Source organism: Schistocerca cancellata, chromosome 6 (genome assembly GCF_023864275.1).
Source record: "Schistocerca cancellata isolate TAMUIC-IGC-003103 chromosome 6, iqSchCanc2.1, whole genome shotgun sequence".
Lineage (NCBI taxonomy): Eukaryota > Metazoa > Arthropoda > Insecta > Orthoptera > Acrididae > Schistocerca > Schistocerca cancellata.
This window is the reverse complement of record NC_064631.1, coordinates 128,261,860-128,406,038: the sequence shown is the minus strand read 5'-3', so window position 1 is coordinate 128,406,038 and position 144,179 is coordinate 128,261,860. Positions and strand designations below refer to the sequence as shown.

Genomic DNA, 144,179 nt, shown 5'->3' with positions numbered 1-144,179 from the left:
TTAACCATGTCTTCTGTTCACATCCTTATGCAATCCAAAAATTCACACTCAAAATACTCCACGCATGTAATTAATATTCTTTTCAAACCTGATTGAATAATAGTTAACGTTCACATTGAAAATTAATTTGTAAACGTGGCTACATGCTGACATTTACAACGCTTTTTTCTTTTAAAAACATATAGAGATGTGAGTTAGTAATTCCAACCCACCACCTTTCTCATATTACAGTAATAGAAATAATTCTGCTACGTAATGTAGTCAAGAAGATACCTTTCCAGTATTTTTTTTTTCAAATTTTACCTTATTATTCGTCAGACATTTTAAATTTCCTTGTAAATGATCAAAACTTTGAACTGCAGCATTGTGCACCTTAAAGTGTGGTAATGGATGTCATTTCTTCTTTGATGTTGTAATTATATTCCTCACTGTTCTTTTAGAACTCCAGTGCATTGTTTACAACAAACTTCGTGCGGAAATAGTTGTGCTGTGAAACAGTAATTAGAATGCCCAGCTCTTAACAAATGTCTACAAGGCGATCGTGCCTGACCACTACGTATCAGTCTTTCAACACGTTTTTGAGCAATGAAGGCTTTGTTTCTTAAAGATCATTTATTCCAGAACATTATTCCATGTGGTATTATTGAGTGAAAATAAACGAAATATATCAACTTTCTGATTTCTATCTCCCCAAGGTTTGCAATGATTCTAAGCGCCAATACGGCTGAAGTAAGGTGTGTTAGGAGTTCCAAAATATGTTTTCCCCAATTTAAATTCCCATCAGTTTGGACACCTAAAAAGTTTGTTTTTCAACATATTTATTATTTTCTCAGTATGTGATTCACGTATCATTGGTGTCGTGCCGCTAGATGTGCAAAACGGAATATTACGCGCCTTTCTAAAATTGAGGGAGAGACCATTTGCAGAACACCCGACAATAATACTTTTAAGAAAATTGTTTATCATTTCTTCTGTTTCAGTGTGAAGGCTTGGATTGATTGCAATACTAGTGCCATCTGCAAAAAGAACTAACTCTGCCTGTCGTTCATTAGTCTGAAAATCATTAACATATATGAGAAACAGCAGTGCAGCTAAGATTGAGCCTTGCAGAATCCCGTACTTGATATCTCTCCAGTCAGAATTACGAGACCGGACCAGACTCTATTAGTTGGATTACTAACTACAACTTTCTGCATTCTTCTCTTAAGTATGACATCATCCACCAACCCCATAAAACTTCAGATTATCTTGGATAATAAAGTGATTCGCAGTTAAATGCATTAGATGGGTCGCAGAAAATACCAACCGGTGGTAATCTATTAGCTGATGATCACACAGTTTGATTAGAGAGCATGTAAATGACATTCTCATTGGAGAAGCCCTTCTGAAAGCCACACTGTGATTTGCTGATGGCATTATTGCTGCTAAGGTGAGATACGTAGTTGTGATCAGACGCTATAAGAGGGCATGCAACATGGACTATGTTATGTTTCCAACTTCTCCCAAATGGTTCCAAGGCGGACATTCAACATCCAGACGGTGCTTTTAGCAGACGTACACCTGCATTCAGACAGTATTCTGAAGATCAGCAGTATTAAAAGACTGCATCCGGACCACATCTATAGTCCCCAACGAGAAGAACCCAATTGGCCATTCTACTATTTATATTACACGACGTTCACTGCATTCAGGACTAGACTAGTCCATAGAGGTTTATCTGTGCAAGGGAGCATTTAACAAACTTTCTCACGCATAATAATCGTACTTCATTTGGGTGTTATTTAATATCTTTCTATTTTTATAAAATGTTGCTGTTTGATGTTACCCTAATTTCTGCTGTTGTTTCTATAAACCTGTTTTTCCTGTAGTGCGTCATTTCAAGCAAGCCATCTTACAACGAGCAACTACTTTAGGCGCCAAAAAATCCTCATACTGCCACATTAATGTTGAAAACCACTAATATTTGTTGAATACACTTTGTCTGTTGACTACTGTGCAGTGCATAAATCTGCTATAATGGGGAATATCAAATATTCTTATTAGAAGAATGTGTCCACATTCATTAGCGGACTAGGAAATTAACTAAATATCGAAAATGGCCATTTGGCGTACTGAAGAATTTATTACACACGAAATACATGGCGAAAATGATGTCTTTCTTTAGCTTCATCAAGGTCGTGGGGCTCCCTGAGATACGATACCTGTAATTATGACCTCGAAATCGCAGAGTGGCACCAACATATAGTAGGACTCTGGTAATATCTGATAATGAAGAATGTGAGTTAGCTGTAATTTATGTTAGATTAAAACAACAGGCCGGACTGGGACCAGAACCAGGAACCTTATCATCTAGGAATAATGCTTTTAGCAACTAAGCTGTTCACCATGACACGCAAACAATACTCACAGTTTAGATTTTTTCATTTCGTTTACTCTTCATTTCCAGATGTACAGCAGCTCACCTGTATCTGTTGAGATAAGTCCTCTTTGAAGAAAGCATATTGTTCAGAAGAAGTTTCTGTGATGTTTGGAAAGTAGTAGAGAGCTACTGAGTGAGTAAGATCTACGATAGTGCATGGCGTGCAGACAGAAAGAGTCACCGGAACGAGACCTGGTTAGGCTCACAGTTTTGATCTGTCGGGTAATTTCGCAAGAGCACACACTTTACTAAAGTCAGACATTCGGAATTGACTTGTTAATAGCCCACCATATCTGACAACCTGCCTGTATGCAATATGTGATGCCGTGAATCAGGTCACTCGCCTGTAAACACGTGGAAATAAACTAACAACTTTCACGAAGTTTACACTATTCCAACTAGAAAAAGTGGACCGTTAGTAGGTTGAAAGTTATAGGATGACAGGTCTGCTTCTTGCTGAAAAATATTATGTATACTCAATTACATTAGCTCTCAACTTGATTCTGTTGCAGTTTTTTTTTTTTTTTTGCGAAGACTAGTAAATTAAATTTTTTAAAGTCAGTTCGTACTTGATATCTATGCACTGACTATCTGTCATACTTAGATGATTGAAACGTGAAAGTACACATTGACAACATACCTGTTTATTAGACTAAACCCATCATTTCATACCCAAGATTTTGGTTATTTCTGTGGATAGTGTCTGGTCTACCGTCCTCCAAATAGTACCGTAAAAAATCCCAAAAAATGTCAGACCACTTGCTGAAATAGATTTTTGTGTATGAAGTAAACATGTCAGAACATTAAATTCTTGGCTTGGAAAATTCACTTCAAGGTTACATTTGATCAATGCCTCGCCTTTGGTTTTTGTAATACTTCCATTTGTGTAGTATTCATAATATTCTTGGTTTAGACGTTCCTCATCTTATCTCTTGTTTCTCTGGTTTCTCCTTCTCATTCCGGCGTCGTAATTTCTTCAAGGCCATGTTCCAGCTTTGGCTGCTCTCGGTGAATTAACTGATAACAGTGATTGTCTCTTAGTAAATTCAGAATATATTCATAGCAACTCTAGAGCTGTATACTAGCTGACTTCCCCACGTTAAAAAAAGTTGCAGTCTTGAGAATGACAAAAAAGCAGCAACTCAAAGTAGAGAATAGCTTATAAACAAAATAGCGTTCAAAAACCAAAGGTATACAAGGGAAACTTTACAGCATCGGAAAGCGTATCTTCTAATGCGGCTGCCGGCTTGAAAAGTAGTTCTATAATGTATGCTTCTGGGAGTCTTGACAACATAGACACGTGAAATCAACAGGAACATGAGTGTGGGTGGACAATCAGAGATCTTTATGTTGATTTTTAAGCCACTTTCTGTCGTCCTGTCAATTTCTTTTCACCACCATTGTGTTCAAAAACTCTAATGACCGATGTAAGATGAAAAGCAAAAATTAATTTTTTCAGCGGATTAACAGGCAAGTTAACAGGTGATAACAATAGTTCGAGTGTCTATTACAGACCCTTCGACACTATAAACATTTTTCTCCTTGGACTGAACCATCAGAAGGCGCTGTCACCTATATCTTATCTGTAATAGACCTTCTCTGCTGATGTAAATCGCATAAGTCTTAATTTACTTTTTCAGATAGGAATGAGCCCAATTTAGAACCGAGTGTCGGATGTGAAACTACTTACATATAAAGTTGCAATGAGATAAGATTTTGATATATTTTCACTCGACATAAAGTGATCGGCTGAGTAAGAGAACTTTGTTCAGGTTCTTGGACTTCGGGAAATTACATTTCGAGAGAACTGATAATAAATCTATCAGACTGGTACTATATATGCCGGCTAAAGGGAAGGATATGGTGTACTTGTCACCCGCCATGCTTCGTGCAGCCTCTGCTCTAGTCTTCTGCCTCGTGGCGGAGTGCCTGGCGTTACCCAGCGGAAGCAGGCACTGGCGCACCGCTCATGACCGAGTAGTCGGTGGCAGTGATGCCAACATTTCCGACTACCCCTACTCGCTGCAGCTGATGGTCAGCGGTGAATTTTACTGCTGTGCGTCAGTCATCGGCGCAAACTGGGCGCTGACGGCTGGACACTGTCTCGAAGGCGTGACAACCGACATACTGAGCTTCCGGGCTGGTACTTCCACGCGAGACACTGGCGGCACAGTCCATGACGCGCTCACTGCTATCGCACATGAACAGTACAATACCTACACTCTCGACTACGACATTGGAGTTGTGCAGGTGAGTCGCTCGTGTTTCGTGACGTCATTATTAGACAGCACTGATATGTTGGGCCATTTACAGTACGCCTCACTGAATTAATGAAGCAGGCAACAATTTCTTTGAAATAAAAGTGTTTAGGTACAACTACAAATGTGTATAGTTTAGAGGCGGACAACGTTATGCAGCTTCGCTACTGCAGCCATAGCACGTGCACAGGACGTCTTTTCCATAGTAGGCCTAATGAATTTCTGCGGGTGGGCCAAAACACGAAGAAGGGCAACGAAAATGGGAACAGAGAGGCGAAGCAGGAGGGGAAAGAAGAAGAAGAATGGAAGGAAAGGATGACACTAAAGTGGGGTGGAGTGGAAATATGTGAAAGGATAATGTGAGGAGACTTTCCGTAACACCGATCTCACCCTTTTACAATCACACTTGAGTCTTATCTTCGACGTCTAGTTCACGTCACTCTGCCAATGCCAAATAAGCCAATGCGTACGGTAAGGATGCGTTTTTGCGTCCTTTGGTTTGTCTGATTTGCCTTTCCTTTGATCGCCAATGAAAAAATTAGAAAGGAAGAAGTGTGATTTTGGACTGTATGTTTGGAATGTTTTGCATTGTACCATACAAAACAAATGATGAAGTTACTACCAATAATAATTAAAAAAAGCGGAGTGATTTTTGCTGTGGAGGTAAAGAGAGAGAGGTTAAAATGGTTCAAATGGCTCTGAGCACTGTGGTCATCAGTACCCTAGAACTTAGAAGTACTTAAACCTAACTAACCTAAGGACATCACACACATCCATGCCCGAGGCAGGATTCGAACCTGCGACCGTAGCGGTCACGCGGTTCCAGACTGATGCGCCTAGAATCGCACGACCACACCGGCTGGTTAGGGAAAGAGAGGCAGAGGGCTAAAAGTCAAAATCTGCTATGTAGGCTACCTCGGTTACTGTATTTACGAATTAGAGGACATAACACACTCGTAGGCATCTTCACGTAGGGGTCTACGACCTAACGTTACAGTACACATTTACTGTCTGCTGGTGGAATCCAGAACGGAGAGTTCGAAAATATCGTCCACGGCACCGCTTGCAGTTTGTCCAACAGTACTATGATTTCATCCGTGGGACAATGTCTGTTCACTGTCCTAAAGGTTTCTCCTAGCCCTGTACTATTATTACAGTGTTTTCCCAATGGGGATGTGTAGAGATTGATTAGATGCTCTCGGGTTTGGTACGAACTTCTGGATGTATCTCTTGTCTATAAACAACAAATGAGAAATATGATAATCCATGTAGTCGTTAGACACCACAGTGATTGGCCTTCTAACTACATAAGATGTTTCATGAGATATGGAACGTAAGTCAGTAACTATCTACTCATAAATCTATAATCATTTAATAATGATGATTTACATAGCACAAACTGAAAAGTACAAATTATCACTATTTCAGTATGATTATTAGTTATTTTCTTTTTATGCATTATTTAAGTAGTGCAGTAGGAATACCGTCCATCGTCAGAAAATAGTGGTCGCAGTTACACAGACACCCGTTTCAGACTTCTTGAAAAGTATCCAAGGATGACAACGCTATAGACAAGGCAGCAGACATTTATTTAGGATATATATGTATCTCCTGAAAGGACTGTACCACTAACTGTAAATTGCCATCTAGTAAGTGCTCTCTCACCAATCCAGGTACACGTAGTTTCACTTCATTAACCTCCTTACCCTGACCTGCTCCAGTCGAGCTAGCTACCCGTCCGTAATGTTCTGCCATCCACGAGATGTTTACATCTAACCATACAATGAAGGCTTTCACTGCCGGATGTTTCAGCTTTACCTCTAACCATTCTTTGTTATTATTTGGAGCATTAGCAACCATGTATGTACCACCTGCTCTCTCCATTGTACCTTGCTCTGCGTTATCTGACATTTGCCAGAAATAATCATACAGCAATATTTCTACCGTGTATAAAAATGCTCAACTCTTCTCCAGTTTAATTTCAAGAAAGTTATCATGATACATTCCATTCTTCTCACATACCAGACCAACCCCCGCTCATGAAAAAAGAAATGTCGACAATATTATTATTTTCGCTGATTATATGTTTCAGCGTCCTTCTATTCACTTTTCCCTGTTAATATTTATAGATGAATTCCTCGCCTGTATCATTTAGTTCATTGTTAATGTTGAGTAACTTTCTTTCAACTTATCTGTTATATACAGCGCTGGGCAGCATTCAGCTAATGTCACAAAATATTCTCATACATTCATCACTAATATCATCAGTTCTTTGTAGAAGTTCTTTTGCAGACAATACACCGACGTCTACAAGTACAAGATGATTCAACTGAAATTAGCTGTTACGTTTCTCTACATTATTCCATATCTAAATATGGGAAACCCTCCAAGATAAGGCTGAGAAAAACTTTATTGTTTTCATGTCACCGACCCAAATGTCTTCCTCTGTTCTGATTTTTACACTTTCTTGACACAATCAGATTGAAGCCAGGCCCTCACAATACACGTTACTTTGGAGATAATTTACCATTATATATATATATATATATGTTTAATTCCTTGTACCTGAAGTAAGGTTACCATATATGTCTGGTGACTTTTGTAACTCAAGTAACCCATCTCTATGTGTTGCATTCGGCGATAAGCTAACTTCCGCGCTAAGATCAGTATAGATATCTTTGTAGATCTAGACGTTTTGTAAAGCAATACCAAGAGCACCCTGTAGGATCAACAGCGCTACTGAACTTGTATGTACCACGTGAACGGCACTTCTTGTATGTAATGTATTAATTTCTGGAAAACTGATTAACTGTTATCGAATATGTTGTTTGAAAATACTCTTCCCATTAACATACAATCGTCAAGAATCTTTCTGTATGGGACATGGACACTGAAACATCTCTGCCCTCCCTCAAACGAATTGCCTTGCTATTCAGAAACTAAGCAGTGTATGAATATTTTCTCAATCATTATTACCTCATGGGTTCTTAACATAAAGTTGAAGTTATGATTACTATTTGGCACTGATTGTAATGGTTTTACGTCATAAAATCTTAATGTGACTGTACCACTTTTCTAATAACCTAATAGACATATAATGTGACTGTTTGCTCCATTCGTGCACCAACTAAAGTGGTCTACCACTTGCCCGCGAAAGACAAAGGTTCCGAGTTCGAGTCTCGACACACAGTTTTAATCTGCCAGGAAGTTTCATATCAGCGTACTCTCCGCTGCAGAGCGGAAAGCTAATTCTGGAAACATCCCACAGGCTGTGGCTAAGCCATGTCTCCGCAATATCCTTTCTTCCAGGAGTGCTAGTTCTGCATGGTTCGCAGGAGAGCTTCTGTGAAGTTTGGAATTTAGGAGACGAGGTACTGGCAGAATTGAAGCTGCGAGGACGGGGCAAGAGTCGTGCTTGGGTAGCTCAGATGGTAGAGCACTTGCCTGCGAAAGGCAAAGGCCCCGAGTTCGTGTCTCGGTTCGGCTCACAGTTTTAATCTGCCAGGAAGTATCATAACTGGAACTATGTCTTAAGCAATATTTCGAATTTTTTATTGTATTCACAGCCTAACATAAACAGGTAGCTGTAGTTCTCGTTATCGACACGACTAGCGTAGAGGACCACCACTGATGGCAGGGCAGTATCTTATTCTCATCTCTTAACACATCTATGTAGCAAAATGTGCTTTCGTGAATGTAAGACAGCATTGTCCCATTAATATACAGTTACAAAAGAGGTACCAAAGTAACATGTTTGCTCAAAAAGTAAATTGTCGAATCTCTGTAGTTAGCTGTTTCCAAAGAAAATTTTGTATACTTAGCATTTTCTGATGGCTAACGTGACGGCTATTGACCTTCTCATTTCGCTCTCGTTTCCTAGATCTCTGGGTCATTTCCGTTGGGCGACAACGTCCAGACAATCGGCCTGCCTGCCGCAGACTACGACCCCCCTGGGGGTCTCGCTGCCACCCTGACCGGCTGGGGCGTGATTATAACCAACGGTCCTCTACCAGACGTGCTGCAGAAAGTCGACGTCAGCGTCGTCGACAGGGAGACGTGCCAGAGCATCATCAACTCGATAAGCAGGGTGAGAGACCTGTCCCACGTGTCTGAGCGCATGATCTGCGCCGGAGAGGCGGGGAAGGCAGCCTGCGGTGGCGACTCCGGCGGCCCCCTGGTCAGCGGAGGTACGCAGATCGGCATCGTCTCGTGGAAGATGAGCGGCTACTGCGAGAAAGCGGGCTCCGTCTACGCCAGCGTGGGCAGTCTGCGCTCCTGGATTACAAGCAAGACCAATATCTAATGGGCCGTTAGGTTTCACTTATGAGCTGTGGTAAATACGTAGCCTGAACTTGAAAAACGTGAATAAACAGTTCACGAGATTCCTATCCAGACGCCACGTCATCCGCAATGATACAAAAGAATGACTGACTCCTTCGATGGAAATTTCATCTTAAACAAACCATTTCAAGAATTAAATCCTTTGAATAAAAACCAGCTAAAAATGGTATACCACACAAAGACAAACTAGAAACATTAAAACAAACTGAAGTTAAAGGCATAAAATTATCATCCTCACTCAAACTCTCTAAATAATTTCATTATCAAATGGATTAGCAAATATCAAACGTAGCGCTTTTAATATCGAAGGGTACACACATAAGTAGGTGATCATCATGGATTTTAAAATGTTGAGTTTATCATTGACGTCCACTGTCCCTACTTTGACTCGGAGCTCTATATTTATTAGTTCAAATGTTTATTGAGAAGGGGATCAAGAAGTGATGAATGAACTGAAATAAATGTATTTTCCTATGTAGATGGACAGTAGATTTTAAAAATAGCCTACTGTAACATTTTATAATTTATCATCAAAATGTGCACCTACGAGATGAGAAAAATTTGCTTTGTTTGCTACTTAATGAAATGGAGGTGTTACAGTTTTCATAGTGGCAAACTAAAAGTTGCACTTCTGAAATTTTAAAGCAAGTACGGAATTAGGTACTAACATATGGGACTTATTATTCGTTTTTATCTGCTAACGATTTGTATGTAGACGTCATGATAAAACTATTTAATCTTTATAATACACACCATATCTGCAGTCTTGTTTAAAATAATTCATTGTTCATTTGAATTAAGAACAACTGGAAAACAAGACTGAAACTTGTGGGCACAAATTACCGTGTCACTTCACGCAAGTGCTATAAAAGTGAATGTGACTTTTTTCAACTTTTATCCTAGTATGTAGTTTTGACATGGATCCACTAACTCACTATAGATGTAAGCATTGCCCATTATGGTATGTACAGTTTCCATTTTGATTTGCAATGGGCCAGGTTCAGCTTCATAGTCATTTGCAGCCATCAATAAAACTCCATCAAGACACATATACAGAGTAAAAAAGCAACATACATAAAAACAACAGAATGCCATGTTGACAATTTAATGTACTAATGGCGAAATTTGGCGTTATTTGTAGCTGAACGTCCATGCCCGTACCACGCAGCGTCTGGACTACTAATTAACGTTTATGGCGTCATATCTCTTGAACTACGTGTCGCTCAATGAAATAATTTTGTAGCTAGATTCAGCGGTATATGGGGATACTGCCTGAGAATGTTTTTGAGAATACAGTTGATAGCAAAGAAGTAATCAATTTAAACGTCAGACACGATGCAGAAGTTTTTCACGCATTTCATTGCTTGTTGACCAATCTGAATTCTGAATTTTGCACTTACATTCAGTGGTATATGTACATACTCTTCGTAAAAATGTTGCAAATACAATTAGTACAAAGACGTGTTTAATTATAATGCCATGCCATATGCGGTACTTCTATTGCACGAACAGCTGAAAATTAGAAAGCGAATAATTTATTCTTTCATCATTTTGTAGATGTTCCCAGCGAGGAAAAGTTTCGTAAGAGTTTGAAATAATGTCTAACGTTTGTTGCAAGTCGCTAAGTGCAGTGGTTCACAAATAGTGGATGGTTAAAATCTGGAAATTAACGTGTCGCGAGCTACCCTCCTTTTTGATGCTAACTCAATCCCTTTTATGGTTCTTACTCCAGGAGTGATTGTCACCTGTCAGTAAGGTATATGTGTACCAAGTATGTAGGTAATCAATTAAGTGGTTCAGGAGGAAACGTGGAACACACTCACACACACACGCACACACACACACACACACACACACAGAGAGAGAGAGAGAGAGAGAGAGAGAGAGAAAAACACTTATCCTTTTCTATAATATGTATGGATGATACATAAGTACCAGGATTCATATAACTTCCACATAAAATACTGCAATACATGTGGGTCATTATAACATGGGTACGTATTGAACAACAGACCACTGAAAATCAACATTATATCATACACCAACATCAAATTTATTTTCATGGTACGTCCACTTGCAGGCTGAAATAGAAAACAGCTACCCAAACGTATAATAAAAATATTCTCAAGAACTTTAATACGTAACAACTTTTTTTATCGACAATGTATACCTCACAGATTGCACGCATTCAGTGCATTTTGATTAGTTAACATACTGAAGCACATCTGATTAACTTTGATATTTAAACACATCTCATTAGTGTTGAATGAGGCTCACTCTGATTGCAAAAGCACATCTAAAATTGATTAGCCGGCCAGGATGGCCGAGCGGTTCTAGGCGCTACAGTCTGGAACCGCGCGACCGCTACGGTCGCAGGTTCGAATCCTGCCTCGGGCATGGATGTGTGTGATGTCCTTAGGTTAGTTAGTTTTAAGTAGTTCTAATATCTAGGGGACTGATGACCTCAGAAGTTAAGCCCCATAGTGCTCAGAGCCAAAATTGATTATGTTAGGACATGTGACTGATGTTGACTGTAAAAATGCAACGGACTGATAATGAATATACAAAGCCAGCGTATTGGTAATGGGTTTACATCTGACTGATATTACTGTTATTTACACAAGAGCTCACCCACAGATGACGTCTCTGGCAGCATAGATAAAAAGCTGAAAGAGAGCGATTCCATACTACGACTTGATATCATTAATCGTGCAGTGGACTAACCTGATCCAGGCCATCTGGCAACCAGAGCTTTCACATTTTTAAATACAAATCATATTCTATCAACTCTCTGGGCGTCATATCCTAGTATCATACCCTAATATTGAGAGAGAAGGACTTCTTCCACAAAAAAAAGAAATAAAAAAGAATCGAAGCCGCGCAAATAGGTGGCACGTGATGAACAAGTTCACAACAAATCTTCTAAGCTGTGTAATAACTTACAATGGTAGAAAGATTCGAAACTTCCCCGGGCCATATATTTAATTTTTTTCTCAACAATATGAACTGTCCGTCCTGTCATTCAAATGTTTGTTCTTTTTCCGTAGTCTTGACAGTTGTCATAATATACCTTTGTTATAGAATATGACTCATGTGGTAAGAAAACGTTACCATCGCAGGTAAATGTGGCGAATAGTGACAGTATGCAAGATACCACATAGACGTCTCACAGAAATGAAAACAACAAATAATCGGGTGTGAACTGCCCTACAACAAAGGAATTCAAGAGTCAAAATTTCCGACACGGAATGCAACAACATAAATATTGAAAACATGTTTTAACAGAGCACAGACAAACTCTGAGATTGTGAAACTGTTGCATTCATTTCTTGCAACTCATTCGACAAACTATTATTTTTTCATCATTTCCTTAAGAGTGATCACACTCACATTCATACGAATACCTATATCGGCCAAGGGGGTATATCTCACTCTCTTAGCAGTCGTACAAATTAGGTGCGTCCATAAGACATTCCTATCATATGACTCACGTACTGTCACGAATGCCGTGTATGACACACCAGATGTGTTTTCCGGTGGAGGATTCGATTGACTTGGCGCTTTATCATCAAACGTTTGCCACTCCCATTCGAAAGCTACTTCCTTTCGGCTGCTGACAGAGCAACTGTGCAAAGTCAAGTGCCGTTACAGGTCCCTACCTTACACCTCGCTGTAGCAAACGGACGTTACACAACGACACAGACACAAATCTGAATAAAGCGAACAGAGGAAAAAATAATGCCCTGATCCTTTTGTCCAAGCTCATGATGACACGTCAACAAATGCACTGTGACTTTTCAAGTGTGTGAGACTATGACTGACAATGACTGATCACGGCACGTGGTGACCATAGTTGGAACTGGACGGTGGCGCTGGAAATCATTCTCTGGACATTAATGCTACCAAGTTTTATATATATACACGGTGAGTCAGCTAATTAATAACACCCCTTGCATCTCCCCAACCGCAGAAGGTGAAAAGATGCCGTTCCGACAGTGAATTACAGAGACTGAGGCTACTTGAATACATCACATTTCATGTATGCGTTATACACTCCTGGAAATGGAAAAAAGAACACATTGACACCGGTGTGTCAGACCCACCATACTTGCTCCGGACACTGCGAGAGGGCTGTACAAGCAATGATCACACGCACGGCACAGCGGACACACCAGGAACCGCGGTGTTGGCCGTCGAATGGCGCTAGCTACGCAGCATTTGTGCACCGCCGCCGTCAGTGTCAGCCAGTTTGCCGTAGCATACGGAGCTCCATCGCAGTCTTTAACACTGGTAGCATGCCGCGACAGCGTGGACGTGAACCGTATGTGCAGTTCACGGACTTTGTGTGAGGGCGTATAGTGGGCACGCGGGAGGTCGGGTGGACGTACCGCCGAATTGTTCAACACGTGGGGCGTGAGGTCTCCACAGTACATCGATGTTGTCGCCAGTGGTCGGCGGAAGGTGCACGTGCCCGTCGACCTGGGACCGGACCGCAGCGACGCACGGATGCACGCCAAGGCCGTAGGATCCTACGCAGTGCCGTAGAGGACCGCACCGCCACTGCCCACCAAATTAGGGACACTGTTGCTCCTGGGGTATCGGCGAGGACCATTCGCAACCGTCTCCATGAAGCTGGGTACGGTCCCGCACACCGTTAGGCCGTCTTCCGCTCACGCCCCAACATCGTGCAGCCCGCCTCCAGTGGTGTCGCGACAGGCGTGAATGGAGGGACGAATGGAGACGTGTCGTCTTCAGCGATGAGAGTCGCTTCTGCCTTGGTGCCAATGATGGTCGTATGCGTGTTTGGCGCCGTGCAGGTGAGCGCCACAATCAGGACTGCATACGACCGAGGCACACAGGGCCAACACCCGGCATCATGGTGTGGGGAGCGATCTCCTACACTGGCCGTACACCACTGGTGATCGTCGAGGGGACACTGAATAGTGCACGGTACATCCAAACCGTCATCGAACCCATCGTTCTACCATTCCTAGACCGGCAAGGGAACTTGCTGTTCCAACAGGACAATGCACGTCCGCATGTATCCCGTGCCACCCAACGTGCTCTAGAAGGTGTAAGTCAACTACCCTGGCCAGCAAGATCTCCGGATCTGTCCCCCATTGAGCATGTTTGGGACTGGATGAAGCGTCGTCTCACGCGGTCTGCACGTCCAGCACGAACGCTGGTCCAACTGAGGCGCCAGGTGGAAATGGCATGGCAAGCCGTTCCACAGGACTACATCCAGCATCTCTACGATCGTCTCCATGGGAGAATAGCAGCCTGCATTGCTGCGAAAGGTGGATATACACTGTACTAGTGCCGACATTGTGCATGCTCTGTTGCCTGTGTCTATGTGCCTGTGGTCTGTCAGTGTGATCATGTGATGTATCTGACCCCAGGAATTTGTCAATAAAGTTTCCCCTTCCTGGGACAATGAATTCACGGTGTTCTTATTTCCATTTCCAGGAGTGTATTTTTATTACAGAGATATGAGGCCATCTTTGGTTTTTTACAGTGGAACCCTATGTTAAATTTTTACGTAACATGATGGGCTTAAAAGGGCGGTTTCAAATATGTGTATATCATAATATTTAGGCCAATAGTTTTTGAAACACAGATATGTTCCCGTATCGTACTCGTCCTTCGAAGCGGCGTTGTCCAATGTGACCCGTGCAGGCCCGCATCTCGTGGTCGTGCGGTAGCGTTCTCGCTTCCCACGCCCGGGTTCCCGGGTTCGATTCCCGGCGGTGTCAGGGATTTTCTCTGCCTCGTGATGGCTGGGTGTTGTATGCTGTCCTTAGGTTAGTTAGGTTTAAGTAGTTCTAAGTTCTAGGGGACTAATGACCATAGATGTTAAGTCCCATAGTGCTCAGAGCCATTTTCACCCGTGCTGTTGACCACTGAGGAACTTAACAGGGCAGGCGTTGTTTTCCTTTTCCTCGATAACGCCGCAAGGTGCCGCACGAGGTAGCTGGAGAGAAGGGTATAAACGTGCTGCTGGGGTAATGAGACAACGCGTTCCCGTCACAGTTTCTTGGAGCAGACATGTAAACCAACGAAGAAAAGTTAGACATGCTTCTAGTGTATGGCGAGAGCAGAAGAAATGCTGTTAGATCAATAAAGCTATGTGGAGAGCTGTATCCTGATTGTGAGCGTCATACGTGCCAGCTTCTTGCACGTGTCTGCAAGGAACTACTTGAATCGGGATCATGGAACACCATACAGGGGACAAGGCAGAAAACTGCAACTGGCGTGGTACATGAAGAGGGCGTTCTAGCATTGGCGCATAACGACCCTACTCTTTCGTCGTGACGTATAGCCTCGGAATGTGGTATAAATCAGAGAAGTGTTCTACGCATATTGCACAGGCATACATTTCACCCGTTTCACCTTCCATTACATCAAGCACTCTCCGGTGTGGATTTCGAACGCCGCTAGGTATTTTGCCGATTTGCTCTGCAGCGCCTGCAACGTGTTTTCAACGGGTGCGTTTTACTGATGAAGCGACATTCACCAACCACGGTAATGAGAAATTCCATAATATGCATTACTGGTCAATAGAGAACCCTCATTAGCCTCGACAGGTACAGAATCAGCAACCATGGAGTGTTAACGTGTGGTGCGTCATCGTCGGAAATGTCATTGTGGGGCCGTACGTCATTCCCGGTATACTAAATAGCAATAACTATGTACAGTTCCTGAGCAATGCTTTCTGCCCATTTTGCTGGAAGAGGTACCGGTAACTATACGTCAGTGCGTGTGGTTCCAACTTGACGGCTGTCCTGCTCACTCTTCCCGTGTGGCTACAGAGCTGTTAAATGAAAAGTTCCCGGATTGTTGGACAGGACGACGTGCTGAAGTGAAGTGGGCAGCCCGGTCTCCTAATTTGACCCCTCTTGATTTTTTTCTGTGGGTAACAATCAAACAGAAAGTGTATGCTCAGATATGAACTACGCCAGACGATATGAAACAATGTATCATCGAAACGTGCTCTGATATGTCACGTGACACTCTCGCAGCCGTTCACAAATCATTCGAACGACGACTACAAGTATGCATTGCGGCAGGGGGAAGCGTTTTGAGCATGTGTTTCAGTAAAGTTTTGTGTAATGTACAGCATGTATTTTGCATCTTTGTGAGTATTTGCCACGTATTGTGATCAGTAGTAAATATTTTCAAATAAAAAACAAATAAGTACGAAATAATTGCGACCAATAAGGGCCTCCTCATTTACATTTGTATTTCTGTTACTTAAAATGTATTAACATGTTGTAGTATTTTAATACTGTATGTTGTCTACTATTTTGTTATCACAGTTGTCAAATACATGAATAATATTTGCCCGGTGTCATCAGCCAATTTTTGCTCAAGATATCGCACTATGTACTACTATTGTTCCGAAAATTGGCGTGTTTGTGTAAGGACGGACTCGCAACGTTTCCCATGTACTCTACACATCAGGAAAGGTCGCAATGGACAACGCTGCTTCGAAGGACTAACACGAAACGAGAACGTATCTGTGTCTCAAAAGCTTTTCGCCTAAATATTATTAAGTACACATATTTGAAACAGTCTTTTTAGCCCGTCATGTTACGCTAAAATTTAACATCGGGTTCTATTTAAAAAAAAAAAGATGGCCTCATATCTCTGTAATAAAAAATAGCAAAAACATGAAATGCGATATATTCAAGTAGCCCCTGTCCCTGCAATTCACTGTCTAAACGGCTTACCAAAAGAAAGGACAAATATGTCCGTTACAGACTCACATTCTGGAACCTGAAAGAAAAATGTTAAAATATTGTCAGCAAGCACACTGTCGAAAAGTCTGTCAGACGTTAAATGAAATTATCACGGATGAAATGGTCGTGCCGAAGGCAGCAGTTATCATTACTGAACGGTGCATGAGTGCACATACGTATGGCTCCTCAAAGACAACCGTCATAAACTGTTACAAAAATGTGTGTTTATACTATGTTTGATGAGGGGACTATTTGTCAACAGGGGCAACATATTATGATCGCGTGATGAGTATTGAAATCCAGAAGATATTGTCAATTCACATGGAATACTACGATTAATGCTACAAGGGGCACGTTGTACCCACGCGGCGGCAAGCCAAACACTCCGTTTGTAAAGTATTCGCAAAACCAACGAATCATGGTAGAAAATTTATGTGAATGAAGAATGTATTTTCTTAGCACGATTACTAATCAGATATATCGAATACAGAGAACCGAAACGTACCTGCAATACAGAAACGGCAGGTCCCACATTATCACTAATACTGGCTCGGTACAAGACGAGAGTTCCTCGTGTCACAATGGCTTGGCCAGCTCAGACTAGCAGCGACATGTTACCTTGTCTTCCGGCGCAGGTGCCCACATACATACGGTTCACAACGCTAATCGTTATTTCACGTATACGAACCTAGGCTGCAGTTACACCTAACTCTCCCTCCTCCATAGCAAATTTCAGAGCAGGCACTATTCTCACCACACCATGACAAACACAAGGAGGGAAGAGAGGGTTTTCAAACTCATCCTACAGCCCTCTCCAAATGTGATTGAGTCCTACTTGCACCGAAGACCTTAATTAAGCAATACCAGCGTAGCACAAACTGGAATCATTACACAATAAACTAGTGGGCACAGATATCACTCCTCGAGAGTAATTGACGCGTGAAATATATTAATGGAAGTAGACAGTAATATTGGATGTGGTGCAGATTTTTGTGCGAGTGTTATGTGGTTGGGAGTGTAACTTCTTAAGCAAATGTAATTCTATTTGTTAATAAGTATAAACACACAAGATGACCACCAACGACGTTAGCTTTCATAAAAACTAAATAAGACCAACGAACAACTACTGACAGTGTATTTTGAAGTAATTTACTACAATAGAAACAACGAGTTTACAATAAGGCGCACTAATGAACACACAGTTTATTGACTCACTAGTTACTGATAAAACAGGGTGAATGTCATTAAATGAGGACGGCTTAATTGATTAAGGCTACAACACAAGGGCAGGAATTAAGACTTACAACACACAGTAAAACAATACGTGTCATTCAATACCAGATCATACCCGAAAATCTAATTCCAAAAGTACCCAACGAAAGCTGACATCCTACATAATACTAAACAGAAATAAAATAATAAAGAGAATATTCGCAATGTAAGCAACTATTTGCGCACTCTGCTGGATAAACAATATCAAAATTGAAAAGCAATGAAATCCAACGGCAATGACAATTTATGTTTCACTGGGCCAGGGGTTTCCAAAAATTCGACTCGTAAACTGTGTGCTGGCCACGTCTCTTAGATCGCAGCAAAAATGCACATGAACACCCCCACATCCCTACCCAACGGTATGCCACGCTGTCTGAGAGATTAAAGGGGGAAGAACGGTAAACGACGAACGCGCCGTATTTACATGGCAATGCTATCATACCGCATACTACTTCGTTTCATAGTTCATGTTTCTTAACATTGCACATCCCAAACGAAACAACATTTCAGTGTTACTTTATATTTCATGTTTCGTAACAACATAGACAACAAAAGAAACAGCGTTTCGGTATTACGTAATTACTTTTGGCTCAGTGAAGACAAAATATAACTTTCTTCTCGTACAAACTGTCGGTATAGGGAGGCAATCTCATTTCTTGTAACTGTGACTTACTTAGTTTATAATCGAAAACAGCCTTTTCTGCAATTCGATGATCGAAATATTTTATCCTCGTTATGGAGACGTGGAAGTTCTTCCTGAGAACGACAATATAGAAGTCCTGGACAGATTTAGCGTAAAAGAATATGTATTTAAAATGGGCGTTACATTACTCATCAGTGAGTTGTATGTGCATATATACAGGGACACTTTCGACTGAAACAGCAATTGGCATGAAATACAGTTCGAAAACAAATGCAAGGTTGGCGGTGTCCTTAGAAACGTTAAGAAAACTTCTCTTGTAGTTCTTTCGGGGTCACAGTAAATTCTTCACACCTACAAATCTCTTTAATGCCTGTGCAATTATGTAACTAAGCTGTGCTTTTGTCGGAATTTGTCCTTTCTACAATGCGATTTTCCTTTTAAATGCATCCGTAACATATCAGAAATAAAATGTTTCTCACATTACAGCGTCTTACGATGGGATGTGTGAAGTCAAGTTCACTTGAAATGTTAGGTTTGCATGCCATTCCAAATCTTCTTATTTTAGTTCCTGAACTACTTTTTTTCACATTTTCAAATAACTTCCGGGAATTCAGCCAGGTAACACTTTCAGCGACCGCCGATATTTCGGCGGGAGAACAGCCCGCCATTTTCAAGGCAAACTGCAACGGTTGCAGTTTGCCTTGAAAATGGCGGGGTGTTCTCCCGCCGAAATATCGGCGGTCGCTGAAAGTGTTACCTGGCTGAATTCCCGGAAGTTATTTGAAAGTTGTATACGCCAGGAGAAACTCAGGTCTCACATTTTTTTCACATGTTCAACATTAGCCGACTTTAAATCGAAAATTCGTACTAGGCCTGCCCCTTGTCTCAACCAACTTACTTTGCAGTGATATATGAAGTCTCCAGACTATTCGTTCAGTTCCATCGAAATATCTTGGAACCGTCAGTGGGAAGACGCGTGTGATGTCGGAAATTTAATGCAATTTCTATATGTGCTCCGTAACTGTAAATTTAGCACAAAGTACGTCTCGATGTACAGAACAAAGAACGGCGTCTGTCGATCGTTATAATTTTTTACTGTTTCATTGTCAATTAAAATGTCTTATTTCTTTCCGCATTATTTTCTTTGAGAACGCTGTCTGTCCCATAATTCGGCTCTAGATGTGGTCTTGAAAGATCATCATCAACGATGGTATCTTCGCCAGGAAAATTCACAATCTTGAAAATGAACTCCCGTAGCTAACTCCTCCTGGTCGTTCGACCAAAGAAGTCTCACCTGAACTTCACAGATTCCGATATGATAGGAGGACCTGCAAACTAACAGAATAGTTGTATTCATCCAGCTCATGTCAGCAATAGTATGATTCTTCACCACTCTACTATTTCAAATTCCAGAAATAGCTCCAAGCCTGCAACTGTCTTACCACTGTTAGAGCTCAGAGGAAAATCCCAACTTAAATCTCTACTCATGGATGAAGAGTCTCCAAAAGAACTTGTTTTTCACTCTCCAATATTCCATATATTTGGGCACCCTAGTACCAAGGAGTTTACTTTTCTGCAAATGTACTTTCTTAGAAATAGGAAAGTGTTTAATAGTTTCAAATTTCTCTGGATCAGGTAAGGCATCTAATGAAGTCACACTGCATCAAACAAATTTCACATCAGTATAATTTTTCAAATTAAGAGTGACACCTCACTCTTGGATAATACTTACAAGCCTATCCAGAGCCTCATAATGTCTGTACCAACTCTTCTGCTATAAATACAATATGATTATAGGTGGTCAGTCTCTATCTTAAATTTGGGGGACAGATGTTATAGCAACGTACGATAAATTCAGCAAAAGTGAATTTCAGCATGGGTGACAAGTTGGAAAATTGACAGCAAGAACCATATCAGAAGACTGTTATGAATTTTCAACATGTAGGAAGCAGCTCAATCTGTAAATAACTTACCCTTAAGTCAATATACCACAGGAGGTTAATACCATGAAATGCTTGCAAGAACTCGTCTAATGTCAACGATCTTTCCGTTTTGAGTACAATAGTTCTATTAATGTGCCTGGCAACCATTATCAGCCTCAGCCCTTTTCCCTATTTTGGCACTTCTAACAACAGCTTACTGTAAAAACTGATAGCAGGTTCCATGCCCCTTGGTGCAATATCTTCTCTATTTCTGCTTCAAACATAGGTTTGTAAATCACTGAAACAGAACAAGGCATGAGAAAGGATCTTTTATGTTCATTAAGAGTCAACAGATATAAAAGTCTCTTAACATTTCCACAGTGTTCAGTAAACACTATAGACTGATAAGGCAATATCGTAGAAAAGTGTCCTTACACTAGTTCATCTGCCTCATCATCACAGTCAAACCGATTTATTATCCCTTTCACATATACACTCCTGGAAATTGAAATAAGAACACCGTGAATTCATTGTCCCAGGAAGGGGAAACTTTATTGACACATTCCTGGGGTCAGATACATCACATGATCACAATGACAGAACCACAGGCACATAGACACAGGCAACAGAGCATGCACAATGTCGGCACTAGTAAAGTGTATATCCACCTTTCGCAGCAATGCAGGCTGCTATTCTCCCATGGAGACGATCGTAGAGATGCCGAATGTAGTCCTGTGGAACGGCTTGCCATGCCATTTCCACCTGGAGCCTCAGTTGGACCAGCGTTCGTGCTGGACGTGCAGACCGCGTGAGACGACGCTTCATCCAGTCCCAAACATGCTCAATGGGGGACAGATCCGGAGATCTTGCTGGCCAGGGTAGTTGACTTACACCTTCTAGAGCACGTTGGGTGGCACGGGATACATGCGGACGTGCATTGTCCTGTTGGAACAGCAAGTTCCCTTGCCGGTCTAGGAATGGTAGAACGATGGGTACGATGACGGTTTGGATGTACCGTGCACTATTCAGTGTCCCCTCGACGATCACCAGTGGTGTACGGCCAGTGTAGGAGATCGCTCCCCACACCATGATGCCGGGTGTTGGCCCTGTGTGCCTCGGTCGTATGCAGTCCTGATTGTGGCGCTCACCTGCACGGCGCCAAACAAACATACGACCATCATTGGCACCAAGGCAGAAGCGACTCTCATCGCTGAAGACGACACGTCTCCATTCGTCCCTCCATTCACGCCTGTCGCGACACCACTGGAGGCGGGCTGCAAGATGTTGGGGCGTGAGCGGAAGACGGCCTAACGGTGTGCGGGACCGTAGCCCAGCTTCATGGAGACGGTTGCGAATGGTCCTCGCAGATAACCCAGGAGCAACAGTGTCCCTAATTTGCTGGGAAGTGGCGGTGCGGTCCCCTACGGCATTGCGTAGGATCCTACGGTCTTGGCGTGCATCCGTGCGTCGCTGCGGTCCGGTCCCAGGTCGACGGGCACGTGCACCTTCCGCCGACCACTGGCGACAACATCGATGTACTGTGGAGACCTCACGCCCCACGTGTTGAGCAATTCGGCGGTACGTCCACCTGGCCTCCCGCATGCCCACTATACGCCCTCGCTCAAAGTCCGTCAACTGTACATACGGTTCACGTCCACGCTGTCGCGGCATGCTACCAGTGTCAAAGACTGCGATGGAGCTCCGTATGCCACGGCAAACTGGCTGACACTGACGGCGGCGGTGCACAAATGCTGCGCAGCTAGCGCCATTCGACGGCCAACACCGCGGTTCCTGGTGTGTCCGCTGTGCCGTGCGTGTGATCATTGCTTGTACAGCCCTCTCGCAGTGTCCGGAGCAAGTATGGTGGGTCTGACACACCGGTGTCAATGTGTTCTTTTTTCCATTTTTTCAGGAGTGTAGAATCCTCGTTGGCAATGTAGTAATACAAATGCATAAGCAATATTCTCTCTCACATCAGACTTTTATTCAACAATACAACACTGGTCTAGTGAGGAATATAACAGTATAGTTCCTACCCTTTTCTCTAATCGCTCATTCATCAAACCGTAACTTGAATTTAGAGCCATTGCAACCCGACAACACCTCAGGGAAACATATCACTGCTTGTTGCCCAGACGAAAAGTGAACAACTGATATAACGTCAGTCACCAGACTTGTTACAGTCGCAACTCCTTAACTGCAATATTTAGCACAAAACTGTCTGTAAATATCTTACCTTGACCAGAAATTCAACGCACACTTGTCTCTTCACCTGAATACATTTTTCAAGGATTGTATCCTTCCCCAAAGTCCAATACAAAGAAAGAAGAAGCCACAAACCTACACTTTCACACCTCTGAAATTCCGACTAACTCAGCGTAGACACCTGACTACTTGTACCCAGTACAAAAAATTACGGTTTCCAAATATACATGAAATGCATTCGCAGTTGTCAGTATGGGCACCCATCACCTTCATCCCGCACAGGCGATACATTTGATTTGAAAGTCACTTGCCAGGTGTCAGAGGATAAACACGATGTTGCAGTGCCTGTGGCAAATGGCTCTGAGCACTATGGGACTCAACATCTTACGTCATAAGTCCCCTAGAACTTAGAACTACTGAAACCTAAGTAACCTAAGGACATCATACACACCCATGCCCGAGGCAGGATTCGAACCTGCGACCGTAGCAGTCCTGCGGTTCCGGACTGCAGCGCCAGAACCGCTAGACCACCGCTGCCGGCGCAGTGCCTGTGTTATTCCGAATTATGAGTCAATGTTCCTTTAGAAGTGCAAGCATGTCGAAAATAAAACTGCGCCGTAGTTCGGAGTAAGACAGGCACAGCAGTGTATTTATCAGCCAACATCAGACAAGCGACTTTCAAGTAAAATATTTCCTTTCCGGAGATATAGATAATGAATGTACGAGTACAGGCTGTAGATACGTACATCACGACACATGGAAGTTTGGTAATGGCTGTGTATAGTGCTCCGATAGCATAATGGTAAGCCGACCGCTCGCTACAAGTGGGAAATCCAGTTTTGAGTCCCGGTCCAGTCAAAATTTCGCTGTCGTCATTCCATCATACAGCTGATGGATGCCCACATTCGCCATTCGTAACACATTTGATTATTTCATAACGTGTGTAGTCGCCGCAATTTCTCTTCCTTTGGATATGCGTTTGTGCATGCATGTCTAAAGGAACGCTACATCGTAACACAGGCACTGAAATAACGTGCACGTTAATACATATCTGGACCAATATATTCACCACAGTATTTGCTTCTCAAACAAGTAGGTGCTCAGGTTACCTCACAAGAGCTGAGTGAACCCCACTTGGCAAAAGCGCTCGGTAGGCCGGATGGTCACCCATGCAAGGAGACTGTTCAGAATTGCTGTAAGGTTTACATAGAACCTGAATTTTTCACTACATATGTTGAGAGCAGTGTGCAGGATTGCTAAATCCTGATTTTTTTAAAATGTTACATAATGGAAACATGTTCAACTCCGTCTTGTGCTACCTCAGACCAAGATGCAGGCAAGAACAAATATCTCAATCATACACAAATTCAATCTTGTTGGAAGTGAAGCATCAAATCTCTATAACCGAGCATGAAGATGAAGGCCATTTCACAATACCTGAAACTCTTTTCCAGACAAACAAATATTACATGCAAAACCAAGGAACCCTTCACGGAATACATTCTCCTGAAAGAAATCTCCACAATGACAGTGGGCTTTTCCACTCTCTTATGGATCTGAATTCATGTTACCACCTGGTACCTGACCTCTTCTGTAAGAGTGACCTGCTGTAACAGCTTCACCTAATCTCTTCTCAACCTTATACATTTTCCCACTCTCTCTTGTGCAGTTTCCCTTCTCCTTCCATCAATCTCTATCTGATCCCATTCGAATGTAACAGTGATATCACTTCCTCCTACTTATCAACTCCAACAGGTACTGCACCATTACAGTTCTGATCAACATTAACCGACAATTGTGGAATAGCGGTTCCTAATTCATTTACTTTCCTAAATGTCTGTTTAATCTCTTCTCAACTTTCTGATATCTCCTTTTCTGAACTATGCTTTAACGCCTCAGAATTATTGTCTAATCCTTGTAATAACAAAGCATGACTTCAAATCCAGTCTAGAAACTAACTACTTCTTGACCAGATACCAGCTCACATTTGTCTGCCAAATGTGTTATATTCCTTTCACATACATCCCATAAATTTTGAAAATCATTTGGAAATAAATTTCTCATAACACCCACAAGAAACTGACTCTGATTCTCTTAAACAGTATCTAGTTTACTCTCGCTATTTGAAATAATCACTTAAAATTCGATACGCTACTTTTCTCTCATTTTGTACCCATTACAACAACCCTTCCCATAAGCTTTTCACTAAGTGATTCACACTTTTGTTGTTATTCATGTGTCTGTCCTCGTGAAATAGCAACATTATCCTCCAGTATATCAGGCTACTCTCTTGCACTGGAGTGTATTCTCTCTTCTAATCTCTCATCATGTCCCTTCATACTAGATTCCACTTTCTCACGAAGTCCTCTCACATCAGACGCAATATACTTTGTACTAAATAGTAATTTCTCGTATGTCTTTTAATGTTAGCGCCAATGCTTACCATATGAGCTCCTAAAATTTCAAATACAAGTCCCTTTGTTTTAAAGGGAAATGAAAGTGAAGAAACAGTTCATTCTCGTATGTACATTATCACTTCCTTGAGGAGCAACAGTTGTTAATACATCTGAATAAATATGTTCCATGGGCGTAGATTCTTCTCCTCTTTCCTTACGTTACCCAGAACTAATTCTCTTCGTCTCTTTCTGCCTAACTGTGTTACCCATCATGCATTGACTGATAATACCATCAAAAACCAACAAACAATTTCAGAATGATCTCACAAAGACATCGAGATAACTAAAATTCTTTAAGTCTGGATATATCATCAAAATGAAAAAAAAAAAATATTCACAAAAACCGCCAACGACCATGTGCAAAATGCTCAATGATTGTCCGAACAACGAACGCTGTTCCTCACAACTTTCATTCATGAACAACAATGATAATCAGAACTATAAGTACAACAGAGAAATACATTTTACTGGGAATGCTGAAAATTAATTACGAAATCATCATAGAACCCAAATAACTAATAATATTAGTCGTAAATACTGTCTGACTGACCTTAGTAACCTAAATACCCTCGACATTTCTTAATTATCATTATCACTCCAGATCATGATTCTCAGGCAATGTACCTAAGTCCCAGATAACTCTTTAAAAAGTCAGATAAATAAATAAATACGATAAATTATAATATGTCAATGTGTTCAGAAGCCTATTATCATCCAAAAATCCCTCCTCAACCACGCTTCCATCACCGCTTCACTGAAGTGCATGAGGAATGTTGAAAAAATGGAGGGGGGGAGGAACGTTGTGGGTGTACCACTGTCTGCACTACCATAGAATGAACTGGCGTAGTGGGCCACATAAATAACAGATATGCCTTTCATTATTAACATGTGTATTTGCACTATAAACAAAATATGTGGCATGTACCCAATTATGATCTACGCAGCAACACATGTCCAATGAACAAAACTCCAAACCTGAAAGATAACTCATTAAATGAAAAAAACCGTAGCTGTTAAGCAAATCTGATATCCTCTTGATATTTAGCCTGAGTCGTCCCGATGAATGATGCCTGTGAGTTTTATAGAACTGAACTAGCGAACAATGAAACTCTGTACAATACTACCCTGATGACTATACCCTCTTTTCTTTATGAATATTGACCCATAAAAATAATATCATAAAGCAGTCTGATAACATTTTAGGAACGGCTTGAGAGAGGAACACACACTAAGTGCAAGGTACAAATTGGTCTTCCGAACCACTTTTTCAGGTATAACAAGCAAGGTACCAATCAGAGAAGCTAACACTGGACTGTATAAGCATTTAGCATGCTACACTTTTCTGTTAACAAGCTGATAAGACAAAATTTCCGTGGAACATTGAATGGAACAAGGCAATAAAAATTACTTGTTTGAAGTTCTTGACGGAAACCTACCGTTGGGAACCTGAAGGCAATCTACTAAAATACTGGAAGCAACCCCACAGTGCCGAAAAGTCTGTGAGACATGAAAAGAAATTCTCGTGGATGTAATGATAATGATGAAGGCACGAGATGACACTAAGTAATCAGTACTGCACAACATGTATGTGAATAGCCTCAAAACTGCTCAATTATAATAAAAATGTACATTTGCACTCAACCCGACGACGGAACATTTTGTAAATAAATGCAAAATTGTTTATATCGAGTGATAATTATCGAAATTCAAAACATATAGTTAATTTACTTTGAATAGAATGATTAATGTTTCGAGTGTTATATGGTACCCAAGCCACTTCGCTTACATAGTACTCGTGAAACAATAAAAAATGCACGCCAAAGTAAGTGAATAAAAAACGAATTTACTCAGCTCGATAACGAATAAAAAATACCACGGAGAGGGAAACTGGGCCACAACATCCAAATTGATGGCCCCCTGTGTCATTCATACTGCCTCAGTACAGACAAGAACACCTCGTTTCGGTATGGCTTGCCAATTTCGCAAGTGCAGAAAACTATTTCTTTGTATTCCATTGCAGGTGCACACGGATATACGGTTCACAATTCTCATGGTAATTTCCCATGTTGAAACCCAGGCTGTAGTCAAACTTCACTGTCCTTGGAAAAATTGTAAATCCGTGGGAAGTTCCTATGAGACCAAACTGCTACGGTCATCGGTCCCTAGGCTCACACTACTTAACTAAACTTATAGTATCAACGGAATAAGAATCTTTATTCGTTTGGAAACGCATAGGCCATGTTGTCCACACAGCAACCTTCTAATGCCATTGACTAAGCCTTGCTCATCTCAAAGACCTTAGTTAAGGCAAAGCTCTGTAGTAGAAACAGGAGTGACTATACAGGTAACTGACTAACGGGTACAGATATTATTCACTATGTGACGAAAAGAATTCGGACCTATGGCTAAAAGTGACTTACAATTAGTTCTTGCCCCTCTCCATCGGTAATGCTGGAATTCAGAATCTCCCACATCACAACCGCCAGGCGAAGTTGTTATGTATCCCTTATTATTGCAGAGTAGTGATATATCCTTTATTAATGTAAATGCACTATGCGAGGATAAGGATGACTATATTAAGGACGAATTTTATACTCAGACATTGTGTATAACTCACTGCCAAATCACAATGTCAAAATAGTATTGAGTGACTCGAATGCCAAATTTGGTCACGAAAACATCTATAAATCGGTGGTATGTAACGCAAGCAGGCATCAGGAAACCAGTGACAATGGCATCCATTTGATCAGTTTCGCAATTGCAACAATCTCTGCATAGTGAGTACAAGGTTCCATCGTAAGAACATTCGTGAAGGGACATGGATGGCATCAGACGGGCATACAGTAAACCAGATAGACCATGCATGCAGTAAACCAGATAGACCATATTATCGATTCAGAAGCGATATGCAAGTAGCATCAAAGATATGCGAACCTATACAGGAGCAATTTGTGACTCCGATCACTTCACGGTGATAAGTAAAATCTACATTGAATATAAGAAAGCGTGCCGAATGTCTAAGAAGACTGTATCATGTAACACAAATAGATTCAAAGAAAGAGAGGTAAGAAGGAAGTATGAGTCAACAATAGCAGAAAGCCTAATGAGTTGTGATGAAATGGAAAGTCCTAATGATGTGAACAATAACTGGTCTCTGACTAAGGAGACAGTAAACAGTGCAGCCTCTAAGATACAGGGTTAACGGAAAAAGTCTGGAAAGGTTTGGTTCAACCAACTGTGCCAGCGAAGAAGAAAGGAGCTTGGTTAGGAAGATGTAGTCAGAAAATCTGAGAGACCAAGGTCTCTGAGACAAGTACACCAGAATAAGAAAGGAAACAGCTACTATACTAAGGCAGGAGAAACGGAATTATTAGAAATAACTAACATAAGAGGCACAAGAGGATAGTATTCATCACAGGACAAGAAGGTGTAGCAAAACGTAAAAGAAGTAACACAAAAATATAAAGAGAAAGAGAGATTTATTAGAGACTCCCAGGGAAAAATCCTCACAAGAGATGCTGAAGTGGAAAAACGTTGGGAAAACTAAATGGCTGTGATCACTATGGGACTTAACATCTGTGGTCATCAGTCCCCTAGAACTCAGAACGACTTAAACCTAACTAACCTAAGGACATCACACACATCCATGCCCGAGACAGGATTCGAACCTGCGACCGTAGTGGTCACGCCGTTCCAGACTGAAGCGTATAGAGCCGCACGACCGCACAGGCCGGCGTTGGGAAAACTACTTCGCTAATTTACGAAATTGCGAAGACCTCACTGAACATCTTCTATGTGACGTCCCAGATACAGTAGACATCAGTAAAGAACCACCCAGTGAAGAAGAGATACAGGGAATAATAAAAAATTTAAAAAGTAATAAAGCTTCCGGTGAAGATAGAGTTGTGGGTGAACTATTAAATAATGGAGGGCCAGAATTGGTAAAAAGAACAGTAAAATTGGTAAGGAAAGTGTGGTAACATGAGAAAAAACCTGACAACTGGAAAACCACCATAATCGGCCCCATATTAAAAAAGAAGGTGAAACGTCCCCTTAGAAGAGTAATTGAATTACTGATAAACCTGTTACGTTACTTGATTATCAAACAGCTGAGTAAAACTGAACGTACTCAGACATTACTCTCTTTACTTATTTTGATCAACGCAAAAGTGACACACAATGTTTTTAGCGCAACGCAATCTGACTTTCAACAATTCCTACAAAAGAATGCCCCTGACTAACAATAACCTATACCTTTCATGAATTACTTACAAAAATCTTCGTTACTCGAAGTACTGCAATACAGCGAGCGCCAATACTGCCAGCTAAATAAAAGATTCTAACTACTGAAGTCACTAATTACTGATAGGCATAGTTAGCAAATGAAAGATTGTGATAAAGAACAAACAATGTATTTACCTTAATAGTGTTCGAAAGTCATAATATATATATATCAGTTCATCACATCCAGTCTTACAAACTTACTGTCTCTGATGGACACACGTCCAGATCATCCGCTCTCAAAACTCCGCCATCTCTCTCCCCACATCCACAACTGCTGGCGGCTCACCTCCAACTGCGCAACGCTACACGCTGTTCAGATCCAACTGCCAAACACTACAATAGCAAAATTTCCAACAATGCAAACCAGCCAAAGACTTCACACAGCACAGTCAGTGATTTTCATATAGAGCGCTATGTGGCGTTACCAAAAAAAAAACTCCCAACCTAACCTCAAGTGGGCTACGCTACAGATCAATTTATTTATGAAAATACAAAGTACAATCACCTACAAATTTCACATATTCACAAGTACCTTTCCCTTTAATCCAAATAAATACAGTTTCATTACATGATAGCTTACGTCTATTACGGGTATATAAGGTAAAGGGTGAGGGTGACATATAGGTAGATTTGCCAAAGTCTTTATTAGCATTCTCGGTAACATGGTAGGTTCTGTAGGCGATGACATCTCGGTCTACGAAGCTCTCCAGGCCAGATACGTTTGGAACTCCTGATCCACCTCGTACAATAGCTACAGTTAACCATCCGTTGCCATGTGTGAAGGAATCATTGATGTCGATACTGAAGTTGAGTCTGCATCCACAGAAGACTGCTGGTCCATCAAGTAAAGAATGCTTACAAAGGACTCTCTGGATTGTGATAATTATAGAGGAATATCGTTCCTTAATGTAACCTACAAAATCCTATCAGGGTTGTCTCAAGAGAGTGATACCACTAGCTGAAGAAATTATAGGTGACTATCAGTGTGGTTTTAGGAGAGACAGGTCAACTAGTGATTACCTCTTTGCATTGCGACACATAACTGAGAAAGCATGGGAATATAATGTTGACATCCACATGGTATTTGTTGACTTCAAAAAAGCTTACGACAGCATACAAAGGAGCACAATAAACTGAGTTCTCAAAGAATTTCAGTTTCCCAGAAAGTTAATATGCCTAGTACAGAGGTGCTTGGAGGAAACCTACTGCAAACTAAAGACCAACAAAGGAGTGACAAAGGAGTTGGCCGGCCGTTGTGAACGAGCGGTTCTAGGTGCTTCAGTCCGGAACCGCGCAACTGCTACGGTCGCAGGTTCAAATCCTGCCTCGAGCATGGATGTGTGTGATGTCCTTAGGTTAGTTAGGTTTAAGTAGTTCTACGTCTAGGGGACTGATGACGTCAGATGTGAAGTCCCATAGTTGTTTGAGCCATATATATGAACAAAGGAGTTTGAAGTCAGAACAGGCCTTAGACAAGGAGATGCTTTATCTCTAATACTTTTCGATCTGTTTTTAGAAAAAGTAGGTAGAGAACACCAAAAAGTAGACCCAGTTGGAGTAATGATGGCTAGGAATAAAATAAATCGTCTTGCTTATGAGGAGATTTTGTCCTAATAAGTGGAAACAAAGAATTACAACTCATGAGAAATTCCTACAGAAAGATTGCAAGGAAAGCAGGATTAGAGATCAATGAGAAGAAAACAGAGTACATGGCCGTGAGCAAGGCACTCAATGATGGTAGTCCATTTACAGTCGATGATCTCACTTTTTAAAGAGTAGACACCTTCAAATATTTGGGAAACATCATTAATGAACAGAATAAAATGGAAACTGAATCGAAGCGAGGGTAGCAGCAGCGAATAAAGCTTATTTTAGCAAAAGAGATGTGGCATCCAGTAGGACTCTTTCCAGAAGCTTCAAACGTAAGCTTTATCAGAGTGTAGTTCTGCCAGTAGCTCTATATGGGTCAGAAAGCTTCACATTTAGAGAAACAGGTGAACAAAAATACTAGTTTTTGAAAGTAAAATCACAAGGAAAATTTTTGGACCCAAGAGAGACCCAGAAACACAGGAATGGAGAGTACATAAAAACTAGGAACTGAAGGAGGTATATCAGCAGGCTGATAGTAGACAAAGGATGAAGAGGAGGAGACAGATGTGGGCCGGACATATAATTAGGATGGAGGAGGAACGACTACCTAAAGTAGCACTCTCTGGATCCATTGGGGGCAGAAGGAAGCGAGGAAGGCCACGACCCAGATGGAAGGATGACATCGACGAGGGCTAGGTGGCAATGGGCCTAAGTAAAGCAGAATGGACTACAAAAGCCAGGAATAGAGAGCACTGGAAGAGGAATGTAGAGAACACGTATGGTCTCTAATGTCCAACCGACAGTTAAGAAGAAGAAAAAGAAGAAGAAGAGTCAGTGTTTGATACTAGCTTAGTTCCTTCAGCCAGGGCTCCCTGTTTGCCTGTACCACTCTGTATTTTACTTCCTTCTTCCTTCGTTTATTATGTATTATTTTGCTTCCAAGGTAGTAGAATTTAACGAAGTCGTCTACATTGTGGTCTCCAATATTATGTTAGCTTACCGAAAGCTCGTTCTACCTACTCTTCATTATTTTCCCCTTTTTTCGATTTACTCCCAATTGTAACCTGTGCTCGTACTCATAATGCTGTTCATTCTATACAACCAACGCATTTTCTTCATAATTTTTTGAAAGATATAAATGTCATCAGCGAAACTTGTCACTAATATCTTTCTGCCATGAATTTTAATGATGACAATAAGGTCAGTAACTTTGTATTACAAGCATTATGGAATATGAAACCCACACACCCTAAGATATGTCTTAGGGTAATTTCCCATTTTGCGTCTCCCAATTTCTCCAAAACCAAAAATTATCTCTCCCCTGGTCGGCTTTTACCAGATATTTTACAGACGATTTCCCAGCCATAAGGTCATCAAACTGGCGGTTCGATAATTTTAAAATTTTCAGTAGGCTATCTGCATATTCGGCACCAGTATTATTGTATTGCCGGCCGCTGTGGCCGAGCGGCTGTAGGCGCTTGATTCCGGAAACGTGCTGCTGCTACGGTCGCAGGTTCGAATCCTGTCTCGGGTATTGATGTGTGTGATGTCCCTAGGTTAGTTACGTTTAAGTAGTTCTAAGTCTAGGGGACTGATGACCTTAGATGTTAAGTCCCATAGTGCCTAGAGCCATTTGAACCATTTAAACCATTACTGTGTTTTCCTTTAAGTCGTAATACTATACTAATTCAAAAGTCACGTGAAATTAGTACGATGTTACAGTCGAATGAGGTAAAAAAAATAACACTAAAATTTAAGGAATGATTCTGTTTGCACTGAGAAGTCCATCAGTGAAGTCGCTCTTCACCATTTCGCTTTTGTTGAAGTTATTACTTAAGCCCGTGATTCGTCATCTGTGGAGGGCTATTCCATCATGCCAAACTTTCAGCGATGAGGGAGGATTGTAATTGTATCAATCTGAGGTAAGAGACCCTTGTCTGGAAAAGACCGAATCGGGAGTTATAATCAAAAATCGTTCTGATACATCCGGCAGTGAAATGCATGTACCAGCAGTATCGTTGCTAATACTGTAGGATAGACAACTTTCAGAAGGGGTAGAATGGACCAAAATAAGAAAAATGGGCAATAAATATGAGCTCGGCAATGGATAAACCATGCGCTGTGAACACTTGTTCAGTAGAAGAAATGTGTTTCGTAGTAGCGATGATGTACAAGAGCTTATAGTTCTTCTTGTATCCATTGAGATCCCATTTATACTCTACATTTCATTCTTGTTCTGGATAGTCCTATCTTCTCCAAAATTATTGAAACTCAAGATCTTGCAGTAGAAGAGGTGTATTTCACAATGTCGAAGATGAACAAGTGCTTATAACTCTTCAGGTATCTATTATGCAGTTTACATGCCATGTTTACTGACATTATCTTCTTATTTGGTTCATGCTACCACCTCCGAAAGTTTCTTATCCTAAATCTTAGCAACAACAGTACCGGTGCCCGTATTCCACTGTCATAGGTATGAGAACAATCATCGCTTACTGGTTTGACTCTGTCGTTTCTGGACCATAGCCCCTTGCCTGAAGTTAATACATTTATCCCTCTCTATTACCCCTGAGAGTTCATAATATCATCACAGAATCACCCTGTACTTGCAGGATTACAGTAATTTTCTACATTAAAGCAAGCGCTAAGATTATGTGAAATAATCTTATAGGACTGCGCCCCATGTAAAAAAAGTGCAAATGTCAAATTTTTTAACTACAAAACTTAACATTCATTGAAAGTAATTGGAATGTTACGTACTGAATACGGTATTTAAGTAGAATTATTAGCCACGCAAGGTGCAGGATTGGAGTTGTATAAACTCCCATCGAAATAGATCGTCTCCATCCGAGGCCCCTTGACGCCAGCTGTACATCAGCGCCACACATCTGCAGTCACTGCTCGTACGGCCGTCCGTCCAGAGTCTATTAAATTATTTCAGGACTCGCTCTGCCTACCGACTCGACTTCTAGTTGATCTTTCTCGTATGGAATGGCGTAGGCTACAATTACAACGGAAGTCCCATACTGTATCAACCATTTACCAACAGATGTCTCTGTTTTAATCATCATTATTCTTATGTCTCTCGGCTTTCTGAAGGTGAAAATAGAAGCCCTTTGTTAATAAATTACTATATATGCGATGCTTTCTTGTTAAACACTACCAGTTTACTTTTGGGTTGAAAACCACTGCCGGCCGGAGTGGCCGAGCGGTTCTAGGCGCTACAGTCTGGAACCGCGCACCCGCTACGGTTGCAAGTTCGAATCCTACCTCGGTCGTGGATGTGTGTGATGTCCTTAGGTTAGTTCGGTTTAAGTAGTTCTAAGTTCTAGAGGACCGATGACCTCAGAAGTTAAGTCCCATAGTGCTAAGAGCCATTTGAACCATTTGAGAACCACTCGCCATATTTTCGTCATACGTGTGTAACTTCGTGCGGCTACCATAAAATCTCATCGCTTTCGTTTCCTCTTTACAGCCATCAACTCCAGTTATCATAGGAAAAAGTTCATATGGGGTTTTATTAAGGTATGTTTGCCTTTCTTTCATAGTACAATGTCTTCTAAAAAGAAGATAGGAGTATTTAGACCGTTCTATTTAAAAGTTGCGCACTATAATTATTTACGTGTTTCACACATATCAGTGAATGACTTCAACCGATGGTGCAGCGAGAGGTGATTAGCTGTCTTAGCTTTGCTTCATCTTAATAGCCATTCTTTTAGAAAAGATTATGGCTGCTTGAAGGCACGTCTGTACAGTCGACGGTCCGCTATTCCAGTGGCGTCTTCGGATTTCCATATGGCCCGACACCCATCTATTGGAGAGCACTAATGGCGTGTAACGGAAGGCTTCGCTGGACGATTTCCCCTTGTGGAAACCAAATCATTTCTATCGTCGAGGCACTGAATAGCTTGTTGAACGTTGGGAAGAAGTGAACAACTAGGTAAAATATATTATTGACCGATTTGCGTTTCATTTATTCATCATCCATCCTCTCTGTATGTTCTTTCAGTTCTTTTCTGTATTTCTTAATATTTTCATTTACGGAGTAAATTCCTACATTCTTCTGCTTGTTGTCATTATTCAGTCTGACTCTCGTCTGTCTGCCACTGTTGAGAATACGTCATAAAACCTTAACTCTAATTGAGCAGCCCTTTTATAAAGAGAATCCACTATATCACTCCTCTCTTCTTCCCTTCATAGAAATTTCAAATTACACAAATGATTAACGTAATGTGCTACCTGTAACTTCTGCAAGTGATACCGGGAAGAGACTTCTTCCAGTAATATAATAAATGATTAAAAATGGGACCGTACGAACTTCCCCTCACCGATTTAATTCATATTGATGTGGTGTGTAGGGAACGAAACGCACTTCAACGAATGTAAACAAGCCTTAACTCTATTTACGAAGTCTTTTTCTAAAGACATTCCACTACATCACTTCTCCCTTCTTCCCTACATAGAAATTTCTATTTTACATAAATGATTAACATTATGACTAACACCGCTACACGGGGAAGAGGCTTTTTCCAGGAATATGATAAACGATTAAAAAGGGGACATTGTGTACTTCCCCTAACCGATGTAATTCATATTGACGGGGTGTGTAGGGAACGAAACTCACTTCAGCATATGTAAATAACAAAACGCAACCTCAACCATTTTCGAAAATATCTATTTTTAAAATTTTACGTGTGCTTATTTATATGCATCGTCGCTTGTATTAAACGAGTCCGCAACCCAGTAAGAAAGCGCTTAGTTTCATAGCTGCAAGGCATCAGGATAGAAACTCGCAGCCCTTACTTCAGGGCTTCACAACATAAGTGCTCGCGGAGCTAGCTGTGAGCAGCAAGACGCGAGCACAGAGCAGCGCGAGCACGCCATCCCCACCACTGGACCAGAGCGGAGAGTGGGGAGAGCCACGTGGGGCACACAACAGTTGCCGCCTGTCAATGCGAATCCGTGGGGAGAGCCACGTGGGGCACACAACAGTTGCCGCCTGTCAATGCGAATCCGTGGGGAGAGCCACGTGGGGTACACAACAGTTGCCGCCAGTCAATGCGAATCCGTGGGGAGAGCCACGTGGGGTACACAACAGTTGCCGCCAGTCAATGCGAATCCGTGGGGAGAGCCACGTGGGGTACACAACAGTTGCCGCCTGTCAATGCGAATCCGTGGGGAGAGCCACATGGGGCACACAACAGTTGCCGCCTGTCAATGCGAATCCGTGGGGAGAGCCACGTGGGGCACACAACAGTTGCCGCCTGTCAATGCGAATCCGTGGGGAGAGCCACGTGGGGTACACAACAGTTGCCGCCAGTCAATGTGATTCCGTGCACGGAGCAGCGCGAGCACGCCACCCCCACCACCGGACCAGAGCAGAGAGTGGGGAGAGCCACGTGGGGCACACAACAGTTGCCGCCAGTCAATGCGAATCCGTGGGGAGAGCCACGTGGGGCACACAACAGTTGCCGCCAGTCTATGTGAATCCGTGCACGGAGCAGCGCGAGCACGCCACCCCCACCACCGGACCAGAGCGGAGAGTGGGGAGAGCCACGTGGGGCACACAACAGTTGCCGCCAGTCAATGCGAATCCGTGGCCACCCGCAGGGATATCGCTCACCAGTTATTACTGCGACAAATGAAACAAATAAAGGAGAATGTACACGTGCCACATAATAAATAAAGGAGAATGTACACGTGCAACATAATTTTATCAGCTTAGTGTATGCCTCTACATTCGTATTAATTTGTGAACGGTTACACAATAAAAGGTGTGGGATTCTCGGTTATCTTGTACTTTTTGCCCTTTACAATTGCGTCTGTGTTCGGAGTAATTGTTCTTATGCATTGTAGGCGCAGCGTGCAGTTTAAATTTCGATCAGACAATGTGTTTCTCAGGCGCGTCTTGTTACATTTCATTGCAGAGAACAGTTCACAAACATACGTGGAACCGAACATTGATAATATTGTAGCCGCCAGTTTGTGCAAACGAGGAAATCTATCCTGAGGGAAGTGTCTGTAGAATTCCAAAATATTTTTCTTGTTCTGAAATTTGTCTCTGTATTCTCTGTCACACTGCAGGTTAATAATTTCTAGTTGCAGCTCAGGACGAATCTCTTCAATATTCGCTGAATATGGAGAGGAGAACAGATCAAAATCACTGTCTAGCGCTGTCAGATTTTGAAAGCGTTGATCAAATTCTTCCTTAAGGGCAACTTAACTATGTGAATAACGTTCACAGTCTTTGTGAACATCTTGCATGGATGATATTTTAGGAAAATGAGCTAGATTTCCTGTTTCCAGCTGTCAATTTCATTTCAAAAGCTCGTATTCGATCTATGAAATGAGTAATTAGGAGATCTTTACCTTGTAGTGAAATGTTCAAAGCATTCAGATGGCTAGTTAAATTTGCTAAGAACGCGAGATCACATTTCCACGAAGGCTCTGTCAATTCAGGGACACACTTGTTATTTATTTCCATGAACATATCTATCTCATCTAAAAGGCAAAGAAATCGATTTAATAATTCGCCACGACTAAGCCAGCGGACCTCGCTGTAATAAGGCAGGCTACCATACTGGCTTTCTACATCCTCAAGAAAGCTTTTAAATTGCCTGTGTTGTAACCCATGCTTCCTTATATAATTGGTTGTACGAACAATACCACTCATCACATTTTTTAGAGTGATACACATTGCACATAAGTTTTCCTGGTGGATCACACAGTGAACGCCCCTTATTTCATTCGGCACGGTCGGTTTTTGCATTTTCTCCTTCAACAGCGCAACGAAACCTGATTTTTTCCCTGTCATCGCTGGTGCACCGTCTGTAGACACTGAAACTAAAGAATTCCACGACAATCCTATATTTTCAATACTACTTAAAATATCACCTCCGGTTGTAGTGTTCTTCGTGGCTACTTCGTCGAGGAGCTCCTCCATCACCTGAAGATCTCTACTAACACCTCTAATAAATATGGTAAGCTGCGCTGTTCCAATGATATCAACACTTTCGTCCAGAGCTAGAGAATACGCCATAAAATTTTTACAGATATTTGCAAGCAAATTAAGTTTCCTAAAAGAATTCAGCGTTTTGTGACATACTAAACATTTTGCAACACCATCTTTTTCTGTAAACAGATACAATTCCTCACAATGGGGGTTGAACTGCAAAAGCATGGTTGGAGTTACACAACGGCGACTTGACATGATTCTTAACCAGCGAAGTGACTGTTAGAGCTGATCGTAGTACTTCAAACGTTACACAGTTGGCTCGAATTCAATAGGCACGCTGCGGCCCTATTCAAACGTGCGCGCGCATTTCCCCTCCCTCCCTCCCCTCCCTCCCTCCCCTCCCTCCCTACTCCACGACCATGCACCTGCTCGCGAGCACGTGCCTGAGTAGACGCGAGTACTCGCGCTCAAAACCGGCCAGTTGTTAAGCCCTGCCTTACATTATTTTCATTCACATGTAATTCTGACAACACATTTATGTCTGTGCAAATTATCAACATTTAATGGTTCATAAATTATTTTTAAAATCTTCATGTTGCGAAAATACTTGCAGTAGACCACGGGCTCATTTGCACCAAGGGTGGAAAAAAAGTTGTTCGATAAGTACGTTACGATAACATCGTCAAAGCCCAAGAAACATTATTATACAAGAATTTTCTACGTGTGAGGAAAACAATTTCCAGTCGATTAATGGGGATGGCAAGCGAACCCGAGTTGGTACGACGAAGCTTTGACGATAGAGAAAGTTTGTCAACGTAAGGTAATTCCTCCAAAGTGTACATCGCTGATGCAGCCTTCGACGTTTAATTTTCAGCAATGTGAAGATCCTTATGAAACAGTTACAAAACGGTGCGTACGTCATCGAACAGAATAGAGATGTCTTCTACAGAAGCTTGCACAAAAACTCAATCAGTCGCACACCATTATTTGTCTGCAACAGTAGTTCAACGATACGCTCGAAGTTTTGTGACGACCGAGGCCGTTAACGCACATAAATAAAGTTACTTTTGTAAAACACATGGTGAAAAATCCATGCACATACAAAAATTCTGCGTTCACTTGCATGTGCTGTCGGTCGCAATAATTATCGCTTTTCATGTTTCCATGACCAGTTCATCGTGATTCGTACAGTTCCCCATAGTTTATACAATACACTTGTCATAAATGTAGGTAACACAAAGTAAATAAAATACTTATACTGATTTGACTGAAAGTTCTCATGTATCTTTCTTTGGCTCCCAGTCTTCTACCGAAACATTTTTCTTTCATTTTTCATGATAGAGTTATGAAAATAGTAAGTGAATAAATAAATGTTTGATAATGTGAAGAATCATAGTAAATCCGTTGTTGGAATTCTACGTGAATGAAAAAAAGTACTAGCAGCTACTTTCGATCCAGAGACCTCGAGCTTATGAAACGAAGCGCTTACCCACTGGGTTGGAGACCCCTTCAATACAAGCGACCATAAAAAGTTTATGAACACGACCAAACTGTTCAAAGTTGATTTTCTCTAAAACGGTTGACAGCTGCGTCTTCCTGATCACATATGTTCAAGTGATAATTATGTCCTACACCTCCTGTCGATATTAATCAAATCTTTGAGGGGAAGTTCGTACGATGCCCTTGCCAGTCTTATCCAAAGCTGTCTGTAGTTCTGGCGGTACTTCCGCCTTGATGTCCCTCAAAAGCTATCTTAACTGGCTCTATCAAAACAGGACGAAGCCGTTTGGTCACTCTGGGACTATAGCTACAGTGGTCAGTCCACAAATTGCGACTTTGTAGGACCCCATCACCAGAATGTATCTGACAATCATACTGCAACAGCGAAAAAGCGAACGGAAACAGTACCCATGTTTCATCTGTACTATAGCTACAGTATATGTCATCACAACGTACAACCACGCTCTACTAGCATTTAGTGTAGTGGATTTTAGCACCAACGTAGGCTGTAGAGTGGTAGTGACTGGGGTTTATGAAAAAGCAACTACGATTTAGTAATATACAAATTATTAACAACACTGCACTCGAATGCAGATAGAAAATTAATATGTGAAATACTATGACAGACAATTATTTAAAACAACACAACTATTATAAGAAAAACTTTACCGGTTCTCATTCAATAATAACAATACACGAAAATATTTAGTGAGACAAATACTGTTACTAGTTGTCTGACAACAGTGAAATTAAATCAGTCTGCATTTCTCCTACAAAAGAGCACATTCATAATCGTATTTTGTCTCAACCATATTCGAAATCTTCAGTCAGGGAATATGTACTCAAGTTAAATCTAAGCGGCATAAGATTATATCACAATTAAAATTGAAATGACAAAGGCAAATATAACATGCAAGAACCATAAAGGTACTCCACAAAGCTGGCTTGAGCCAAAAGATTGTAGTAATTTAACACATTCTTTGCATATGCAGAAACACATGTAATCCGACATTATGAATAATAACAGACACTAATTTATAACAGGCCATTAACAAACGTAAACAGGAAACTGGAAAAATATCAGTAAATCAAACCAACGTATCACGCAATTTAAGAAACAATGTCTAGCAGTGGCAATATGCATCTGCCTAAAGGACTATCCACAAAAAAGTTCCAGTGAAAGAGAAGAAGTAGGAAAAGTCATTGTGTTAACGATAGTGAGGCTGTCAATCAGTAGTGAGCAATAAACAGTACAGTTTGAAAATACAGTCAGCACACAATGATACAAAGTCGCTGCACAACGACACAGAATAAATAGCTAGGATTAAGGACTGTTATGGTGATTAGGGCCACTTGGTAATTCCTATCTTAAATAATTTAAAATTTATTCATATGGGAAGTACCTTTCATCAGAAGCTATCAGGAATAAAAATTTGTAAAAAAAATCGGCTTGTAGATTACACATTTCTAACCCTTTTAACGGAAGGATTTCTAAAAAAAAAATCGATTAGTTTTAGGATAATTATTTTTGTACCAAGTTAACATTAATATAAGAAACTGTCGACATTTTTATATGTACATAGGGTTCTAACGTCTTTGAGATTTAAAAAACAGGGAAACCCCTTAGTTAAAATATGCACAACACTCATGGTACTGTATCCTGTAATTTCGAACAGATTCTGGTAAGTAAAAGCTGAGAAAAATCACACTTTTAAGAAATACAACTTACAAGAGACAGCCATTAAAGCTGTCATTGTCTCTCATTAATGCTTATCTATATTATCTTGCCCGTGATTCAAAAGCTATAATAGCTCTCTCTGATGCACTAATTCTTTCTTTATCTAAATTTAACGATGAGTAGTTTGTTGTAGTCGTTTCAGGAATTCACACCGTGCAACATTTTCTTTATAAAACGTCCAAATCCATCAGAGACCGAAATGCAGTGTACTAATTGTTACAAACACTATCTTGAGAATTCTGGCCCAGATTAAACATCTGATGGACTCGTTAAGATTCTAGGTTCAGCCTTGAAGGCATTTCTTCAGTAGTCTTACATCTGACATAACTCTGAAAGTTTCTTTCAAGACCTCCCCTACGTCAAAAGGTACAGCTGGTTTGTGAATAAATTTCTCACCATTTTGCTATACTTTGTTTTACTTGCAGCATGAATCACTTCCTGGAGAGCTCAAGCCATGAATGGGTTTACAGTCTGCTGAACAGAAGTGAAACACAACCGCCCATATAGTTTTTCCCATACTTCCTACACTACTAATAATTTGCCTAATGACCATTGAAGGGTGTCAAACAAATAACACACTTACACTGAATTCCTGAAACAATCCCGGTTTAATCAATATGTCACATGACTTAGTTACGTGAAAATGTACACATTATTGATTGACAAAGCGACTAAACAAGCCAGTATTTCATGAATATAAACTACTAACACTCACACTAGTAGTTACACGCAAGTAATTTCCCAGATCCGAGCTAGGGGATGCAATTCTGAGGGAAGTAGAAATTTACAGTGTCAACGGCTGTCCCAGTGTTAGGCTGAAATCCACACAGCGGAACATCTAGTTGACACAATGAGACGCCTGAACCACCAGCAGCAAAAGCCGTCCTTGCCCCTGCTTTTGACGACTACCCTTCGGAAAGCCTTTCTACAGGAACACGGTAGGAGATGGCACATAAACGTCAGGAGAAATCCAATTCGAAACACTTGTGACTCACTGCAGCTACCTGTGATAAAGCTCGCATGAAAGAAAAAGCTGTTTATCTATTATGTAGCAGAAGCTAATCTCTGCCCTCCGAAGAAACGACTCCTATGATAGGCTACAAAACCTCTGTTGGGTGGAGTTATAACAACTGATTAGCCAGTAAGAAAACGTGTGGCCACCAACTTCGATATAAACAAATGTAGAGAGAAGAATCCGCTTTTTCTGTTGCAGCAAATCATCGAGTGTTTGAACAAGGCAATTCGCGCCATACTGAGACGATTGCGAGAAGCATTATGTAAACACTTCTTCAGACGTTAGTCTTAACTGATAAGGAGTTAAACTGGAAAGTCTCCTAGTGCAGAAAATCACTCCAAGCACTGACAGTTAATGCTTGCAAGCGATTTGAAGGCAATGACATACCTGCTACTCCAGCCAAATAGAGTGTAGCCTGCCAATTAGCTAGGGAACAACTAGGAGACTCGGCTTTACCAAAGACCTAGGAAATGTATCAGACTGGGGTTTAACAGACGAGAGAGATTTAGAACAGATTCTCAGGTTTACAGCTCTCACCGACAGCCGCCACTGCTGCCGCTGACAGAAGGTAAACACGCGCACTTGCGTTACACCAGCAAGTGATATTCAATTGACACTCAGAACTGACTTCGTGTCCACGTCTCTTATTTTTTTCGTACATTCAACCATGACCTGCAGTTAAACATATTCATGATTTTCAGGCTTAGTCGTAGCAGAAACGAGAGATATCTGATCTAACGAAGAGGACTGATCAACCACTGCAGAGGGCTTTATACTCTGAAATTATTGAATTGTTTTAATTGTGTAATTTTCTTTGCAGTGATATTTATGTAACCTACACAGGTACCATTCAATTTTCGTTATTTTCATTATGCGTTTTTAGCTTAATTGATATCTCTGGCCCCAGTTGTATTCAATTTGTTTGTATTTCATCGACCCCTGGACAAGGTCATCAACCATCATACTACTAAAGAACCTTAGAATAGTTAGGAATTTCGTTTCACATTTGCGAACACCCAATATAATATTTTACAATCGTTTATGTATTATAATTATGATATTACAGTATTATGAAGTCATACTTAGAAAAAAAATAAACCTTGATAACGAAAACCTAAGATTTTCATTTTTGCTAACACATAGTTATGCCTGAACACATACACTAATTCCTGTTAGCGATAAAGTTTTGTGTACGGGGAGTGTAGTGGAACCGAAATTGAGATCATTGTCTGATTACATCAGTGTGTGTACTGCTGCACTCTTCCGAACTCAGAGTGTCCTTGTGCAACTGTGGTAGGAAGATAGATCAGAAACAGTCTAACACATGTTAGACCATGTCATAATAATTTTGGATTTAATCTTTGTTAGATTTTGTGATTCTACTTTCACCATCTAATCCTCTGCCGTCTTCTAATTCCTTTCTTTTTATGCTGTTTTCAGTCATCGCAGCCCCATACCCATTAGCTTGTACATGACCTCAGCACTCCAGTTCAGTGATACATTTTATCCATATGGCTTCACTACCTCCACAGCTTTGAAGACTTTTGAATACCCACCTTCTAAATAAACTCACGGATCCGACCTTATTCAACTGTTCAGATTCTTTGAAAATGCTCAATCCAAAAAGTGTTTTATTTAAATGAATGAATAAACCAGAAAGAGGCAATAAAGTTTGTTATGATGTATATTCCAACAGATACACAGCTAGTTGTTGAAATGCCATCGATATTGAATAAATATCAATTCATCTATACCCTCGTCTGATTATTTCCTCCCTTCATCATAAAGAACAGGTGAAAGTCAGCACCACAGTCAAATGCTGGGTCATGGAAGTAAACAAAGCCTCTATGCTCCCTATTGTGCCCTGTATAGGTGCCTTCAGTAGTGGTTCTAAAAATATTACGTTTTCCGATGCGTTCAAATTTTTACCGGTTGGTGGAACCCTCCCACTAGAAATTATTAACACCCGGCAATACCTCGCAGGGGCCTGTAATTTTGTGGACCACACGAATTTGTTAAATCATTCCTACAGAGGGTAGCTTGCAGGAGCTGTAGGACATCATAATCCACAGTAGTCTCCCTACCAAGTCGAGCTGTAACATTAACTATAGCGCCGCTAATCTGGAAGTTACGTTGCAGGTGCTTTCCCTGCCCAAGATTTTGAGTCGCATGGATTTTTGACTAGTAATCAGGATGTACTAATTATAACAAAGTTTTAATGTACTGATAATTTCTTTCCTTGAATAGCATAGCACAATAATGCTTGTGTTGAATGCAGCATTGTCTTCATTTGTGTTGTATTCTGTTGTTGTGAGTGTGTTGTGTTCTATTGTAAAAATAATGGGATTTTGAAACTTGAACTTAGTTAATTAGAATTTTCATTCGCGGTTTGTGCTTGCATACTGCGTAAGGTGTAAGAGACAGAGGTTGTAACGGTAATGATAGGCAATGGATTACCAGGATGCGTGTTAAAAGTGTAGTGGATATGGACACTTTGAGTGTTGGAAACAACAGTGTAGAGAACGCGCCGGCATTGTCGGCTGCTCCAGAGTCCGAACGCGGGGCAGTGAACCTGCAGTGTCAGGTGACCACGGGTGGCGAACAAACAGGTAGCCCCAACGCCAGTCTAACGAATCCGAGATAGGAAGCGTGAGGATGACCTTGGAGACTGCTAGTACTAACGAGGGTGCGTGATGCGAAGCTACGGAAGAACCGCTTCCAACAGCCTTGGCCAGCGCGGGAGGCAAGAGCATGGAGAACCTGCTCCTAGCAAGCATCCTTCAGTTCATGAAGCAACAAGCCGATGAGCAGAAAGGGGCAAATAAAGCATTAAATAACTTCACCTTACAGATTAGTGCCTCAAATAAAGCATTAAGTGAAGCATTAAGTGATAAATTGAATAATTCAAATAAAGCATTAAGTGATAAATTGAACGTGTCAAATAAAGCATTAAATGAAGCTTTGAGCAACTCAACTAACGAGTTGCGAGATGATATAACAATTAAATTGGACGAGCAAATAAGAGCAGTGAATACACGATTTGACGAACAAGAACGCCTAGAAGCGTTAGAAACCAGAGTCGAAACAGCAGCTGTTGGAAACCAAGCACTAGTTGACTACATGTTAAAGGAGATACAGTCGGTACAAACCGAAGTGAGTGAGGCCACGGGCAAACTTGAAAATCGTGTGATGGTGTTCGAAACCGAACTGTTCTCGCGAGAAATCGTCATTCCTCCGGAGTCGCAAATGAGGGAAGTCCTAGAAGACGTCTGCAAGGAGCAGAGAGAATCTGTTGCTCGTGTGAGTGATGTAGTGGGACACGAAATTGAAGCGTCACCCATCCACCAGTGTCAGCCCAGTTTGCAGGTGAATATAAGTTTAATTTAGTTTTGTTTATGTATTTTTTGTAATATTTGTAATGGTTGTGAATTGTCTAAAGTTTTTGTATTTATTTTTTATGTTTCATGTACGGAGGGGGCGGCGCAACGAAAGGAGACAGCATCTTCGCTGCCGGGACCAGAGAGAAAATTGCTGGCCACTATACGTCGCGGGTCGACAGCCAAAGAGCAACAGAAGATTCTGAAACCGATTTGTTGCGTCGTGCTTCTAAAAATTGATAAATGAAAATATGTAATTTTTTTGTACAACAATGATATCATAGGAAGTTAATCTTATTGAAAATGTTAGTCCGATCTTGTCAAGGCTCAGGTTCACGTCTGTATGTAGGAAGATAATAAACTAGTGGATGCTACTAAAGTTGAAATACGTGTTCTGAGGATTTATTTATGAAGAATTATGTGAATGGATTAATAATATATTTGACAAGATTATTGAATTTTGACAGCGTTCATCGCAACTTTGAATCTCAAAAGTTTATTCAATGTGTGGTTCTAATTTCGATTAAATCAGATAACGTGTATCAATATAATTTCTGAGGAGAAACAAACGACATCTAAAATTGAAAAAGTTTACGCAAACCAATTGACCCGAGTGACGTAATTCTGTGCATACGACTCAAATGATGTTTTACAGTTTCGTTCAAGAACCATTCTGCGACAATTTAAAAAGAATATAAATAATTTTGAAATGGGTTGTAAATGACGTAGGTGACGAAGTCTACTCATGGTCATATGTCGAAAGAAAATCATTTATAAAGAACTTACGTCGTTACACTACACAGTGGCGACCTTATAAACAGGACTTGGGTGCAACTAAGGCACACAGGTACGAAACAAAACATCAAGAGTCCTTCGGAAGTCAACGCGAGTTTTCGTGGAGCCTTCACCAGCCAGCGGCGACTTCGCGGGTGTGGGCATCTGACGGAGCGCAGCCAAGCAGTACGGTCACGCAGTTATTATACGAGAAGGCGCATCTGTTGGGTAGCAGCTGAACGCTGCAAACCCCGACAACCTTTTTTCTCCCTAAACTAACAGGCCCAGTACGTCAGCTGGGGGGGCGTTCCTCCGGCTGGTATTAGAGGTGTTGCTGAGGGCTTCGCCTGTATACGGTGGTGCCGGGCGTGGTTGCAGCTAGTGACGTCTCCGGTGTTCGACTCAGCGTCCTGCCGGTTGCGGAAGCGGGGTTGCAGCATCTCAGCGGCTGCATAGACGGCTGTTACTTCTGCAGCCCATAGCACCACATTGATCACCGAGAACTACAAACTACAATATTAGTTTCCGGTGAGTCTGTTTCAAGTTGGAAGTGGAGTGTTGTACATAGGGAGTGTGCTTTTACAGGATTGCTGACTACAAGTCTGCGTGCGTAACTAGTTAATATCTTACAATAATGTCGGGAAGTGAAATGTCAGACGAAGAGCAATCTATGTCCGATAGGAGCATGAGATCCCTTTTTAGGGCGATCGCTAAATTAAAACAATCTAACGAGTATTTTTTAGCTGAATTAAAACAGTCTAATGAAGAATCTACGGCTAGATTAAAAGAGGAACTTAAAGGGGAGCTAACAAAATCGACAGACAGGTTACAGGAACATCTTAATGAAACCAGTCGAGAATTAAGTGGTAAAATAGAGTCTTCTAAAGTTGAAATGCAGGAAAAACTAGTAGGACTTAGTAATAAGATTGCTGATAATTGGAAAAGGTTAGAAGAATATATCCAGGAATCGCGTGAGGAAAAAACTCGCATGCGAAATGATATTACTGACTTAACCGAGAGACTAGATAATGTCAATATCTTAGAAAAATAACGATAAGTTACGAGATGAATTTTCTATGCAAACAGAAACTGTTCGTAGAGAATTATTAGAATCTATTAAAGAGGTCTCTACCAAACCTGTAGAGATTTCTTCAATAGATAATGTAGAATTAGAGACATTAACTCATCAAGCAGAAAAAGATCATACTGAAATAGAAAACATGAAATTTTTAATTACTGAAATATGCAGTAACCTTGAGACCTCCAAAGATAATAACATTGACGAAGGTACAGAGCGTTCACATCGTGAACACGGTGAAGAATCGATACTGGCTAATCGCGTATGCAATACAGAAATGCGAATATAGGAAATTACTAAACGGTTATCGGAATTAGATAATAATGAAAACATTTCAAGTAGTAGAAGTAATAACGTAATCAGAGACAACAGTCGCATCGTGTTTGCTAGCTCGGACGACAACAATACAAATAAAGAAATCATGGCAAGCAAATCCGACGCAACTCCGTCTCTGCAATCTAAACAAAATCCAACTATGTCTCTCGCAGAATGTTTGGATGATATAACGACAAATTCAAATGTAGCAAGTCGATTTCCTGTATTCAAACCAGGAGGCGAACTTCACCCTATAATCTTTATAAAAGCTTTCGAAACTTCATTATCTCCTAAATGGAGTAATGGAAAACGGATTCAATTTGTAATAGGACATTTAGAAGCAGAAGCTGCGGAGTGGGCAGTACTGCATAGAACTGAATTTAGGGACTGGGATGATTTCGTTAAGCAGTTTAAACAAAATTATTGGTCAAGAGGAAAACAACAACACTTAACTTTAGAGTTGTTAGACCCTTCTCCATATTCTAAACGGTGGGGAGGTTATAGGAATTATTTTGAATGGCATTTAAACCGTGCTAAATTAATTGAAGAACCAATTATTGAAAGTCATTTAATACGAGTCCTAATTAGTAGGTTACCGTATTATGTAAAGGAAAGAATGATAGAAATAGAATGGTCACAACCTTGCGAATTATTAGGATATTTAGAACAGTTAGGTATACTTAACAGAGAAAAGGAAGACGAGAAATTTAGATTTGGTAGAGATGACAATCCTCGAAATAATAATAATAATTCAGAACCACGAAAATTTAACAACAACAATCATAGCCGGTTTTGTTATATAAAACGTCAATCTAAAGATAAAGAGAGCCAACAAAATCGTGGTAATAACTCTAAAATGCGGAAATTACGCAATAGCGATAATGAGATAAACCACCCTCAAGTAATTAATGAAGGTCAAGTTGTAGGTGACGTTATCATAGAAAGTTCGGAAAACTAGTAAGGTCCTTTAGTACGGGTCAACTAAAGGGAACTGTTAGTCGAGATTATACAAGACCCAATTGCAGTTTATCATTATGCTGCCAAATGGAAGGTGATTGGCAACAAGATTTACTTCAGGAAGACAATCAGATAAGGGAGAATGTAACTTATAAACCCGTTATTAAAGGTTATATTAAATATACCGAAGTAAATATTGTAATCGATTCGGGTAGCGAAATAAGTATTTTATCTAAAGAATTATCTCAGCTTAAAAGAAAATATTGGAATTTCCCAACTTTACCTGTAACTGGGGTGAAAATTATGGGAATTACTGGTGAAAGAAGTCAAAATATTACTGAGGAAGTTTATTTAACTTTTGAAATTGCTAAACAATTAATTGCTCACTCTGTACTCGTCGTAGCCAACTTAAATGTGGCCATAATTTTAGGTATAGATTGGCTGTGTAAATATAAAGCTATATTAGATTTTAAAGACTCTTCCTTAACCATCCATGTGCTTTTAAAGTGAGGTTTTCTGATAATCGAGTACCTGAAAATTTCTACGAATCCTTACAGATTAAGTACACACAGACCATAAACCTATTAACAGATTTTAGTGATCTTGAATATGAAGTATACCAATGTCAGGCTAGTAATAGTATCGAAACCGAAGTGAAAGAAAAATGTTATTCTACGAATTGTCTATCCGAACAAGAAACGGAAGAGTTGGAATCTTTGTTGTTAGAATTTAGAGCCGTCTTCTCAGATGAACCGGGGAGAATTAAAGATTACGTTTGTAAACTTAAGATTAAAGATCAAAAACCATTCTTTAAGAAACCTTATCCTATTCCAGTACAATTCAAAGAACCGGCTAGTAGAGAAATAAGTAAGATGCTAGAACAAAACATTATCGAACGATCATGTAGCGCTTTTAACAGTCCTTTGTGGGTCGTTAAGAAAGCTACTGGTGGGGTATGACTGGTTCTGGATGCCCGTGAATTAAATAAAATTATAGAGATGGAAAGAGACAGACCTATTCCTATGGAGGACGTACTTCTTAAGATTGCTGGTTCTCGTTATATGAGTACAATGGATTTAACTGCTGGCTACCATCAAGTAATGTTACACCCGGATTCACGGCAATATACGGCTTTTCTTTTTGAAGGCAGATCATATCAGTTCCAAGTTTTACCTTTTGGACTTAATATATCAGTGTAAACTTTCATTATGGCATTAGATTCTGCTTTGGGTCAGCAATTGTTACAAAAGATTATTTTATATGTGGATGATATTTTGGTAGCCACTAAAACGTGGGAAGAACACGTAACGATATTACGGGAATTGTTTGATCGTTTAATTGACAGAGGAATTACTTTAAAATTATCTAAGTCTTACTTCGGAAAGAAGGAAGTGAGATTTTTGGGGCATATAGTGGACAGTAAATGTATTAGGCCAGACCCAGCACGCATTGAAGCTATTGCTCGATGCCCGAGTCCTAGAAATCGGAAACAACTGAAATCATTCTTAGGAATGGTAGGATTTCTGAGAAGATTTCTTCCAGGGCAGGATATTGTTAATCCTAAATTACTGGATTTATTAAAAGAGAAGTCAGTATGGCTCTGGGGAAAAGAGGAAGAGGAAGTTTTTAATAAGATAAAAGGAGCGTTAATGGAAGCCAAAATGTTATACCACCCAGATTTCAATCAGGACTTTTGTATGTGTACGGATGCCTCTGATTATGGTGTGTCTTGTGTAATATTCCAAGGTGATCTGACCAATGAAAAGGGATTATATCGGCCTATTGGATTCGCTAGTAGAACTTTAAATAAACATGAAAGAAATTATTTTGTATCCAGGAAGGAAGCTCTCGCAGTGGTATGGGGTTTTCAACGATTTAGAGGATTATTAATGGGAAGAAAAACAATTGTATATACTGATCATCAGGCTTTAATCTTTTTGAACAATTGTCGGTTACTTTGAAACGTCCCCTTAGAACAACTTATACACGACTGTGCTTAAACTGACACACAATATTATTTTAGCGCAACGCAATCTGACTATTAAAGATCCCTGCAAAAGAATGGCCCTGACTAACTTTAACCTATACCTTTCACAAATCACTTACCTCACAAAAATCTTCATTCTGGAACTACTGCAATACAGCGAGCGCCACTACTGCCAGCTAAATAGAAGATTCAAACTACTGAAGGCACTAACTACTGATAGGGATAGTTAGCAAATGAAGGATATTAATAGAGAACAAACACTGTATTTACCTTAATATCATCAAAAGTCATAATATATATATCAGTTCATGACAAATTACAAAACTCCTCCATCTCTCTCCCCACATCCACCACTGCTGGCGGCTCACCTCCAACTGCGCAACGCTACGCGCTGTTCACATCCAGCTATAGCAGTTCATGACAACAATGGCAGACAACAATGCAAACTAGCCACATACTGCACACAGCACAGCCAGTGATTTTCATATAGAGCGCTACGTAACTTTGCCAATAAGAAAATATAAACAGCCTACTTACAACTTCACCGTAGACTATTACGTTGGGTATTATGCTTGCAAGAATTTCAGTACGAAATTAGGTGTATAAAAGGATCTCAGAATGTAGTTTCGGATGCTTTGTCGAGACATCCAGTAGGAATGGAGAAAATTAACATTGCAGAAGAATCAGGAATAAATTACCATGTTTATTTCCTTTTCACTCAGGAGAACGAACGTAAGGTTAAACGGATAGTAACTGCTATTAGATGCAATCAAAGAAATGATGATCAATATAGGGACCTTATACAAAACCTTAATAAGGGGGATGAAACAGTTAACAACCGGGGTGTGTGGTTGTATTACAACGACTTGTTGTATTGGAAAGCACGGAGGGAACACCAGACATGGAAAATCTGCATTCCGAAAACTGTTGTGTACGAGTTAACTACTTATATTCATGAAGGTTACGGGCATTTTGGAATTCATAAATGTATTAAACATCTAATGAAGTATTATTATTTTAAAATATGTCCCGTGTTGTGAGAAGTATTATTAGGGCTTGTGAAACCTGTCAAAAGGTTAAAGTTAATAACAATTCTAAGCGTTATAAATTATATGCTGTAATTCCTCGAGGTCTGTGGGATCTACTGTCATTAGATTTTTTCGGCCCTCTGCCTCGTAGTTCAGGAGGATTAACTTATGTGTTTGTTGTAATGGAATGTTGGTCCAAACATGTGATGCTATATACTTTGAAACGAGCGAATACAGCAAGCGTTATACGCTGCCTCATCCGAAATTACTTTGTTAACTGGGGCATTCCTAAACGACTTATGTCTGACAACGGTAGTGCCTTTATTAGTCAAAAATTTCAAGATATGATAAAACAATATGGAATCAAACATATCTTAATTTCGAAATATCACCCTCTAAGTAATTTAGTAGAAAGAGTCATGAAAGAATTAGGACGATTATGTAGAACTTATTGTGCACATAAACATACTCGGTGGGCCAAACTAATGCCTGAATTCGAAAAGATATTAAATGAATTGCCTCACCTAACGACGGGATTATCACCTATAGAAATTTTAGGCAAACGAATTATAGGTGAGCCTTTACTAGCTGCTCTACCTTGGCCACCAGTAAATGAGATCCAACAATGCATCTCAGACGAAAAAGTTTGCGAACAGATTATTAAAAATGCCGAACGGAGAATTAAAAGTTATAATCAACATGCTATAGAACCCTCATTTCAGGTAGGAGATCTTGTGTTAGTACGATCTCATCCTAAAAGTTCTAAGATCGGTAAGGAATGTAGAAAATTCTTATTTATCTTTGAAGGTCCATATGTTGTACATAAGATTGTACATCCCAAAGCGTTACTTCTTATGGAACCTTCATCAGGTGTAATTAAAGGATTATATAGTGTTGATCAAATGAAACCCTTCATTCCTAAATAAGTTAATATTTAATATATGTTACATACGGAAAAGCGTTCATAGTTTATTCATGTGAAGTTTTCGTGATAGTTAGGTGTTATTTTAAAGAAATAACAGAAAGTTTAAACAAGTGTTCTACAATAATCTACTGGTACTTCAAAAAGAGAAAGATAACCAAAGGGGGGATTTATATGGAAGAAATTTTGCTATTAGGTCAAAAGGAAATTTGTATATTTTAAATTTACTCGGACAGTAGGAACCAAAGGGGATGGTTAATAATTTTAGGGACCATGGGCGTCGAGAGCTATATGGCTCACGAGAACATAGCAGAGTGCCTTTCATAGAGGTTTGTAATAGCGTTAATATAGAACACACAAAAAGAGGCCCTCTCGCTTGTTTCTCCTAAATAAATTGCCATTACCCAACAAGGCGTCCGAAGGTAAAGAAAGCCGTGCCGAGATTCTAAAGAAAGTTTTTCTTGATTTCTTCTTGACCTCAGGCATAAATAAAGCATTAGGGAAATGAATGACGTAAAGTAAATAGTACTATTAGTTATTGTGAGAAACTTATTAGTAATATACATTTTTGGAAAGAATAACTCTAGTAAATGAATAAAACTGAAACTAATCTATCACAATTTGAACGCTCTGTCCTAATGTAACAACGTTAAAGAACGTACTACATGAGTATTTACTAGCAACTATTAATTGAAAAGGAATAATCTCCATATATTCGGTAATGAATTACCATAATAGCACAATTAAGAGTAAATGACAAATAGTCACAACAATATCGTAGTAAAAGGATTAAATCTATCTAAGAGCAAGGACTCTAGATTACGTAAAATGTGAGAACAATATATTAACAGTTAAATATTGTATATAGAAAAAGTTTTATTTTCGGCTAAAACCTGAAAACTGAGCTTGTGGGTGGGGTATATAGTGGGACGCGAAATTGAAGCGTCACCCATCCACCAGTGTCGGCCCAGTTTGCAGGTGAATATAAGTTTAATTTAGTTTTGTTTATGTATTTTTTGTAATATTTGTAATGGTTGTGAATTGTCTAAAGTTTTTCTATTTATTTTTTATGTCTCATGTACGGAGAGGGCGGCGCAACGAACGGAGACAGCATCTTCGCTGCCGGGACCAGAGAGAAAATTGCTGGCCACTATACGTCGCGGGTCGACAGCCAAAGAGCAACAGAAGATTCTGAAACCGATTTGTTGCGTCGTGCTTCTAAAAATTGATAAATGAATATATGTAATTTTTTTGTACAACAATGATATCATAGGAAGTTTAATCTTATTGAAAATGTTAGTCCTATCTTGTCAAGGCTCAGGTTCACGTCTGTATGTAGGAAGATAATAAACTAGTGGATGCTACTAAAGTTGAAATACGTGTTCTGAGGATTTATTTATGAAGAATTATGTGAATGGATTAATAATATATTTGACAAGATTATTGAATTTTGACAGCGTTCATCGCAACTTTGAATCTCAAAAGTTAGTTCAATGTGTGGTTCTAATTTCGATTAAATCAGATAACGTGTATCAATATAATTTCTGAGGAGAAACAAACGACATCTAAAATTGAAAAAGTTTACGTAAACCAATTGACCCGAGTGACGTAATTCTGTGCATACGACTCAAATGATGTTTTACAGTTTCGTTCAAGAACCATTCTGTGACAATTTAAAAAGAATATAAATAATTTTGAAGTAGGTTGTTACTGACGTAGGTGACGAAGTCTACACATGGTCATATGTCGAAAGAAAATCATTTATAAAGAACTTACGTCGTTACACTACAGTGAGCAAGTGGCCGCTCAGAGCGAGCAGATCTCGGCGCAAGAGCACGAGATTGAGAAAGCAATCAATCAGGTGGGCGCCAAAACGAGTGTTGCAGAGAAGATCACTCTAACGAATGAGGCGGACTCGGACAGGACACAGACAGCCGCAATTGCGGAATTCGAAGAAGTGCAATCACTGCTGCGGTTTAAAAGTATGCAAGCAGACATAAAGAAATGCAATCGGGACCTGATAGACGGCTTGCATAATAAGCTACGGGAAAGCGAAAAGTGCAGAGGGCAGTGCCACTATTAGTAACACGGCTAGAGGAGTGGAAAGCACCAGGGATAAACATAGGCGTGGAGAAGCCAAGGAATACGTCTGCAAGAGAGATTCTGTAATCTGAGACGAAATTCGGCGCCACCGGTGTGGACGGCGAACAGCGGTACGAATTTCGACAGTGACGAGGAAAAATGCAGGAGACACTTTCTTCGTACTCTCTTTTCCCAGGGATGAATCACGACATTGTCCTCTATGTGGTTTAACTAATTTCGGCACTCGCTACCTCACTCAGGGGGAGATGTGCTCAGAATAAAATTCGCTTGCAGTCACCAGAGAGGTGAAGTGGCTACCCATATGCAGATAATGCTTAAGTACTGTCGAACGAATTCCGGTCTCGGAGCATGCAAGAACGGGTAAAGTTACATTGATACGAGAAAACTATGTTGAAAGTACATACAAACACCCCAAGGAATTTTACAAAGAACTCGTCAAAAGTAATCGGCTTCTTGATGCTACGTATGATCCTAAGGAACTTAATAGAATTTGTCTGACCAAGCTTGCGAATAAATTGCGCAAATAAATTACAATTGCGTGAAGAAGTATGGAAGAACGGTAGAGGTTTTCAGAACCTGCTGAAAGAATTAGGCACTGAAAGAAATGTAAATGAGCAGCAAAACGTAGATAGGTTCGAAGGCAATCATGACGGGAGTTACGGGCAGAGGCGCAACCATAGTTGGAGGCCACAGTTTGCTCGCCATAATAATCGCGATCGTGGTAATGACAGGCGTGGGAGTGGCCCTTGGGGTCCACGGCGCAGCGATAGAGGTTGGAGATGCTTTAGAGAAGATCGGCCCCGACTCGGTAATGGTAAAGTGTTGCACACAACGGATGGGAGGTCAGTGGAGCCACACGATATTTCCCGATGCAGCAATACAAACAAAAGTAGGGACGCGTGACTAGCAGTGATACAGGCGAGCACGTCTGCGATGCAGAATGATGAAGCTTACGAAGTCAATGCAATGTGCTTAGAATCCGAAGACATCCGGGGCGTCTTACTAGAGGAAACAGCAGTTGTAATCTCGGTCAAAAGCCCTACAATCAGCATAACAAATAACGAAATTACGATTCACTGTCTACTTGACTCACGAAGCGAGCCATCGGTGATGAGAGAAGATGCGTTCGCGTGGTGCAGTATGATGAGTCTGTGTCTGACGCTTCCTTTTCAAAAAAATAAGAGTGTGTTGGGCGGTAGGGAATAAGAGCGTAGAGACGAAAGAGCAGGCGTACATCGGTTTTACTTTTCAGTCGTGCGACCTTAAGGCTGTGTTCCTGATACTGCCGTCACTAGCAGTTGATTCAGTGCGTGGCCTAGACTTTCTGAGACATTATAAGGCCGTTCTAGATTTTGATAATATGTGCGTCCATTTGAGCGATCATAAGACAAGAAAGACTGTTGCTTTCGATGAGGGACGCGTAGAAGAAAGAGTGGTATGTGCGTCCCTTGGTATACGCGTGATCGGCGAGGATGATGCCGAAGTGTGCCTATGCATGCTAGATGTAGAGGAAGGAGATCGGGATAACGAGAAAACAGGAGAGAAGGTAATCCGCGAGAAAACTCGGCATGGAGGATCGACAGAGGTAGGGGAACAAGCACGTGCGGTTCATAAGAGGTACCAAACCGTTTTTCCAGATTCGCCTGGGCTCTTAGAAAATATGAAAAGGGAAGCGCAATGCTGGAAACGGCAAACAAAAGCGACGAATAAGACAATAAAGTTCTCGTTAAAACTCATAGATTGTCCAAAAGACACCAGTACATTAGCAGCAACTTTTTCAGTGTCTATTCTGGGCCCTTTCGGGTGAGGAGTGTTGCTCATAAAAACGCGATTGAAATAGAAACGATCAGATCTCGTAGGGCTGGAGGTTTGCATCACATATCTAATAACAAGAAATGGATCGAGTAAGAATTAGGGGCAAAAGTGTCATTTCTCGTAAACAACAAACTAGCTTAGTATACAAATAGTGCTCTAGAACATTATATGTGAAGGATTCTGAACTCTTTACTGTCTTTGCCTGGTCATCTGTTAGGTATGAATAATTATACCGAGTGTCGAAGGAACATATTGGAACGTTATGGTCGAGATTTTCTCTGGAGAAGCGATGATTACTTGTAAGGGAAACAAAAAGAAGGTACGCTATGAAAGGTAAACCTTTCGCTATGTATAATGATGAGGAAACGCACAGTAGATGCGCTTATGTGGAATAATGCCTTGCGCCGAAGTACCGACGGGACCAGTTGTCGGTTGAAAAAGCCACGGAATTCTGTGTTTTGTTGTATTTGTGTTTTAGTGGTGTGCAGAGATGCAGCGCTATGAAGTGTGACCTACTTAGGCAGTGAATAAGGCAGGACTAACTGAAGAGGCAGCCCATGGAGGTAACGGAAGGGAGTGCTGGTTGTAGTCATGAATGACATCTATTTTATGAATGATGATATAGAATAAGAAGTGAATGTAACATGTGCCCTTAGCTTTAAACCGGTAGTATGTGGTATGTGGTATATGCGCTTGATTTAGTTCACAGGGAATAAAAGGCACTAAGGAGTACGAAATGCTGATGACAATAGATTGAGATGAATTGTGAATAACAAGAATTGGTGCAATGACTAAGGTGAAGGTATAACGTTTCTATGAGATTTTAAGTGAGCAACGCCACAGTGGTTCCCTTAGCGAACTAAACTTGATAGAACAAAGAGCAAAACGTCCGAATTGGATAACGTGTAAGACTGGTCTAAGAGGTGTAAGCTCAAGGTTCCAATGAGCTTTGATTTTGTATATTTTTCTCTTGTACTATTTAATTGTCCTCTTAGCACTTGATGGTGCGTTATCCTGGTCGTACCCTTTTCGATGAGCAGATACGTCACATGTTTTGCGTGTGGTAAAGGAACAGTAATGAAGCATCTATCCTGTTTTGGCAGTATGTTAGAGGAACGGGTGAGAGTAGAAAGGGTTAAGTAAGACAATATTGTGATTTGTAAGTATTTTCGGTAAGCAGCATGTAACTTGGTGTAGAGTCGGTTAAGGTAAAAGCGTTCATGGTACAAACAACAGATGACATGTGAGCATGCAGAATCGTAGGACATGGAAATGTAGATAGTGGTGGTGGTGTGTGAATTGCATACCGATTCTCACAACCCAGGATACCTGCCCTGATTGATCGACAGTTTGCTCCTTTATGGGCAATCGGTTACATTTTAAATAAGAAATAGTCTGGTTATTGTAGGATGTCTCCAGCATTGTAAAGACGTATTTTCTATATTTCATTGTTATTCGGGGATCCGAAGACCTGTAGTGTTAGTTCATTTAGTACATGTAAAGTGCCTCACATATGAGAATGGACATTTAAGAGGCCTGTATGTGTAAGCAAATCAGTAATATGTAGAGTTGGGATTGTTTTTATTCTGTTAATAACTATTCGCCATTAATTGTAAAGCTCTGGCGAAATCCAGAGATAATTAAGTTTTGGTGTACATTAGGCTAAGGGAAAAGCGTACTTGGTACAAACAACAGAGAAATTGAGGACCTCTAAAGTTTAAGGGAGTGACAATTGTTCCATTTAAATGTTGGAAGGTGACAGTGAGGAGAAAATGGCAGCCTGACAGCTCCAGACGGCACGTACACGGGACGACCTGTCCCTGTCAAACAGCTGATCCCGTGGACGCAAGCAGCAGGCCGGGACTCATGAATAAAGTCTGGTGGTACCCTTCCTCTTCCTAAAAGCAGCAGTGGCGGCAGCTGAAAGGGCGACAACAGCCGAGGCGACGCGCGCTGACGCACGGCCCCGCTCAACGGTACGTGGCGAGTCTGCGGAAGACGCACGGCCGGTCAGAGCGGCTAAACTCTTTCCACTACAAAGGAGACCCCTGTTGCTGTCGCTACGAGGCACCTTGTCAGACGGAGATCGCACCGTCGCTACGACGGGACACAGGAGGCGGCGACTTTGGCAGAGGCTATTAACGCTCCTGAACCTGTTAGTTGGTGACGGTGTACATTGTCGTCGCTAAGGCCAAGGAATAAAGGACGAAATACTAAGAACTGCTAGTCTCATTAGTAAACCTTATTGGATGCATGAGCACTGAGATCAGGGAGAACACGCTGTAGAACTTTCAAAGAAAAGACAACGGACTTCGAACTTAGAAAGACGAGATAAGTAAGCGGATATTTAGTTGAGTAAAGTCTGAGTGTAGTCACGAGGAACATAACTTATGTTTTGGTCATCCATGGCGGTGAGGGGTAGCCACAGACAGCAGTGCCAAACTAGAAACTGTTCATCACAGAACTTAGGTCCGTAAGCAATGGGAAATTCTTCTTAAAGGATTCGGAAGTAGACTGAGGACAGTAAAATAGGTCAACAGCTTAGAGACACGTATGTGCAGTGTAGTTGTTTGACTTACGGTCTTAGTTGGATTACTGTAACTGATGTATCTTTAGTCCAATCCATTTCCACTAGTCGGGGTTGCTGTAAGGCTAATATAGAAAGGGGAAATGGTTCCAGACAGTGTGTTGACTACAAATCGACAACTAGTTTGCCACCATAATTTTGCATAAAGAAATTGTCTGAGATGGGAGTGTCGGCAGAGTGTAAAAGGATACCTCCAATTTGCTTCGGAAGAAAGCCATCCCCGACGATTACCCAAGATGGTGTGCGCGTGACTTCATAGTGCCGTGTGACTACTCAAACTTAGCGTGCGCCAAACGATAACTGAACTAGTGTGAGGGCTGGTCGTTTGATAACGCTGATTTAAGTATGTTGAGCAGGATATGAAATGTTGTTTGCCTTAGGTTAGCCATGTCATTAGTGTTTACTTTCTTTGCTGACATGTGCAACGGAACAGTACCTTGTTTACTCGGTAATAACTTTGAGCAGAGAGGAAAGAGGGAATGTTTTTGGTTTAATAGAAAGAATTATCTCTAATCTTAGAAGCGTGATCGCTGGTATGTTGTTTTGTCATTTATTAGCCTGAAAATGGGGCAGTAAGATGAACAAAAGTTTGCTGGCTTAAGGCAAAATGTTGTCTAACAACTCAATCGGGAAGATGGTCAACGGTGTTTCCCTCATTCCTGTCTGACCAGAACTAAATTTTTGTGTGAACGAGGAGGCCGGAAGCCTAAAGATGGTAGATATAAAGTAGTCAAGTGTTATCTGATCATAATACGTTTAAAGGGACTCTCACGCTTTGAGTTAATTAGATAGAGACAATTCAATACATTGCTATCATGATGTACACAACTTCATTCCTAGTCAGTAAGGAACAAATTTGATAAAACTTAATGTATTAAAATACAAAGCTGCTTTTTCAATGAAATTTGTGACCTACCTAATGAAGCACTATATAGCTTTGTACTAGTTTAATTTGCGATTTGGAATCTCAAATATATTTTTAGGAATTTCATACGAGCAAATCGTGTCTGGTAGTAATCAGTTTCAAATATGTATTTTCTTTATCAGTGTTTCTGATTTGTGATGAGGTAATATGCATAAGCGTAAACGTTTCTGGAGCCTTGAAGGATGGATAGTTTGTATGATTAATGGCAGTGAAGATTCACTTGTTATTTGATAATTAGCATAATTGTTGAATAGGTAATAGGCCTAACTGAAAATGTTTTGAACCCATTGTAGACTGAGTCTTTATATTATTGATTGCATTGAATGTTTACTCCTTTTTCGTTGTTTTGCATAGTCTTCTTTTTTTAGATACACTGTCACCCATGTTATCAGTATTCGATTCTTATGCCGTAGGTTAATTTAGTGTGTTTATATAATGAGTACCAAAGTGTGTTCGATATAAATATGATTAATTGCTTAAGATGATTTCACTTATAGAATTTTTGTAATGTTATGAATATTTGTGCACATGATCACTGTGTCAATGATATTCTGTTGTGTTGACTTGGCAACTTATCTATTCCAAATCATTTACTCTGAAACTTGCCAAGCATAACAAGAAAAATGATAATAATAAAGGGTTGCTGTAGCATGCAGATTAATGCCTCCTCCTCGTGGCACCAATTAAAAATGTCCTGCACTGGTGTTCCATTCGAAAAACAGTCCTGAGTCCATTTTCTTCGAAGACACCCAACAGTGATGAAACGGTACTAGTTTTCTCATTCCATATCTTTTTCAATAAATTCCAGGAACAGAGAATTATAGCGAGAGTGTGTGTCCTTTTTTTTCCTCTCTGCAGAACTAAGTCTATGAGTAACAAGCAGGAGAGAATGGACCAAACAGTGTTTATTTGTTTTATTTCATGTGTGACACGTTTCCCTGCATCCTTTCCCTTGTGGTAGCTGGGCTGTATGAATGAGATAATAGGTGAAGTAGCAGAAAGTTTTGTTCAGAGATTGTAGCATTGCATCAGTAGAGTGGTTCTGTGGTAGAATAGTGGCAACCCCCTAAACACGAAAAAGTTTGGCAAAGATAGTATGCAAGTCAGGTCATAGAGGTCGCGAAGGCACGAGTATTGGCTCTGTTACGTTGGCGAACCATCCCCTCCACCACCTTTTGAACGAACAACTGTTACGCGAGGTGTCCGCAGGTCGACTTCTTCCTGGGTAGCGGCGCCGGACAGACGCGGAGACGCAGCTCTCGATTGTGGTAATGTTGACAAAGGTGTTAGAATGTCTCAAATCTGCTCGTTAACAAAGTCCTGATGTTTAAATCAGGTGTGAGATTACCACCAAACCCCCATAGGAGAGTTTATTTTCGTAACGTAGCCAAATTTCAGTAAGAACTTGGCGTTTGTATCTTGGTCAGGCCACGCACCATGTGGGCCTTATGCTAGCGGTCGTATTATTTCTCTGTGCTTAACAGATGTTCACTCATTTAATGTATTTTAATGTGGTCTCTATTTTAAAGTAATATTTTGGGGGATTTTTGTCTATTTTTCATATGTTTCCTTTGTGTACTTGCTTTCCAGCCACGTGGTCGTTTGGAGCAACCGCCACATTGATAAACTGCAGTTTCGGTCTGAAAATGTATAGCAGATGAGTGAATAACCATACAGTAGTGGGTGAGTGTAAGACAGAGAAGGAATAATCTTTTGTGTCCGTATTTTTTGCAGTTCTGTTGGCGACTGCTACTTGGCCACGTGTGTGGAATAGTATTGATATGATATTTAGTTAATGTTTCCTGTTCCCCCCCCCCCCCCCCCCCAATTATTTGATTCGCCTACAATGAAGTGCCTTACGTAAAATACACGGTTTAAACTCTCGTATCTAGGAAAGTTCAGATTTTAATGTCCATTGATGGAATAAGAATTTGAAAAATTTTCCCGCCATATAATGGTAAATGTTCTTCCCACAGCTTCGTAACGTGGTGTTGCTTCTGAAAGCAAGATTAAACCAAAATTGTCAGACATAATTACTTGCACCACTTGCTACCTTTTCTTCAGCGTAGGTTTTAACGAAAACTGAAATACACTCCTGGAAATGGAAAAAAGAACACATTGACACCGGTGTGTCAGACCCACCATACTTGCTCCGGACACTGCGAGAGGGCTGTACAAGCAATGATCACACGCACGGCACAGCGGACACACCAGGAACCGCGGTGTTGGCCGTCGAATGGCGCTAGCTGCGCAGCATTTGTGCACCGCCGCCGTCAGTGTCAGCCAGTTTGCCGTGGCATACGGAGCTCCATCGCAGTCTTTAACACTGGTAGCATGCCGCGACAGCGTGGACGTGAACCGTATGTGCAGTTGACGGACTTTGAGCGAGGGCGTATAGTGGGCATGCGGGAGGCCGGGTGGACGTACCGCCGAATTGCTCAACACGTGGGGCGTGAGGTCTCCACAGTACATCGATGTTGTCGCCAGTGGTCGGCGGAAGGTGCACGTGCCCGTCGACCTGAGACCGTACCGCAGCGACGCACGGATGCACGCCAAGACAGTAGGATCCTACGCAGTGCCGTAGGGGACCGCACCGCCACTTCCCAGAAAATTAGGGACACTGTTGCTCCTGGGGTATCGGCGAGGACCATTCGCAACCGTCTCCATGAAGCTGGGCTACGGTCCCGCACACCGTTAGGCCGTCTTCCGCTCACGCCCCAACATCGTGCAGCCCGCCTCCAGTGGTGTCGCGACAGGCGTGAATGGAGGGACGAATGGAGACGTGTCGTCTTCAGCGATGAGAGTCGCTTCTGCCTTGGTGCCAATGATGGTCGTATGCGTGTTTGGCGCCGTGCATGTGAGCGCCACAATCAGGACTGCATACGACCGAGGCACACAGGGCCAACACCCGGCATCATGGTGTGGGGAGCGATCTCCTACACTGGCCGTACACCACTGGTGATCGTCGAGGGGACACTGAATAGTGCACGGTACATCCAAACCGTCATCGAACCCATCGTTCTACCATTCCTAGACCGGCAAGGGAACTTGCTGTTCCAACAGGACAATGCACGTCCGCATGTATCCCGTGCCACCCAACGTGCTCTAGAAGGTGTAAGTCAACTACCCTGGCCAGCAAGATCTCCGGATCTGTCCCCCATTGAGCATGTTTGGGACTGGATGAAGCGTCGTCTCACGCGGTCTGCACGTCCAGCACGAACGCTGGTCCAACTGAGGCGCCAGGTGGAAATGGCATGGCAAGCCGTTCCACAGGACTACATGCAGCATCTCTACGATCGTCTCCATGGGAGAATAGCAGCCTGCATTGCTGCGAAAGGTGGATATACACTGTACTAGTGCCGACATTGTGCATGCTCTGTTGCCTGTGTCTATGTGCCTGTGGTTCTGTCAGTGTGATCATGTGATGTATCTGACCCCAGGAATGTGTCAATAAAGTTTCCCCTTCCTGGGACAATGAATTCACGGTGTTCTTATTTCAATTTCCATGAGTGTATTTAGGCAGATGCTCTTCCGCTCTGACCGAGTTCGAATGTAGTGTTCGTGATGAATTTGTTCTGCGTGACATGTAGCTATTAAATGTAATATGCACTGGTGTAGGTAATATTATGTGCCTGCACAAAATTACGTTGAAGCCAGGTTTGTGCTCTCCTCTCCCTTTCCATAATTACGTGGCTAAAGTGAATCATGTTAACTAGAGAGACCAGTTGTGATGATGTATATTCCAACAGATACACGGCTAGACGTTGAAATGCCATCGGTATTGAATAAATATCAATTAATCTATATCCTCGATTCATTATTTCCTCCCTTCATCACAAAGAATACGTGAAAGTCAGTACCACAGTCGAATGCCGGCTCATGAAAGTAAATAAAGGCTTTATGCTCCCTATTATGCCCTGTATAGGTGCCTCCTGTAGTGGTTCTAAAAGTATTGCGTTATCCGTTGCACCCAAGGTTTTACCGGTTTTTGAAACCTTCCCGCTAGAAATAGTTAACACCCGGCAATAAGTCGCAGATGCCTGTAATTTCGTGGACCACACGAATTTGTTAAACCATTACTACAGAGGGTAGCTTGTAGGAGCTGTAGTACATGATAAGCGACAGTAATCAGCCCACCAGATCGAGTTGTAACATTAACTATACCACACAAGTCTAAGGTTATGTTGCAGTAGAAAGGCATGCACAAAATATGGGGAGCGACACGATAGCTGCAACTCGTATATAAGCAATACTGCAAATTTAACTATCCAAGTTATAACACTTCCGTCCGCTACTGTTATACTATATCCTCAGAGCTGGAGGCAGTTTGTATAATGAAATTGTTTTTATTCAAGCAATTATAGTATAAAGAAGCATAGCAATGGTACCCCCTGAGAGGAATTTTGTTATGTTCACCGTGTCGTACCTAGCGGGGGTGGCTTATCGGAAGTGAAAGTCAGAATTACGTAAATATTCAACACTAGGACCGCCGATCGGTCAATTTGACCACTTCTTACATTTTAACATGTTATTATTCGGTCAGTTTCTAGTCTATGCTGTCGTGAGTTAATGACTTTTCCTAACTGTTGATGTAGATCATATAAATAGTCCAATATTTATTTTATCTTCATTAGTTTTCTTTGAATTACCACTTATACTTAAAACCGCCGTGTGGTCACTTTGACCATATGACATGTATATTTAAAAACAGATTATTTAAAGATTGTCGTGCGCCACTCCGGGGATTAATTCTTAGCACTCGTCAACAATGAACTAAATAAGTTGGTTACTGAAGTTTATTCGCATTGTTTGCATTTAAAAGTTCAACAATGCAATATGTCATTTATTGTTTGCTATTGGGTTTCACATAAACAAGACTGATTATTTAAGTACTTGTCTCAGAGCAGTAGACATGGCTCAGATGTCACAGAGATACAAACTACGGCCACCGCCACGGCCACGGCCACTTTCAGATGAAGAAATTGTCACACTTTTGTACGAATCGGATGCTGAAAGTGATCCTGAAGTTTAGGACCTTGTGGAAGATTCTACAGATGAAGATTACCAATCTGTTGCTAATGTGGAGGGTGACACCTCCGAGACTGAAGATGAAGGTAATTTACATGCACTTATATTACTATTATTATTATTGTTATTATTATTATTATTGTTACTATACGAATAATGATCACTCTTATACTAGAGCTGACACTTCTACTGCTACTTCTGTTACTGCTATTTTATTGTGTGGTTTGTTATCTTTATAATTAGTTGTAGTTTTCTAATTATCTATTTCCTCACGCAGTTGCTGAACCAGGACCAAGCAGTAATACAAACAATGCTAGAGAAGGACCTACCCTGGGTAAAAAAAGAACTGCACCCCCTGTAAGTGGACCAATACAGAATCGACGTAGAAGAGGAGAACGAACCTGGCTCAAAACTCCTGGGGAAGGACGGGATCACGGAGTGGACTGCAGCAGACTTCGGTGTTACTACTCCATATAGGATAGGTCAACAGAATATATTGAAAGAAACACGGGGACCTACTCCACATGCAAAGCGGCGCGTCTCAAATGATAATGTTTCGAGTGCCTGGCGCCTTTTAGTTGATCAATCAATATACAAACACATAAAGAAATGCACAGAAGCAGAGGCACAACGGCTTCTTGGAAATGATTCCTGGATTTTGCATGTAGAAGAATTAGATGCATTTGCTGCTTTATTGTATGTTCGTGGTGCACTAGGTGCCAGATGTATTGAAGTAGATGAGTTGTGGTCGAAAAAAGGGGAGCCTCATTTTTCACTGACACAATGAGTAGAAACAGGTTTCGAGAAATTTTGAAATATCTGCGTTTTGATGAAAAAAGTACTCGGTCGGAACGTTTGAACAGTGACCAATTTGCACTTATACCAACTACTTGGAACCATTTTATAGTAAACTGTCAGCTGAATTACACACCTGGATCAAATGCCACTGTGGACGAACAACTTTTCCCCAGCAGAACCAGGTGTCCGTGTTTGCAGTATATGTCGAATAAGCCTCATAAATTCGGAATCAAATTCTGGCTTCCAGCGGATGTAGAAACATAATACGAGTATCTTTGTAATGGGTTCCCTTATGTAGGAAAGAACGAACAGAGGGCACCTAATGGGAAAGTTCCAGAACAAGTAGTAATGAAGTTGGTAGCTCCATATCGCAATAAGGGGCGAAATGTGACTACAGATAATTTTTTCACTACGGTCACACTTGGGGAGAAACTGGGAAAAGAGAAAACTAGTCTTGTTGGCACCATCAACCGTGCAAGAAAAGAAATTCCGAACACTATAAAAAAATGAAAACTCCTCTTTATACGTCTGTTCTGTTGAAAAGGGAAGGTGGTACTCTGTTTACCAAGGGAAAAAGAACAAAAATGTTCTTCTGTATAGCACCATGCACACAGATGTTGAAATACAAAATAATTCGAAACACCTTCCCGAAACAGTGAGCTTCAACAATAGCACAAAATTTGCTGTACATGTCTTGGACCAGATGCCGAGGAAATATTCTGTCCGCTCTGGTACTCGTCGGTGGCCTGTACACGTATTTCACGATATCCTAGATTTAGCAGCCATCAACGCATCCATCATTTTCAAGCTAGTGATAGGGATCAGAATAAGTAGGAGGAATTTCATTCTAAATCCAGCAGAAGAATTACGTAGAGCCTATATGGAAACTAGAAATCAGGAAAGGATGCCAAGGGAGGGAAAAGAAAAGGAAGAAAAGTACGATGGAGATGAAGAAAGAGAAGAAGCGGAAATTCCTGAGAAAGTAAGAAAACTATGCCAAACGAGGAAATGCAGAAACAAGACAAATGAAGTGTGCAGTAAATGCAAGACATATGTTTGTGAGCCGTGTACATATAAAGTAATAAAGACAGTAGTTTGTAATGCTTGTAAGTAGGATTAGGTACAATACATGGTCATATTTTATGATTGGACTTTCCCTTAACATATTCATGGGTACTTAGTTTCTCCATTAAGATTAATTTCTATTAATTTTAAAACCACTGCAATACAATTAGTATGGTTGCAGATAAATATTGTGAACTATGTTTTTAATATTAGTAATATTATGTTCCCATTGTTGTTGTGAAATACAATGATACTGTTATTAAACGTAATTAAAGAGATACATTGTTATCAAGGTCATTAATATTTACATTAAACAGCACGGCATGTACTTACAAAGAAAGTCGTCACTTTGACCACATCGGCGGTTCTAAGTATAGTACTAGTTCCGGCGGTGGTAGCGTTAAACAGTAATAAACTACACTGTTCAAAGAATGAAGGAAACAGTCGCCAGCCTAATTAGGCAAGGGAATGATTGACATTCTTTTTCAAGAAAATAGGTATGAGCAACTTTAACGGACAAACACAACCTATACTTTGTCACACCCAAGTGCAATGAACTCTGGCACCTGAATACAGTATGTTCACGTTAAGGTTGGCGCTAACAGATCAGAACAAACTATTTACATAAATATAAGAGACAACCATACACACTATTACTTTCAGGGCTTATTCAAACTGAATGGTCTTTATAACGTTACTATGAATATTCACTGTAGAATCATAAATTGGACATAGGTTCAGTATTACTTTTCAAACTTTTCTCTATCTGACAAAAAATTGTAAATGTAGTTCACGGCATTATTATGAACTGGTCACAGGTTAAGCCACTCTCAGCTAAATACTTTTCTATGTAGAATGAAAGTTCAATTTATTTCACTAATAGACAATTTCTCGCGCAATTTTGAATAAAGAAACGTTACTGCTTTCATAGATAATGGTCTTTCTATTAATTGTTATTTATCATGAGCATAAAGGATAATATGTCGATCTTATTACACTATTAATATGCACTTTCAATACACAAGAGTAACCCAATATTGTACAGAATTGGACTTGAATAGCAAGAGAAATTAAAACTTTCCATAATCAAGTAACTTTGAGCATTTGAACTAATTTCAATGGAGGGGGGGCGGCTTAATCTTGACCACTGTAGCAGAGCAAACTAAACACACTTTCAATACACTATAGAAACAAGTACTTCGCAAGCATGAATATATAACTCTCAACAGTTCAGTTCTGAACTTTTACTGCAGTGAAACACAAATTTGAGATAATTGTAAGATTCTTCCAACAAACAATATTAAATTTAGCACACTCTCATGCCACATTAATTTTAATACGCCTTCAGTAAAGGGCACTCGGTAAACACTTTAGCGTGGGAGGGACCCTAAGTGGAAATGTAACTGAGGATAAATCACGGTAGGTACAAGAGTTCAGTCAAATTTTACCTTATATTTGGGTGCACTATAACACCCTATGAGCTGATCCTTCACTATACATTACTGTAGTGTTCCATTACAGTGACTGCGCAATGCGGTGGCGATTGCATGTTGGTAGGTGGGTTTGCAGGTGGAATTGCTGGTTCTGTCATTTCTTGGTGGCGATGATAGATACCAATTTCAGAATAGTTCCAGCTCTTTATCCATACATCCGAGGCACTGGAAAGCGTCAGGAAAAGCCTCTTTCGGAACCAGCACAGTACACATCTTTTACATGAGTAGTTGGCAGTTTGGTAGCTCGTCTCCGACTCTTGGTTCCACCTTTTCTACCTATACCAATCACAATTTGCGCACGCTACACAGTTCCGTTTCCGAGGGAAACCACAAAACCTTTTAAATACAAAATAACTAAGAACCCTAAGTGCAGGTCAGCAGTTTACATAACAGCAACCAAACATATTAAATAAAACAGAACCTTTGCACATATTGACGTTTCTATAAAGAATTACTTAAACAAAATTAGTCAACCTCACAGATAACCAAAGAGATTATTTGAGAAAGACAAAACGTATCATTTTTTTATATTGTGCATATTACAGAGATTACACTTCATTACAGTATCGAATTGATCTTACACTAATTACAGAAATTCAACGATGGAATGTTGAACAAAATAGAAAGCTAAAAGAATCAACAACAGGTTTGAAGTGTCAAAGCTATGGTGTTACCCATGCCCCATGTTTCGTTGACGTTTCCCGTAAGGGACACTTCGAGGAAACATCTATAGCTCCTAAGTGGTGTTGGCTACAAAAAAATTATGCCATCCAACTTCAGTTGGGAAAAAGAACATATATTACAGACGTACAGTATATACACTAAGAAATTTCATACATTTCTTCCAAAAACATTTTCAAAATAATACGTTTACAGTAATTTTCATTTTCAAACGGGTTTAAGGAAACTAATTTTCGTCATTACACAAGATATCTTTCAACATGTTCATTTCATACACATACAGTTCTAATAACAGACAAATAGTACACAAAATAATCTGCATGTTAGTAGAATAGGTATAGACTTTAAATAAAATAAAAAAATAATACACATATTTTATGCAACTTTGACTGTTGAATGGTTTTTGACAGTGAAGGACACGATGATGCATTGAACTCGTGTGAGTCAGTCTTATCGTCCAGTGACAGAGTTGGTATAGGGCCTTCTTGTGAGCTTCCATTCGACTGGCAGGTCGAAATGTGCAAATATCGACTTTTGTAGAGCGCTCAGATGTAACAGTGACCTGATGTTGGGTTGCATGGGAATGTGAGGACAGTTTTACTCGTCGTCTTGTTTCCGGTCGACCACGTATGACCTCTACAAAGGAATGATGGCATAATTCGCGTTATAGCAAGACACATGGCCTTCCGAGACAAATAATGGACTCGCTGCAACATTCCGTCTTACCGTGCGCCGTTGGTTCACATTAGCTGCATCCTGACTATGCTATTACTGTCCTGTAAGATATGGTTCATACCACAGTACAAACGGTTGCGTTTGGAATGTTTCCGTGACTGTTGATGAATGGCATCGCATTGTGTCCTACATTACTCCTGATGACTATAGTCGAAGACTACGGCGGCGCTCTAGGGAGAGGTCCAATTCTTTCAACCAGTTACAGAGGCATAGCGATGTAGCTGCTGGAACCTTGCTGTTGCGAGCCATCGACTACGATTTCAGTTCATGGTTGGTAATGCCTGAGGGTACTCCGACGCCACATCGGTACTTTATGGACACCCTGCGTCCTTTTGTATCTCAGCATCGTGGTGGCATTTTTCACCAGGAGAATGCTCGCCAATCACGTGCCATGGCCTCTAAGAACTGCCTGCGTGTTTCTGAGGTACTCCCGTGGCCAGCAAGATGCCCAAACCAGTCCTCGATGGAATATTTATATATGTGAGAGACCAGCTCGGACGTTATCCTCGTCCCGGAGCGAGAATCCAGGATGTAAGAACTATTTGTGGGCCAGCCTTCCTCAGGAAAGTATACGATGTTCTCAAAGCGAGAGAAGATATGCGTATTATATGCAATGTCAGATAAGAATGCCGAAGTTTGGTTGGACATATCTAACAACAAATGAGGAGATACTTACTCAAGTTAGGAAGAAATGAAATGTACGGCACAGCTTGACTAAAGGAATCCGTCAGTTTCGTTTGGAGGGAAAGGTGCGGATAGTAGCTGGTTGGGGAGATAATGGCTTTAGTGAAGCAATCGGATTTAAATACATGCAAAAATGGTTCAAATGGCTCTAAGCACTATGGGACTTAACATCTGAGGTCATCAGTCGCCTAGACTTAGAACTAATTAAACCTAGCTAACCTAAGGACATCACACACATCCATGCCCATGGCTGGATTCCAACCTCCGACCGTAGCAGCAGCGCGGTTCCGAACTGAAGCGCCTATAAGCGCTCGGCCACAGTGGCCGGCTCAAATACAAGCAGGTTGTAGTAGTTACGCATAGATGAAAAGTCTTGCGGGGGACAGTCTAGCGTGCCGAGCTTAATCAAATTTGTCTTCGGACTAACTCCCACAAAAAGTACAATAGCAGTATCAAATAAACATATACTTCGTGGCAATGCATTATGTATTATACACTGACGGAAAAAGAAATCACAGCGCCAACAGGGAGCTGTGTGACAGCTGTGAAATTTGGCAGGCGTGTTGCTACATCTGTAAGATTATGTCTATCATAGTTTGGCGCCAATCTCGGAGGAGACGAGCTAGTAGAGGCACTATGAGGATGCAAGTAAGGTTTGCTTCAAATACACGCTGTAACGGTTGTGAGTGTTAGTTACTTTTGAGACTGGACGTGGTGAGTTTACGTCTATCAGGAAAGCCTTTAAGGCGGCAAAGATGCCATTATCAGCACCTCACTGAGTTCGAACGTGGCCATGTAATAGAGCTACGAGAAGCTGGATGTTCATCGTCCTTTACTGCAGAGGGACATGGCAGGCATGTAGCCAATGTACGTGACTGCTGGCAGCGGTGGTCGTGAGAATGTACGGTCGCAAGGAAATTGTACTCCGGACAGCACTTGGTACTTACTCGAACGGGGAGCGGTTGGGTGGTGGGTGGGATAGTGAGGGGGGGGGGCGGTTGACTACTGTATTAGGCGTATAGCTCTGGCGCATCGTACTGCATCTCCAGCAACAATTTGAGCTGCAGTTTGCACCACAGTGACTTAACGAACTGTTACAAATTCGTTACTTCAAAGACAGTTCCGAATCCGACGCACTGTAGCGTGCATTTCAATCTGACACAATTCCGCCGCCATTTGCGACTTCAGCGGTGTCAAGCGAGAGCTCATTGAAGGGCAGGGCGGTCTGTTATGCTTTCAGATGGAAGCTGTCACCGCCTCGGTGCTAGTGATGCCAATGTGTTGGTTGAGGACCTTCTGCCAACCTGTCTGTGTGCCAGACGCACTGGATCTCCTCTTGGAGTTGTGGTCTGGTGTACGATTTCGTATCACATCAGGAGCACACTCGTGGTTATCCCACGCCTCCTGACTGCCAGTTTGTACGTCTGTCTGATGATTCGACCTGTTGTGCTGCCATTCATGAACAGCAATCCAGGACTGTATTTTCCAACAGAATATCGCTCCACCACCTGCTGCTGTTATCACCCACCATGCTGCACATAGTGCCGACATATTGCCCCTGGCTGCTCGATCACCAGAGCTGTCTCTAGTGGAGCACATACGGTACATTATCGGAAGACAACTCCAGCGTCATCCTCATACAGCATTAACCTCCATTTGTAACCTCCCCCTCACTTATCGACCTTAATGACAGTGAAAAATGAAACCGCGTGTACCTAATGGGAATTTTGGAAAAGCCATCGTCACCGAAGTTAACCTGTCGGTAAAGAGGGAGGAAAGGGTTACATCTAAATGAAAGGAAAAATGCAAATGAGACTGGTGGAAATTAATTTTGAAAAGGGGTAGAGTTAATAAAGAAAGTAAATGTGCGGCCGTTACGTTAACAATTAACTAACGATAATTAGATATTTGAGATTTGGGGAAAATTACGGTCGCCAGTCCTATGGACAATTACTATGGTAACTGAAAAGAAAGGTTATTGCACATATAATTAGCACTAGAAGCGTGGCAACTGAAGGTTGCCACGTGTAGTGTGAAAACTGAAAGTTTGTCAGAAGTAATAAATTTCACTACACTGTGACTTAATTTAGCAAAATAATTAATAAAACAGGAAAATCGAAAGTTAATTTAGTGACTGAAGTTAATAGTGAGCTTTCTTTCTGAAGCACATCGAAATTCAGTAAAATACAGTTAGTCTTTGACTACCTCAACAATCATTTGTAAAGCTACTTGAATCTACGCAATTTAGAAAGAAGAGATTTAACTTTGAACTCGAATTAAACGATTCTGAACAATTAACAATAGTAAAATTTAGTACATACCAAGCTGAGCTGCAGTCACAGGTAACTAAAATACGGTAACAAAACTCGCACTCTTAATTTGTGCTTGTGCAATCTAAATATTGTAGCCAGCTATGAATACCTTAACTGAACTTTGAAATTAAAGCAGTGAAATAAAATGATGCTGGCGTTTGAATTTCAACGACACTCGGGCTCATTTCGGAAAAGGAAGGGACCCTGCTTGGCAAAGCAATTGGGACAATGAGCAACAAAGGTTCATGCTAAGTTGCTGTAATTATAGTTACGAAAATGGTACAGTTTGAAAAGCTGAGGTCTGCCATACAGTTCTAAAACTTTACGTGCTTCCAGTCTTCCTTGTTGGTTGATTGTAGATTCGATGCCGTCGATCGAGGAGGTGGCGACAGTCACTCATTGTCGGCCGTTGCTGTTGCAGAAGCTGGATGTTGACGCGCCTTCGTCTCGACACGGTCACCAGACGAAACGGACTCTTGATATGCGCCATCTAATGCTTCCCGTCCGCGACACCATGTCAGAAACTATCATCGCAAGTCGAGCGCAATTACATGCTGCCAAACCCCGAAAGCGCGGCAACTCGCGGGAGCTTCACACAACACACCTGCTCCACTCGCTACTCCAGCCAAACTCTCCCTCTCTGCTCAGCCCGCGCTCCATGCAACAGAGTTAACACTACCAAAGATCCTACACAGTTTGATTCTTCACACGACCTATCGATGTAATCGTTCGATAGCAGTTTTCCCTAGGCAAGACCCAGCGTAAAAATACAAATAATATTTACGAAACAAACCAATTATACATCGACATAAATGCATAAATATATATATACAAATAGTAAAACAATTACAATATACGAAGACACAGAAATGTTATATATTCAGGTAACAAAAATAAGGAAAACAAATTTATAGTACAATAAATGGAAATAGGAGGATATGCATTTCCGGCGTTACACGTGCCCCACATTGTCTGAGGATGTTCGTGTAACCTAAACAGACTCAGAAAATGTCCCAAAAAAGAAACAACGGAAATGCATATGCTCAAAACATCAACAAAGTTTAGCATTCGCCTAATTAACCATAAACCAATATTTAGACGATAATAATTGAGTGGAGACACTCCTAATCTTATTCCACTGTCATCTTGATCAAAATAAAACAGGTTGACAACATATTAAAATTCATAGAAAACATAGAAAATGGTTAGCTATTCTAAAAATCTAAATTCCTAGCAGTATCAAGAAATGGAATACTATTTACAAAATTAACCAGATTACATGGTCATAGAAAACAGGTATATCAAAATACGCAAATTAATAATTAATTACATAGAGTACGTATTTTATATAAACTCTTCATAATTAATATTCTCGTCATGAGTGTGCACTTAAAGCTAAACAAGAAAATAATATACAGCAGATCGTCAAAAACATAAATATTGACAACAGAATTCTTTCACATCAGCTGTCCAGGAAGAAAAACAACTCCGCCTTCCGTACTCGCAAGTACAAAGAATGCCGACAGCGGCACAAGAGCCGACAGTGGCTCAAGAGCCGACAGCGGTTCCGCCCCGCCAGTATTGTTGCGCCCACCTGTGCGGCACGCTTGATCTCTCTCGCCCTTGTAACGGCATTCCCAGAACGTCCGTTTCAGTGAATTCTTTCGGTAGAACTCACTCCCGAGTAATCTCAAGGAGTCCATAAACACTACCACAGTGGAAAACTCAATTCTGTCCATCATCACAAGCATGTACTAGCCTGAAACTTAAAACAGCGTCTAAGTACATCGCCAAAGACTAGTAAAACACACATTCATGAAATCTTACAGCAAGTTACAAAATCATATTTACATTCCTTAATGTACTGTGACTCAGCTGAAAACTTAAACTAGCAGCTTGCATTTTTCAGTTGATTAGATCATGATTAAATTGATTAAAATTAAATTGATTAATCAAAATTAATTACTTATTAATTACAACTTCTTTAATGACCTTGGTCAGTCAAAAGCATGGCAATCTAGCAAATCGTTAAATTTACACTCTATTTTACATACTGTACAAATTACCCATTGTGTGGTATTAATCGATCCTAGGTTGGTACAATTTCAAGTCTACAATGTTCCGTATACCTAATAGTTTTCCAGAGCTTGGATACTCTAAGCAATAAGCATTTGTGTGAGGTATACCAATGACTTTATATGGTCCATTATAAACAAACTTAAATTTAGAGATTTCATGGTCTATCTCGCTCGATTTCTCATGAGCTTTTACAAGTACTAAGTCTCCGATTGTAAACTTAGCAAAACGCGCTTTAGCGTCATGACGACGTATGCGAGCATCGGTTCTTAGCTTCATTATTTCTGGCAAACGATCTTTTTTCACACCAATACTCGGTTTGTCTGGAAACACACTCTTATTCCTCATTATTACTTCATACAGGTCTCGTCTTTGTTAGTGTGTTACGTTTGACACACCGTCTACAATACTTTCCAAATCACTTTCTACAATATTGTCAGTGCCGAGATTCCTCACATTACAGTAGTTCAAATTCATACCTACATCAATACCATCCGGCCAGTTAACAATGTGTATAGGCTGGTATTGCCTACGCACACAGTCTCCTGCCTCGTCAAAGCTAACTACTATTGTTTTATCTTGTGTCGTACATGTCAAAGTTTTGCTTTCGCAATTAATCACTGCACGGTACTTTAATAGCCAATCTAACCCAAAAATTACTTCTGTAGTTAAGTCTGGCACGACGACAAACTCTTGTTCAAATCGTGCCCCACATATCTCGAAGTTGACAAAAATCTGTTTTGTGACCAGTTTACTGGCCTTCCCAGTAGCACCGATAATTTTCGCTCCTGTTACTGGCATAACTACGACGCCAGGTCTGTCTTTCAGTAACTGAAATATTTTTCCAGATACAGCACTCAATTCTGCACCGGTGTCAATCAACACGTTTAGTTGCAGGCCGTGCATATTAGCAGACACTACTATCTGTCTACACTTGTCCTCGACTGTTTCTTTATTTTCCCACAGTAAATCCTCGTCTATATCCAGGTCATTTTAGAAAAAACCATCCGGCTTTGATCCTAAATCCGGCTTATCTGGCGGCTTTTTCAGCCTCTGTTCACATACAGTTTTAATTTCCACACGTTTGTCCTGAGGCTTAGTCTGTAGCTTCGCCTCCAATACCGAAACCTTTTCCAGTAACTCGTCAACTAGTGAGTGTTGCCCTGCTATCATTTCACTAATTGTCACCTTCGTTGATTCCTCTTTGGTCAGATTGATCTCATCTCCCAATCTACCTGGAGGAATGTGCCCAGTAGTATCTGCAATTACTTCCTCTAGATCTGCGCAACCCACACTGCTACCGTCTGACCGTATAACGTCAGCTCTAACCTCATACACGCTGCAATCTATGTGCTTTTCTACCAATCGTGTCCGGCTATCACTAAAATTTTCGTAATCTTTCCCCTTAATACTCTCGCAATGTTTAAACTGGAGGTTTGCGTCGGATGGGTCGGCTACTTCTACCACTACGACTTTCGGTAAGGTCTGCCGTTTAGGGCCAGAACTTTTCGTTACTACTTCAACATCTAACTCCTGCAGGACGAAACACGACGAATCTTGCTCGTGCTCCCCATTAACATCAACTGTTTCTGGTAAAGTCTGCCGGTTAGGGCCAGAACTTTCTATCATTTCACAAACACTATCTTCCTGCGGGACGAGACGTGGCAAATCCTGCCCGCGCTCCCCATAAACGCTTCTCCCATACAGACCCCTATAATCTCTTAGTTCGTCGTATACGCGACCGAACTGCCTTAACCAGACCTCATCCCTCTCTGCATCCCCTCGCTCGATGACGGACGTTTTATCCGACATATGATCTTCTCTCAACAATTGCGAATCATTCTTAAACTCAATCTCCAGTTCCGCTGTGGGTGTTACAGCTGCCACTTTATAATCGATTTCCGGAACACTACTTAAATTGTTCTCACTGACAGTGAATGTATTTTCTACTTCCTTGTCTACAGCTGATCTACGACTCGTGGGCGCACTCCTTTCTCCTAACACTGGCACACTCTCCCACCGTTGATTATTCCATACGGAATTTTCATAATGACGACACCTGGGTTTTCTCCTGTTATTGGGGCTGCAAAATTTCTCTACGCCCGGTCGGCCCCTCACCGGCGCGGCTAATGGTTTCCCTGTCTCGTCCCAGCAGATACGGTCCCCGGATGCTGCTGACGCGGCTGATCACATCCTCTGGCGTTATTACTATTCTGCGAAGCCCGTATCACGCTAGTGTGATACTGGTTTCCGTCATTCCTGTTATTATTTGCATTGTACCGATTGTCATTACGGCCCCAACCACTATTCTTATTGCTGCCAAGATTGCGGTATACATTATTCCCATAGTTATCATTGTTGTGGTTGCTGTGGTACCCGTTGTTGTTACCACGGCCTCTACCACTGTCGCGATTATTGCGCCAATTGTCCTCGTCCTCCACTCTTCCCAGGAAATCATTTATTGTCCTGTAATTGCTTCCTACGTAGCGTTTTGTATCATCTGGAAGCTTTTTGTAGAGTTCCCAGACTATTTCGGATTCCGTGCGGCGATCACGCAAATATTCCAACTTGCGGATCCAGCCCTCACAAAACTCCTTCATCGAACCGCGTGAATTCGCATCGAAAGGCCTCGATACGACAAATTCGCGCCAGACACTTTGCTGTTTTTGCTCTGACCAGTATTCAGCCAGAAACAAATTTTTAAATTCGTCAAAAGTCAGGTTCGTAATGTTGAGGTTTAAGCCCCAACGCTTGGCATCACCAGCCAACACATCAATAATCTCATTAATTTTTCTCTCATTAGTCCATGATCTGGGTAAAACTCTTTCACAATTCTTAATGAAATCCGTCGCGTGTATACCGCCTTTTTTCAAGGGGTCGAACCGCTCCTCTTTCGTCAACAATTCCGAACTATGTGCATAGATTGGCACATAGCTCTGTTTTTCGTCAAGTTTCTTTTCTAATTCCGACACTCTCGTAATTACTTGGCAAGTGGATGTCGCAAGCGTTCCTACTTCCCTTTTTTTCTCTTCGCAGGTATTAGCCTGCTTCGTCACTTTGGTATCTACTTCGGTTACTAAAGCCTTTAAAGTTTCCACCTTCTTTTGATCCTCTTTTTTCACTAATTGAATTTGTTCCGTCACCTTATTCTCGATGATCAGAGCAAATGATTCTCCTACACTCTTCTCGATTCTGCTAATTTCGGAATAAAAACGAGTATTTATGCTCGCAATTTCCGCCTGAACGCCTATCATTTCCTGTTTAAGATTACCGATTTCGGTATTAATCACAACAATATCTTCTTTGATTTTATCAACTTTTGTGTTAACAACTCCAACATTGTTGTCAACAACATTAATAGCTTTGTTCTGACTGTCTAGCTTTCGTTCAATTTTTTCAGACTGAGCTTCCTGCTTGGCCGATTGACTCTTGATTTCGTTAATCAGAACATTCAATAAATCAGTTAAATTCCCGGAAACTACCGGTTTTACTTCCGTAGCGGCTTCCTCTTTAATTGTTCCCCCATATTCGTCATCAAGGGATTCAGATTTGATTTTCACTTCCGATTCCGAAACATTTTCTAAAGTTTGGAATTCCATTTCTGCTCTTTGTTGCGTTTCGGCGGTCGCGCCTTTCATGCTAGCCGTCTGCCCCTGAACAATGGGTACCGCGGTGCGCGTTTCCCACTGTTCGACTTATTGTTCCGTATCCAAGTCTACCAAATTTTGGCAATTGTTGCCTTCACTCATTTTAATAATTTTCAATATAAATGCCAAATCTCAAATACAATTAGGATTACTCCCACTACTTATACTCGCTGACGTAACGACCATTTCGTAACCAGTACTTTGTTACGAGATTTACACAATGCAAAATTCGTGTCCAGAACAACCTCAAATCCGAAGATTGTCCTGTGACCAGGTCGCCACGTGTAACCTCCCCCTCACGTATCGACCTTAATGACAGTGAAAAATGAAACCGCGTGTACCTCTTGGGAATTTTGGAAAAGCAATCGTCACCGAAGTTAACCTGTCGGTAAAAAGGGAGGAAACGGTTACATCTAAATGAAAGGAAAAATGCAAATGAGACTGGTGGAAATTAATTTTGAAAAGGGGTAGAGTTAATAAAGAAAGTAAATGTGCGGCCGTTACGTTAACAATTAACTAGCGATAATTGGATATTTGAGTTTTGGGGAAAATTACGGTCGCCAGTCCTATGGACAATTACTATGGTAACTGAAAAAGAAAGGTTATTGCACATATAATTAGCACTAGAAGCGTGGCAACTGAAGGTTGACACGTGTAGTGTGAAACCTGAAAGTTTGTCAGAAGTAATAAATTTCGCTACATTCTGACTTAGTTTAGCAAAAGAATTAATAAAACAGGAAAATCGAAACTTAATTTAGTGACTGAAGTTAATAGTGAGCTTTCTTACTGAAGTACATCGAAATTCAGTAAAATACAGTTAGTCTTGGACTACCTCAACAATCATTTCTAAAGCTACTTGAATCTACGCAATTTAGAAAGAAGAGATTTAACTTTGAACTTGAATTAAACGATTCTGAACAATTAACAATAGTAAAATTTAGTATGTACCAAGCTGAGCTGCAGTCACAGGTAACTAAAATACGGTAACAAAACTCGCACTCTTAATTTGTGCTTGTGCAATCTAAATATTGTAGCCAGCTATGAATACCTTAACTGAACTTTGAAATTAAAGCAGTGAAATAAAATGATGCTGGCGTTTGAATTTCAACGACACTCGGGCTTATTTCGGAAAAGGAAGGGACCCTGCTTGGCAAAGCAATTGGGACAATGAGCAACAAAGGTTCATGCTAAGTTGCTGTAATTATAGTTACGAAAATGGTACAGTTTGAAAAGCTGAGGTCTGCCATACAGTTCTAAAACTTTACGTGCTTCCAGTCTTCCTTGTTGGTTGATTGTAGGTTCGATGCCGTCGATCGAGGAGGTGGCGACAGTCACTCATTGTCGGCCGTTGCTGTTGCAGAAGCTGGATGTTGACGCGCCTTCTTCTCGACACGGTCACCAGACGAAACGGACTCTTGATATGCGCCATCTAATGCTTCCCGTCCGCGACACCATGTCAGAAACTATCATCGCAAGTCGAGCGCAATTACATGCTGCCAAACCCCGAAAGCGCGGCAACTCGCGGGAGCTTCACACAACACACCTGCTCCACTCGCTACTCCAGCCAGACTCTCCCTCTCTGCTCAGCCCGCGCTCCATGCAACAGAGTTAACACTACCAAAGATCCTACACACTTTGATTCTTCACACGACCTATCGATGTAATCGTTCGATAGCAGTTTTCCCTAGGCAAGACCCAGCGTAAAAATACAAATAATATTTACGAAACAAACCAATTATACATCGACATAAATGCATAAATATATATATATATATACAAATAGTAAAACAATTACAATATACGAAGACACAGAAATGTTATATATTCAGGTAACAAAAATAAGGAAAACAAATTTATAGTACAATAAATGGAAATAGGAGGATATGCATTTCCGGCGTTACACATTGACCGACCAAGTGCAACAGACATGGAACTCCATCGCTCAAACTGACATCCGAAGTCTGTGTTACACAATGCATACTCTTTTGCATACTTTCATTCAACATTCCGGCGGTTACACCCGTTATTAATGTACCAGTATTTGTGATCTACAATACCTTTTGTCGCGCTTACATCAATCTGTGATCTCGCAATGTTAATCACTTTAATATGTTACCTACATAAATGTATTTCCGAAATTTTATTACTCTACATTAACTATTTTCTGATGGTGCAACATTTTTCCATCTGTGGAGGTGAAAAGAACCAAAAGCTGTGTTATTTTTCTCTTCTGTTCGCAGGACGCAGTCCTTTCATTTAACATCAGTAATTAAGGAGCTCAGTGTGTTCAAGTTATAGTAATTTTACTGTTGCACCTACGCTATAGAGTACAAGGCGACTTTTTATGGGAAAGAGTGCATGGTGGCCAGAAACTTGCAGAAGGTATTATGCATTGATGCAACTGTCTCAACAATATAAATTTTGTTAACGTTTTTTGTTACACGACAAGTCTAAAGCTCGATAGGTTGCACTCAAACGTATGTTTTCTTTCGAGTATTAATGAAATTTCCAACCAAAATCACAACTATGTAGCTGTATTAGGAGATGGGTGGAAGGAACGGCACTCCCTACACTTGTCTGTGATTTTCCTGAGCGTGTCCTTCAGATTCGTTTACCTAACGACTCCATCACATGATGCAGAGTTGGATGCACTCTTGATGGAACTGGAGTATATGGCAGCTATCTGTGCTGAGAGATTCTTCACCTGATCCGAATCCCCGTTGTCCTTAACTTTAGTCAACGGATGTACCCAACAGGCAGATACATCCCTTCTCCTTCTAGTAAAGGTAGGGAAAGAGGTGTCATTCCGCCGGTTACGAATTCACAATAGAATTCACGATAGTGGAATGGGGAACGCTGTAAGTTTTCTGAAACAGATGGCTGAATGCGTTTTCCCCCTATTTACTACTCGTCGCTTTTGAGGTATAGAATCAAATGTCAGAGGGAAGAAGAGTGGCTGGAAGTGACGCATAGTAAGATGTGGTTAGCAAAACCAAATACTAGGCCTCTGAGGTGATACGAAGGCTTCCTCATTCACCTTCGGAAAGGACACAGTCCGATAATGCATGGCTTTCTGCTCTGGCGAGAGGACCGACCAATACGACCTGCTTGTGGCCTACTGATAACAGTACGCCACGTTCCCGTATCTATTTTATGTTCAGAGAAATAGGCAGAGGATACTTTACCCAGAGAAGTAGGCAATGTTTAGTTTACCAGCTGGTCTGTCCCCTACTTTAACTGATAATGAGACGAATATGGTACGGATTTAAGCTCTCGCCATGTATCTGACTTGCTCTCTAAACTATTAGAGGGAACGTTTTATGCTATTGTCACGGTGGAATGCTTATCCTAGGATTTTTTTATAAAGTAATTAGCCAGCCACACTACCTGGATTTCAGCTACTATTTCAGTAGCACATTTTAAAGCAAACAGAATTGCAGACTTTACGCTCTTCATGTTTGTGTTGATGCATTACTCCTCTCTGTCTCTGCATAAGTCAGTTATAGCTTGGCGTCAGCGTAATATTCTCAAGTGACACGATGAGTTTAATTTAATGTAAAGCGATAATTTTTAAATTCTTCAGCAAAACAATGCGATCATCACCAGAACGAGCAACACATCGTTCAGATGGTCAAAGTATGGCCTTAATAACGCATAGTTATTGTCATCAGTAACAGTACTGATTCGTTACTAAGAAATATGAGAGCTAGTTTCATCAACCACCGTATGTCTATATCACTGAGAGGACCGATATCTGACAGGGCTGAATCTCGACTGCATCAATAATTAGAGACGAATGGCCGAATGATTCGTAAAAATCTCTTGCACGTAATAAGCACAACACACGTTAAAATGATCTATATCTAAACTCAGGGACGCAGCTTGCTGTGCGTAATGACAAATTAATGACAGAACGCCACGCGTGTTCCGCCATTAAGTCTCCTCTCCATTCTCTACCAACTTTGCTAATGTGACCAAAGCAATATGAAACAGTGTCAATTAGTTCACAAATAGGAAAATATCCACACTAGGAGAACTATATCCGAACTAGGAGAACTTATTAGAGGATTAATAACGGGAGTTTCCTTACATTTCTTTCATATTTAACTCGAAGAACAAGACAGTAAACATCTATACACGTATAATATGCGTCTGCTCATTAAGGCAGACGGAGGAAGAAGTCATACGAAAAATTTTCAGAGCTCCGCTCTTACCAAAAGACAAGAGAAAAACGTCACACTATCATTTTGTTTCAGTCACAGGGTGAAGTTATATCGCCAATTTTCTGGAACATGCTACTGCGACTACTTTACATTTAATGGTTTCTGACTTACAAAGATTAAATACAATTTTCAGGTATTCAAAGAAAATAAAACACACACATGCGTGAGAAACAGGTTCCTATTGCCCATTACAAGAAGAACAAAGATTCTTCATAAGTAACACGAGGGTTGGAACTGAAATAGTGGCAACTGTTTATTCACAAACAATACAGAAAAGTTACATATTTGCACCTGTTACCGTCCTGCAAAGCAGTTACAAGTGTTGTGTAGAGCCCGTTGCCAGCGATGTTGAAGGCGCAGTATACCGTTAGCAGAGACTGTTCTGTTGATGGTGCGAATAGAGTGGTCTATTGCCTGTCGAATCTCTGGAACAGTGCTGAAGCGTATGCCACGAAGTGTTTCTTTCATCTTCGGAATCAAATGAAAGTCACAAGGACAAGTCCGGGGAATGTGGAGGATGGTACAGTACTTCCCAGTCCCATCGACGGAACAGAGCAGCCACAGCTTGCGCTGTATGCGCCCGCGCATTGTCGTGCAAAATGGTGGGTGGGTTGCGCAGAAAGTGTCGCCGCTTCTTTCGCAAAGCTAGTCGCAGGTGATGCTCCATTAACGAACAGTAATACTGTGCATTGACGGTCTGCCGTGGAGGAACGTAATGCGTTAGGATAACACCATCACTTTCACTATACTGGGGCTCTGACGCACTTTCGACTTGCGCGGCGACAAATAATGACGCCATTCGTTGGGTTGGCATTTCAGTTTTGGCTTCGTGGCATTAGCTTCAGAACTGTTTCAGAGATTCGAAAGGCAGTAGACTGCTCCATTCGCACCAGCAACAGAACACGCCCTGCTAACTGTATACTACGCCTTCCACATCGCTGGCAACGGGTTCTACACAACGCTGGTGACTACTTCGAAGGATTAGCAACAGGTGCAAATATGTAACTCTTTTGTATCGGTTGTGAATAAATAGTTGCCACTATTTAAGATCCAACCCTCGTGCTTAATGGTTTGTTTGGGTCGCTGAATGTGAGTGAGAGTGAGGGTCAGACACTGTAATTTTAATTGACGATTTATGTTAGTCACGTTTAGATTTAGTACCTTTACCCTTGGTAACATGGATTATTTTACCAATGGTGGTAAGAATCACGTTGTTCAACTCCCTAAATCGACATAAACATACACACACACACACACACACACACACACACACACGAGCCGAGTAAGGAAGGGAGACACAGCGAGAGAGAGAGAGAGAGAGAGAGAGAGAGAGAGAGAGAGAGAGTGTGTGTGTGTGTGTGTGTGTGTGAGAGAGAGAGAGAGAGAGAGACGAGGGGGATCTCAGCAGACAGTAGACGTAATTTTTCTTATGACAACGGAGCAGTTAACGGTGAAAAGTTGTTGCTGAGATGATTTCGCAGACTTACTATTCTGTTAGTAAAACAATTTACGAGATGAGCTTTCTCACGGTATCTCTTGTAATTATAGTCTGTCATCAAAGTACTATTGCTGATAAGCAGATCGGTGTCGTGTGAAGTAGAAAACAGTTTTGCAGTCTCAAAAATATCCCAGTTCTTCCCCTGAGGCGTTTTTATCTTCGAGTAAGATAAGATATTAATGTATTACTGTCCAAAGACCACTTAGATTTATCTACGGAAGGCACGTGGCTGGTCTAAATGTAGAATTCCTAGTTCCGAATTAACGTTTTATCAGCATTAACGAGTCCGTCCCGCCATGAAATATAAGAAATTAAATACAGGAGTATACGTAGATCGCTCATCGTCCACCATGCTCCATGTGTTAATTGTAGCAGTGTGCGTGTTAGCCGAGGGACTGGCTTCGCCCACCAGGGCGTGGCCCCTGTGAGCTGGCCACGGTCGGGTCATCGGCGGCAGCAACGCCAGCATCTCTGACTACCCTTACCAGGCGTCGCTGCTGCGCGGTGGCTCCCATCACTGCGGAGCCTCCATCATCAGCGAGACTTGGACTCTCACCGCTGCCCACTACGTCGAGTTCGTGCCCGCAAGCGAGCTGGGCATTGGAGCTGAGACGACGACGCGTGACAGTGGCGGCACAGTTCACAGTGCGCTCTCTGTTACGTGGCACAAGAGTTACCTTTACTACGCCTATGACTACGACATCGCAGTAGTGCAGGTCTCTTGCGTTCCGTACGTTGTTGCTGCGACGCAGACTAGTATGTCGCTGGAATACAGTTTACACAGACAGACTTCAGTGATGAGACAAGACATCACGATAGCAGCCCACTACTACACTCCTGGAAATGGAAAAAAAGAACACATTGACACCGGTGTGTCAGACCCACCATACTTGCTCCGGACACTGCGAGAGGGCTGTACAAGCAATGATCACACGCACGGCACAGCGGACACACCAGGAACCGCGGTGTTGGCTGTCGAATGGCGCTAGCTGCGCAGCATTTGTGCACCGCCGCCGTCAGTGTCAGCCAGTTTGCCGTGGCATACGGAGCTCCATCGCAGTCTTTAACACTGGTAGCATGCCGCGACAGCGTGGACGTGAACCGTATGTGCAGTTGACGGACTTTGAGCGAGGGCGTATAGTGGGCATGCGGGAGGCCGGGTGGAGGTACTGCCGAATTGCTCAACACGTGGGGCGTGAGGTCTCCACAGTACATCGATGTTGTCGCCAGTGGTCGGCGGAAGGTGCACGTGCCCGTCGACCTGGGACCGGACCGCAGCGACGCACGGATGCACGCCAAGACCGTGGGATCCTACGCAGTGCCGTAGGGGACCGCACCGCCACTTCCCAGCAAATTAGGGACACTGTTGCTCCTAGGGTATCGGCGAGGACCATTCGCAACCGTCTCCATGAAGCTGGGCTACGGTCCCGCACACCGTTAGGCCGTCTTCCGCTCACGCCCCAACATCGTGCAGCCCGCCTCCAGTGGTGTCGCGACAGGCGTGAATGGAGGGACGAATGGAGACGTGTCGTCTTCAGCGATGAGAGTCGCTTCTGCCTTGGTGCCAATTATGGTCGTATGCGTGTTTGGCGCCGTGCAGGTGAGCGCCACAATCAGGACTGCATACGACCAAGGCACACAGGGCCAACACCCGGCATCATGGTGTGGGGAGCGATCTCCTACACTGGCCGTACACCACTGGTGATCGTCGAGGGGACACTGAATAGTGCACGGTACATCCAAATCGTCATCAAACCCATCGTTCTACCATTCCTAGACCGGCAAGGGAACTTGCTGTTCCAACAGGACAATGCACGTCCGCATGTATCCCGTGCCACCCAACGTGCTCTAGAAGGTGTAAGTCAACTACCCTGGCCAGCAAGATCTCCGGATCTGTCCCCCATTGAGCATGTTTGGGACTGGATGAAGCGTCGTCTCACGCGGTCTGCACGTCCAGCACGAACGCTGGTCCAACTGAGGCGCCAGGTGGAAATGGCATGGCAAGCCGTTCCACAGGACTACATCCAGCATCTCTACGATCGTCTCCATGGGAGAATAGCAGCCTGCATTGCTGCGAAAGGTGGATATACATTGTACTAGTGCCGACATTGTGCATGCTCTTTTGCCTGTGCCTATGTGCCTGTGGTTCTGTCAGTGTGATCATGTGATGTATCTGACCCCAGGAATGTGTCAATAAAGTTTCCCCTTCTTGGGGCAATGAATTCACGGTGTTCTTATTTCAATTTCCAGGAGTGTAGATAGAAAGACGCCTTGTGGCGTTGATGGCGCACCATGTGGTATACTGAGGTGACAAAAGTCATGGGATACCTCCTTCTGTCAGGCGTAGGGATTCCAGTTGGGTGATGCTGGTGGCCAAATCATTACCTAGAATTGTTCAGAATGTTCTTCAAGCCAACTAGGTACAATTGTTGCCTGGTGACATATATCGGAAGATGAAGTCTATGAGTGGCTGCAAATGGTCTCCAAGTGGCCGAACATTATCACTTCCAGCCAATGATAGGTCCATTTCGAGAAGAGGGACCAGATTCCTTCCATGTAAATACTGCTGACACCACTATGGAGTTACCATCAGGCTCAAATGTGTGTGAATTCCTAAGGGACCAAACTGCTGAGGTCATCGGGCCCTAGACCTTCGCACTATTTAAACTAACTTACGCTAAGGACAACACACACACCGATGCCCGAGGGAGGACTCGAGCCTCCGGCGGGTGGGGCCACGTGAACCATGACTTGGCGCCTCAACCCGCGAGGCCACTCCGCGCGGCTTCAGTATCAGGTTCCACAGTGCCTTGGTCACCACTTGAGTCCATGTCTTCGTCGGCTTTGCGCCACGATTGAACCGTACATCAGCTCTTACGAACTGAAACCAGGCCACAGGGTCCAACCGATATGGTCATGAGCCCAGGACAGGAGTTGGTTGCGGTGTCGTACCGTTAGCAAAGGCAGTCGCGTCGGTTGTTCTGCTGCCATAGACCATTAACGCCAAATTTCGGCGCATTTTCATCGTATGACCCTCATTGATTTCTGACGTTATTTCACGTACTGTAGCTTACCTGTTAGCACTGACTACTATACGCAAACGCCACTGCTCTCTGACACCATGTCTGTAATGGTAGTGCCTGAAATTTGATATGCTCTGCACACTCTTGTGGTTCTTGGAATACTGAATTTCCCAACGATTTCCGAAATGGAATCTCTCATGTTTCTAGCTCCAACTACCATTCCGCGTTAAAAGTCTGTTAATTCCCAGTTTGTGGCCATAATCACTTCGGAAACCTTTTCACAATGAATCATCTCAGTACGAATTACAGCTCCGCCAATGCATGGTCCTCGTATCCGTTGTGCACACGATACTGCAGCCATCTCTATATGTGTGTACCGCTAGCCCATGACTTTTGTCACCTCTGTGTATACGGAAAAGAGACGAATGGGAAAACACTGTAGTGACCATATGCGGTGCAAGTGGGGAAATCCCGTCAAATAATAGCCTTTGATATTGTGTAGGTTGTTATTGCCAGGCGCTTGGGAACGAGCATCTCTGGTACTGAATATCTTTTAATCTAACGCACCATATGGCTACAGCCGGCGGTGAAAGTGAGGGATTCCCCGGAAATAAGACGGTCTGATAATGTGTAGATTCTTATTGGCAGGCGTTTTGGAACGATTATCTTAGAAACGGCGAAACTTTTCGGCTGTGAGCTTGCTACTACCATGCCGGCCGCAGTGGCCGAGCGGTTCTAGGCGCTCCAGTCCGGAACCGCGCTGCTGCTACGGTCACAGGTTCGAATCCTGCCTCGGGCATGGATGTGTGTGATGTCCTTAGGTTTAAGTAGTTCTAAGTCTAGGGGACTGATGACCTGAGATGTTGAGTCCCATAGTGCTCAGAGCCATTTTGCTACTACCATGAATATCTACGGAAAGAAAGTGTGAAATCAGGGTAGTTTACTGCGTGATTTCGCGGAACCGGTCCGTGTACCAACAGTTTCACCCATATGGTGGGTATGATCGTAAGATGGCCAGCGTAAAGGCTGAATAGGTCATTATTTTTAAATAAATGATTATTAAGGTTTTAACTCTTTTATTCTATGGTAATTTATAAAATATCATCTGCAAACCATGTTCTCTAAAATCACATTGATTTTTTGGCCATCAAATTCTCCTGATCTAAACCCCTTAGCACAAATCTTTGACACTACTGGGCACCACCTCTGCGCCCACATCGATGAGGAACTGCGCAGTGTTGCGCTAGATAACAGGTAGTCATAACGTTTAGGTTCATCATTGTACAGTTCATTATTGTACACTGCTGTACAAAAAATACAACGAAACACTGACTAAATAAAACTTTCAGAAAATTCAGATTAATTTACGGTTTTCGTGGTGTGATTATTACATTTTTATACTGTTTTCATCTGGACTACATGTCAGGTAAAGACTAAAGAAATGTCTTATTGGGTGTTCTTCTATATGGCGCTGAAACATGAACTATGAAGAAGAAAGACAAAGGCTGGAGGATTTTGAGATCTGGACATGGCGGAGGATGGAAAGAATAAGTTGGATGGACAGAGTAAAATATGAATACTCAGAAGAGAGGGAGAGAAAAATTGTAATAAAGAGAAGAAAAAGAAATTGGACTGGGCATATATTAAGAAAGAATGACGGACTGATAAAAACAGTTTTAGAGGGTTATGTAGAAGAGAAAAGGAAGCCAGTAAGGAAGAGATTCCAGATACTGGATGACATGATGGACGGTACAACATACAGCAGTTTTAAGAAGGAAGCAATGGATCGCAGTAAATGGAGAGGCAAAGGGCCTGCTAATATATCAGATAACTGATGATGATGACATGTCATTATGGAGAAACACACTGAAGCGCCAAAGCAACTGCTAAAGGTATGCCTATTCAAATACAGAGATATGTAAACAGGCAGAATACGTCACTGCCGTCGGCAATGCCTATATTCGACAACAGATGTCTGGCGCAGTTGTTGGATCGATTACTGCTGCTACAATTGCCGATTATCAAGATTTAAGTGAGTTTCAAAGTTGTGTTATAGTCGGCGCACGAGCGATGGGACACAGCATCTTTCAGGCAGCGATGAAGTTGGGATTTCACGAATGTACCGCTAATATGAGGAATTCGGTGAAACGTCAAATCTCCGACATCCCTGCGGCCGGAAAAGATCCTTCAAGAACGAGACCAACGACGATTGAAGAGAATCGTTCAGCGTGACGGAAGTGCAATCTTTCCGCAAATTGCTGCATATTTCAAAGCTGGGCCACCAACAAGTGTCCAATCATTCAACAAAACATCATCGAAATGGGTTTTCAGAGCGGAATTTCCACTCGTGTACCCTTCATGACTGCACGACACAAAGCTTTACGCTTCGCCAGGGTACGTCAGCACCGAAATTGGGTTGTTGATGACTGGAAATTGGCGTGGTCAGACGAGTCTCGTTTCAGATTTTATCGAGCGGATGGACGTGTACGGATATGGAGACAACCTCATGAATTCATGAGCCCTGCATGTCAGCAAGGGACTGTTCAAGCTGATGGAGACTCTGTAATGTTGTGAGGTGTGTGCAGCTGGAATGATATGGGACCCCTGATAAGTCTAGATACCAGTCTTGACAGATGAAACATATGTAAGCATATTGTTTGATCACCTGTATCCATTCATATCCATTGCGGATTCCGACGGACTTCAGCAGTTGCAGCAGGACAATGCGACATCCTATTCGTCCAGAATTGCTACAGAGAGGCTCCTGGAACACTCTTCTCAGTTTAAACACTTCCGCTGGCCACCAAATTCCCACACATGAACATTATTTAACGTATCTTTGATTCTTTGCAACGTACTGTTCATGAGAGATCTCCACCTCCTCGTACTCTTACGGATTTATGGACAGCTCAGCAGGATTCTTGGCGTCAATTTCCACCAGCACAACTTCAGACATTGGTCGACTACATGCCACGTCGTCTTGCGGCACTTCTGTGTCGTCGTAGGTGTCCTAAATGATATTATGCAGGTGTACCAGTTTCTTGGGCTGTTCAGTGTATATGTCATCCTAAGGCGGAGGGGATATGAGTGAAAGAAGTCAGATACACTCCTCACAATATAATTGGCCACTGGAATCTCCTATCGCTAGCTAGATAAAGATACACTTACAACGGATACAAAATTGCATACCTAATGGACGGTCCGACATCACTTTGGCATCCTTGACGTGGTCCAGAGATCTGCGTGTGTGTACGCGGAGGGTTGTCACGCTGTTGGAAAGTATGAATTTTGAGCAGTGTCGCTAGTATTTGCTTCTTCTTTTATTGGCAGAGTGTATGTTACGCTGACGAAAAGCTTTACTCCGCTTCGTAGTGATTCCCGCAGAAGTCCTAGTCACATAGTTTCATAGCAGATCCTCTGCTTTCTAAGAAATGCGTTGTACAGCTTTGAACCAGCAGCAATATTTATACATAGCAAGACACATTTCACCAACTAAGGGTATTAAAAGACATGTGTAAAATATAAAAGAATGAGATAGCAAACAGCTAATGATAATAGCAAAAAAAGTCAAAGTAGAAACCGTAATATCATCAACTCCAGACATAGAGTCTGCAAATGAGACCACGTTCATGTTATGGCAATATATTTGTACAGGTCCACCTTGATTGCGCGGATTGTACAACTAAAAGGTTTTTAACTACCGCACTTAACTGGTTGAGTACCAACCATAGAGGGTATGTTGCTGTATTTGGCAACTGGTATATTCAGTTTTCCCCACAGACTGATTGTGACTTCGAAACACAGACTATTCGTCACATCACACTACACTGCAACCTGATTGCATATGCGAGATATCAAAACGATTTTCGATAGTGACACCAAGTAACACTCATGATGTTAAGCACTAGCACTTATGTACCTAGGTGTACAGATACTGAGAGTGATACTCACATCAGGATATTTTTATGAACTGAAGACCAGAATAGCCGAATATTCAATGGATGAAGCCCGACCAACAGGCATCACAAGCATTGATCAAAAATGATAGTACATTGAGAATGGCTAGTTTCTAGCTGAAATCTAGATGTGCCAATAAAATTTCAAAAGGACGACTGATAGCTGAAATCTATTATTTACAAGTCAAGTCCCATTTGAATTTGAGCTCCTCCAGCGGCGCTATTTTGCCGGCCGCGCATTGTCAGCTAATGAAATGCACCCTCGAAAATTCGCACGTGGGGAATGAATGCAGTGTCACAATAATGTTAACCGGTGAGTGTACGGTGTTTATAGATTTAAAGGTAGTACACTCATGCAGTCTTAATACTCCCAAAACCGTAACATATGGAGCACCAGAACGATCGTGATCTACAACGCTGGATCTAGCCTCATACGGCGACAGGCGTGAAAACGTCCTTCACTCAGAAACAACGTCGATTAACGTTATTGTGACACTGTACACCTTTCCCATGTGCGTCTTTTCAGGCGTGAATTTGGAACTTCTCTATTATGGATGACAATACGCGACCGCGTCGAACAGCGCAGGTTGAAGAGCTCTTGGAAAGGTACGATTTTCGGCGAATTTGCTCTCCTACTCGTTCCCCAGACAGTCCATCAAGCACGTGTGGAATAAGTTGCAGAGACGTATTTCATACGTCCACATTTAGGCATGACGGAGAGCAATCGTCAACCGAAATGGCAGATGGTTCAAATGGCTATGAGCACTATGGGACTTCACTGCTGAGGTCATCAGTCCCCTAGAAGTTAGAACTACTTAAACCTAACTAACCTAAGGACATCACACACATCCATACTCGAGGCAGGATTCGGACCGTAGCGGTCGCGTGGTTCCAGACTGTAGCTCCTAGAATCGCTCGGCCACTCCGACCGGCCGGAGTGGCGGAGAGTGATTCCTTACCAACATGGTGGACAGCATACGAGGCTGTGGCTAAGCCATGTCTCCGCAATATCCTTTCTTCCTGGGTGCTAGTTCTGCAAGGTTCGCAGGAGAGCTTCTGTAAAGTTTGGAAAGTAGGAGGCGAGGTACTGGCAGAAGTAAAGCTGTGAGGACGGGGCGTGAGTCGTGCTTGGGTAGCTCAGTTGGTAGAGCACCTGCTGGCGAAAGGCAAAGGTCCCGAGTCTCCGTCCAGCACGTAGTTTTAATCTGTCAGAAAATTTCATATCAGCGCACACTCCGCTGCGGAGTGAAAATTGGAAACATTCCCCAGGCTGTGGCTAAGCCATGTCTCCGCAATATGCTTTCTTTCAGGAGTGCTAATTCTGCTAGGTTCGCAGAAGACATTCTGTGAAGTTTCGAAGGTAGGAGACGAGGTACTGGCAGAATTGAAGTTCTGAGGACGGATCGTGAGTCGTGCTTGGGTACGTCAGTTGGCAGAGCACTTGCCCGCAGAAGGCAAAGCTCCGGAGTTCGAGTCTCGGTCCGGCACACAGTTTTAATCCGTCAGGAAGTTTCTACATATTAGAACGTCACACACTATGCACTGCTATCTGTGGTGATCATACAACCTGTTAAGAACCATGTGCCGCGTCTAGGACGTTACCATGATTCAGGGTTATTTCATTGTAACTATTCGCTTTGAGTAAAAGTGTCATTATCGCTCGACTTATGTGCATTTCTTACGGTTAACTTCAGTGCTATACTACAGCTGCTTTTTCTATGTATGTTCCAAGTTTCAAAGGGCTATGGTACTTGCAGTGACTCTTCATGCGAAAGCTAATTTTGTCTTTAAGTTTTCCACACCAGTGTACTTTGCTAGTGTGGTGCCACCGCCAGACACCACACTTGCTGGGCGGTAGCCTTTAAATCGGCCGCGGTCCGTTAGTGTACGTCGGACCCGCGTGTCACCACTGTCAGTGATTGCAGACCGAAGCCGTCACACGGCAGGTCTAGTCTAGAGAAACTCCCTAGCACTCGCCCCAGTTGTACAGCCGACTTTGCTAGCGATGGTTCACTGTCTACATACGCTCTCATTTGCAGAGCCGACAGTTTAGCATAGCCTTCAGCTACGTCATTTGCTACAACCTAGCAAGGCGCCATATTCAGTTACTATGAATGTATTCTGAACAGATATATATCGTGAATCGTGTGCCGTCAAGAGCGAGGTTCATCATTAATGGATTAAAGTTAAGTATCAAACTAATTACGTCTGGTTTTTGAATTCTCATTCCTTCTCACGTTCCAGACCTCATGTCAGCATTTTTGTTCCCTCCTCACGCCAGCCTGCGTGAGCTAAAACGCGTGCATTTCGGCCTCCACTTGTAACACGGTGTTGGCTCTCCTGCCAACACAAAAGCTAGTATCCAGTCAATGAACCGAAATCTGCCACCTTCTTTATCTACGACCGTGCGTTTGTGAGGGTTCCATTTCATTTCGCTACAGCTCCTTAAACCAAAGTATGAGCACCAGGTGACCGACTGCAGTTGTTACACAGTCACATTGTAATAACACGACGCCGATTACCGCTGACTAATACGGTGTGAGTTCAGCATCGAGCTGAATATCTCGTAAGTGTTTTCCAGATCTCTGACTCCTTTCCTCTGGGAGCCAACGTCCAGGTGGTGAACCTCGCCGCCGCAGACTACGACCCACCTGGCGGCCTCGTTGCCACGCTGACCGTCTGGGGCTCGGTGCAGTTCAACGGCGACGAGGCGGACACCCTGAAGTAGGTGGAGCTCTGCGTGCTGGACGGGCACGCCTGCCAGCTCCTCATCGACTCGGTGCCGACGCCGCCGCTGCAGGTAACGCCGCGCTGGAGTGCGTCGGAGAGGTGGGCCGGGAGGCCTGCAAGAGCGACGCCGGGGGGCCGCTGGTCAGCGCCGGGACGCAGCTCGGCGTCGCCTCGCTGGGCATATTCTCCGTCTGCGAGAAATCGGGCACCATCTTTGCCAACGTCGGCAGCATGCGCGCCTGGATTACCAAACACACTAACGTTTAGACATCAAGAATGCCAAATGTGTAAGCGTAGGCTTCCGCGGCCGTTGTTATCTTCAATAAAATTCTTCAGGCTATCAGACCGCATCGTCATAATTTAAAATGCTGGCCGAAACGTTGGCGCATTTTAAATTATGACGATGCGGTCTGATACCCTGAAGAATTTTATTGAAAATGCCAAATGTATTTTCAACTCTTCTGTATTATTTACTACCACGTCTAGAACCCTATCGGTTTGTGGCACTGAATGATCGAGGACGAACAAGTTTCTGTGTCTAAAACATAAGATCATAAAGCATAAAAGCGTCTACTAATTCCGAAACAAAAACTTGTCAAAACAAAGCACAAAATACAACTGATTTCTAATAAAGGATATACGATACTGAAACTTATTAATTTCTTCTTCTGCGAGGCAACAGCCCACTTCGTTAGTTTACAGTTGTTGCACGTAATAAAGTTCAGCACCCGCTGGGATAGCCGTGCGTGTAAAGCGCCGCTTCCGGGGCGGGGAAGTGCGTCGATCTCGGATCTAATCTGCCCGGCGGATTATCGTCGGGGGGCGGTGTGCTGGTCTGCCCGTATGGGTTTTTAGGCGATTTCCCACATCCCGCTAGGTAAGGGAACTCGGGGCGGAAACGGATACCTAATGTTTAACAATTTCTATAGAATAAGGGAACACGAGGAAACACTTAAAGTGAAAAAAACACCTTGTAGTGTAACCTAATGTACCTTATTTTAAAATCACTTAAAACAATACATTTGGCATTTTTTAGAATTTCTCAAAGAAAGTCTTGCATATTTTCCGTTCCGCCCCACCCACGGGGCAGAATGGGATACCGGTATATTTTGTTAAATTATTGCATAAACGTTGAATCTGAACTATGAATATCGTATTAAACTATGACAAAATGTTCTATAACAGGCAATTAAAAAGTCACTCTTCAAAATAAGGAAATATTTTAAGGTCATCCTGAAAAATGTACAATGCTTAATAACCACCAAACCACTAACTATTAGCCCTTTTGACAATAGTCACAAATCAGTATTTCCTCTTCATATTCACTGTCTATGCCAGCACATGAATTGTGTGCCCACTCTGGCATGCGACCCAGCCCTCATTAGAAAGGGAGTAGAAGTCCCGACAGTAGAGACACTCAGCATCCTCTCTCTCTCATTCTATCTTCTCCATCATCTTCTCCCTTTTATTTTTCTTAAGGTCTTTTATGTCCTCTGTTTTGGTTTTTTTTTTATGTACAGTTTGATATTTTTGCCTTAAGTTGCATTGCACCTGTCGTCCTGTCCTGACATTGTTAATATTTGTGCACCCTCCTCCATTCTGTAGGCCTACTTTACGTGCGAGAGCGTTCTGCAGTTCCTTCTTACAACGAGAATCTGTTAATACGACGGTTTTTCCTTTTCGTCTTGTAGTCCGCCGAGTATTTTGACAGATTAGTGGGATTGGAATGACAGCCTCGGGCCATATCTGGAAAGCTGAGTTGTTCGGCGAACGTAGCTGGTTGGGAGAGTCTGGCATCCATGAACATCCACGCTGGGTTTGCTTTATACTTGCATTAAAATATGACGGGCCAGAACGGGATTCTATCCCATTCTGCCCCGTCCCGTTCCGCCCCAAGAGCACTTTTGAGGTTAACAACTTTTATGGAGTGTAGTAACTCACGTATTTAAACGCATTAAATAACTAAAGTGTAACAAATGCCATGCACTTTAAAGGATTTTGTCATTTTAGGGTATACAATTAATAATTAACTGCTTACCTGGCGTTGAAATTCACCAAACGTTAGAACAACGCAAGCGGTAACGTGATGGCCAACAATTCACTTACATCTCGCACATCAACCTAAATCAGAATGGCTGCCCTCACCTCCCTTCCATTCGGAGAAATAGTTACATGCCCATACAACAGGTTGCAACACTGTCCAGTCTGGAAAAGAGCAATTTCTCATTGTGCTCCGCTATCCCGTTCTTCCCCGAGTTCCCCTAAATACTTTGGATCACTTTCACGCGGATGACACTACACGAATCCTGTTGGAATACACATCTTTCGTCCCGGGGGATACCAGGGCGACAACAGGAAGGGTATCCGCCCACCCTTTCAACTAACCAAACCATATCCTTCAATAACCATGCCAACCCTGCGTCGATGCGGAACAAAGGCATAAGAAGAATCTGAAAGTTTTTAGATTCCATCTTTGCAACTACTGAAAAATTTTCATTTACATTACCATACATCTTTCGTTTTATTGAAAGAAAACGCAGTCAGTAGTCTACAGTCAAATACATTTACCATTTTGGTTTCCTTTCTAGATGAAAAACGCTCTGCAATGAAAGATACTGAGTTGAGGTTTCTCACTTACGGTATTTTATGTCCATTTTATGGTTACACCAGGAGGCCACGCCTGCTTGCACATTTCTGAGGTATCCTTTCGTTTCATACTGATGTTGTTTACAGAAACCGACGTTGGTCTGGAGAGCTATAGATCTCTTGATGTGAATTACGGCGCAATTAGCTCCAGTATTACACTCATGCTCAGAAGAAACACAAAAAGTTCATACTCACAGAACATGTACGTTAGTATGTCCTGCAGAAATGATTAGCATTTCAACCATGTAGGCCCGCGGGTTCAAGGTCAAATTCGATAACTCAGAGCAGCAGCACCTACCGGTACAATATGCTTGTGGCTCTCGTTGTCGCTGTAATCCGCAAGTTAGGATCAGTGTGACTTGAACAGACGTGCAGGACGCCTCGCAGACAAATGTGCGGACCGACGGAAACACCAGTGATTTTGAAAGAGGGCCCATGATTGACGTGACGGAATGTTACCCATCCATCCGGGAAATTGCTGCTGGTGTGGGTCGAAGAGTTCTGGCAGCGTAATGGGTGTGTGCAGAAAGTGTATGTCTACAGATCTCAGGACGTCATTCACATAGGTCACATTATCCTGGGCATCCACCGGCTGTGATTTCTAGTTGTAGCCAATAGTACCCCGCACCAAAAGGCCTCAAGGCGGCGCTGTATGTTCTGTGCAAATGCAGTCACTATGATGCCGCTCTTCTTATCTGTTGTGAACCGAAATGCAGCCATCCTGCATGGAAATTATTGTCAGGGCCCATCCCATGGCGGACCCTGTGCCTACTATAGTTCAGTTCATTTATCTTGGCGGTTCGCGCATGCCCGCCCAGACGCGGGTGATTGCTGCGTTGCCAGTTGTACGCACCAAGAGAAGCAGCGCCATAGTGAAGTCGCAAACTTACGTTTAGGGGGGAGCGCGCAGTTTATGAAGTAAAGCCACCACGGCCGCATTAACCCTTTCGCTGCTACAGAGATGTGCTCCCCGAATTCCGCGATGTGCGCGATTTTGTCATCATTGCACTGCTCGCCTGTGCAGACACATGGTGTTTCGACTGCTTTGACACACTTTATTATTCGATTTCAGAAAAACTATTTGGCCCAAAAATTTTATTTTTACACATCTTCTTGACTGATACCTTCCCCCCATAAATGACTTAAGTTTGTTCCGAAGTTCAACGCAGTTATTGTGCAGCATCAGATGTAGTAAACCATTGCACGAAGTTCTGAAGAGTTTGCAGAGGTAAAAGTCCATAGCGTATACTTTCCGTACAGGCGACTTTAGTTGTCACTAGAAATTTCACAAAATTACATTCAAACGAATAAAATTCATGAAGTAAGACACTTCGATACCGTTGGGTGGCTTGCGGAGTATAAATGTAGATGAAATGTTGAAATTGTTTTTAAATAAAGAAAATATTAAGCAGTGAACAAGGCTTGAACTCAAAACCTTTCATTTAGCCGGCATACACCTTAACCATTATGCTAACGCAGCTCGTCATTCAATACATCTCCTGAAGGACTTTAACACATCACGCAAAATACCGATAAACACTGTTGGTATGACTATGAATTATTCACGTTTCGTCGAAGTACAATAGGAAATAAACAATTACCGCTGTTCTTTATTGCGAAAAAGCGATTTGTGAGAATGATACAAACACCTTTCCTTGCTGTCGCCTGAATTAGGAGGCTTATTGCTTGTTTGGTTTAATTAATCAATAGAATATGAAGCAATTGGCATAAAGAGTGCTTTTTCCAAACTTTCTACAAAAGAAAGTCTGCTATCAAGATACTGCTTTTATTCAAATACTTTATTTATGACTGAAGGTTTCTAAAACTGAAGGACCTCGTCCGTGCTCTGCACTGCAATCGAGTTCTGGTAACGTCGTTCTCTGTTCATTGGCTGACTGTGTTTTGTGACGTCAGATGCGCAGAACGAACCTAAACTCGGCCGCCGTCGTAATTGACGCGCACTTTAGGCATTAGGACACTTGCTGAACCAAGGTGACTGAACTGTCAATCATTTCTGCAGAACATATTAATATACATGTCCTGTGAATATGAATGTCCAATCTCTAATCGTTCAAGGGGTTCTGTTTTTCTGAACATGAGTGTATTTGTTTGTATGCACAAGGCTAGTCGTGTATCTATGTGCTTCCTGTGTATGTACGATTCGTCTCCAGCATCAAATACTCACTGCGCTACGTGGCCAACCGACGTCAGTCCCTAGCTGCTCATCTAAATTTGTGTGGGGGATGAAATATCGAGTGTGACTGAAAACGACGTACAGCTACCGCCTCGAAACATCGTCAAAGGTTTCTCGTCTTTACGAGGGCTATCATGAATCCGCCGTCGATGCAACCTGCAAAGCATGTCTACGTTTAAGAATATCTCATTCCTTCAACATATCCCACCTAATTATCAACAAATTACAGAACATATTATAGAATATTCGAGATAATCGCAGTGGCAGGTGCTACAAGAGAGGATATCCCATAACGGTATGGTTTACTGTAAAAATTCCGAGAGCAAACTCTCGTAGAAGAATCAACAAACATATTGATTCCTCTTATGTATATCTCGCTAAAAGACCGTGATGGTAAAATTCGAGCTTAGCAACAAACATTCGGCCTGCGGACTTTTGTATCCCGCCTGGAAGGCGGCGCATGGGTTGGATCAGGAAAAGGTAAAACACGTCGGTACTGCTGTATGAATTTAAATCCTCTTTACTCAAGCAATAAGAATACATAACTTGCAAGGTGGTGGGAAGCTGAAGCGAAGTTGCCTTGCTGGCTGCACCTCATGAAATGGCGAGAATCTGTAGCGGAGCTCGTAGAGCTGCACAGCACCAGCTAGAGGGCGCTGCCGTCGCTGTCTCGTGGTAATGCCAACCTTTGAAACTATGTGGCATCGTTACTATCGATACCACACGGACCATTCACAACTAGGACAGGAAAGGCAGGAAATGATAGTGGCACACAAATAAACTCCAGCACACGTTGTAACACTGTTCTTAAATAACATCTGGCTGTACATCATGGGAAGAATGTGAAATATAACTCTCAGGCTGTTTTCTGGCCTGGCGCCTAGCATTATGCACATCCATATCAACCACGGGCTACATGCACGAATAGCAGTCTGTCAATTAAATATTTTCCTTGCTACCTGTGGTAGAGAGACGTCTTTTAACTCATACTTACAAGGTGCGGAGCATCAAACATAAAAGATTGTCACCGTAAGCGGCTTGCAGAATATAGATGTAGATGTAGGACTAAGCGTAGATGCAGTTATGGGCAGCGGATGAGCATATAGTTTCCCAGTTCTTCTTATACTCACTGGAATCATCAGAGTGAAAGACACTGTATTACGCAATATGATGTACATACTTCTGATTCAGCTGGTCCCGCATTTATGACCACAGACATGGACCTAAAGTGCTGCTACTGATAGAAAATTGTGCATGTACGTCCATCGCCAGACGTAATATAACATAAGAAACTGTGCGAGACATCTCTTCAGCTATTAATTTCACTAACTGCTGTTTACAGATACTGAAAATTTCTTTCAAAGTTCCGTTTGTTCATATCATACACTTTCTCTGTTTCCTCACTTATCGAATGGCTGTGTGAGTGTACTATTTCTCACGAATGAAAGTCAAATACTCGAATAACCATAATTGTCTTGCTGCCTCCGCATATGTTTCTTATAAACACAAAATCGAAACAGTCAACTAGAGGACAACAATCGATAATTGAAGAAAGGGGCGTAAACAATAATTCTCTAGGAAATCTCTAAAAACTGTTTATAAGCTGACGTACCTCTAACCTGTGTATAGGAAATTTGCTAACTGTGAATCTGTATATATTATGGGTGACTTAACATGTTTCATAGTCAACTGAATCAAGGGCGCCCACACGACAGTTTTCAGTTAGGGTCCAACACCTGGAGGTATGTAGTATTTTTTAGATTTCGGAACACGAATGGTGCCTTTTAAGCAGCCGTTAACAGTTTTCAGTTCCGACCTTGCTAAGAACCTACAAAAACCGACTCTTTAATCATTTTCTTGAAAGAAAAACACCTGACTACATTATATTTTTTTCTTTCCCTAAGGGCTATGGTGTGGGGACCGGGGGGTTGGGTGCCTTGACAACGGACACAGGTGTCCTCGAACTGGAACCAAACATGGAAGACTGAACCACGCCATATTAAGTTGCACTTAGATGACCCATTATTATATTTCCTTTTACATATTTCGAATGACAAAGATCGTTTTAACTCTCTTATTACAATGGAGTGCTAAGGGTTGCACTGCATCTCTCACCTTTGAAAACTGTATTTATGATATTGTGCATGGTTATTCATGAATTCGTAACGCTCCACTGCTGTCATTTTATGTATCTCCTCGAAAATATGGTAGGCTATTGTGTGTGTGAGGCTTTATCGAAATGCGAACCAGTGTTTGAGAACGGATCAGATAACCAGATTCTTTACGATTTACGGCGGTATGGCGCTAGTTCCCTCGCTGGGGGAAAACGACCCTTTTCCCCAGTGTAAGATTTAGAGACTCTATTTCCGGCAAGGAAGGGGGGGAGAATCGCTAAGCTGATCAATAATTCGTAAAGAATCTGTATCATACTTATGTCACACATTCGAAGCGCTGTTATGAACTATCCACAGATCTACTTACGAATATGAAATGACAAATGATGTACGGCAGTCCTCCGGTGAATAATAAGTTTACGCAGCCTGTACTCCAAAAAACTTGGATGTATGCTAGTATGCTAGCATATAATCCAAGATAAACAGCTGTACGAGTAAGATATAAATGTGATGTCTCAGTAAACTGCTGTGTTTTGATACATTCTAAATTTTTGTTTGGAAATAACTGTACATGATGGAACTGAATGGTTTGTTTTATCTTTGGTAATAGAAAATTCAACAGATAACATTTTAAGTTAACTTTTTACATGTAATATTATAACTTAATGGAGCACGTCAGATAAACAAATAAAAGTAATAAATAATAATAATTTGCGTTACACCAGTAATAGCTGAAAGGTAGCCATAAATGGGATCATTTTCAACTTTGTTGCCTGGAGCGACTTGTTAATTGTAAAAGAACTGGTCATTGTGGAGAGGTGGTGCTAGGTTGGCAAACGTGTATACATTTTAACATCATCTTAATTTTGCAAATAAACATAAAAATCTCCACTCCAAGAGGATGTGAACCCAGTTCCAATTGTGCTCACCACTTTTCGACAACGTAACCACCGTCTTAATCTAGAACTTACTACAACACCATTAATAAAAAATTTTTACATATAACTTTACAGCCAACCGGTTGCATAAGTTAAAGGTAAAAACCATAACCACGTATCGATACTACTAAGGATATCTTCTTCGGAAGGAAGTCACATAAACTACATGACACCAAAATTGTAAACAAACATGATGACGTAAGGAGCTAAAGTCAGCACAACAACAAATGAAATAAAGTCATCTATAGGAACAGAAAAAAACTTACAAGATACAGTTTGGTAAAAGAGCAGAATTAGATTAGCTAACTTCAGCAGATTTTTTACGACAGTACACACGGCCTCAAGATTTTCAAATTTTTCTGCGCTTGGTTACGGCTAGTACGATATAACATTAATGGCTATAAGATCGCTTCAGTAGATAAAATGCTGACAAATTTTAGATTCGTGTCATACTGAAAGTTGGACGTTCATACTTCTTTCTAACGTTGAACAATGATTCTGCTCCGGTGTGCATACACAAACTCTCAGTCTGACATATTGTTATCGCGAGTAGTAGTGAGAGAACAGTTGTTGAGAGGAGTCGGGAGTGGTCGGTCGGATCCTGCGGTGGAGAGAAGCCGCGCCATACGTGAGGTCGGAGCCTGCCGTGATAGTGGTAGTGGCGCCGGAGGAGTCGTTGGTATTGATTGAGAACGCTGGGTAATTTGTCTTTTATATTGCGCGTAGTTATTGCTTACTTGCACAGTGGAGGGATTTTGTTAGATTTGCTATGCATACATTGAGAGTAATATTCGTATCTTTGCTGTGGTCAGAGACGTGATTATTGAACACAGACAGTGTGGAAAAATTAAGGTCTGAGTAAAGATTGTCAGAGCACAAAAAAATAAATAAATAAATACTCTGCTGTACTAAGGTCTCAAAAGAAGATTTACAAATATTTAAACATATTGCAGCGTGTCAGCAACTGTGAAATGTACAGCAAATAAACAATTTATTTCAGCCTTCAGTTGCAAGGTAATTTTACTCGTTTACCTAGGTTTCGATTCCAGTAATGGAATCTTCTTCAGAACCTATAAATTAAACCACATACGGACATATATTACTCACTAAAATGCATTATCAGTCTAATGATAGAATAATGAAGAAATTGTGATACTTACCAAAATGAAATTATTTTGTGAGCCAAACACTGGCCATGTCACAGATTAAAAAATTAAAACATTAAAGACGCATAATCATAAGATTATGTCAGTCAAAATTAAAACCATTAGGGTGAACGTAGACGGAGCTGCGCCGGCCATATATCAGGACCACACGTAAGCGGCTCTAAACTAGGCGTCGTGAGCAGTTACGCGACGAGGCTCGGCCGCGGCCAAGCGCATGCGCAAGCGCAAGCGCAAGCGCAGGGGCGAGAGACAAACTGTCTCTAAATTACTTGGAGCTAATATACATATAAACAAAATGTGACTGAAAGCTGTCCTACAATTGGACAAACCTATCTATTGGTATAGCAACATTAAACAATTTACCTGAGAACAAACTACAAAGTCAAGGTATAATTTTTTTGTCTTTAAATATTATAGTAAGAGGGCGTAGCCCCGCTACAGTAACTAAAAATTAGTGTCAAAACCATGCGTGCTAAGCATAAAATGTCTTTAACATAAAAAGGCCTTAGCAACTATGTGTCATTACCAAGCATATAACGAAATACAAAGACACACATATACAATCACATTATAATAAAGGGACAAAGCAGATAGGGAAACAGCATCGGCCATTCGAGGCGGACTGTGGGTCAACTCCACTGAAGTAAAGGTTGAAATCCTTCGAAATAACTTCTATTTTTTAATTGCAGCTGATCATTAAGTAAGTTGTCCCTATCAATACTAAGATGTTTAAAAATTTGCAATTCTTCGAGGGTGTCTAGCCTACATCCCTTTACTTCATTATGCAAAAGCTCTGCGTCTTTTAGAGGCTTGGGAGCATGCGCCTTTTGGACCAGATGTTCAGCAAATGTAGATCCTCGAGTTCCATCACCGCTTTTTGTCGGCAGGTGCTCTTTAAACCTAACAGACAGGGCCCTTCCTGTCTGGCCAATGTAATAAGAAGGACATTCAGCACACGTGATTTTATATACACCTGACAGCGATGATTCATCATTACCTTTATCCAGAGAATGAACTAGGTTCTTTTTGAGGTTGTTGGTGGTAGAGTATGAAACTTTACACTCTAGGTTTTTTAATAAACGACCTACCTTATAGGATATGTTACCTATAAAGGGAACTGATATGTATTTCGTTGCCTGGTGTTGATTGTGAGTATCTGAACTGGAAAGGGTGGTAGTCTTCTTTCGTGTTTTTTTATTGAACAACTGTCTCACTATACTGGGATTATATCCATTATTCTGAGCGATGTTTTCGAGGACTTTTAATTCGTTCTGTAAGTTGATTGGCGAAAGCGGAATGGAAAGAGCTCGATGGATACTCGAGTGAAAAAAGCTCATTTTTTGGGCCTGAGGATGGGTGGAATCAGCTGGGATGATGATGTCGGAATAGGTTGCTTTCCGAGAAATTTTGAAATCTATTTTGTTGCCAATAATTGATAAATTCAGATCGAGATAGTCTAAGGTCCTATCAGCTGTCTGATTTTCTTGCGTGAAACTGATTTTTTCATGTAGGTTATTGAAAGTGGTAAATAACAGTTCTAGCTCTTCATGGGAACCTTCAAACACAAACAGCAAGTCATCTACATATCTCGCATAGAATATGATATTATTTGCCAAATCTGGATAATTCCGAAAAACCATCTGCTCCATTGAGTTTATAAAAATATCTGACATGATACCAGCTAACGGGCTGCCCATAGCTAGACCACAGGGTTGCGAATATATTTTATTATTGAAAGAGAAATAATTGTACTTGAGGGTGGTGCGTAACAGAACCATTAGTTCATCGATCTCAGGGGCCGATAATTTTTTATGGTATCGCAAATTGGTTTCAATAATGTCCATCGTCTGTTCAACAGGTACATTAGTGTATAAATTTTTAATATCAAATGATACGAGTTTTGTGATGTCAGAACAGGCTAAAGTTTTAAGTTTGTTGGCCACATCTACCGAATTTTTGACGGAGAAATTTTTTTCAAACACAAAATTCTCTTTCAATTTACGGTGCAGGAACCTAGCTAGTTTGTGGTATGCACTTTTGGTACTGTCAACGATCGGCCGGATGGGATGGGAAATTTTATGAACCTTAAACTGGCTTCTCAAAATAGGTGGTTTCGGATTCATGTTTATAAGGCATTTTTTATAAAACTCGCCGATTAACTTTTTTGTACCGCTAAGAGCCGACCTTATCTCTTTTTGGAACACGGGTGTGGGGTCCACCTCGATTGGCACGATGCCATTTTCCTCAAAAAACATTTCCGTGTTACGGATGTATTCGCTTTTGTGGGCGATAATTAGGGAATTGCCTTTATCGGCCTTAGTTATCAGTGCTTTATTATTTTTAAGCTTAAGATTAATGCTCTTCAACGTTTGATGTACAGTAGAAACAGGATTTTGAACAGAGTAATCTTTTTGGACAATTTTACAGGCGTCATAAGCTATTCTTGTTTGCGCATTTTTTGCTATTTTAGAACAATCAAGCCCAACTTTGAGGTCGACAATTAAATTTTCTACACTTTGAGAAGTACATTTAGGTTGTACATTGAACTTGAAACCTTTACATAAAAGCTCGTTCTCAGCTTTGGACAAACAAATATTAGTCTTATTCACTACGCGTTCGTAGAATAGGATTAGGGCGGCCGCCCCTTTACATGTGTTATGAACGCCAGAAAACTCAACACATATTAATAATTAGGCTAGCTTTCTTTCATGTCTAACACTAATTTCGGTTTTACGGTTTTCTAACCATAAACTAATATGCATCCAAAACGAATCAATTTGAAAATTATAGGTAGTCTTAAAAATTTTTGAAAGTTCAAGATACACCCATCCTCAGGCCCAAAAATGGCCTTTTTTCACTCGTGTATCCATCGAGCTCTTTCCATTCCGCTTTCGCCAATCAACTTACAGAACGAATTAAAAGTCCTCGAAAACATCGCTCAGAATAATGGATATAATCCCAGTATAGTGAGACAGTTGTTCAATAAAAAAACACGAAAGAAGACTACCACCCTTTCCAGTTCAGATACTCACAATCAACACCAGGCAACGAAATACATATCAGTTCCCTTTATAGGTAACATATCCTATCAGGTAGGTCGTTTATTAAAAAACCTAGGGTGTAAAGTTTCATACTCTACCACCAACAACCTCAAAAAGAACCTAGTTCATTCTCTGGATAAAGGTAATGTTAAATCTTCGCTGTCAGGTGTATATAAAATCACGTGTGCTGAATGTCCTTCTTATTACATTGGAAAGACGGGAAGGGCCCTGTCTGTTAGGTTTAAAGAGCACCTGCCGACAAAAAGCGGTGATGGAACTCGAGGATCTACATTTGCTGAACATCTGGTCCAAAAGGCGCATGCTCCCACGCCTCTAAAAGTCGCAGAGCTTTTGCATAATGAAGTAAAGGGATGTAGGCTAGACACCCTCGAAGAATTGCAAATTTTTAAACATCTTAGTATTGATAGGGACAACTTACTTAATGATCAGCTGCAATTAAAAAATAGAAGTTATTTCGAAGGATTTCTACCTTTACTTCAGTGGAGTTGACCCACAGTCCGCCTCGAATGGCCGATGCTGTTTCCCTATCTGTTTTGTCCCTTTATTATAATGTGATTGTACATGTGTGTCTTTGTATTTCGTTATATGCTTGGTAATGACACATAGTTGCTAAGGCCTTTTTATGTTAAAGACATTTTATGCTTAGCACGCATGGTTTTGACACTAATTTTTAGTTACTGTAGCGGGGCTACGCCCTCTTACTATAATATTTGAAGAAAAAAAATTATACCTTGGCTTTGTAGTTTGTTCTCAGGTAAATTGTTTAATGTTGCTATACCAATAGATAGGTTTGTCCAATTGTAGGACAGCTATCAGTCACATTTTGTTTATATGTATATTAGCTCCAAGTAATTTTGATACAGTTTGTCTCTCGCCCCTGCGCTTGCGCTTGCGCATGCGCTTGGTCGCGGCCGAGCCTCGCCGCGTAACTGCTCACGACGCCTAGTTTAGAGCCGCTTACGTGTGGTCCTGATATATGGCCGGCGCAGCTCCGTCTACGTTCACCCTAATGGTTTTAATTTTGACTGACATAATCTTATGATTATGCGTCTTTAATGTTTTAATTTTTTAATCTGTGACATGGCCAGTGTTTGGCTCACAAAAAATTTCATTTTTGTAAGTATCACAATTTCTTCATTATTCAATCATTAGACTGATAATGCATTTTAGTGAGTAATATATGTCCGTATGTGGTTTAATTTATAGGTTCTGAAGAAGATTCCATTACTGGAATCGAAACCTAGGTAAACGAGTAAAATTACCTTGCAACTGAAGGCTGAAAAAAATTGTTTATTTGCTCAAAAGAAGAGTTCCAAACTCATGAAATAAGGCAACAACATTATACTTCTGTCAGATACTCTAACAATAGGCTCAGAATAATAACAGTTGAATTCAAATTGTTCACAGATGACTCATCATTCGATATTGTCGTAATGCAAATACTGATACAAAAAAAGGTCAGTTTCCACTGTGTTATCACCTTCATTTACATCTACATCTACATTTATACTCCTCAAGCCACCGAAGGGTGTGGGGCGGAGGGCACTTAACGAGCCACTCTCATTACCTCCCTTTCCTGTTCCAGTCGCGTATGGTTCGCGGGAAGAACGAGTGCCGGAAAGCCTCCCTGCGCGCTCGAATCTCTCTAATTTTACATTCGTTATCTTCTCGGGAGATATAAGTAGGGGGAAGCAATATATTCGATACCTCATCCAGAAACGCACCCTCTCGAAACCTGGACAGCAAGCTATACCGCGATGCAGAACGCCTCTCTTGTAGAGTCTGCCACTTGAGTTTGCTAAACATCTCCGTAACGCTATCACGCTTACCAAATAAACCTGTCACGAAACGAGTCGCTCTTTTTTGGATCTTCTCTATCTCCTCTGTCAAACCGACTTGGTACAGATCCCACACTGATGAGCAATACTGAAGTATAGGTCGACCGAGTGTTTTGTAAGCCACTTCCTTTGTTGCTGGACTACATTTTCCAAGGACTCTCCCAATGAATCTCAACCTGGAACCCGCCTTACCAACAATAAATTTTATATGATCTTTCCACTTCAAATAGTTCCGCATGCATACTCCCAGATATTTTACAGAAGTAACTGCTACCAGTGTTCGTTCTGGTATCATATAATCATACAATAAAGGATCCTTCTTTCTATGTATTTGCAATACATTACATTTATCTATGTTAAGGATCAGTTGCCACTCCCTGCACCAAGTGCCTATTCTCTGCAGATCTTCCTGCATTTCGCTGCAATTTTCTAATGCTGCAACTTCTCTGTATACTACAGCATCATCCGCGAAAAGCCGCATGGGGCTCCCGACACTATCTAGTAGGTCATTTATATATATTGTGAAAAACAATGGTCCCATAACATTCCCCTGTGGCTCGACAGAGGTTACTTTAACGTCTGTAGACGTCTCTCCATTGAGAACAACATGCTGTGTTCTGTTTGCTAAAAACCCTTCAATCCAGCCACACAGCTGGTCTGATATTCCGTAGGCTCTTACTTTGTTTATCAGGCGACAGTGCGGAACTGTATCGAACGCCTTCCGGAAGCCAAGGAAAATGGCATCTACTTGGGCGCCTGTCATACTATGCTTAGATTATTGAAAGTACTTTCGTTCACACACAAAAAATAGATCATAACTATTCTTTAAAATTCCCTGTTAATTAGATTGACAGTATGAGATACATTAAAAGATATACAGATTAGTTAAAGAATATTAAACAATGCTGAAAGCTAAAGTAAGAAAATGCACTGCAACAGCTGTGGTACCTATGATAGACACTACATATTTTTACCGAAGTAAAGATAATTATATTTCTTCAGGAAGATAGTTTGCACGTATAATGAAGTTTCTTGTGTCTTGTTATAACTTGTGATAACATTTTTCTGTATCTTTACCAGACAGAATAGTGTGCAGGGATGAAAGTTTCTGTACGTACGTACTTGGTGAGGTAGGTGATGAATTTTAGAGGTATAAGTGCTGACTTTATTTTGGATGAGAGACTGTGTATGAATGCTTCTGAACTGAGAAATATACATTGAAAACTCCAGAAAACACGAAACTTTTATCTGTATGAAACACCTGCGCTTGTAGGTGATACATTTTCTTTTCGCATATTTAGATATAAGAGTGCATATGCGTATGTATCTGTCGAATAATGAACATGGATAGTCTTATAAAGATTATTTTCTCTACTGATGAAATATATGAGGTATGTGTGAAATAAATATTCTATATTTGCGAAGTTTTGAAAAGAAATTGTCTCAGTGACTAATTTTGTTTTTCTATTTTTTGCTGTTTACACTTACTGCACTTTATTTTTGTGTGTGTCATGGTCATATATGAACTTCTCTCTATTTCAGAGGTAATAAAAAACACAGAACTGTATGCGTTTTTCTGAACTAAACGTTCCCTTTAGATCGAAGTATAACATACGTAGCGAGGAGTTACATTCCAACAATACGAATGTTGCAGTGATCTGTTATGGAGAATTAGGCATTCCAAAAGTGCCCTGGCCATGTTCAAAACATTTCACCGTGACTTCTATATAAATGTATTATGCATTTTGACACCTTTTTCTTTTCAGCTTCTAGTAATTTTATGCCATGATGCCAGTTGATCAGCTACATTTTTATGCATGTTATATGTAATTGCGTAAAATGCGTTACTTCAATACTTTAGTATCTTTCTACCTAAAAAAACTTATTTCAGATTTTCTCTTATGGTTCTGCTACAGCAGCGAGGCAGCGCCGATTTTATCACGTTAAGTTAATAATTGTAGGATGATGATTTTTTCTCTTGTCATTAAGCAATGCTAAAGTTCAAGACAACTTATTTGCTTCATTTTCGGTTAATAAACCGTTTTTTTCAGCTATTGCTGAACAGTTCGAGGATAAATCTTTCTTTTGTTGCATCTTAAAGTACGTTATGTCATTATTAGTTCTTTTATAAGATGTGTCTTTTGATAAACATCAATATGGGAATTGTGTGTTCGTCTTGATGCAAAACACATTGTTATTTGTTTACTTATTTATTCCCCAAACCAGTTTCAGCGACAAATATCCCCATCATTAGTGGGTTCTTTGAATCTTATTTATTGTAAGTTATGGCACGATTTTAAGAACTGTGGTCGCTGTTTGTGACATACTTTAAGTGGTTTTTCTGTTGCTGTTATCCTCAGCATACATTATGTTCGTTGAACGGCATCCAACTAATTCTGTACACAGAGAAGCAAAACTTTCGCACGTGTTTAGGATCATAAACAAAGCGCAAAGATTTTCATTTCTGTGAATAGAATTACCTGCATGCCGTCCAACGAACTTGTAGATGACATGATGTATGCTGAGGGAAACAGCAACAGAAAAGCCACTTAAAATATGTCGCAAGCAGCGACAACAGTTCTTAAAATCGTGCCATTACTTACAATAAAGAAGATTTAAAACACCCACTATTGACGGGGATGTCGCTGAAACTAGATTGGGGAGAAAAGAAGCAAACAAATAACAAAATGCTTTGCATCAAGGGGGACACACACTTCCGATATCGTTGTTTGTCTACGCAAATTCGGACCAAACGGAAGATTTTCAAGATTGAGCTATTATTTATTTTGACTGTCATGTTTATTTTACTGTTGTGATTAACTGCCTAGGGCCATACGACTCTGCCTCCATAGCATTATATTACCAAACAACTCCATAAGAGTATGACTTCATTAGATTCCGACTCCACACAAAGAAACGTTGACATTTAGGATCTGACTATAGTCTCCTGGTTGATGCTACTTTCTATCTTCTATTCGATGATCATCATGTAAATATTATTATGATTTTTTTAAAACCAAATAATTTTGTTGTAATAACGTAGAAGTACTTGTTATAATAGCAGACACATTACTCAATGAGTGTGTATGTGATAAGTTAGGAGAACTAAACTGGTTATTTAGTCATAAGAAATGACATTCTTCACTAACTTACATTGACTGAAGCTCAAGTCATTTATACTGTATAGGAAGGAATTGCATGTATACTCAAAGATATTTTTTCTTAAATATCTCCCACAGAAATTGCATTATATGACCTTCATATTTCGTTTGTTTACATATAATTTTACTGTGTACCTTCGAGCAATGCTGTTTTTTTGTAGGACGATAATTTAAATCACAAGTAATTACTAAGTATATATCAACTCTGGAATCTACAATTAACTGTAACATTTTTTAAATATGTCACCATTAATGTTTTTGGACAAAACTGTATGTCATTCAGTGATGTTGTATGTCACACATTTAGCATGTACTGGACCAAACCAGTACTTTATAGCACGCTGTGTACTGTACCATCAGGTAATTAACAGTGGTCATACATACTTTGAATCATTTAATTAGCACTAAGATTATATGCCTCTTCACATAATGCTGACATATACGTGCAAATATAACTTACTGTTATTCATTTATTCACTATAATTTGTTTCTGTTATTGTGCCATGTAGGAGACTTTTGATCTTCTGTGTCAATTATGAGAGCCTATTTTCTCAAAGGGACGCCACGTCAATGCTTTTATGATATTCATGAATGCTTTGGTAATCAACAAAATATACTTTGCAGTATGCTATTACTACTGATTCTGTACAGTATCTTTATCAGAATATGGAAACACTAAAACATTTTGGTGTTGTTCTCAGTGGATATAATGTAAGTTGCCCTGAGTTTGCTGCATCTAAAATGTGTGTTTCTTTACCTGTTGTTTTTATCGCCATCTGATTTTCACTCTCTTCAAGAATTGTAAATGTCATTTTGTTATCTTGCCAAATGAATAACCGTATCTCAAGCAGAGAGGAGTGCTAATCTGCACAATGATACTTGTATACTTACGAATTTTCTCTGCCTTTGCATTATTTGCAATTCTGTGTAATATTTGTATCTACGCAATTGAAAGATTGTTTTTACACTCCTGGAGAACTATAACATTTTGTTATCCTGTGTAATGAAGTTCTATAAATGTCAGGTGGAGATGAGTGCTTACATGCACAAGATGATACTTGCATATAATTTCTTCTTGACTGCATTGTATGGCTCATTAGTTGCCTATAATGTACATAGCTTACATAATCTTACGCTTACGTGCATGTATTCTACTACTTTTGTAACCGATCCGATGCTGCTATCCTCAATTTTGTTATGTAATAATTTTGCGTTTGCTCCTTGCCAACGTGTTAGGCAAGAATCACCCCAAAAATTCTTAAATGTGAAGGGCGGGGTTATTAAAGTTGGACACTAATATTTGACTGTAAGGTTTACCAATGATTTTGCTGTGGTGTGCATACACTGACTATGAGTATGACGTATTATTATAGCGAGTAATAGGAGCGAAGAGTTGAGACGAATCGGAAGTGGTCGGACGCAGACTGTGGTGGAGAAAAGCCGCGCAACATGAGAGAGGTCACAGCCTGCCGTGATCGTGCAAGTAGCACCGGAGGAAACTTTGGTATTAATTGCGGATTTTTGGTAATTTGCCTTTTTTATTGTGCATAGTTGTTGCTTGCTTGCGAAATGGAGGTATATTGTCAGAATTGTTATTCATATATTGAGGGTAATATTCGTATCTTTGTTGTGGGCAGAGACGTGTTAAATGACTCTAGATGCTGTGAAATAATTAAGGTTTTTGTAAGGTTTGTTAGTGTTATAAATAATGTATTTTGTGAATATTGTAAGTAAAGTCTTTACTGGTTTCTTTCATTTTTTTTATACCGTTTACGGTTTGTTGACCATATCCCTCCTTGACCATTCAGATATTTTAAAAAAATTTGTAGTAGTTGGTGCAGTTATTGTGACCTTGCATTGCACTCTGCATGGATCGCAGTATTACTTTTGAAATATTTTAACATGTTGCTGATCACGCTGTTGCAGCTTCAAGACGAGGTAAGTTGTCAGTTGCGTACAGGAGCATTGCAGAACAGTTATTAGGTGTTGTAAAAATATTTTATAACTCGTAGTTAGATACGTGAGAACTGATGATTTTCAGGAAGAACAACTTATTTCTGTTTTTTTTTTCAATTCTCAATCGGTATACTATTATTGTCAAAGATGCAACGTCACATGTTTCCGTAAACCTGCACCAGAACTAATAATAATTAAAAATAATTATTTCAACGTTCCTCTAAAATAATTTCTTCAGTCTTCGCTCTGACGTAACATGCCTTTATGACAGATACGTTTCTGAAGAAGTGAGATCTGACACACAAAACTATGTTAAATATATAAAAAAAGATCCCGGCTTGATATTTGCCCAAGTACCCAACGAACAATGTAATCCAACTAACGTGTACTGGACTGACAAAGTAACGGTTTATTATAATGTGTGTGGCATCTTCATTAATGTTGCCGCATTTTCTAAACGTTTTCTCGTGTGTTCTAAAGGGGCATCAGAGACGAAGTCGCTGGTTTTTCGTAATAGGTTATCACTGACATGTTCGGGAAATGTTCGTACGTGGGCGCAGTCCGTGGTTTGTGCATTCGCAACGACTCACCGATTAGGACACAACTGCGAGGTAACAGGCTCCAGAATGTGGACGACTGGCGTTGCCGGCGTAAGGCCATGAGTGTATTGCACACTCGGCGAATGGATTTCTGATTGATGGACCGCGAAGCGATCGGTGTCAAACTGAGAGAACCGTGAACCGTGAACTTCCGATTATGACTGACTGGAGAGCGGGCGTATAGCGGAAAAAAGGGGTAACCATGTCAGTGGTACGTGACTCGTGAGATATTGCCAGTGACAGCAGCACTGCATATGGGGCAGTAAGCAGGTTCTGGTGAGATATGATCTCTGCAGTTATGTTTCTGGCATACTGGCAGGATGAAACGCGCGGTACATTGATGTCTGGTTAATAGCTGTGCCTTACGTCAAGCTAAGATCCAGCTTACAGAGCTTCAGAATCATAATAGTGTATCATAATGCATGTTTAATTTTCACATGTTCAGTTTTATCGAAAATGGTGAAGAATAAGAATTACAAGATTTTATGCTTCCATGTTTCACACAGTGACCTAACTGAAGAAACATGAATCATGTTACCATTTATATTGAAAGACGATAACGTCATGACAGTAATGCAAAAGCTCATCAGTATTGGTACGTTTATCATTTGAAAGGAATGCTAAACAGAAATCGCCAAATCAGCCTGTCTGTTTTAAAATTGATCAGATTACGTTACCTAAATTCATCGAACGTCAATCTCTATGAACAGGACCCATTTCTTTTTTAAACCACAAGAAAAAAATGGTTAAAACACGTTTATGGACACGAGGGTGTTGTTATGGACATAGTTTGCCTCGTGCAAGGGGCAGACATGGAGGATTGTATCAGACAAATACAATGGAAACGATACACACAAATTCTCAGATATCAGCATGCTAAGCTTCATAAATTGACATGTTCGATACTAGGGCTGTTCAACAACTGTAATAAAACCCACTGAAGTGATAGCAGGGCAATCACACAGAAGTCTTTGATCAGAACAGTAACATATTAAACGCTATAAATGCAAGACATGGAAAAATTCGTTCCACATGTTACTTATTCTGTCCGAAATTTCATGTATTACCTTATGTAATTCGACAGATGATTCCTTTCGGTTCCACACGGACGGAAAAAAATCGCAGCACCTGAAGGAGTTGTGCGAAATAAACGAAAGTTGGTAGGCGTGACGTCTATTCAAGTTTGACGTCAGCCGCATATGTGATGCTAGTAGCGCCGCTTTGAGGATGCAGATCAGGTTTGTTTTAAGTACACACTGTAGTGGTTGTGAGCGTTAGCTACCTTTCGGATAGGACGCCGTGAGCTGATGTTTGTCAACAGTGCCTTTAAGAGAAACAAGAATCCATTATCAGCACCTAATTGAATTAGAACGAGGTCGTGTAACACGGCTACGACAAGTTGGATTTTCCTTCTGCGATACTGCAGAAAGAATTAAAGAATTGGCAGGAATCTAGGCACTGTACATGAATGCTGGCAGCAGTGGTTACGAGAGTCTACAGTCGCAAGAAGACTCGTCCCCGAACGGCCACGTGACACTATTGAAAGTGTAGACCATGGTGTTCGACATGTGGGCCTCTCGCATTGTAATACATCTGCAACAACAATTTGAGCAGCAGTTGGTACCACAGTGACCCAGGCTTGTAGCTTGCATTCCAAGAAACCTGTACGCTGAAATTTTTTTTTTTTTTTTTTTTTTTTTTTTTTTTTTTTTTTTTTTTTTTTTGCGGCTTCCACTGACATAGAATAGAAGCCACAACGACATTATGGTCGCTAATACCTTCTTCCAGATTGTCTTCCTGAAAAAGATCGGGTCTGTTTGTCGCCAAGATATCTAATACGTTTCCATCTCGAGTTGGTTTTCTAACCAATTGCTCAAGATTGTATGTTGAGAGCGCTCATAGAATAAGTTCACGTAATGAAAACAGTAGCAACAGTTCGCACACATAAAATTACTGAAAAACCACTACTTGACTCTCCTACATTCTTAATAATAAAATACTCCTGATTGACAATGGACTTGGTAACACCAGTTCCCGTCAGACCACCGATGTTAAGTGCTGTCAGGCTTGGGTAACACCTGGATGAGTGAATCTCCACGTCTGAGCAGGGCTGTCAGCAAGAGGTGAGCGCTTACCCTTTGTGAGGCGAACTCAGAGAATACTGAACTGAGAAATAGCAGCTCCAGCCACGAAAGTTGATAACGATTAAAAGAGCGGTATGCTGACAATTTTTTAATCGGTATTCTGACAGTTCTGGTGGGGCCTGCCACAGATTCCTCTCCATTGCCAAACTTTTCATCTCAGAGTAGCACTTGCAACCTACGTACTTTATTATTTGCTTTAAACTCTACAGTTCCCTCTAGCAACAAACAAGTTATTCCATGATTTCTTAATAGATGTCCTATCATACTGTCCCTTCTCCTCGTTAGCGTTTTCCATATATTTCTTTCTTCACCGATTCTGCGGAGAACATCCTCTTTTATAACTTTACCAGTCCACCTAATTTCAAACATTCTTCTGTACACCACATTCTCTTCTGTTCTGGTTTCACCACAGTCACTTCTCACTACAACACATTGCTGTTCTCCAAACGTACTTTCTCAGAAATTTCTCCCTCATATTAAGACCTGTGTTTGATAATAGCAAACTTTACATGACCAGGAACGCCTTTTAGCCAGCGCTAGTATGCTTTCTGCGCCCTCCTTCCTCCGTAATGGGTTATCTTGCTGTCTAGCTCGCAGAATTCCTTAACTTTACTTACTTTCTGAACCCCAAGTCTGATTTTAAGTTTCTTGCTGTTCTCATTATTGCTACTTCTCGTTGTTCTTGTCTTTTTTCGATTTACTTTCGATCCATATTCTGTATTCATTAGACTGTTCATTCCTTTTAGCTGTTCACGTATTTCTTCTTCACTTTCACTGAAGATAAAAATTGCGCCAGCGAATCGTATCATTGATATCTTTCAACTTGAAATTTAATTCCACTCTTGAACCTCATTGCTTTTGCGATGTATAAATTGAACAGTAGGGGCAAAAGATTACGTCCCTGTCTTATACACCTTTAATTCAGTGCAATTCTTTCTTGGTGTTCTACTCTTTGCTTCCCTCTTGGTTGTTGTAGATATTGTATATTAACCGTACGGCCTCCCCTACCGTATTTTTTTATATAATTTGAATACAAGATGACTTGGACAGGATTTGTGATTGGTGTAAAGAATGGCAGCTAACTATAAATATAGATAAATGTAAATTAATGCAGATGATTAGGAAAAAGAATCCCGTAATGTTTGAATACTCCGTTAGTAGTGTAGCGCTTGACACAGTCACGTCGATTAAATATTTGGGCGTACCATTGCAGAGCGATATGAAGTGGGACAAGCACGTAATGGCAGTTGTTGGGAAGGCGGATAGTCGTCTTCGGTTCATTGGTAGAATTTTGGGAAGATGTGGTTCATCTGTAAAGGAGACCGCTTATAAAACACTAATACGACCTATTCTGAGTACTGCTCGAGCGTTTGGGATCCCTATCAGGTCGGATTGAGGGAGGACATAGAAGCAATTCAGAGGCTGGCTGCTAGATTTGTTACTGGTAGGTTGGATCATCACGTGAGTGTTACGGAAATGCTTCAGGAAATCGGATGAGTCTCTGGAGGAAAGGAGGCGTTCTTTTCGTGATTCGCTACTGAGGAAATTTAGAGAACCAGCATTTGAGGCTGACTGCAGTACAATTTTACTGCCGCCAACTTATATTTCGCGGAAAGACCACAAAGATAAGATAAGTGAGATTAGGGCTCGTACAGAGACACTTTGGCAGTAATTTTTCCCTCGTTCTGTTTGGGAGTGGAACAGGGAGCAAAGATGCTGGTTGTGGTACGAGATACCTTCCGCCATGCACCGTATGGTGGATTGCGGAGTATGTACGTAGATGTAGATGTAGATGTAGAATACCTTGCATAGTTTTACAGTGTCGAACGCTTTTTCCAGGTCGATAAACCCAATGTAATCGTTTCGTTTTTTCTTTAGCACTGCTTCCGTTATCAACCAAACCGTGAGAACTGCTTCTGTGGTACGTTTACCTTTCCTAAGGGAAAAACTGGTCGTCATGAAGCAGATCCTCAATTTGTCTTTCCATTCTGCTGTATATTATACTTGTCTGAAAATTGTATGCATTATCTGTTAAGCTGACTGTGCGATAATTCTCACACTTGTCGGCACTTGCTGTCTTGGGAATTATGTGGACGATTTTTTTCCGAAACTCTGATGCTATATCACCAATCTCGTACATTCTACACACCACCGTGAATAATCCTCCTGTTGACAATCCCCACAATGATTCTAGAAATCCCGATGGAAAATAATCGGTGCCTCCTGCCTCTTTTGATTTTAAGTCTTCCAAACCTCTTCTAAATTCTGATACCATTACTGGATTTTCTATCTCTTCCCCATCGAATCCTGTTTCTTCTTCTGTCACGACATCACATAAATATTCGCCATCATAGAAGCCTTCAATGTCAATTTGTTCGCCTATCTGGTCTCTGCTCCTCATTCAACAGTGGATTTCCCGTTGCACTCTTAATGTTACTGTTCCGGCTTTTAATTTCAGGAAAGGCTGTTTTGACTTTTCTATATGCTGATTTAGTACTTTTGGGAATCATTTCTTTTTTGGATTTCATCACATTTTTATGTAATCACTTCGCCTTAGTTTCCTTCACTTCCTATTTATGTCATTCTCATATATGTTGCACTTACTTTTCTACTTCCTTCTTTCGTCAATCAGCTGAAGTGTTTTTTCTGTTAGACATGGTTTCATCTTCTTCGTCCCTTGTTTTTTTTCTACAACTCCTGTGATTGTCCTTTTTAGAGATGTCTATTCGTCCTCAATTGCAGTTCTTACTGAATTATTCTACAGCATCAGAGAATTTACAGAGTACCTCTACATTCCTTAGTATATACGTATCCCACTTCTTCGGGCATTGACTCTTCCTGACATGTGGCTTCATCTTCATACTACTCTCCATCATTACCAAATTGCGATCCGAGTCTATCTCCTCCTTTTGTGACTCTTGAACAGACTATTCGCTATTTCCATCTCAAATTTATTGGAGAAATCAAGTAATCTTTCTTCTCTCCCATTTTCTTAGTACCAGGCCCACAAAACTACTTCCCCTACAACCATTTTCCACATCTCTATGACTGTTAGATTTTCTTTGATGAACTGTTCACAGTAACGCTCTCTCTGTCCTACCAACCTACTCACAAGGTATTCTACTTTTGTTATACCATTTTCTGCTGCTGTTGATATTACCCTGCACTCGTTCTACCAGAAATTCTTACCTTCTTTCCATTTCACGTCACTGATTCCCCACTAAAACTCAACCTTAGATTTAGTACCTTCCCTGCCACATTCAAATTTCCGACATTCCACGCCCCGAACGCAAAACGTTATCCTTTCTTTGGTTATTCAGTATTTTTCTTATGACCACTTCCCTCTGGCAGTCCCTTCCCGGAGTTCCGAATTCAACGACTAGTCAGGAATCTTTTTCCAATCGATAGGCCGTCATGGCACTTTCTCAATTACAAACCTCATATCCTGTGAAAACAAATTGTGTCTTTCAGTCAGTGGTTTCCCCGGGCCAAGAGAGTTCCCTAAAGCTCTGTCCGCTACTCCTGTCCACATGCCTCCCACATCCAGTGATGCCTATGCACTGACAATGACACAGCAGACGTTCAGTACCGTTGTGCCTCCAAGCCTATTAGGACAAAATTTAGTTTTCTTGTGGTACTCCTGGTTATCCTGTTGTTATTCTATGTCTTCTCTCTTTCCTAATCTTAATGCTTTATCGTTTTTATTTCACCTCCATGCTTCTCTCTCCCTTGGCGTGGGCTGTTAATTTAAACCGGCCCTGGTACTGGTTACAATACTTTCAGGTCTTCTGCGAAATCAACGACACGAGGATGCAGAAGGCAATGGAAACCAATGCACTAAAGGCACATAATGTGCATCCACAGAATATATGGTCTTGAAAAACTGTCTTGATTATCTCTCCATTGGCAAAAGTTTCCTGACCAGTTGTCCTTCGGATATCCATAACAGTGTTTCCAAGGGATGGTGGGGAGGGGGTGATCACGAAGAAAAGATTGAATAAGCGAGGAAATGATAACAGACTCGTGTCTCGGCGAAGATGTAAGTTTGAAGGTGGTAGGGATGGTAGGAAAGCTAAGTAGCGTCCACGGATAAACGAGCGCTTTCCACGAAGTGGGGCTGGGGCTGTTCCTCAGCTAAGGAACGCAGCTTGACATCGTACCTCGGTACTTTGGCATTTTACGTTTGACCGTGCCTTAGTCTGGCATGTATTAGTGTATTTTATGCTTCTGAAGGAGGCTAGATTACTCTAGCTGAAACCTGGGTAAAGACCAGTAACATTTCGCAAATGATGCGCATTTTTGACATATTAATATAGATATGGGAAAATTTTATTGAGATTCGCTAAGGCGAAATAGCACCAGATCTGTTTCTCAATATCGACCACGAACACGAACAAAATTGTGAAACCTGTGAAAAATAAAATGAGGGTTACACATCATACAAACTTCCAGTCTTTCGGAAATCTCTTGTCGTTGCAAACATCATAGGCAGGGCTTAGCAGATGGAATGGGGGCACTTTCAGTTGTCATCATGTCCTTGATTATGAAGGGAGTGCTAGATTTTCTGTGACCGTAAGAGTCTTCTGAGGGGCAAGCAGATGATAGGTTGGATAATGATAATTATTCTTTTCCAGAAGTGTTACAACTTTATCTGTATTTACGATTGGCGTTGAGCAACGGTATTGTATCCGCTTTGTAACCATTTTACTCACATAAATTATCTTATGATTCTTTGGACGGATTCTTAGGTTTTCCCTTGATATTCAGTAATATCACTATGTATTAAACCTCCTTAACAGCTTATTCATCCTAAAGTCGTTTATTGTTTTGCGCCTGTCATCGAATCGTTAGGTAATTATCAGAGGCTTCAACATAAATTCTCTAGAATCGAAGAGCAATCACTTTCTGTTCACTCACATAAATTGTTATCTAGTTGCTTATAGCAGCTTTTTCGTCCTTTTCCCCATAAGTATGATGTGATAATCTTCTCCATACAAGACAAGATTGTCAGGTCTGAAATTTACTTGTTATTGTTCACTGTACGTGAATGTATGTGTAAGCTGAAGTGTTTATCATAACCGTGGAGTTTGGCCTGTGAGTGATAGTATAATGAAATAAACACTTTTATATGATCAAAAGTTAAAAGTACTGAGGACACTACAAAATGTGATGAGCCCATGTGAGTCATGTAACACTGAGAAAAGATTTAATTGCTGTCTTTTGGCAATGTTTTGTTGCAATTAAAATTAGTGTAGAGTTACTGAATTGCGAATTCTTAAGGTCTCCACACTTCTGCTTGGATGTTCCAGTGCCTTGCGTAGTGCTTTAATAGTGAGTACGTACACTTCACACCTTTCACTTAAAGATAAACCCCTAATAGTTGAGAACTAGAACATGAGAGTAAACTAACAATTAATTATGTTACTTATTGCGGCTAAAAGTAATCAATATTCAATCAACTTATAATCACTGGGAACACACATACGGACGTTGCAGGAAGAGATTTTTCTTGTTTTTCTTCAATGTTAATAGTGTAGAAGCAGCACGTAAGAAATATGAGAGACAGATGTCCCCCACTTCCCTACGTGAATATAAAGATGAGAGACAAGAACTGTCCTACATCTTGTTGAAAGATCAGTCTTGTTCTACTTCCAAACCCAATGAAACCAAGTTCGTGGGTCAACGGATTAACTGCTCCTTTCAGTATTTGGTACATAGCCTCACGTTCTGTCGCTCAGGAGACAATTTCACACACTATCAGTTTGAAATAATTTATTTTCCTACACAGTGACACAGACTTCAAACGTAATAACCGATTTCTGCAGGCATATATAATATGTGCTGTGGTACAATCCCATTAATGTGAAAATCGCGTCATCAGTGATAGCACAACTCTAACAGTCATTTCATTATTGATTAGCGTGAGAGTGTAGGACAATAAATTATTTTCAAACAATAAATCACAATAGTTCCCAGTTCGACTAAAATTTTGTTCTCTCAGTCTCTTTTGGAACCATTTATGCTATTAGCGTTTAAAATCTTCAGCAGCAATACCGCCACTCATTTCGGTACATCCTCATTTCTAATTCGGTATGATAAAATAATGCCTAACACAGAGCATATGGAAGCTAATATCTCCTGCTTCTATCTTTTGTTTTGATACTTTCTCTATTTATTTTTTTATTTCCCGTAGGAAACAAAGCCTTGCGAACATTGTGCCATCTGATTTTACTTTACAGTAATGTTCGGTTTCCCTATAACTCGCAGGCAATATCTAAACCCATTGTGTTATAGGACAATAATGATTTGCCGATTCTCACCAACTATCACACCAATTCTTCCTTCATTATTCACAGACACACTCGCATCCACCTTACAATCCCACTTAAACTTGATCACATATAATCTACGTCAAACTAACAAGACGACGCATCAGGGCTATTGATCACACTATAGGCAATAAATTTATGTATGAAAACACACTAGTAAAATTTTGAAATGAAAGTTCAGAAATGTGTGTATAATGTCCATGCCTGTGTAGGATAATCATCTTGTTGTGTTGCAGTTCTTTCTGTGCTTGCTATGAAAATAGGACGAGGAATTCCGCCTTGTGAAAGACACCTTTTATGTTTTGTTTCACTCAGACATGTTTGAGCACTTTTTGTGCTATCTTCAGTGCATTGTTTTATTATCGTGCTGTCAAATTGTTTAGAGAAAGTTTTTCTACAAAATGTTTACAACTCTGTACGAAGAACTGTTGTAAATTATTATACATCATTTGATTACAGATCACAGTTGAGATTTGTATTAACGACTTGATGCACTGTATGTTGTTTATTACATTATCTCTTAAGTTCTAGTTATAGCTTAATTGGCAAAAGAGTGGATGTATGCATTAGTTCGCATACTTTACATGGAGCTACTGGGTATTTATGTTGGTAGCTAGTCTGTATCACAATCTAAAACTTATCATCTGTAAACTGCGGAAAGTAATTTTTATTTTTCTGTATTATTATGCTAGTAAAATTTTGAAATGGAAGTTCAGAAATGTGTGTATAATGTCCATGCCTGTGTAGGATAATCATCTTGTTGCGTTGCAGTTCTTTCTGTGCTTGCTATGAAAATAGGACGAGGAATTCCGCCTTGTGAAAGACACCTTTTCAGTTTCGTTTTACTCAGACATGTTTGAGCACTTTTTGTGCTATCTTCAGTGCATTATTTTATTATCGTGCTGTCAAATTGTTTAGAGAAAGTTTTTCTACAAAATGTTTACAACTGTGTACGAAGAATTGTTGTAAAATATTATACATCATTTGATTACAGTTCACAGTTGAGATATGTATTAACGACTTGATGCACTGTATGTTGTTTATTACATTATCTCTTAAGTTCTAGTTATAGCTTAATAGGCAAAAGAGTGGATGTATGCATTAGTTCACATACTTTACATGGCGCTACTGGGTATTTATGTTGGTAGCTAGTCTGTATCACAATCTACAACTTATCATCTGTAAACTGCGGAAATTAATTTATATTTTTCTGTATTATTATGCATTTACAAAACGAAATGAGTATACATCACGTTTTTTGGTTTTTAACCTACGTCATTGATGTCGTAGTGTTTTCTCATATGTTTTGGCGAGGTCAATACTCCGATTTCTGTGAATTATGGACGCACTTTCTGCGAATTTTGAAACATGAGCAGAGGTTTCACCACCAATACGTGTTGTAGCTGTGTAATATTCATTCGTTTCGAGGAGTGTCTGTCTGAATGAGGAGCGCCTGTTTGAGATGTATCTGGTGTTAGTGGGGTTTGGTTTGTGGGTATGTGTGTGTGTGTGTGTGTGTGTGTGTGTGTGTGTGTGTGTGTGTGTGTGAGTGTGTGTTTCAGGACTGGGGCAGAGACAGAGAGAGAGAGGACTTTTTTTTTCATGAGTAGTTTTGTTGTGGCTGTTATTTACATAGTTCTTCAATTGTGACAAAGAGAGTTTTACTTCACGGTGATGTGTATTCATTTAGTACTTTCTTTCATTGCTTTTGGAATGTGACACTTTTCCTCTATACTTAATTTTTGGTATAAGCTGGTACTAGTTTTAAAGATCTAGAAGCCAGTTTCAATGTTTGTAGGGTGGTGATAGCCTGCTATCGGGTGATATGCGAATATTGAGTGTAAGCCATTGGTTTTCAGTGCTCTGAGATGTTCTGTATACCTGCTTCTGGAATTTCTGCATGTTTGACCCACATATACAGATTGACAGCAGTTGCAAGCATTTAGGTATGTACCAGACTCGCTGCATTTGTCAGTGTTGGTGGTATTTCTTGCAGGTCAGCCTCGTTTTGTGTTGTTGGTTTTGTAAGCTATGTTGAGTCCTCGTTTCTTTTGCATGTTACCCACCCTGTGAGTGACTTTGTTTTTGTAAGCCATTATGCACTATTTGTTGCTTACTGTATGCTCATTTCTGTATTGAGTTGTCTTTGTTTGTTTGTGTTTTTCATGGTTGTATGTGGCTTTCTTTTGTATTTTGTGGTTTACTTTATCTACTCTCTTTACATCATACCCATTCTCCTGAGCAATTTGTTTTATTATGTTCAGCTCTTGGGTGTAATCATGTTTATTCATTAGAGTTTTGTTCAGTCTGTGTATTAAGTATCCGAAGCTAGCTTCTTTGTGAGTTATGGTTTGATTTGATTGGTTATGAATAATGGTGCTGGTGATTGTGGGTTTCCTGCGAATTCATGTTTGTTGTTCCTCTTGTGTATGGTGAGAACTAAGAAATTATATTTTCCATCTCTTAGTGTTTCAATGGTGAACTGTATTTGTGGGTGCATGGAGTTTATTTATCATGATGTTCTTTTATGTGAGCCTGTGCTTCATCTATAAACTAAATTATATCATCTACATACCTGTGCTAATACATTATTTTGATCGTTCTGGTATTAATATTTTGTCAAAGATTTGTTTTTGTATCTGATTGAGGAAAATGTCAGCTAGGAGGCCTCTGATTGGAGATCCCATAGGTAGTCCATTTTGTTGAAAGTAAAATTTGCTATTTAATGTGAAGTAGTTTTGCCCTGCAATGAGCATGAGTATGGCTGATATTTCTTGTGTGTTTTTGTAGGTACATTTCTCGGTAGTTGGAGGTTTGTTTCTGTGAAGTTGATGGTTTCTTCTGTTAGGATGTGTGAGTACATGGAAATTATATCAAACGAAATTAATGTTGCTATGTTTGGTATGTTTTCATTTCTCATTTTTTCTATTGAGTCACTTGAGTTTTTTAGACTTATGTTTTCAGTGTGTTTGTATATTTTCTGTAGGAGAGTGTGTGTGTGTGTTTCGCTAAGTAGTATGTAGGTGGTTTGGTAAAGTTTGTCAATGGACTTATAGGTATTCCAGGTTTTTTAGCTTTAGGCAATGATTTGAAGGTGGGGGACCCTGGGATTTTTCTGTATCATTCTTTTAATCTGGGTTTCTGTAAAGGTTGTTTCTATATTTTTAGAGTTTCCTGTAAATTACTTTGGTATCGGTTTCTTGGATCTCTTCTTTGTTCTGTGATGTTGTTGCTTTTGGTGAATTGCCATCCTTGGTCAATGTATCCCTGTTTGTTTATAACTACGATCCAAATACTGTTGTTGGATTTTGTGATAATGGCATTTCCTTGTGTTAATTTGTTCTGTAGTTTTCTGTAGTTTTTTTCAGCAGTCCTTATGTTTTCCTTTATGGTGGTTTTGTTATCTTTCATTATGTTTCTTATTTTCTCAGCTATTAGTTACCTTGTTAGATCTGCATTGAATTCAGGTGTGTTTAGTTTGTCTACTTGCTTTATGATGTCGTCCATTTTCGTTATGATATTTTCTATAGTCCTGTGTGACAGCATTGCGTTTATGTCATGTTTGGGACCCTTTTCAAGCTAGATGCTATCTTGTTCAGATTAGATGCCTTTTAGGCTAATCGCTCTTTTTTGAAGGGTGTGTCAGTTGTATTGATGATGGGATTTAGGTGTTTGTGTGGCATCATTTTGGGGAGTTTCTATTGTTGGATTGTATGTTTTCTGTCTATTATGATATCTGTGTAGTTTGGTACCCGTGGTTTAGGGGTAGCGTCTTTGATTCATAATCAAATCGTCTTCGGTCCCGGGTTCGATCCCCGCCACTGCCTAAATTTTGATAAATAATCAGCATTGGCGGCCGAAGACTTCCGGCATAAGAAGTCAGTCTCATTCTGCCAACGGCCTTGTCAAAGAGGGCTGAGGAGCGGATAGAGGTTCAGGGCTCTCTTTGGTCCTAGGGGTGGGAAATTGCCCCTAAAGGCGGAAGAATGAGCAATGATCAACGACATGAGGATGCAGAAGGCAATGGGAACCACTGCATTAAAGACACGTAACGTGTATCCACAGGACATGTGGCCTGTAATTGAAGAAGTGTCATGATGTTTTCTCCATTGGCAAAAGATTCCGGAATAGTCCCCCATTCGGATCTCCGGGAGGGGACTGCCAAGGGGGAGGTTACCATGAGAAAAAGATTGAATAATCTACGAAACTATAATGTTCTACGAGTCGGGGCGTGTAATGTCAGAAGCTTGAACGTGGTAGGGAAACTAGAAGATCTGAAAAGGGAAATGCAAAGGCTCAATCTAGATATAGTAGGGGTCAGTGAAGTGAAGTGGAAGGAAGACAAGGATTTCTGGTCAGACGAGTATTGGGTAATATCAACAGCAGCAGAAAATGGTATAACAGGTGTAGGATTCGTTATGAATAGGAAGGTAGGGCAGAGGGTGTGCTACTGTGAACAGTTCAGTGGCCGGGTTGTTCTAATCAGAATCGACAGCAGACCAACACCGACAACGATAGTTCAGGTATACATGCCGACGTCGCAAGCTGAAGATGAACAGCTAGAGAAAGTGAATGAGGATATTGAAAGGATAATGCAGTATGTAAAGGGCGACGAAAATCCAATAGTCATGGGCGACTGGAATGCAGTTGTAGGGGAAGGAGTAGAAGAAAAGGTTACAGGAGAATATGGGCTTGGGACAAGGAATGAAAGAGGAGAAAGACTAATTGAGTTCTGTAACAAGTTTCAGCTAGTAATAGCGAATACCCTGTTCAAGAATCACAAGAGGAGGAGGTACACTTGGAAAAGGCCGGGGGATACGGGAAGATTTCGATTATATTACATCATGGTCAGGCAGAGATTCCGAAATCAGATACTGGATTGTATGGCGTACCCAGGAGCAGATATAGACTCAGATCACAATATAGTAGTGATGAAGAGTAGGCTGAAGTTCAAGACATTTGTCAGGAAGAATCAATACGCAAAGAAGTGGGATGCGGAAGTACTAAGGAATGACGAGATACGTTTGAAGTTCTCTAACGCTGTAGATACAGCAATAAGGAATAGCGCAGTAGGCAGTACAGTTGAAGAGGAATGGACATCTCTAAAAAGGGCAATCACAGAAGTTGGGAAGGAAAACATAGGTACAAAGAAGGTAGCTGCGAAGAAACCATGGGTAACAGAAGAAATACTTCAGTTGATTGATGAAAGGAGGATGTTGTGTCTAGACAAGACAGTCTAGACACAAGGCGAGGAAGCCGAAAGGGCACGCGCTTATTCACGCAGGCTTGCTTAGGTCTGTAACAGGATACGTAATGAATGCTATAAAGAAAAGTACGTAGCTGCTGGAATACTTAACTTTAATCCATCATTTGTATACAGCATTCTTGATGATACAAGTGAGACTCTTTAGATACATGCAATGTAATGCTAATGGCGCCTTGCTAGATCGTAGCCATGGACTTAGCTGAAGGCAAATGAGAGAAAGGCTTCGTCAGTGTAGTCGCTAGCAAAGTCGTCGTACAACTGGGGCGAGTGCTAGTACGTCTCGCTAGACCTGCCGTGTGGTGGCGCTCGGTCTGCGATCACTGATAGTGGCGACACGCGTTGGTCCGACATGTACTAATGGACCGCGGCCGATTTAAAGCTACCACCTAGCAAGTGTTGTGTCTGGCGGTGACACCACAGAGGAAGTACAAACATGTTCCGGCAAAATCAAGAATACAGAAATACAAGTCGCTGAGGAATGAAATAAATAGGAAGTGCAGGGAAGCTAAGACGACATGGCTGCAGGAAAAATGTGAAGACATCGAAAAATATATGATTGTCGGAAGGACAGACTCAGCATACAGGAAAGTCAAAACAACCTTTGGTGACATTAAAAGCAACGGTGGTAACATTAAGAGTGCAACGGGAATTCCACTGTTAAATGCAGAGGAGAGAGCAGATAGGTGGAAAGAATACATTGAAAGCCTCTATGAGGGTGAAGATTTGTCTGATGTGATAGAAGAAGAAACAGGAGTCGATTTAGAGGAGATAGGGGATCCAGTATTAGAATCGGAATTTAAAAGAGCTTTAAAGGACTTACTGTCAAATAAGGCAGAAGGGATAGATAACATTCCATCAGGATTTCTAAAATCATTGGGGGAAGTGGCAACAAAACGACTATTCGCGTTGGTGTGTAGAATATATGAGTCTGGCGATATACCATCTGACTTTCGGGAAAGCATCATCCACACAATTCCGAAGACGGCAAGAGCTGACAAGTGCGAGAATTATCGCACAATCAGCTTAAATGCTCATGCATCGAAGCTGCTTACAAGGATAATATACAGAAGAATGGAAAAGAAAATTGAGAATGCGCTAGGTGACGATCAGTTTGGCTTTAGGAAAAGTAAAGGGACGAGAGAGGCAATTCTGACGTTACGGCTAATAATGGAAGCAAGGCTAAAGAAAAATCAAGACACTTTCATAGGATTTGTCGACCTGGAAAAAGCATTCGACAATATAAAATGGTGCAAACTGTTCGAGATTCTGAAAAAAGTAAACGTAAGCTATAGGGAGAGACGGGTCATATACAATATGTACAACAACCAAGAGGGAATAATAAGAGTGGACGATCAAGAACGAAGTGCTCGTATTAAGAATGGTGTAAGACAAGGCTGTAGCCTTTCGCCCCTACTCTTCAATCTGTACATCGAGGGAGCAATGATAGAAATAAAAGAAAGGTTCAGGAGTGGAATTAAAATACAAGGTGAAAGGATATCAATGATAAGATGATGACATTGCTATCCTGAGTGAAAGTGAAGAAGAATTAAATGATCTGCTGAACGAAATGAACAGTCTAATGTGAGTACACAGTATGGTTTGAGAGTAAATCGGAGAAAGACGAAGGTAATGAGAAGTAGTAGAAATGAGAACAGCGAGAAACTTAACATCAGGATTGATGGTCACGAAGTCAATGAAGTTAAGGAATTCTGCTACCTAGGCAGTAAAATAACCGATGACGGACGGAGCATGGAGGACATCAAAAGCAGACTCGCTATGGCAAAAAAGGCATTTCTGGCCAAGAAAAGTCTACTAATATCAAATACCGGCCTTAATTTGAGGAAGAAATTTCTGAGGATGTACGTCTGGAGTACAGCATTGTATGGTAGTGAAACATGGACTGTGGGAAAACCGGAACAGAAGTGAATCGAAGCATTTGAGATGTGGTGCTACAGACGAATGTTGAAAATTAGGTGGACTGATAAGATAAGGAATGAGGAGGTTCTACGCAGAATCGGAGAGGAAAGGAATAAGTGGAAAACACTGATAAGGAGACGGGACAGGATGATGGGACATCAGCTAAGACATGAGGAAATGACTTCCATGGTACTAGAGGGAGCTGTAGAGGGCAAAAACTGTAGAGGAAGACAGAGATTGGAATACGTCAAGCAAATAACTGAGGACGTAGGTTGCAAGTGCTACTCTGAGATGAAGAGGTTAGCACAGGAAAGGAATTCGTGGCGGGCTCGCATCAAACCAGTCAGTAGACTGATGACAAAAAAAAAAAATGGTATCTGTGTATGTTCTTGCCCTGTACATTAATTCATCAAAAAATGGTGGATACTTTAAATGATTTGCTATTTCTGTATGTAGTCTGTACACTTCAATATTCTGAGCTTTACGTTTTGTCTTCTGCGCCGCAGATGACGTGTTGTTTACAGTTATGGTTTCATAGTTGGATACTGTTTTATAGGCTTAACATAGTTTATTGAAGTTTATGCTGCGCATGCTTTTTTGAAGATTTATTGGTGTGTTCTGGAATTTGAATAGATGCGAAGGAAATATCAGGCTTGACGTAGAAATAATCACCTTGTGGTGTTGCGGTCTTCTTTTATCTGGAACGTCAAAGCCGCATGTTACACACAAAAAAAGTGATATATACTCATTTCCGTTCGTAAATACATAATAAACAGGAAAATAAAAATTAGGTTTTACTGTTTGTAGATGACAAGCTGTATAATGTGTAGCAGACTAGCTACCAATATAAATACCCATTAGCTTCATGTAAGGTACGTAAACTAATGTATACATCCACTATTTTGCAAATTAAGGTATAGCTAGAGCTTTAGACATAATGTATAGTGCATCAAGTCGTTAATACATATCTCAACTGCGAACTCTAAACAATTGACATATAATATCTTACAACAATTCTTCAGTCACAATTGTAAATATTTTGTACCAAAAGTTTCTTTACATGTTAATATGTAACAACAATTGTACAGTAAGAAAATAAAAGCAAAAAAGGAAGATAGGTCCCAGCGGTGAAGAAGACCACATGTAAACATTAATAGATCGAGTAGATCTTTAATACTATGAATGACTATGTCTGACGACGTGTACACCAAGATATTGTTTTAATCTGACAAAAGGACGCTAATCTCAAACATTTCTTAACAGAACGATGTTTCTTATTCTTCTTTATTCCATTACCTGTTACTACTCTATTTAAAATATCCCTTAGTATACAATGAAGGTGCCACCACATTTCTTGAGATAAACTGTATTATCATCATCATGATGAGTTTTTCCAGAGCAAACACTTTAAAGCACAAAAAAAGTAATTACTGAAGGGGACAGAAATAGGTACATATACAGAGAAAACATATGGTTACAGTATCAGGAAAACCGGATGATGCATTCAAGAGGAAAAACCTCACTAATTGAGCAAGTGAATAACACGTTGATCCTGATCTCTCCTTTATGCAAGCCGTTGTTGGAGTTGGTAGTGACTAATACGTTATCTTGAGAGGTATCGTGCCAAATTTAGTCCAACGTGCGCGTTACATAGTCAAAACTCCGCGCTATTTGGAGAGAGGAGAAATGTTTTCCAGACATGACGACAAGCAGTACCAAGTCTCGCCCTGTGGGGGCAAGCATTATCCGTTGCCCGGATAACTTGTCATCAAGGACAACAAAACGCTACGTAGAATATCGTCGACGCATCGCTGTGCTGTAGGAGTGCCGCGGGTAATAATCAATGGGGCCCTGCTATGATAAGCAATGGCACCCCATACCATCAGTCCTCGTTGTCACTCCATATAGCGTGCGATATTGCGATTGGTATCCCACTGCCGTCGCTTGCAATCGCGGGTGATTTGGAAACGCGACTCATCACTGAAGACAATTCTACTCTAGTGATTCAAGGCTAAGACGTGTGTAGAGACGACCCAGACAGTAGTGAGATAGAGACTGTCACCCGCCATATGGCCTGAAAAACAGTAGTGATGGTCTGGGGGAAAGGGGGCGAGCATTTATTTTCAAAAGACGCTTTGGCTGTCATCTGCGGCACCCTTACAGCACAGCAGTACGTCGACGATACTCTACGTTCCGTTTTGTTGCTCCTCGTCGCAAGCCATACTGGGCTTACATTTCAGAAATATAATGCCCACCCACATAAGGCGATAGTTTGAACTGCCTGTTTTCGTGTTTGCCGAACGATACATTGGACAGCAATGTCTCTCCGCAATTGGGAACGTTTGAAGCATTCTGGGCAGTGTCCTCCAAAGCAGGACCCTCCATACTGGGCCCTCTATACAGTGTATTAACTCCATAAAATGTCTTCCCGTTTGGATGTCTCGTTAGGGCATACTCAGGGAGGATACACTGGAACAAGAAGAAGAATGCGATTAAGAATAGGAGAAAGAAATTCTTCAATGCTCTCACAAGCGGAATAGCAGGAAGATTTGAAGGGAGAATTGAGAAAAAAGAACCGAGTGCAATGGTAGTCTCTGGAATCATAGGAAAACTGAACCCAGAATGTATAAGTAACGCATTCCGAGTGATTTTCCCAGAAGGATCATGTATAGAGATTCGTGATGTTAGCGCCGTATCAGGACCAAAAGTTGACGATAAACGGATATAAGAGAGATACGTGGATAAATAAGGTCGACAGCAGTCAAAGTTGAAGAAAATAAGAAAAATCTAGCAAAAACCGTCACAGGCATGCCACACAGCGGACAACTTGAGGTGTTACTAAAGTAAAGCTTACAAGATGGAGGAAAACTAGAAGGTGGAATGATTAACAGTAGTTGCTTACTTGAATGTCGTAGTCTCGGCGGACTCTGCAAACAAATAAATAAATAAAGACACTAGGTATGCACTTAGCAGCAAAAACACAGCTGAAAGCTTTTCACAGTTCACCGCCTGAGGCGTTGGATGGCGCTGCGCACCGCACAATATCCTCCAGTAAGCTATTGTCCAGTTTCTGGGTTGTTGGCCTGTCCATTACAGACGTGCTAGTTTGTGTTCCACTATGAGCGATGGTCTATTACTAGGTGCTCGGTTGTGAATGTCCATTGTATAGAGTTCCGTTCGTAATGTTCTCCCGGAAACATCTTGAGATTGACCTTCATTTACTAGCAGCAGAAATTCTGCCTTGTTTGGAACCAGTTCTTGCTGACAAGATTAGTCTCTGGTCAGAGTAGGTTAAGACCTGTTTACGGATTCCGTACTTGTGCCATGAGATACTGCTGCAAGTAGTATGCCATTTCTTTCTGGCCGTTCGACTCGATGCACCAATAAATTGTGCAGCTTTATTTAGTTGTCGTCGAGAGTGCGTCCAAACACGACAGCTGCTCTTAGTCACTGCGTCACGTTTCCTCGTGGACCCATCTTACTGTGTTGAAAAACATACTGTCGGTGGGGATACAAATACATTACTTCACTATTCCACTACTCAGTCTGCCGTGGAGAGTCACGACCACTTGGCACTAGTTTTACACCATCTACAGCGCTCCAAAACAAAGCAGTCTGCTCTTCTGAGGGGACAACTATAAGTTTGTCCAGTGACCTTACCAAAGGGGCAATTGGCTGATGCAAATACTTGAGGAAAAGTATCCAGGGGAACAGAGGAAAGAGTGTGCTGTTTTTACCCACTCGGTAAAGGCCTTTGAGTTCCTGGGATTAAAATTTTACATGTTTTCAATCTGGCCATATTTAAATGGAAGGAAAATAGACTAAGAAGAAATCTAAACACGACACAACTGGAAGTAAGGAATGGGCGTGAGATCAGTGACTGAATAAAGATTGGGAAAGGAGTTAGGAAGGTTATCTTCCTTCACCGACTATCTTTAATATATACATGACATAGTTAAAAACTGTTTCCAAGAAAGGAGTGGTGTGGTAAAAGAAGGAAGGATAAACAAATCTATAACTAGCTGAGACATGATATTACTAATTGACAATGAAAAGGCAAATAATGACAAGTTAAACATCACGGATGAGGGCTATCGAACCTAGATAAATGTGTAAAAGACTGAGGAAATGGTTTTTACAAGGTAATGAAGAAAGAAAAAGAGAAAAAGTGCGATGCTCATCTGGAACAAGTTCTTAGTTTCAAGTACATCGGACATAAAATAAGCGGTAAAATGACATGTAATCGACAAATGATGAAAAGTATAGTTATATCGAAACAACGTGTTTATAGAATGATAACTATTTTCAGCGGACTACTAAATAAACAATTGAGGAGAAGTTTAACGAAGTATACATTTTTTGTGTGGAATGTTGCTATGTACTTAGGCGAAACTTGGACCCTGCTAAGAGAGAGGAAATGTGCTTAGAGGCGTCTAAGTTGCGAATCTGTAGACAAATGTAAGGTGGAAAAGGCACACGTAAAATAAGAAATAAGGTCGCGTTAAATGAAACCCAGGGTAAAAGAGAGAAGACAGGTACAGTAATCAACCAAGTAGAGCAAAAGAAAGAGAGGCTACAATACTAGATGAAAGCAGACTGCATAATGATGACTGTATTAGAAGTAAGGGTGGCTGGGACAAAGACAAGTGACGATATCAAATTAAATACATCGTAAGCAGCTACGAAATGGGTGGTAGAGAATCGGGAGAGTGGTGGAGTGCTGAGATTGAAGTGATGGGCCTGCTATGTGGACAGAACGTATCATCATCATATCGTCATTATTTATTATAGACAGTGATAAGCATATAAAACCAGTGAATGTGAACAAATCACTGTTGGCTGTTCGCTACAAAGGAAATGATCAGCGTGGTGTTCAGAGAAACCAAAGGAGCTAGTTCGAGGAATGCTCTGTGGAAAACTGGTCACTTAAGAACTGTTTGTAAAGAAGGAATAGGAATATGATGAAAAGTCTCGAAAGCAGTCCTTGAGTTTCTGACAGACAAAATTGCCCCATCGGTCGTTATTTCCTTTCCCCAATCTATACACTTTTCCAGTCCCGACGGAGTCCTTGGAAAGAAAATAAAGGAAGCACCATGGGACCTGGTGATCAAGGAAGGCAGGAGTCGGTTACGATTGTGGAAGGGGCCGTAATCAGTTACTATTGGTGGCTTTTCTTTTAATCACACACAACTGATTTAAAATCAGTAATGGCAATATTTTAAGAATAGCTTCACGGCTGAAGGGCTTAATGACAATAACAGGGTGTCTACGACCCGGGACAACCGGGAGATCCGGGAAAAACCCGGGAATTTTTTTATCCGGGAGAAAACCGGGAAAAACCCGGGAACATTTTAGAATTCCGGGAATGTATTATTGTTATAGTTTTCAGTTAAGTTTTTGTGATTTTGACTGTTAAGAATCAATACTCCAACAAAGGATATTACTGCATCCCGTTTCTGCAGAATAATACTGCAGCAATACAACACGAACGAGAGGAAAAAGTGAACGAAAATAAAACTAAAGTCTGAAAGGAAATGCGCCATATACAACAGCAAAACATAGTGCTCATACAATTGTCTGCCAACAGCAAAGTTTGTCAAATGCTTCAGGAAGACTATGCATTGCTTCCTAACAACAAATTGTCTCCGATGAGCGTGACGTCACAGCTGTTTACATTAGATTCGTTTGAGCAGTTGCGGGCGCGTTCTTGTGCATACGCAGTTGAGTCGTGAATGAGTAATACCTTCTCCCGCTTCTGGCTACGGATGTGTGGCTGGGCGCCACTACCTAATATTGCCCCGGTTCGGAAATGTCGTAGATCCGGGGCTGATGCACAGAGCTGTCTGAGCTGTAGTGGGGAGGTGTGTAGTCTCCACGTGACCCGTGTTTACGTTTAGTGATTTTGCTGTTTCCTCTTCATTTATTGCTCTCACATTAAATGAAAACGAAACGGATTTCTGTGGCCGGGAGCTATCAAGTGAATTAAAATACGTTCGCATGTTTACGGAACGCTAAAATTTTCTCCACTTTTCTGACAGTCAAGCATTAATCGCCTTGCAGAATAATGAAGTTATTTTTGTCGGTTTGCTAAAGAGATTTGACTTTTATTAATCTTTACCGATGAGGCAGTCAATTTACTTGAAACGAAGTGTTTAATTTCACACTGTTGGTTAGTTTCAACTGTTCCCTGCATTTCAAGTGCACGTTTTCAATTTTCTAGCTCGCATGGCATTATGCCATAATAAAGAACCAAACATGAGACAATACAGTGGAGGTACTCAGGAAAATTTACATCCGAATCTGGACATACGAATGTGCACTTTAAGCCGAATTACGCATTTTAGTGTGGTTCACGAAATTCCGATACTCTTGAAGTATCCTCTGATGTCTTGTTTCTTTTGTGACATAGCGCAAAATCTTTTAATGTTTTACACGTACGAACATACGAGCTTCCTGCGCAAGAACAGGGCGCCTGTTATCTGGCGCTCTCTGCCAACTGCTGAAACAAATCAGTTTCTAACACGTCACGGAAAAATATTGCGAATGGTGGTTTGAAAAACGTTACTTTTGAAAGTAAATTTCCTTTTACACAAGATGAACTATGTGCGAGAATGTACGATGAATTTCTTAAATCACAGAGCGTTTGACTCTCAATTAAAAATCAACTCTTTGAGCCCAGAAGATCATAAATTTACATCGTTATTAAAAATTTTACTGGCACATTTGTGTGATACATCTTAAAGTGTAACACGCGCAAAAAAGATCAACATTATACGTGGAAACTTAGCTTCTGTTGCAGCTTATTAATCTTAGAGACCACGATTATATGTGAAAGCTTTGTTTTTCTTGTAGCAACACTATGTATATTAATTTAAACCATAAACTTTTCCTATTTGTATTTTCGCACTACTTATGAGTGATCTTGCTATAGGCTGACGTGTTCTATGCTGTCTTCAGCTGGCGAGATCACGTGACATGAGCTATGACTGGCTTACAAAAGCGCGTCGTAGTCTCGATTTCAATGCTTTGGAAAGTAACATGCGGTGTTTGGTGGAATTCGAAGTTATACCTTCATAACACGAAACTATGCAGCGTACATGTTGCTGCTGTACATCAAAGATCTTTCCAAAACGTGTTTCCCCCCCTTAGTTTAGTTTTCAAAAGTGCCGGGAAATTCTACGTCGCCATATAAAACCATAAACATTCAAAGTACGGGTAAATTTTACAGTGCCAAGGAAAAGTGTATTTTCACCCGGGAGAAAGTGTATTTTCAACCGGGAAATCCGGGAAAAATCCGGGAAATTTTTTTCCTTGTCCATGTATACACCCTGAATAAATTAAGAATTGATTTAACTTGCTGCAACTTACAATTACAGTTATTAAAATGTGAACGACAAGTGACCAAGGTCTTAAAGATTGCTGCAAAAATACAATTGCTAAATTAAAATTTTAAGACAAGTAACGACACTCACGGCTAAAGGCCTCTAACGCCAAGAGTGGCAATTATTTAAAAAAAATTTAACAAATATACTGTCAACAGCAAGACAATAGAAAAAGAAAATTTAAAAGACAGGCAACTGATCACCAAACAGGTGAGACAAAATGATAGTAAACTCGGTAGCACTACCGTTTAAAGTTTCTGTAACGCCAAGAATGGCAATTATATTAAAAAATTTAGAAACATACAGTGAAACAGCAAATACAATAACAAGGTTAATCCAAAAGGACAAGCAACTGATCACCAAACATGTGAGACAAATGATGGTAACTTGGTAAGACCAGAATAAAATAACAACAATAATAAAACACATGGGCTAGTCACAGATGGTGCTCCAGTCGACCTCTGAGTAAGTCAGGCCAAAAACGCTTTCGCTAGCTGAGAGTAGCAGTCACTTCACAACATGGTAATTCAGACAAGTGGCAGTCTAACGAATGACTAATGATAATCTGCTGAAGCTACCTAACGTCCGGGGTGGTGGTTAGTATTTAACGTCCCGTCGACAACGAGGTCATTAGAGACGGAGCGCAAGCTCGGGTTAGGGAAGGATTGGGAAGGAAATCGGCCGTGCCCTTTCAAAGGAACCATCCTGGCATTTGCCTGAAACGATTTAGGGAAATCACGGAAAACCTAAATCAGGATGGCTGGAGACGGGATTGAACCGTCGTCCTACCGAATGCGAGTCCAGTGTGCTAACCACTGCGCCACCTCGCTCGGTGCCTAACGTCCGATAACCAATGCAACGATGGAACACCACGCCAAAGCTGGAACTGGCGGTCAGCACTACGTCCTCAGAACGCTGTGTTTAGAGCGTCTGAAAGGAGAAAGGAACCACTACTACCAGAGTATAACAAACACCAACCGACCTACAAATCAAGAGCACTGTCAAAACTACACGCCTTACCGGACAGCAGTGGCAAGGCTAGGAAACGTACACTGCCGTAACATACACTAACCTCCAGGACAGGTCACTGGGGCGTTAGTGGCCACCAGGTAGGAAAAATACCGCTGGTTGAACTTAACAAATAGTAACACATAAAATGCAGCAATTAGTAACAAGATGTCGAGGAAAGGTAATTAGATCCGCCTTCCCCAAGCACTCCACTCGCTGCTCTTCGTCTCGACAACACTGTGAGCAGTAACACGAATCCAAGCCACTGGAGAATCGCAAGGTCTAACAATTGTGGAGGTTTCACTGCTAGGACTAAAATCCACGTAACTTAAAGCTTGTTGGATCCAGTTGACGACTAGGTCGTGTACCGTCGCGACCACAACCCTTTATCCAGCAGTGCATGTGTGCCACTAGTGGTCCCAGCGTGTTCACGCACTGCCGTCTTGGCTCCTCGTAAGTCCCCAACCGAACTGCTCACTGGCACGACCCGGAAGAACAACAACTGCATCTCAAAGATAGGGCAACAGGTTACTACATATTGATAACGACGATGCTGCTACTATCGGACAGGCAACGCTTGCGAAACGAAGTGGCGCCAGTCAACACAGGAAGAATACAAACAACCGCAACCATGTCAACTAAACGGTACAGTCCGGCCTCCAACAGAGGACGGAAACCTACAACAGGACCAACGTGAGCCGCAGCACGGTTCACACCACTGATGTAGCGTGGATGAGAAATGATGAAGATTCTGTATCTGAGCCTTGACCTTGACGTTGATGATTTTGTTGTTTTCGTTACTCCGCGTTGTTGGTTGGTCGTTGGAGCAAGGGCCGTGATACAGTACGTCTACTTAGCGCATCCCATTCTATCTCGATGGAATTTAGTCAGGGTAACGGAAATGCTGAAACAGTCACCGGACACCTCCTTCCATGAGTTCCTTCCACAGTGTCATCCACGAAAAAGAAGTAAAGGTGGAATACACCCATGAAAAGACGTACGTGCTGCAGGAGTACATTGTCACCATAGCGTCGACTGGTGAGTTTACCGTGTTCAAAGATTTGGAGGGCAGAACGTGCATGCCACATTTCATATGCCCTGCCACGTCATAAAAATCAGACCACCTAAACGGTCATGTCCGACAATGTCCCTGGATGCATTACGGGTTCCGGCCTTTGGCAATATGAGAGTAAGTCCAGAATCACTATTCAGACTTAATCGCCTTTCATCCGAGAATAGCACGCTGCTCCTCTTCTCGTAGTTCCGGGACCTGTGCGCTTGGCACCATCGCAAACGTTTCCACCCATGTGCGAGTGTCAATTAAACACAACGTACAAGTCATCGAGCTATCAAACTACACCCATGCAATCGCTGTGCGGCTGTGGCCTCTAACACTTCCTACGTTGCAGTCGTGTTAAATATGGTTGCAATTGCACACGCTCTTGGACGTGGATCCTTCTTGCATGTAGCACAATACGGAAGTCCTCTGCCGCTGCAGCTGACAGTTGTTGACCAACTTCACTCTTCCGGGCAGCAGTGCCTGTGGTTCAGAGCGCTACCCATGGAAGCGAAACTATGCTGTGAACAATACCGAGCTCATGACCTACACTCTTTACCCATCCTCCCGCTTACAGCTTTCCACTGAAATCATCCTAATACGGCCGCCTGGTCACGTTCTAATGAAAATCACTACCACATTGCATAGTAACTGCTCGCTGATTAACCAATACCGTCTTTTACCGATCTTTCAACTGCCTCGTGTTGTGTTGCCAGTCTCATCTGGATCGACAATCACGCTGAAGTCACGCCATGTCACGCCCAACATTCTTTGAATGACTGGGAGACCCTGGCAAACATACTCCCACCGCTCGTACATGTCCGTAGGGTGGATATTATGTTATGGTACTTTATCTATTTCGTTCTTACGTTTTGCACAGCAGTATACTAGAATGGTCTGAGGCAGTGTCCACAATTACACAAACGAAATAATGAAATGAAATGAGATGATTGTACGTCGTTGGTGGTCTGGTGCCCCACGTGGAGAAGTTAGGCTGGCCGGAGTGGCCGAGCCGTTCTAGGCGCTACAGTCTGGAACCGCGCGACCGCTACGGTGGCAGGTTCAACTCCTGCCTCGGGCATGGATGTGTGTGATGTACTACATTAGTTTGGTTTAAGTAGTTCTAAGTTCTAGGGGACTGATGACCTCAGCAGTTAAGTCCCATAGTGCTCAGAGCCAGTTTTTGGAGAAGTTTGGTTGCCGAGTTGCAAGTCTCTTCAGTTGAGACCATAGTGGGCGACCTGCGTGCCTATGACAATGGTGAAGTGATGATAATGACAACGAAACACCCAGTCCCCGAGCGGTGAAAATATCCAACCAGGCCGTGAATCGAACCCAGGCCCATTCCATGGCAGTCAGGCTCGCCAACCACTCAGTCACGGGAGCAGACTAGCAAAGTATTGAAAACGTGAGACAAGATTATATACATTTTTAATTTGTACAGGAAATGCAGAATACATTGGAAAACATAAGCTGAATAGACAAATCCTTATCACGAATTCGAAATACCTCTTCCTCAAAGTCTAACGTATACACAACCTGCCCAAATTCACAACTAATCACAGTGAGGAATATTAAAAGATTATCATAATTTACGTACACCAGCCATTACAACATAAAAATTTCCGTTTCAAACTAGTATTAATCGCCATTCGGAGGTAGTACCAGTTTCGTACTGGTACTTCCTTTTACTAATAATCATGTAGGTTTCGTTTAAGGTATTAAGTACTGAACAGTGGATGATGTGTTTTGTGCCGCTGAATAGTGCTGTTGTAAGTGACTCTGGAGGTGGTGTGATTTCTTAACTGCAAGAAGAGAATAGTAGTCACCGTGGTGAAGGGATACTGTTACGGGCCAAAGTTCTTGTTTGTCGGTAAGCACATTAGTTACCCCTTTTGCCACAGGAAATACATCGCCTTTTCTACTGTTAATCGATCTAATTATAGAATTTGTTACGTAGATGGATTACCAGCACAGTATTCATCTGCAAATGTCGAAGTTTTTTAAAAGTTTGAAACATCAAGTTACGATATTGCGGTTTGCTAGCGTGCAGTAGTGTAGCTGCCCGTTGTCCGTAGGATACCAAAGCACGCGAAGTTGAGACATGGGATATATTTGCTCCGTCTGTAATAGTGAGTGGAAGATTAAATAATAATTATTGTCTGTAGACTACGTGTCTGGTGTAAGATTAACGATCAACAACAGGACGGTTTCGGGAGACGTAAACAACCACACTTGGAAAATATGATTGACCAGTGCTCATTAGATGACAAAGGAGTAGAAATTGGAGGCAGAAGAGTAGGGCGCTTGAGATTTGCTGATGACATGGTCCTTCTAGCCACAAGGGAAAAAGAATTACAGGATTTGGTGGACACCATTGCAACTAACGGAAAAAAACATGGAATGAAAATTAACACAAATAAAACAAAAGTATTGGCAATAGGACGAAATAAGGAAATAAAAATTGTGCTGAATGGAGAAACACTAGAACAGGTGCCAAATTTTAAGTATCTTGGAAGCAGGATAGACACCGACTGGAAGTGCACCACAGAAATTAAAACAAGGATAGCAATGGCAAAAGAGGCGTTTTATAAGAAAAGGAGAATCTTCTGCAGCGGTCTGGACAGAGAACTCAGAAAGAGACTCATAAAATGTCTTGTATGGAGTGTTCTTCTATATGGCGCTGAAACAAGGACTATGAGGAAAAAAGACAGAGAAAGGCTGGAGGCTTTTGAGATCTGGATGAAATGGCTCTGAGCACTATGGGACTTAACATCTGAGGTCATCAGTCCCCTAGAACTTAGAACTACATAAACCTAACTAACCTAAGGACATCACACACATCCAAGCCCGAGGCAGGGTTCGAACCTGCGACCGTAGAAGTCATGGCGGAAGATGGAAAGAATAAGTTGGATGGACTGAGTAAAAAATGAAGAGGTACTGAGAAGAGTGGGAGAGAAAAGACAGTTAGTAGATGAAATAAAGAGAAGGAAAAGAAATAGGATTGGGCATATATTAAGAAAGAATGACGGACTGAGAAAAACAATTTTAGAAGGTTATGTAGAAGGGAAAAGGAAGCGAGGAAGGAAGAGATTCCAGATACTGGATGACATGATGGACGGTACAACATACAGCAGCCTTAAGAAGGAAGCAATGGATCGCAGAAAATGGAGAGGCAAAGGACCTGCTAATATAGCAGATAACTAATGCTAATGAAAACATTCATTAAACTGGAATATTTCACAAATTTATGAACGTTTACTTCGCTTTAGCGTCTTGCAGATTACATTAATTCGCGTCGAGGCAGTTACAAGCGCAATAGTAAATAAGAACTGTTTGTTACGGATGCAGTGTGAAGTGTATCTCGGGAAAAAATATTTAATGCAAATCCATGCCTGTTTGAAGTTGAAGTACGGGTACTACAGACTCTGAACAGTACGGTCAACAACTTCAGCACGTTTTTTTCTGATATGAACAAAAACACAATTTGCATGGAGCTTCGTGTGAGCGATTCCTAACTGATCCATTTACCCAGCCCTGAAGGCGGTGATAACCTACAAGAACGCATTCTGTTGGTGGAACAGGAGTACACAAGTAAGGTGACATACTTGAAAATTACAGTAATCATCATAGTGTGTACAAGTTTGTAGCCGTCTAGTCCCTCAGTACTCATAAAGGTTAATACGCTATTTGTGCTCAAGAACACATAACGCAGACAACCAGTTTCCATTTAAAAAGAATTACACAAATATATTACACTAGAACTGACATGTGATTACGTTTTCACGCAATTTGGGTGAATAGATCCTGAGAAATCGGTACCTAGAATAACCACTTCTGGCGGTAATAACGGCCATGATACGCCTGCGCATTGAGTCAAACAGAGCTTGGATGGCGTGTACAGGTACAGCTGCCCATGCAGCTTCAGCCGATACCACAGTTCATCAAGAGTAGTGGCTGGCATATTGTGACGAGCGAGTTGCTCGGCCACCATTGACCAGACGCTTTCAATTGGTGAGAGATCTGGAGAATGTGCTGGCCAGGGCCGCAGTCTAAAATTTTCTGTATCCAAAAAGGCCCGTACAGGACCTGCAACATGCGGTCGTGCATTATCGTGCTGAAATATAGGGTTTCGCAGGGATCGAATGAAGGGTAGAGCCACTGGTCGTAACACATCTGAAATGTAACGTCGACTGTTCAAAGTGCCGTCAATGCGAACAAGGAGTGACCGAGACCTGTAACGAATGGCACCCCATACCATCACGTCGGATGATACGCCACTATGACGATGACGAATACACGCTACAAATGTGCGTTCACCGCGATGTCGCCAAACACGGATGCGGCCATTATGATGCTGTAAACTGAACCTGGAATCGTCGGAAAAAATTACGTTTTGCTATTCGTGCACCAAGGTTCGTCGTCGAGTACACCATCACAGGCGCTCGTGTCTGTGATGCAGCGTCAACGGTAACCGTAGCCATGGTTTCCAAGCTGATAGTCCATGCTGCTGCAAACGTCGTCGAACTGTTCGTGTAGATGGTTGTTGTCTTGCAAACGTCCCCTTCTCTTGACTCAGGGATCGAGACGTGGGAGCACGATTCGTTACAGCTGCGCGAATAAGATGCCTGTCATCTCGACTGCTAGTGATACGAGGCCATTGGGATCCAGCACGGCGTTCCGTATTACCCCCCTCAACCCACCGACTCCATATTATGCTAACAGTCATTGGATCTCCATCAACGCGAGCAGCAATGTCGTGATACGATAAACCGCAATCGCGATAGGCTACAATCCTACCTTTATCAAAGTCGGAAACGTGATAGTACGCATTTCTCCCCCTTACACGAGGAATCACAACAACGTTTCACCATGCAACGCCGGTCAACTGCTGTTTTCGTATGTCAGCACGTTTTAGGTGTCGCCACCGGCGCCAACCTAGTGTGAATCCTCTGAAAGGCTAATCATTTGCATATCACAGCATCTTCTTCCTGTCGATTAAATTTCGCGTCTGTAGCACGTAATCTTCGTGGTGTAGCAATTTTAATGGCCAGTAGTGTAGATTATAAACGGGCACATTCATGATGGTTATTAGATATTTGTCGATTGTGGGCACATTCTTTGCACCTAGTGCCTCTGAGAACAAATTGATTTGTCAGGATCGGTAACTAATGGTACGATTAGACTGAAAGTAGGGCAAGACAATCAGATCAAAAGTCCTCTTTTGTAACCTAGAATTCACCAGCAG

The 144,179-nt window shown here is 41.2% G+C and overlaps 2 protein-coding genes across 2 annotated transcripts; both read left to right on the top strand.

Moving 5' to 3' along the window:
* Positions 1 to 4,300: 4,300 nt before the first annotated feature.
* Positions 4,301 to 8,980, top strand: LOC126088187 (trypsin alpha-3-like). The gene is made up of 2 exons (XM_049906312.1): positions 4,301 to 4,669; positions 8,558 to 8,980. Exons 1-2 carry the CDS (start codon positions 4,301 to 4,303, stop codon positions 8,978 to 8,980), a joined length of 792 nt encoding a protein of 263 aa, XP_049762269.1.
* Positions 8,981 to 45,088: 36,108 nt separating this feature from the next.
* On the top strand, positions 45,089 to 94,152 carry LOC126088186 (transmembrane protease serine 11D-like). Its single transcript, XM_049906311.1, has 4 exons — positions 45,089 to 45,637; positions 65,511 to 65,590; positions 84,903 to 85,161; positions 94,006 to 94,152. Exons 1-4 carry the CDS (start codon positions 45,089 to 45,091, stop codon positions 94,150 to 94,152), a joined length of 1,035 nt encoding a protein of 344 aa, XP_049762268.1.
* The last annotated feature ends 50,027 nt before the right edge of the window (positions 94,153 to 144,179 follow it).

Coding starts and splice junctions, on each gene's coding strand:
- LOC126088187 (XM_049906312.1), top strand. CDS start 4,301: ATGCTTCGTGCAGCCTCTGCTCTAGTCTTCTGCCTCGTGGCGGAGTGC. Junction 4,670..8,557: donor ACGACATTGGAGTTGTGCAG/GTGAGTCGCTCG, acceptor CTCGTTTCCTAG/ATCTCTGGGTCATTTCCGTT.
- LOC126088186 (XM_049906311.1), top strand. CDS start 45,089: ATGGAGAACCTGCTCCTAGCAAGCATCCTTCAGTTCATGAAGCAACAA. Junction 45,638..65,510: donor AGAGAGAATCTGTTGCTCGT/GTGAGTGATGTA, acceptor TTCCTCACGCAG/TTGCTGAACCAGGACCAAGC. Junction 65,591..84,902: donor AAAAAAGAACTGCACCCCCT/GTAAGTGGACCA, acceptor CATCGGCGGCAG/CAACGCCAGCATCTCTGACT.